General features: G+C 40.5%; 8 protein-coding genes across 9 annotated transcripts in view; 3 read left to right on the forward strand and 5 right to left on the reverse strand.

Moving 5' to 3' along the window:
- Positions 1-25,178: 25,178 nt before the first annotated feature.
- LOC131293819 (cyclin-dependent kinase 12-like) lies at positions 25,179-27,871 on the reverse strand. Its single transcript, XM_058321874.1, has 6 exons — positions 27,595-27,871; positions 27,307-27,528; positions 26,606-27,201; positions 26,142-26,530; positions 25,531-26,004; positions 25,179-25,322 (listed from the first exon to the last, which is right to left on the reverse strand). The coding sequence occupies exons 1-6, from the start codon at positions 27,869-27,871 to the stop codon at positions 25,208-25,210; spliced, it is 2,073 nt and encodes a 690-aa protein (XP_058177857.1). The 3' UTR covers positions 25,179-25,207.
- A 9,991-nt stretch (positions 27,872-37,862) lies between these two features.
- On the forward strand, positions 37,863-46,954 carry LOC131293820 (DNA repair protein RAD50-like). Its single transcript, XM_058321875.1, is given in 5 exon segments — positions 37,863-37,985; positions 45,400-45,465; positions 45,536-46,311; positions 46,382-46,604; positions 46,673-46,954. Coding segments are annotated over 5 exon segments (1,470 nt in total).
- Positions 46,955-48,402: 1,448 nt separating this feature from the next.
- Positions 48,403-59,141, reverse strand: LOC131282535 (cyclin-dependent kinase 12-like). Of its 2 annotated transcripts, none has more exons than XM_058312031.1 (8): positions 58,989-59,141; positions 56,826-58,306; positions 56,202-56,744; positions 53,885-54,047; positions 52,178-53,792; positions 51,715-52,103; positions 51,112-51,585; positions 48,403-49,681 (listed from the first exon to the last, which is right to left on the reverse strand). In XM_058312031.1, exons 2-8 carry the CDS (start codon positions 58,108-58,110, stop codon positions 49,486-49,488), a joined length of 4,665 nt encoding a protein of 1,554 aa, XP_058168014.1. In that variant the 5' UTR covers positions 58,111-58,306; positions 58,989-59,141; the 3' UTR covers positions 48,403-49,485. The 2 variants fall into 2 exon arrangements, with proteins under 2 accessions (XP_058168014.1, XP_058168015.1); XM_058312032.1 differs by having other exon boundaries at positions 52,178-53,789; positions 58,989-59,140.
- Positions 59,142-64,566: 5,425 nt separating this feature from the next.
- LOC131293821 (beta-1,4-N-acetylgalactosaminyltransferase bre-4) lies at positions 64,567-67,411 on the reverse strand. Its single transcript, XM_058321876.1, has 6 exons — positions 67,213-67,411; positions 66,352-67,136; positions 65,723-66,269; positions 65,127-65,222; positions 64,912-65,038; positions 64,567-64,838 (listed from the first exon to the last, which is right to left on the reverse strand). The coding sequence occupies exons 1-6, from the start codon at positions 67,338-67,340 to the stop codon at positions 64,830-64,832; spliced, it is 1,692 nt and encodes a 563-aa protein (XP_058177859.1). The 5' UTR covers positions 67,341-67,411; the 3' UTR covers positions 64,567-64,829.
- A 4,444-nt stretch (positions 67,412-71,855) lies between these two features.
- LOC131283194 (tubulin-specific chaperone D) lies at positions 71,856-75,624 on the reverse strand. The gene is made up of 3 exons (XM_058312752.1): positions 73,959-75,624; positions 73,467-73,883; positions 71,856-73,386 (listed from the first exon to the last, which is right to left on the reverse strand). Exons 1-3 carry the CDS (start codon positions 75,622-75,624, stop codon positions 71,969-71,971), a joined length of 3,501 nt encoding a protein of 1,166 aa, XP_058168735.1. The 3' UTR covers positions 71,856-71,968.
- A 4,237-nt stretch (positions 75,625-79,861) lies between these two features.
- Positions 79,862-112,560, reverse strand: LOC131293824 (neuropeptide SIFamide receptor-like). The gene is made up of 10 exons (XM_058321877.1): positions 111,565-112,560; positions 103,059-103,253; positions 87,942-88,089; positions 86,088-86,226; positions 83,871-83,977; positions 82,622-82,772; positions 81,923-82,035; positions 80,534-80,721; positions 80,042-80,431; positions 79,862-79,927 (listed from the first exon to the last, which is right to left on the reverse strand). The coding sequence occupies exons 1-10, from the start codon at positions 112,558-112,560 to the stop codon at positions 79,862-79,864; spliced, it is 2,493 nt and encodes an 830-aa protein (XP_058177860.1).
- A 9,289-nt stretch (positions 112,561-121,849) lies between these two features.
- LOC131293825 (fatty acyl-CoA reductase wat-like) lies at positions 121,850-123,686 on the forward strand. Its single transcript, XM_058321878.1, has 5 exons — positions 121,850-122,056; positions 122,172-122,563; positions 122,637-123,182; positions 123,276-123,401; positions 123,473-123,686. The coding sequence occupies exons 1-5, from the start codon at positions 121,850-121,852 to the stop codon at positions 123,684-123,686; spliced, it is 1,485 nt and encodes a 494-aa protein (XP_058177861.1).
- A 20,124-nt stretch (positions 123,687-143,810) lies between these two features.
- LOC131282011 (alpha-tocopherol transfer protein-like) overlaps positions 143,811-144,179 on the forward strand; it is a 1,730-nt gene continuing 1,361 nt past the window's right edge. The window contains exons 1-2 of the mRNA XM_058311393.1: positions 143,811-143,922; positions 144,016-144,172. Of these exons, the coding sequence (XP_058167376.1) occupies positions 143,811-143,922; positions 144,016-144,172 (269 nt within the window). The remainder of the gene's footprint in view (positions 143,923-144,015; positions 144,173-144,179) is intronic.

A 144,179-nucleotide genomic window follows, 5' to 3' on the forward strand; every position in this document is an offset into this window, starting at 1 on the left:
ATTAGTAAATATATATAGTAAATGCATGCTTGCGAAGTGGAAGGGGTTGATGGACAGTGGACAGCCGGTGCTTGCAGTTTTCTTGGATCTAAAGCGGGCATTTGAAACAATAACGAGCCCCTTGTTGCTCACAACACTTCGACGATTCGGTATTGAGGGGAGGGAACTCAGTTGGTTCAGCGATTATCTGACAGGTAGAACCCAGAGGACAATTTTCAAAAAATCTGTTTCAGATCCCATTGAAAACACCCTTGGGGTTCCACAAGGAAGTGTTCTTGGACCAATTTTGTTTATCATGTATATAAATGACATGAAGCAGGTCTTACGTTCCTGCGAGATAAATCTTTTTGCTGATGACACAGTAATATTTATATCGCGAAAGGACGTGAAACAGGCAGAGTCCCTTTTAAATGCAGACTTGGTGGCTCTGGATGGCTGGTTGAAATACAAGAAACTCGCATTAAACATTGGTAAAACACACTACATGGTGATGTCGAGGAGGGAGTGGATCGGCCAGCTTTCCATTGCCATCAACACGGAACCAATTGACCGAGTCTCCCAGGTGAAATATTTGGGAGTCATTCTTGACGACGGACTTACATTCAGTGCACATATTGATGGGGTCATCGCTAAGGTGGCAAAGAAGTGTGGGGTGATAAGTAGACTGGGGAACAACCTAATTTTTTTTTGGGAAAGTTCACCTCTACAAATCAATTATCTCACATTTTGATTTTTGTCCATCAATATTGTTCCTCGGCAATCGGACACAGCTCAAAAGGTTGCAAAAAGTGCAAAATAGGGTAATGAGGCTAGTGTTGTGTTGTAGTCGGTACACGCCGTCTGCTGTTATGCTGGATGTCCTGCAATGGATGTCGGTAGAGCAGCGGATAGTGTATCAGACTACGATACTAATATTCAAACTCCTGAGGGGCTTGTTACCGGGGTACCTTGGAGAAAGAGTAGTTAAGGGTTCTGACGTTCACCGGTACAACACTCGAAGGGCTCATGATCCTAGAACGTCGAACTTTTTAACAGTATTTGCCAGAAATTCTTTGTTTTGTAAAGGTATACAATGGTACAACAGCATGCCTAGAGAGATTGCCGAGGCTGCAAACGTTCGCGAGTTCAAGCGCTTGTGTGCCGTGTACGTTAAGCAGGTTGTTAAGTAGCACCCAGTAGAATGTGCAATGTCTCGTAGTTGTCTTTTGTAAAAATTTAATGTTTGTAAGCATCGCACTTGTCATCACGATCTCACAGATGATGTGGATGAGATTTTTGTTTTGCAAATTTAAATGTAAATAAAAAAAAATGGAACAACATATCTTTGAGACACGCGCGCGTAAAAGTGGAAATTTGAAGTTGATCTTGCTGTAGGAACTGCATCAGTCGCTCTTGTGCAATCACGTGGCAGGCGCCTCGAATTCATCCATTGATGATATTTTCGACGTGACCAACTGTTTCACGGATAAGGTTTGCTTAATTTGCCAATCCTGGAAAGTGGTAACTCCCCTGCATATGTTGGATAAGGGAGATACCGGCTACACGAATAGGAGAGAGCAGTTTTTGGCCGTGCACTCCGGAGAGCGGTTCCACGACTTCTGTCTTATGGAAGTTGTGCTAACCGCTGTACGCAAGGAAAGAGAGCTGACTGGTCTTTTTCGTGAAGGGTCACTTTGATCCCACCACTTCGTGATTTGCCTTGGATATTGCTTACAAATATCTTATGATAACTCCGCCATTCTCAAACCTGTGTTGGGGTAAGAGGTGGGACTCATCATAAAAAAAAATAGTAAATATATATGTATATAGTATTAGTAAATATATATGTATATAGTAGTGTTGAAGTAGTATTATTGAATTTAAAACTAAAATAGTTTATGGGTATAATGATGACCGTGCTGATTTCAAGCCTCTGGCGGCCGCTGCGTCTTCATGATAGGAGAGGGATCTAGGAGTGCATAGGATTTTTTTTTAATAGGGCAAACATCCACTAACAATACTAACATTTTTTCTTTAAAATATATATCTTGTGGTGGCGGAATAAAGGTTACAATTAATAAAATTTGAATTAAATCTATAAACAAACTAACTCTTGGATTTGGGATACTTTGGTGTAATGTTTTAAACTAATAGCATGTATATGGTGAAGGTACTAAGTATAATACGCAAATGTTGATGATGATGTTGAATTTAATTTAAAAAAAACGGAAGGAAAAAAAATAGTCCTGAGCATCGCGCGCGTTAGCGTGGTATTAGATGTATTTTCTAACACCCGCTCGTATGAATTTTGATTTCAATCGTTCAGCTCAGAGCTATGCATGGGTATGTGGAGGGCATCATCAACATTTACTAACTAATAATAACCTGTAAATAAACTAACTCTTGGATTTGGGAGGAATGTTTCGAACTATATGGTGGAGGTATTAAGTTTCATAAATAAATGTTGATGATGATTTGTTTTGATGATGATGTTAATTTTAAAAAAATAGGAAGTGAATAGCCCTGAGCATCGCGCGCGTTAGCGTGGTATTAGATGTATTTTCTAACACCCGCTCGTATAAATTTTGATTTCAATCGTTCGGCTCAGAGCTATGCATGGGTATGTGGAGGGCATCATCAACATTTACTTACCAATAAAAACTAAAAAAAACTATTTTAATTTCGAATGCTTTAAATGAATTATAAAAGTATATATCAAATTCGCTAATTTGTATAATTCTATCTAACTATATCTTTGATATAATATTTTAACTGTGATATTCTAATATAGACTATAATTCTAACTAATATCTCATTTTTATAATTCATAACAAAACTTAAACCTTAGTATCCTTATTAAAAACTTGAGAAACGCACTAACACTCACTATCTTCTCTACTTATCTTTACTTATACGCTTTACGAAGCTTTTTATATAGGGCGTTTTTGTGCCCTTATTCTGTTCCAAGTAGCTCTTTGCGTTTTTCAACTTTTTCATTATCAGTGTTTTTACTGAGGTCTCGTGCGTGCCCTCGCCTCTGACTGTTTGAAGCAATTTTCTAACGTTTCCGTAGATGCAAAAGGATGCACCTTTTGCAGTGTATCCGGACCACGAACACTGCGTTGCAAACTGTGGGTCAATCAAAAGATGGTACGCATGATTCATGCGGTACTCCGAACGTACCTCGCGTGGGTCAATCTTGGAAGCCAACCAAGCCAAGACTGCCGAGAAATACTCTTCATCGAACAATTTGGCGTTGCAGGCTTCCAACATTTCCCCGCTCGAAATGCGTTCGAAGTTGAAGGCTAACGATCTGGAGGTTGAAGGTCCTGGTGAAGCCTGCGCAATCACCAAATCGTCAACCTTCGCATAAATCATGCGCACCATCTTCTGAGTTGTATAAATTCCTTTGGAATTTGATAACGCCATATTATGCAACGCAGTGCAGTGGCCCGGACACGGAATCGTCGTGCTAAAAAGAAAACAAAACAATAATCAACAATGTATTTTCTGTTGTAGTTTTTAACATACCTCTTTCGTTCATCCCCAGGCTTTGGGTTACTGGAGGCCTTATCACGCAGCTTATTATTGTTACAATCCATTTCTACAAAAACACAACTATTTACTTATTCAATTTTATCTTCACTTTCATTATTTATACTGCTTACCTAGACCGTAGTAGTTGATAGTTGATTGATTGATGTCTCGATTATGGCAAATTAGCCTTAAACTCCTATTATCACGCTTAATAAAATGTTAATCATATTAAACTACTTTAAAAACATGTGTTTTTTCACATTCCGAAAGTATCGATTTTCACCGTATTTACTTTCACCGATCCGCATTGGCATACTGCAGTTCAGTGCATGGAATGTTGTGAAAATGAAGCGGGTGTGTTTTACTACCGCACCGAGTAAATTTTACTGTGATTATTGATTTTATGTTGTGTTAGTTGCATTTTCTAATGTTTCAGCGTTTTCAAGGTAAGAAGATGGGTGGGAAATATAAGTGCAATTCAGTGTTCCATCCATCGCTTCGCAGTGTTCCATCCATTTCGCAGGCTACTGCTGCCGCTTGGATCCGATATTTCTATCGGTTCCATCGATGGGAATCATAAAAGGATAAGTATTTATTGATTTATGTTTTATATGAGCATCTTTGATCGATTTTCATTCTTTTTCAGCGATAGTACATCGTTCATGGGGAGTTTGTTTTGGTGGAAGCTGCTTGACGGATGTAACTCCGAAACTGCTGCTGCTTTAGAAAAAAGCATCGATGACAATCGGATCAGAATAATAAGATAAGTATTTAATGATTAATGATTAGTATGAACATTATTTGATCGATTTTTATCTTTTTTCAGCAGCAGCAGCAGCATATCGTTCGTGGGGAGTTTGGAGTCACATCGGACAAGCAGCTTCCAAAACAAAGGCCAGACCCAGACAGCTCAATCATAAAGGGGTTAAAGCGTGTGAAAGTGTTGTGATTTATGGAAATGTAAAGTGATAGCAGTAGGATTTTAAAATCAATTAATAACAAATTTGTTATTAATCCATTGTTCATGGATCAACATATGTTGATATTTACATATATTAATAAATATTTATTAGTGACATTTATTATGCGTAACTGTTGGGTTCACTTTTGCATGATGACCATCACTATATGGGGTACTCGAGAGGCAGCCATTACCGACCCATACATGCACAGAACTCACTAACACATGCGCAAAAATCACTCTCGAGGGCTACTCAGACCCGCTGGTTGCGTGTCACAACCAGCGCCAAACCAGCGCCAAACCAGCGGGGTTACAACATTTTTATGTCACGCGTGACATTTTCTGCCTCCAGGGAGTTTGTTCAAAAGTATTGTGTTGTTCGCGGGAGATAAATTGAAGGTGGTGCGTGTGCTGCAGGATATAGGAATCCTGCAGCGTTCGTCCAGCTGTAGAGGGTGCGGCGAAGAGCAGCTACTGGTCCGGTCGACCCACACCCAGGACGGAGTATAGTTTCAGTGCGGACGCTGTCGCGGGCGACACACAAGCATCCGCACTGTATCAATGTACCAGGGATCCGCGGTAAGTTTGGATAATTTTATTATTATCATTTATGATTGGTCGCGTGGGCTATTCCCTACTTTAATTGTGGCGGAGACTAATGTCTCCGAAAACACAGCTTATTTATTTATTTCAAGACTGAGGGGTTTGGTTCAGTGCTGGGCTTTCGAGCCCAAGCCTCGCATTGGCGGGCATGGTTTGACGGTCGAAGTGGACGAAACCGTGCTCGTCAAGCGAAAATATAACCGAGGGAGAGTAAGTGAGGGAAACACTCAATGGTTGGCCGGAGGCATATGCCAGTCTACCAAAGAAACATTCATGCGCAGGGTGGAACGAAGAAATGCGCAGACGTTGATGGCGCTGATCGTCGACAACGTGGCAGCCAGGCCTACCGTCGTGACAGACTGCTGGAGAGCGTATGGTGGGTTGACCGGTGCTGGCTTCACCCATAATACGATTAATCACTCCCTCAATTTGGTGGACCTCACAGACCCTTCGGTTCATACGCAGACGATCGAAGGGCTGTGGGGTATTTTGAAGCGATTTTTAAAAACCAAAGAGGCGAATCGAACAAAACATACCGATGAGTATATATCGGAGTTTTTATTCCGCAGGGTTGAGCGTGGAACCGTTTTCCCTAGGATTTTAACCCTTATAGCGGTAGCCACAAGGGTGGAAAAATTCAAATCATAGTACTCATCAACCTCTAACCACCATTAAGCACGATGTGCTAGTCTTTCGGTAAATCCATGCTATCGATAGGTTCGATCGTCGCAGCCTGTATGATATTGCGTGATACTGTTTTGGAATTTTTCCAAAGCAATGGCGAGAAAACAAAACCCTCTCAAGACGATGGCAGCATGATTACCGCGATGCATCCATCTTTCAATGGAGGCAACAAACTTGCACAAGCGAAAGCTTCAATTCTGTGGTCTAGGTACATCACTCGTCGTCGAAGACCTAGATGAGCTCGGGAAAGAACAACTTCGATGAGTTCAAGAAACAAGAGACAAAGCTGATCAAACAGAAATCAAAATGTGCTCGTAATCGAAAAGCTATCAGTAGTTCATAAATGTTTAGGATCAATTGAACTTCATGTCGACAATGTCTATGAGACAATGCTGGTTAGATACCTGATATACCATTTATCTTCTAAAATATAAAAGTAACCGTTGTCTGTATATATATATATATATATATATAGATATATATATAGATTATATATATATATATATATATATAATCCAAATCCATCGTCAACTAGTTGAAGTTTGCGGGGAAAAGTGTATGGACATAAAAAAACGTGCGTAAGTGGAGCCGCGAGTTCAATTCCGGGCGCACTAATGTTCACGACGAGGAGAGAAGTGGCCGACCGTCGGTCTCGGATGCGATTGTTCAAGCAGTGGAGGCAGAAATGCTCAAAAACCGCCGTGCGACAATTAGGGACTTGGAAGAGAAGCTTGGAGGAGTCTGTAGCAGCAAAACAATCCGTCATATCCTTGTGAACAACTTGCAGTATCACAAAGTTTCTGCCCTATGGGTGCCGAAACAGCTGACCGAAGATCACATGAAGCGGCGCGTGGAATGTGCAACCAAATTTGGCTGGGACATCATCGATCACCCTCCCCATAGTCTAGACGTGGCCCCAAGTGACTACCACATGTTCCCCGCCCTGAAAAAACATCTCAGAGGGATGAAGTTTGAAAGTGACGCGGAGGTTCAGAAAGAGGTCAACACCTGGCTGCGCGAGGCGGACGGAGAGTGGTATTCTGCCGGCATAGACAAGTTCATCGTGCGGATGCGCAAGGTGTTGGAAAAAATGGCGATTATGTAGAAAAGTAGCCAAGACCTTGGCCTTTCCAACGGTGTATCGCTTTTTGTAAATAAATGTCATTTTCTATGAAAAAAAAAATTGGAGACCTTACTTTATTGCCAGCCCTCATAGTACACATACTGCTTACATAGGGACATATCATAGGCTAAAATTTCATCTTTCTAGGCGAAGGGGAAAGGAGGCTCTCCCACTACCCCATATCTCAAAAATGATAAAAATGCGATATGCAGGGTGTCCACTCAGATTATGGTTTCAAATTCCCGGTTTTTTCCCGGTTTTTCCCGGTTTTTTCCCAGCTTTTCCCGGTTTTTTCAAGTTTATGGAGGTTCACTACTTTTCTTGCTCATAGTAGACAAACTTATCTGTTATATGTCTCTATGGTCACATTGCTTGAGCGTATATAGAAGAAGAAAAACGATATAAAAATGTTAAAGAACAATTCGTCAAACTTCATTAATGACATATATAACAAATTAATTTTTAATACGACTCAAAATTAGAAATGAAAAATGTTTTTCTTTCGCCCATAGAATTTGCTCAATCATAACATTTTTCAACAAAAGAATTTAGATGTAGCATACCTGTTGTAAGTCTTCTAATATTTCTATCAAAAGATACGTTCATAAACACGTCGATACAAATGATTCACGTTATCAATATTTCAAGCAAACACACCAACAACTCAAATGACCTACATTTCACCAAGATTAAAAACCGACCAACACACTCGTCTAGCGAATGCCGCAATGCAATGAGATCCCATGCCAAAACAACCAATACACCAGCCAGAGAGTGGTTAACAGTTAAAGGTAAAACAAAAAAATTTTTCATATCAAACCATTGCTGACAAATAGAATGAAACATACATAATTATTTCCGAACGAATAGTAATTCCATCCAAAGCGGCAAATTTTTTGCAAGCATAGAAATCGATCAGATCACATCCGAAAGTTACATCCATAGTGAAAAAATTCATAACAAGTGCAGCAAGAGATTGCACCGCGTGCGATCGTCCCGAAACAAGAAACCTTATAAACTCAACAGGATAACAGGTTTTTAGTATGTATTTTATTATCGACAAAGATTGAGATCACTGATACAGGATTTCATCAGGAAGTATTGGTAGAGGGACAGAAGTTTTCAATTGAAATTGCAAAGCACGGATTTGAGCGCTGTGAATATTTTCGTACAATTTCATAGGAGGCGATTAGCTTTTCAGCTAGTAGATTTACTAGATTTAAAGTAATCGTTTTGGCTACTATCTGGAGCATATACAAAGACATTTGGGTGCATTGCCATTTCATATCGACCCAACCAGGAATTTTCGTAAGATAAATGAACTGAGCGTATATGAAACTCAAACGATCATGACGCGTCACGCTTCGTCTGTTCAGATGTATTGGCCCTATCCATCGTTCTTGTATCGAGTATGATCCACCAGCCTCCGATGCGCAAACCGTTTGTTTGTGTGCCAATATTCAACGCACCGATTGCAAGCTCCGTTTCCTCTTGTGGGGAATTCACTTTCCACGAAAGCAAATCCAATCCTCTCCTAATTAATATTTATGTTTTAGCGCCCCTCTCTTATCAATAGCCTATGGCCCTATCTGCTGGCAGGGTTGGAACATTAATTCATCAAGCTGGGGATCAATGCGGGCTCGATACTACCCGAGAGCCATATTTTTATTTTTTCGATAGCCGAAGCTATCTTACGAAAATTGTCGTCCTCTCGTTGGTTGTCTCGCGATATAATTCGTTGGTGAGGTTTCTCACGATGTTTCCAACGAGAATCGTATAAATTCCTGGTTGGGGAGTGTAGTGTCACCATGTTACCAATGTTAACCCTCGATGCGTTTGTCTTTCGTATGAGGCGTTCTCTCTCGTCCGAAGAAAAATAAAAGAGTATGGCAAACACACCTTGCTTCCCTGGCGACAAAATCATCATGCTTTCACGCTTTGCCTCTACGCCGGCACTACTGGAAGAACGAGAACACAGTACGGATATATTGAACCTTCAAACAGTGGACAGCAAATGTGGCACTTAACAATTGAAATGCAGTGACAGTTTTATATGAAAATATAAGTACGCTAAAAATATATAATAAAATATATATATATATACATATAAAACTAAACCAATAGTTACATGAAAAATATTCCCGGTTTTTTCGGCGAAATTCCCGGTTTTCCCGGTTTTTTCCCGGTAAAATTAAATTCAAGGCTGATTCCCGGTTTTCCCGGTTTTCCCGGTTGAGTGGCCACCCTGGATATGGGTATCAATTTCGTGGTATTTGCGGTCTCTAAATCGAATGGACACACTCTCAATGTTCAATTTTTGGCCAAACTCCCTCTACCCTCCTCCTCTTCAGTAAAACAATAGATCAACTCGAAACGAAAAGCGTAAATTCTTATCACATGTATGCTACTCAAAATTCATTAAGTCTAACTGTACCACACTTGGCTGGAGTGTTGCTATTTTTTTATTTTTTCGAATGTCCTCCTTCCTTTCTCCCTACCGAACACCTATCCCTTAAAATGATGAAAAATAATAATAATTCAACAATTATGGAATGGGGTTTTACAAAATTTGGTACACATACTATTTAAATATGTAGCCACCATGTAATAAAATTTTATCCATGTACAGGAAAGGATGAAAGGGGCTACCATATAGCTCAACAATGATTAAAATGCAAAATGGGTATCATTTTCGTAGTATTTGGGGTCACTAAATCGTATGGTCACAATTTGAATGCTTCATCCCAGACATTTATCTTCTCCTACAAATATTCTCAATCATACAAAATCGATCTAATCAATTTACTCCAAACATAATTGTTGCTGCACCAACGTTGTGCTCGAGTCGCATGTAGATTGCGGCTCATCAAACAAACCGAAATCAGAACCTTTCGGGACGAAATGTAAACCTTTCGGCATCAGGTGCGATCGTGTGCCCAAATAAACACATAAAACGAAAGGGACACGATGCACCGGAAACGAGACGTTTAGGCATGCGTGGCACGATTGCGGTCCCACGCATGAAGCGGACGAAGGAAAATAGTTAAGCGACAATTGTCGCACCAAGAGGACTAGGATAATGAGTCCTATTCCTATTCCAATAAGAACCTATTCCAATAAGAATGCGTGGGAATTATCCGTCCCACACATATTATCACAATCTATGTAAACATCACTCCATACCAGGAAGAAATTCTGGTATAAAAGGAGCTACAATTTCTAAATAAATTTAGTGTTAACTCAAACTCCGATTAGAGTAACCTCGTTGGTTTTTATCCGTTCTCACTCACTGCCATATCCGAAAGTTCGAAACGATCAACTCTCCCCATCTGTTGCATAGGCCTCCGTCATAAGCTTGAGGCAACTAGCTTGATGGTAATAGAGAGTCAGAGACTTTGACAATTAGCCGGCAGAAACTTAACTTCCCGTTGCACACCGATAACCAAGCAAGGAGGTCTTCCTTCGCGGGATCTACTTGGTTAGACGTGCCGTAACATTGGTGGCTCCAGAGAGGAATCTCACGGAGTTTTCCTCGAAAATTTTTCTACTAAAAGCATTTTTGCTTCGACGCAATTGTTAATTCTTGTTTGGGTAACTTGTTCCAACAAGAAGTAGAAAAGCAGAAGAAAAGATCTCTGACGAAAGTAACGCAGAGAGAATAGAGTGAAGCTCGGTAAAAGGTCAAAGAAGAATTCCAGTAGCAAGACTACGGTATTACCTTACCACACGCCACTCAAATATAAGCAGTAAAATGTCCGTAACAGCCAAGATGGCACAAAAGACGCAGTATTTTGTGGACAACAAGAACGGTCACTGTCGCTTGTGCGACAAACCAGACAACGCCGACACCAATATGGTCCAATGCGACGAGTGCGATCGTTGGTTCCATTTGGTGTGCGTAAAATTAACTAAACTCCCGACGAAAGAGGAAGCCTTTTCTTGCATCAAGTGCAACGATGACCGAGCCAGATCGGTACCCTTGCCGCAAGATCAGCCAGGGACGTCGAAGGAGAAAAAGATCAAGACCGAACCGGAGATAACAACGATGGCTGATCTTGTAGCAGCTATGAGAGTTGGGAATACGGTCGGCGCAAACCACCTGGCGAGAATGTCTCTTAACGACTTGCCATACTTTGATGGCAACCCAAGAGACTGGCCAGCTTTCAACAAAGCGTTTACTGATACATCGGAAGAAGGAAGATTCTCAGACCTGGAGAATATGAATAGATTGCAGAGATGTCTAAAAGGCGAAGCCCTTAGGAACGTTAAGGCCCTATTCTTCAATCCAAAAAACGTGAACCTTATAATAGAACGCCTCAAAACTCTATTTGGTAGGTCGGAACAAATCTACCAAGAGCTTTTGAGAGAAGTTCAAAGAAAAGCGGATCCAAATCGTATACCAGATTTGAGCATCGCAGTAGAAAATCTCGTGGCCAACATTATAACGCTAAATAAACCCTCTTACCTGAGCGACCATCGACTCATAAACGAGCTGGTAAGCAAATTACCACAAAATAAACAGGTTAAATGGATCAGATTGGCAGACGAGTTAGAAGAAAGAGAAGAGATGCCTACATTACAGCATTTTAGCAGCTGGTTGGCAAATATAGCAAGTGAACTTCGTCGTTTACCCAAGGTAAGCGATAAAAGACCTATGAACATGCACGAGGCTCACAGATTTACAAAACCTACGAACCAGCAATTCAAAAAGAAAAGTGGGGATGATAAAAAGAACCGGTACCAATCATGCCCGAGCTGCAAAGGCAGTCACAACGTATTGAATTGTGAACAATTCAAAAACAAGTCCCCAGCTGAGAGATACGAAATTGTAAAATCGGAGAAACTTTGTACAAGTTGTCTTCGATCCAACAGGCACAACCAAAATACATGTTGGTTTGCAAATGCATGCGGCATCAACGGGTGTCAGGAAAAGCATCACCGAATGATCCATCCTTCAACCGAAGGACCGATCAACTATCATCATTCTGGGTCCAAGGTTTACTATCAGATTTTGCCAGTAGTTTTACGTAATGGCAACAAAAAGATTCAAACCTACGCATTCCTGGATACTGGATCATCTTCGACTCTCATCGACGCTGCAACTGCAAAACAACTGGATCTAAAAGGCGTAACTGACCCAATCACGCTTACGTGGACACAAAACTTATCGATCAAGGATAACACCAGCAAACGTGTTCAGTGCAAGATAAAGGGACAAACGACGGAAAAAGAGTATTCTCTACAAGGCGCAAGAACGGTAAAAAATCTACAACTTCCCGTTCAAACCACTGATTATGAGTATTTGTCAAGGAAATATCCACACCTCCAAGGCATAAAGCTGATGGCTTTCAGTAACGCTCATCCAACTGTGTTGATCGGAATAAATAATTCACACCTGATGGTTCCAATAAATCAACGATATGGAAGCAACAATTATCCGATGGCTATAGAAACAAAGCTAGGCTGGACAATCTTCGGTCAAGAAGTTATGCAACACGAATCCAGCGAACATTTAATGATTCATAAAGAGGAAGAAAATATGAATAAGCTAATCAAAAGCTATTTCTCTACCGAAAACTTTGGGGTTAAATCAACCAAACCATTATTAACGCGTGAACAAACAAGGGTCAACAACATTATACAAGAAACCCTTAAGAAAAAAGAAGGCAGATACGAAATTGGGCTGCTATGGAGTAAAGATAACACGGTTTTGCCTCCCAGTTATCGAAATGCATTCAATCGTCTGTTATCCCTCGAAAGACAATTAATCAAAGAAAAGAGTCTGCAAGAATGGGCAATAAGAACATTCGATGAATATCAGAAGAAAGGATACCTAAGAAAGTTATCCCAAGAAGAAGCGGCTACGAAAACCTCGAAAACCTTCTACCTACCACACTTCGTGGTAGTCAACAAGAATAAGCCAACACCGAAGCCGAGATTAGTTTTTGATGCAGCTTCGAAAGTCAACAATGTATCGTTGAACTCCGAGTTAATGTCAGGACCGGACATTAACGCACCGCTCTTCGGCGTACTCCTGAGATTCCGTGAAGGCAACATAGGCGTTACCGGTGACATAAAAGAAATGTTTCACCAGGTTAAAATCCGGAAAGAAGACCAAGATGCACAGCGGATTCTTTGGAGAGATTGTGAAGATCGCGAGCCAGATACATATGTCATGCAGGTCATGACCTTTGGAGCAACATGTTCTCCGGCGTGCGCACAAATAGTAAAAAATCACAACGCAGAACAGCACAAAGAAACAAACCCAAAAGCATACGACGCTATAATCCGACAACATTATGTCGATGATTATTTAGATAGCTTCATGGATATCAACGAAGCTGTCAAAACAGTCGATGAAGTGATCAATGTTCACTCTAAAGGAGGGTTTGAAATACGCAACTTTATTTCAAACTCAAAAGAACTTCTTCAAACAATCCCAGCCGACAAGAAAAATACGAATAACTCTATTGTCATGCTGGAAGAAAAGGAAAGCGACGTAGAAAAAGTTCTTGGTATCTATTGGAACACCAGCACCGATCAAATTGGGTACAAAGTGAACTTTCAAGATTGTGATTCAACACGCACGCTGACCAAAAGGCAAACCCTTAGTTACGTCATGAGAGTCTATGACCCGCTGGGGTTAATAAGCCACATTACTGTGCAAGGCAGATTGCTAGCAAAGGCAATAAACTTGGCATTAGAAGACTGGGATGTCCCAATCCCAAAGGTTCTTCATCATCAATGGATTGAATGGAAAGAGATGGCACTAAAGGCCCAGACCATAAAAATCCCTAGACCAATAACAACACACCCGGTTGAAAAGGTAGAACTGCATACATTTGTCGACGCATCGGAGGATGCATTTGCAGCATGTGTGTACATCAGAACTGTACATGAAACAGAAAGCATTATAAGGCTGCTAGTCGGAAAGTCACGAGTTGCGCCGACACCTATCATTTCCATTCCACGTTTAGAATTGCAAGCCGCAGTGCTTGGTGCGCGTTTGACTGAAGCGGTTAAAAAAGAACTACGTTTAAACGTGGAGAAGACAACATACTGGAGTGACTCCCAGACAGTGCTTGCCTGGATAAACAGTGTTAATAGAAAGTATCATCAATTCGTGGCAATCCGGATCAGCGAGATATTAGATTCTACTACAATGGATCAGTGGAGATGGGTACCCACGAAAGAAAATCCAGCCGATATTGCAACGAAAAAGGTGGCAAACGACGCAGCATGGTTTAGCGGTCCAACGTTTTTACAACAAGAAGAAACCAAGTGGCCAGTGAGTCGAGTCACACATTCAACAGACGAAGAAGAACGCTTCTTTGCGTATCATCGAGAGGCAACCACAGTGCTTGACGAAAACCGTTATTCATATTGGGACAAATTAGTGAAGCATTTAACGTATCTAAAGAAGTTCGTGAATTTCCTTCAAAATAAAGAAGGATTTAAAAAGGAGATAAAACCCCAAGATGTGCAGCACGCAAAAAACGCACTCTACCGAAAAGCTCAATGGGAAGATTTTCCCGAAGAAATGAAGGCTTTGGGTGACAAAAAAGACATACCCAAATCTAGCCCCCTTAATAAATTACTACCATTTCTCGACCAGGATGGGGTTATGCGTTCGCAAGGGAGATTAGAAAAGATTACAGCAATCCCACCCAGTGCCAGAACTCCGATTATTTTGCCGCAAAGACACCGTATTACCAAGCTAATCGTGAGGCATTACCACAACAAGAGTTTGCATCAAGCTGACAACGTAGGGATTGCTAATATTCGCGAGCAGTTTTGGATCCTTAACCTGAGATACGTGTTGAAAAATGTAAAAAGATGCTGTCAACTGTGCATCATGAATAATGCGAAACCCGTATCACCCTTAATGGCCCCACTGCCAGAGTTCAGAGCAACCCCGTACACCCCACCTTTCACACACACCGGAGTGGACTACTTCGGTCCGCTTGAGGTTACGGTAAAACGGTCAATCGAAAAACGCTGGGGAACCATCTTCACCTGCATGTCAACGAGAGCGGTCTACATCGATTTGGCAGAAAAATTGGACACAGATAGTTTCTTGGTGTGTCTTAAAACTATGCAGATTCGTCGAGGAAAAATAGCCCATTTGTATAGCGACAATGGGACGAATTTTAAAGGTGCGGAAAAAGAACTGCAACAGTTACTAACTGACATCAACAAACATATGGGACAAGAAGCAGCTTTGAAATATGAATTGCAATGGCACTTCAATCCTCCATCAGCGCCACACTTCGGAGGGGTTTGGGAACGCCCGATTCAAAACATTAAAAAGGCTCTACGATATATGTCAAACGAATGGAACAACCGTAAACCGAGCCCAGAGACATTACGTGCTACTCTTGTTCAAATAGAGGCCTTGTTAAATTCTAGGCCACTAACCCATATACCGCTGGGAAATGAAGGGGACGAAGTCCTAACTCCCTACCACTTCATTATAGGAAGAAGTGGTGAAAACGTTCCACCAGCCGCAGTTGTCACCACAAAACTAGATCGAAAACAATACAAATTAGCCCAGTATTTCACTAAGCAGTTTTGGGATCAATGGAAAAAAGAATATTTACCCACGTTGATCAAGCGGAACAAGTGGACTCATAAGGTGGAGCCGATAAAGGAAAACGATATCGTGGTTCTTACGGACGATAACGCTCCTCCTGGACAATGGCTTAAAGGTAGAGTCATAAAAACTAACGTCGCTCCGGATGGTCAAGTTAGGTCAGTAGAGGTTAAAACGAATACGACGGTTCTCAAAAGACCAGCAGTAAAGGTAGCAGTCGTCGACGTGGAGCAGAAGGAGCATCTACTCCTGCATACAACGCCACCTACGATGCCTGCTAAGCGACCCAGAAACATCCCTCATCCCATCTCCGAAGAAACACCAATTGCGCGAAAGGTGAAACGCATCGCTCCGTGTAACTGGGCCCAAAAATTATTGACGACCCTATTGGTACTGAGCATTGGCAGTGTGGAGGCGATCAACATCCAACCGGTGGACGACGGCGGGATCCTGTTCAACCACCTGGGAACGTGCTTGGTACAGCGAGGGCTAATTAAGCGGCGCATCCCACTAGACATCTCTCCCAATGCTGACATCGGGAATATGCACCAACTTCGCTACGACTTACGCGTTTTATATACAAGGTACGTCAACAAGGACCAGTTAAAAGATGATACACTTAAAGAAGCCATCGACATGGTACATATTCAAAGTAAAATCGTGGAACGAGAAGTACGATATACCACGCGAGTAAAACGTGTAGGAGGAATCATAGGATTCCTTAAAGACATGCTGGTAGGCGGGGATCATATTCATGAAGACTTAGAAAGAATGCAATCGGCAGAAGAAATAAAATATAAAATGTTAAGAATAGAACCAATACAAGCTGATGAGTTGGAGAAACTTTTTGATGAGGTAGAAAAGAAATTACCGAAACCAATTCGCATTGTACGAACACATCCAACCTTTTCCATACAAGAAAAAGAGCAAATACTGCAAATCGTTATAACAGTCCTACTAGTGGAAACTAACCCGTTCGAAGTATTTCAGGCCTATCCTGTACCGGATCGAGATCACAAGACGATAATTACTTTGAACAACTCTATAATAGCAGTAAATGATAATTGGGCACATTTTTATCCCAATAACTTTATTGAATTAAATAAAACTCATTTCGTAGTTAATCATCCGGTAATCGAAAAGAAAATAGATTGCTTAGCGGAAAAGATATTCTCAGTGAATCACTCTAACATTTGCCCAATGAAAAGATTTGAAACACCTTATACTAAAATAATTCATATGAAAGAGGCGAATTCAGTCTTTTACTATACAAATGATGTTAAAAGCATCAAGTTGAATTGCGGATACGGAGAAATCAATCTCGTCAATTACGCAGCGATTGTAGAACTTGAAGATGATTGTATTATCGAATCAATTAACGAAACAATTAAGGCTGATTTTTCATTCAAAAGAGCAATTAAAACTTATTTTAGAAGACATGATCATGTACCAACGCCTTTAATTGACGAAGATAAGAAAATTACGACTGATAGTTTAAGCACAACCTATGTAACCGCAGGTTTTATAATCATTTTAATAATTATTGCAACCAGTGCGGCAGCAATCATAATAATCAAAAAAAGGAAACAAACAGTTACCAAACCAGAGGATATCGAAATGGAAGAAGCTATCAACATGCCTCACCTCGAACACAAGCCAAGGCGTAATTCATCAGGTTGAATTACGAGGGGGGGAATGTTGCTGCACCAACGTTGTGCTCGAGTCGCATGTAGATTGCGGCTCATCAAACAAACCGAAATCAGAACCTTTCGGGACGAAATGTAAACCTTTCGGCATCAGGTGCGATCGTGTGCCCAAATAAACACATAAAACGAAAGGGACACGATGCACCGGAAACGAGACGTTTAGGCATGCGTGGCACGATTGCGGTCCCACGCATGAAGCGGACGAAGGAAAATAGTTAAGCGACAATTGTCGCACCAAGAGGACTAGGATAATGAGTCCTATTCCTATTCCAATAAGAACCTATTCCAATAAGAATGCGTGGGAATTATCCGTCCCACACATATTATCACAATCTATGTAAACATCACTCCATACCAGGAAGAAATTCTGGTATAAAAGGAGCTACAATTTCTAAATAAATTTAGTGTTAACTCAAACTCCGACTAGAGTAACCTCGTTGGTTTTTATCCGTTCTCACTCACTGCCATATCCGAAAGTTCGAAACGATCAACTCTCCCCATCTGTTGCATAGGCCTCCGTCATAAGCTTGAGGCAACTAGCTTGATGGTAATAGAGAGTCAGAGACTTTGACAATTAGCCGGCAGAAACTTAACTTCCCGTTGCACACCGATAACCAAGCAAGGAGGTCTTCCTTCGCGGGATCTACTTGGTTAGACGTGCCGTAACAATAATTATAAGAATGCCAACTTTCAAGCATGAAACGAACAACATTCTTAACATTGTAAAACTTAAGATACTGAATGAAAACACTCTTTCGTTTGGAATTGTCTTTCTACCCGGATGAAATCGGGTTTATCAGCTAGTTTACTATATTAAAACTCCTTCTCGTCGAACAAACCACGACAAAGACCATTTTTACATACGAATAACGGTCTTTTTGTAATGTCGCAGAAAGTTGCGACGAAAACTTTGGCCAGATCGTCCAACGCCGCGACCCGGTGCCTGCGGGAGTTTCTGCGACACTTTTGACATGCAAGATGACCGACTTGGGCCACTTTTGATTACTTTGACACTTCCGGCGAGCACAAATCGGTCGCAGAAAACCCGGTCGCAGGAGTGTCGCAAGCCCGTGTTTGCCGACGGTTACACGTAATCAGAGGCATACCGACTCGCTCCGAACTCATATGAAGGGGCTCATCCAGAACCGACTATAATAGCCATAACGCATGTGTTTGCGTAAATCTCTGACCAGGGGTTTAACACTTTGTTGACAGGCGCTTTCTGAGAAAAACAAGCTGTAGTCACCGCAATCAGTCGTGGCATGTCAGGCATGACGAACATGTTCATCTTGCGGTCACAACGTTAAGTAAAGCTAGCCCGAGTGTACTCGGGTTCTGTAACAAAGTGCTAATGAGATTACCTGAATATTACGAACCAATGATCGTGGGGCTGGAAGCAGTAAAGGTAAAGATTCTGCAGGGCATGAAATGTGAAAGGAAATCGGATGGCAGCATGAATAACAGCGCATTGTACATGCGAAGAGAGAATAAATCAAGGCGCAATACAAGAAAAGGACCGATAAAACGTGTTATAATTGTAACAAGCCGAGATATTTTGCAGCCTATTGTCCAATGACTGGTGGAAAAGGAAAATCGAGATCACTATTGAGTCTATTTGCTAGTGGCAATGCAAACGGTGTATGGTGGGCTCTTCGGCTGCACCGGCGGTCATGCATTCACACGGTCATTCATTTTTCGGTCATTCGACCTTAGTTCGTAAGTAGCATATAATAAATACGCTTAACAACGGACCTTCAACAAAGTAAGTCTATCTCGCAACCGTATCCGAAAATCACCCATCCGAACATCATCCCACAGGTGAATCGTGGTACTTTGATACTGAAGCAAATTGTCACCTGGCGAAATCGAATCAAAATTTCACTGATGAGACAACATTTCAGCAAACAATATGGACAGCGAACAATGGCAACATGATGGCTAAGGCTTGATTCATTTAGAAATGGGGCAGTTTGTTTGAATGATAGCGGAGCCCCCCGTGGACAAAAATGGACAATTTTTACACCGTATGGTGACTAAAGTATATACTTTAGTTGGTCAAATTTTTACGCTTTTTAGTGATTCCTGCTCCAATATATTCGACATGCAAGAGAAGAAGCGAAAATTAATTGTGCACAACTATCTGCAGAATCCGTCAGTGTCACCTCGGGAGCTGGCAAAACGGTTAAGTTTGCTAAGCCTACCGTTGCGCAAGTGATTAAAAAGTACAAGAAAACACAGACGATTGCCGGTAAGGTGCAAACTAAACGATGGATTGGAATCGTGAATCTTCAATTGCGATTGAAAGCCAATCGGAAAATCAAAGCTAACCCGAGCATCGCGGACTATAAATTGGCCAAAAATCTTAACGCCGACCGTTCTTCTGAACGGCGAATCCAACTCCAAGAAGGTTTTAAATGTTTTGAGTCAGTAAACATCCAAATTCAAACTTAAAACAACAAACAATGGCCAGAAACCGGGCTCGAAAGCTGTACGATCAGGTGCTAACCAAACCGCATGGTTGTATTTTGATGGACCATGGAACCTACATTAAAGCCGATTTTAAACGAATTCCGAGCGCAAAATTGTACATGGTTTATGCTAGTGGCAACGTCCAAAAGAGGGTTAAAATTGTTTTCGCCGAAAAATTCGCTAAAAAAATTATGATTTTGCAAGAAATCTGCTCATGTGGCAAAAAGACCGCCGTGTTTGTGACGAACAAGAACATGATTCCGGACTTGCATAAGAAGGAGTGCCTTAAGAAACGAGTTTTTCCATTTCTTAGATCTCTTGATAGTCCAGTCATGTTTTGGCATGATCTAGCAAGCTGCCATTATATCAAGGACGTGCTACAATGGTACAACGATAATAGTGAGAAATTCATATAAAAAACGCCAAATCCACCGAATTGCCTCCAGATTCGCCCAATAATGCGATATTGGGCAATAATGATACAAAAATTAAAGAAAAAGGGAGAAGTAACTAATGACATAATACAAATGAAGAGTTTTTTAAATTTACTGGTCAGAACAGTGACAAAAACTATTGTGCGCTCGTTGATGAGCGGTATCAACAAAAAAGTTCGAAAATTTCTTCGTAAAACCAAAACGTAATGTTTTTTAATATTTTTTTTAAATATATTAAATCAAAGCCTATAATTCATTCAAACAAAGTTTTTCAATTGGATTAATGGTATAAAAGATACACGCAATACAAAGTGCCCCATTTCTAAATGAACCAAGCCTTACGGCACGAGGTATTGGTTAAACTAGAGCACAATACGCCAATGTAACGCCAACGTATTTGAAATTCTGGAGGTTCTCGATTTTATTAAGAACCTTTTGTCTGTGAGTGCAATTTGTAAGAAAAGACGCAATCTGATTTTTACGGGAGACAAATGTGAAGTTGTGGATACAAATGGTGAAGTCATTGTATCTGGAAAACAAGAAAAAGGCCTTTACAGATTGATACAACCGGAACGTTCATGGCAATAAACATTGAATTATGGCATAGAAGGATGAGACATCTGAACGAGACTAATTTGAAGCAAATCGAGCAAGAATCAGATACGTAAAATGTGAAAAAATAAAAGATTGCATAGCATGCTTTGAAGGGAAGCTAGCGCGAAAGCCATTTCCAAAGATTCCAAAGATTCCTAGACATCAGAATTGCTTGAACTAGTGCATTCCGCTATCTGTGGACTGGTTGAAACTCCATCATTGGGCGGCAGTATATAATTTGTTACATTTATAGATGATGCAAGCAAGCGTGTTGCAGTGTGCTTCCAGACGGAGAAAAACGAAGTACTAAATGCATTCAAGTTGTTTCAAGCAGAAGTGGAACGTCAAACAGGAAAAAAGCTAAAGATTCTAAAAACGGACGGAGAGAAAACGAAGGTTTTCGTCACCAGAACACCTGTCCATATACTCCAGAACAAAGTGACACGGCGGAACGAATGAACCGGACCTTAGTTGAAAAGGCTCGACGTATGTTGAACGATGGGTGTATGAAGAAAAAATGTTGGGCAGAAGGATCAAACAAACATCCATGCGACAACTTTCATTCTGCCCCGGTGGCAAAATCATCATGCTCTCTCGTTCTGTTGGTATCAATTGTCAATTGGACAGAACGAGAAAGCATGATGATTTTGCCACCGGGGTGATAGATCCTAGAAAGTGATGAATTTTCTACTTGACCCGTTTGTGTTGCCATTCGGAGGTTCGACGATTCAACATCAAATACTTTACAGTAGGCTAGCAATATTGATGTTCTACATACACTGCCGAGATAGGTGAGATGTAGAACGCTGTAAGATGCCTTTAGAAATATGGACTTGAAAGAAGACGCCTAATTTGAGGCATATTAAAATATTTGGTTCGATCGTGATGACTCATATTCCAAAGGTTAAGCAAAAGAAGTTCGATTCAAAAGTAAAGAAAGCAATATTATTGGATATTCCGAGGACACAAAATAATAAAAAATGTACTATCCCAAGAGACTGTTTTGAATTGAATCGTGATATTATAGTGATAAATAAAGAGTCGGGAATGAAATGAGAATATGTTTTAATAAAGATGTTTTACCTGTCGAGATTAAGGAACGCAGTGAAAATAGAGAAGAAAATTTAGAAAATGTTATCGAAACACCGCATACTATAAAAGACCAGCCGAAGAAACCCAACAATGTTTGAGACGAAGCTGTCGGCAGCGCCATCGTTCAAATATTCATAAGTTACGAATTCATAAGCTATAACAAGCAACCAACAGTAGCTCTTTTTCCGATATACTGTGACAATCAGTCAGCAATCACCATCGCTAATAACGGCCGTTATTAGCCGGCTCATATGATGATCATATGAGCCGGCTCATATGATTCTCAGACGAAGCACACAAGCATCCGCTACCACTTTGTGCATGAGAGCTTAGAGCAACAAGTGGTAAAATTTGAATGGGTACCGACTACAAATCAACTGGCGGATAGATTTACAAAGCAAAACGTCATAGGAATCATAGATTACGGTTAACATACTCAACCGTAATCTTAGTTAACATGGAAATTGGTAATTCACGATTACTATGGAAACGGTATATTGTACTATATTAGCAGTCCATCTGCGAATAAAGAACATATGATTTAGGAACCACACTGCAATAAAATTGACACCCCTAATTTGCTGGCGAGATTAAACATACAATCTGACAATAAAGTAGTCTATAGAATGAGATCTTCAAACAATGACAAAGCGCACCAAGCAGGTCACTTTGTTATACAGAAAACCAAAATCGATGACAAAAAAATATGGGAGTTTTCTTCTACATGCTGTCCAAATGTTTGTGCTAGGCCAAGTGAGCACCTAAGTTGAATCTGTTGACTGTACATATACTTTATTGTCAGACTGTATATGCACCAGCACGAACGATAAGAAATAGGCAATTTTTTTCACCTCAACTACGTAGGCGATTATATACCCATAACGAGAATTTGTTAGTGATGATGTGAAACTATAATTATTACTATGAATATTTTGACTTCAAGTCTTGAATGTTACTCTTTAAAATTAAATTGCATGCAACAGCGCAAATGTACGCGACTTACCTATAACCGTAACTCTCCTATGCATGATCTAAGCCAGATAGTATGCCAATGATTCAAATCACCTGAGAAGAAACAAAATGCATAGCCATAAAATATTTAGTGTTCTCAGGTTTTAAACTAATCATCAACTATTTAACTCACCACATTTCGAATTTCGAAACTCGTCGGCAATCTTTCCCGAATTGTACATATCTTGGAAGAAACTAAACAAACAGAATAACGATATAGTACCAAAACTCAGTTCTTATGACCATGAATATATTATTTATGAAAATATGCACGTACCATACCTTTTCACACTTATTCCATCATTTAGAAAAAACTATCGTAGTAACCGTCGATCAAAAATATTTTTTTTTATAAGAATGTTCTCCAGCAGTGTTAAACTCTCTTTCCTGAAAACAAAAGGAACAACATCCACGTTTCAGTGTCAGTCATTTCAGTATGTTAATTTAACGAGTTATCATGTATCACTTACCATCAATAAAATAATGCGTTCATCTGTGTTGAGCCATCAAACACATTTATGAATATCCACGTTTTCGATACATTTGCATCATTGCATCATGTGTGTATATCCTTCATCGGTAGATATTATTACAAAAATAATGTAAAGTTGGATAACGCCTTGAATGCAAAAAGCAATCACTTAAACAATTTAATTGAGGTTAGGTAACAGTAGGAAGTGTTTCCTCCGTCGATGATAGTTGCCAAAATGACCAAATCAAAACGGAAGATCAGACAAACGTAGTACAGGAAGGCGATGATCTCAGTAAGCATAATCGTATTCTGGACATGGACGTTACTGGCACCAGCAATGAGTCGAAAGAAGAAAACTTCGTTTTTAATACGCCTTGGAAAATTTTCACAAATGTGGAACACCGCGCATTTGTACGCACATCACCTAAACCATGCTATGGGCAAGCACCCTGGCATAATACGCCAACACAAAAACTCTTTTTCACTTCACAGAACTGCGGCCGAACGAACAGTAAAATACGCGAGCTAAACAACACCACCAGTCCTTGCCAAGTCAAGCTTGATTCTGAGTGTTGTGTCTAACCGGAACTACACAACCTCATTTTCCCAAGGTTAATTGACAGACGTGGTGGGATCAACACGAAAAATTCACATTGCTTTTATTCGAAAAATGGAGAAAATTTCTCATTTCATCATTTTTAAGTTTACTATGATTTTCTCATCATTTTTAAGATTACTACGATTTTTGGACAATGCTGAATTTATCAAATCAATTAGTTGTTAAATAAAATTGGATACGACCATCCGATAAAACTAAAATTATTTTGATAGCTACGACGATGCTACATATGGGTATACCTTCACCATTCTTTAGACCCACCTTGTTTTTTCAAAATTTTGACATTTTGTAAGCAATCCAAACCTACGGAACATGTTTTCAAGCTACATTATGTCGACTGGAGATGAGTAGTGAAACATTTCATGTATGCCAATTTGAAAAAACTTAAAACAAACGGTCGTCTGCTATATGTAGATGATGGATTCTCTGAATATTAAATTAAAGTAAATATAATTTGGCTATGCGTGATTTAATAAAGTTTTCAAATAGACTTTTTAATAAAGTTTTCAAATAGACAATCAAACCGAACGTTTTACGTTGCTGAAAATGAGCAAAATTGTTTCCAAAAATAGTTTTTGCGTATTATTTTAGCTCATAGATCCTAATATTTACGAACAACTAAATGAAAACCCTGAATTCTACACGCAACAATTGACAACAACAAACAGTATGTGACAATTGGTCAATTACTATTTAGCCTCATTGATCCTGAATTTTACATATAGGTACGTAAGTATTTAATTTAAAATAAAACACCGGTGTGTGACGTTTGGTTATGTTATTATAATTATTCGGCGTCACTCATCTTTCAAATACAAAAAAGCTTCTGTCTAACAGAACTAGAACACTATTTCATGGGAAAAAATATCTCTAAGAGCTAAATCGTCTACAAACCAACAGCGCATAGGATTAACAAAATACTACATTTCATCGTCTCGTTTTATATGCATGCCTCACTCATATTTTAATTGGTTGATCAATGATAATTAATCGGCAAATTACTCGTAACGATGGTGTTTAACACCACTACCCTAATAAGATGGCGGTATTGTTTTCCTTTTTTATTTAGCTGTTTTGCCTTAAAGCATAAAACACATCTCGTGTGTAATACAACAGTAATACAAAACACTTGCTTCCTTGCTCTGTAAAACCTATCCATGTTACAACGCGTCTCAATCAGCCCATGGTATAGATCATGGCTTTCTGTCTTCTGAGCATCACGTTTACCTTTCAATTATTTATACTGTCTAACCGGTGAGATACTAGCGAGTACTGAATCATATTCAAGCTGGCAGCGCCTACAATGCCTAGCAATTTATTGATGGTGCTACTAGAAGAGAGTTTGTTTTTTTGCCGATTCCTGCTGCTCACGAAGTTGTCTCCATCGTTTTATACTCCAAAGTTCATGGCAATCCTGCCCTCTTGGTAGCTGCGGTAACGGTAATCTACAAAATGTGGAAAACAAATTGGTCGTTAGAATTTTATACTCCAACGATTAATGCTTCATTTTTTATATATTTTTGTTTCCAGTTCAAGACTACTTTTCTTCGTTCCTGTGTGACAAGAGTGTGTACCGTTGTAAGTTTCCTTTTTGTCATTTGCATAATCAACGAACGGATATTGTATAATACACCATGAATCTGCTATACTTACTCTTCTGGTTTGATATTTTTTAGCCAGCTCGAGTGGAGCGCATTCTCTACGGTGATTCGGCGGTCGGGATCCAGCACCAACATACTGTCGAGCAAGTCGAGAGCAGGAGTGGGCATGAATATGAAGCCTTCTCGCAACTTTCGGCGATATATTTTTTTTGACTTGAGTGTGTTAAACAGTGGCAGCTTAATCACGTTGGGCCAAACCGCCGGCGTTGGTGTACCGCAGAGTCGAGAAATCAGCTCCAGCTGGTCCGGTTCCTGGTTCGCCTGGAAAAGCGGTTTCTTCAGGAAGAGTTCGCCGAGAATGCACCCACAGCTCCAAACATCGATCGCTGGACCATAGCGTTCCTCGCCTAGCAGCAATTCCGGGGGTCGATACCACAGTGTGCTGACTTTGTTCGTGTATGGTCGTTCTCGGTTATCGGCGTTGTACAATCGCGCTAGACCAAAATCGGCAAGCTTTACCTCACCCCTTGCGAAATAATAAATTAAATTAAACCAACCTATTACTAAAAGAAGCAAGCTACGCCCTGAATCACAATAATCGGGTGCTTACTGTATATTCTGTAAAGGTGTACATTAAACAAAATAAACTCTGATAAAACATACCTGTTGTTCATAAGAATGTTGGAACACTTAATGTCGCGGTGTAAGAAATTCTTCTTGTGGCAATAGTTCAATCCGTCCAGCAGCTGGCGCATGATGCTGGCGTGGTTTTGTTCGTTGAAATCCACCATACCGGAGCTGAGCAAACCCATCAGATCGTGATCCATGTACTCAAATGCCAGGTAGAACGAGCCCTTGTCTTTGCGGAACTCCAGAGGATCCTGCTTGTCGGTGACTATTTCCCGCAGGTTGACTATGTTCTTGTGGCTGAGCTGACGTAAAATTTTTATCTCTCGCACTGCTGCTATCGGAAATCCTTCTTTTTCATGCTCCGTGTGCACTTTTTTTAGTGCGACAAGCTCGTTGGTTTGCTGGTCTTTAGCTTTGTACACCTGGATAGCGAAGTGAGATTAAAACGTTATGTAGGCAAACAGTAACATTAATGGAAAACAAAACCGTATTCCTACCTGACCGTATGATCCTTCACCAATCTTTTCCAACAATTGAAAACTCTCAATGAATCGTACCCCCCATGTCGTGGCACCTGATGCAGATATCGGGCAGGTGATACTGCGCGTATGATGTCGAGCTGGAATCAGTTTCCGAGCCGGTAGCGTGCTTGAGACTCGCAAATGTTGTTGAAATGTGGCCCTGGTCCGGTACCGTTTGACTCTGTTACCGTTATTATTGTTATTTGAAGGATCAGACGAAGAAAACTTCTCCCTAAAAGTATTGCTGGATGATTCGAAATCATCTTCACTACTCCAATCCTTCGATCCTGACAATATCGGAGGCATAGGTAGCTTAAGCAGCGCAGCTTTTTTTCTTTTGCAATTAACATGGTTATTTGAAGGGACCGATGAACCTGACTTTTGATCTGGAAGATCGATCAATAAGTCGAAATCTTCATCACTGTTTCGATAATTCGTTCCAGTCAAAATTGGTGGCATAGGTAGATTGTTACAGTAATTATTGTTATTTGAAGGATCAGACGAACAAAATTTCTCCCTAAACGTATTGCTGGATGAATCGAAATCAACTTCACTGCTCCAATCCTTCGATCCTGACAATATCGGAGGCATAGGTAGCGTAAGCAGCGCAGATCGCAACGTTCTGACGCCTTTGTTTCTTTTACAGTTAACATGGTTATTTGACGGGACGGACGAACCTGACTTTTGATCTGGCGATAAGTCGAAATCTTCATCACTGTTTTGATCATTCGATCCTAGCAAAATAGGTGGCATAGGTAGATTGGGCAACGCCGTACGCATCTTCCGTTGCTGTGTGTCTATGTTGCAGTTCATACTCACATCGGAATTGCCAGTTGGACCTGACTTTTGGCTTAGCGAATTGATCGATGAAAAGGTATCTTCTTCATTGATCGGATCATCTGTATATGGCATATTCGATGGCAGATGCCAATTAAAGAGCCTGTCCTTAACACTTCCGTTGGTACAATTTGCTTCGGATGTAATACTGATGCTCGATGAAGTCAAAGTCGCAGTGACCAAAGAACCGACCGACAGCTTATCAGGGATTTTAATGTGTTCGTTATTGATGCCAGCATTGTTTGTTTCCACCATGCCCAGTGGAGGGCGGCTAGATGGGACCGTATCTTTTATCGCATTAGCAGCTGTCGGTATGATGGTATTTAGCGAATTTCGTAACGCCAGGATGCGTGCCCGCTCCCGAAGCGCTTTTGTGCAAATCCATTGATGTTGAGATGTAGTCATCGTTCCATTGGGGAAAAAGCAGTAGGGTGTCTTTTGTATATTACACAGCCATTTCTTTGATTGGTCCTTCGCACGCACATGAAGTCTTTCTCGAGTTGGTTCTGCGATACTGATAGTGTCGGCAGAATCGGGATTCGGAAGATTCGAAGATTCGATCCCTAGACGGATTCTAAAGATTCGAATCCGATTTGACGGATTCTAAAGATTTGGATCCCACTTGACGGGTTCTAAAGATTTTCGATTCTAAAGATTCGATTAGGATTCGAATCAGGTTTGATTGGTTTGATTTGATTCGATTCTGACTTGATCCTAAACTGTTTGAATCGACTAACAATGATTTGAGTCGAATTATAATTCGCGGGCCCGCTAGGCAATTTCGAGCAAATCGTCCTAAAAAACGTCCTCCGTGACACAAACATCCGCCTAAAATTTTCGGCCACTGGCTCGGATCTCTCGCTCTAATCTCGCATTCGCTCTTGCTCCACTCGTACGTGGGTAGACAACACGCGATGAGAGTGTGTGCGGTGCACGGCGAGCTGAGAGCGTGTTCGTTTCAACGCGTAGAACTTGCACCGCGCCACACACTCACACGCTGCGTCCCCACGCACCGCGTCCATAAGCGTATGTTATTTTCTATTCTTCATGCACCTCTGGGTGTCCATCATTTAGGTTTTGCTCTAAATTGTTATCTTTTTGGTACTTGTAATTCTGTTGCAGATCGATGAACATAAATCCATAATATATAACATGCTCGGATATTTCAATTTTAGTTAGTTACACATTTTAACTTTTGAGCGGATTCAAGGTGGAAAGAACGGGATTAGAGCCATCCTGTACGAGTAAAAAACTTTCGTATTGTTTCGAACTAACATTTTGTGGAAGACCGCGAGATCGTTGCAGCTACCGTTCGTGTGTAAGGACTTTAAATCATCTTCATAAGGTCCCAGATGAGCCATCGGCATCAGAAAGTTACGAGATGATGCGCAAACGATTTTTCAAATAAAAATATATCAGTCAAAAAAAAACCCTATTTTGTGGAAAAATGTACGATCCTAAATTCATAGTGGTCAAAACACATTGAAGAATGAACGTTCTTCATTCGCAATGCGTTCACGAAGCGAACGGCACATCACATAGTATCGATTAATATTTGGTGTATAACGTGTCCGTTTTCGAGGCAAGGAATAGCCCAGACATTACCGACTATTTACTTTCAGATCCCAGGCATGGCATTGAACGGAACATCGAGACTTGAGTCGAGTCGTTGAATCCAACAGCGCACCACAAGCACGACGTATGATTCTAGAGTGGAAGGAAAGCACGTCTATTCCCTAGCAATGCAGGGTCATTACTGTCGGAAGAGAAGCAAAAATACGTATAAGGGAGAAATAATACGCGAGGCAAACACAAAGAGCGAGCAACCCACACGTAAAAGTGGCAACGTTGACAAGAGAATCAACTTTTTGGCTTCTAATAAGAACTTTTTTAAAGGGACACGGCGAAGCGCTTGAAAACCGACACCTTTTTCGGCGGGTAACGCCGGATTTCTCGCCCGCCGAACTTTTAATAAAACCCGGCCGACAAGCTTATCGAGAAAGCACGCCCAGCCCGAAAAATTGAGAGAATTTGTATGGGGATTCTCCGTCTCAGATCGGCTGCGATCGTCGGTTCCGGATAGCTCGCTTGTAAGCGGGAAGTCAGCACTTCAGCACCCGAAGCAGATTGATAAAAAAAACAAAAAGCTACACCCACACCCACCCACACCCACACGCTTTGCTATCGTTCATATTTTTGCCTGTTTCTTATCACACGTTTCTATTTCCAGAACGGATAGTCAGCTGTAGGGTTCTGAATGAATGCCAGTTCATTTCTATTTTTGGATACGAATCGAATAATTGAACCAAGGAGGGTGTGAAAAGTTCTAGAGTAAAGCGCGCTACCGGTTAGGCTATTTGATAGTGGATTCCTCCCGCCGTTAAAACTGCAACATAAACACTGGAGAGCGGGCGTGCGGTTTTGCTTTTGCCTGTTCACTTTTCTTTCACTTTCTTCGCAGTCGCTGCAGCGTTTTGTTCGCAACAGCGTTTTATCGAAGCTCTGCATCGGTTTTGTTTTACCCACCGATACGTCGTGCTTTTTGATCAGATGTTCGTTGACCATGTGAATCGAACTTTTTCGCATTGATTACTTTTTGAAATTACGAATATTAAATCGATCAGGTATTTGGCAAAATGGTGAGAATTTTTTTTTGTGTGATTTTGTGACGCGATATGAACTGTAAAAAAAAGTAATTTCCCGCTCATTCAAATAAGAAGGTTAACTTTCCAGTGAATAAAATGGATCTTGTAGCGACAAGTTCAAGTTATGTTTCTTACTCTACGAAGCAAATGTATTTCATGTTAGATTTCTTATTGTCTGATCTGCGAGCAAACATTTTCCGCATCACGATAAATTCAACAAGAAGACAGAATCAAATTTCATGTTGAATTATCAGTTGGAAATCAATCAATTGATTTGAAAAATCGATCGCTGCCGTTGGCAAAATTTTCAAATCTAGAAAGCGATCGGCAGTTCGAACTGCCGGAGCGAACATTCGAGGGACCGGGTGTGTGGAACCTGAAGCGGCGGTGTTGGGACGAGGTGGGGAATCGGAAACTTTAAAACGACGACAATTCTTCCACCTCGCTGGCCCGACTGCGTTGATAGACGCGGCAATGGAAGGAGGTGGAGAGGAGGATCCTCTATCGGGTCTGGCGAAGTAAAAATGGGTGACTCGGAAGAATTGATGGACGAGGGAAATGGAGCACGGCGAAGAGGGGTAAAAACCGAAGTTTCGTAGGCTGCTTTCTAGTGGGCAGAAGCGAGATGGCGCCATACAAAGTGCTTGAGGTAACTCAATCTTGCGGGCTGGGCGTGTTCGGGAGACTGGGATCGAGCAGTTTTGTATGGTGAGTAGGACGAGCAGGGCGATTGCTCGAAAAACGTCCTCCATTTGTTTCATCCCCATACAAAAAAGTAGGACGTTTGTTCGCGTGTCGAACGTTTTGAGGACGATATTTCGAGCTGCCTAGCGGGGGTAGTCACATAACTAGTCGATCTAGAGGCAATGTAATTGATTTTAGTTTGCTCTGTTGGAGTTTGCATCGACCCCCAAGGTTGTTAGAGCTTGCATCGACGTCCAATTGTCAGCACTGCTGACAATCAATGTGTATATAAACTATATTTGACTACTTCGATTGACAGCATGATCATTTGCATACGAACTTTAGTTGAGCTTTGACCTTCAGGTAGAACGGAACCCTCGTGTAGTACACTCATTTATTCAAGCTCAGCCAACAGGTTATGGGCACAGAAAGAGGCTAACTTGTATTTTTTACTATACAGTCTTGTGACCAGTTAGAGTCGTGTACGTGTGTAAAGATAACAAGTAAAAGAAGAAAATTCGGTCGCGCTTCGGAATAAAGGCAAAGCAGTTACGCCTTGGTGAACAAATAACAAAATGGTGGACAACAAGATCTCTTTCCAGAAACTCAACGGGACAAACTGGAGCACTTGGAAAGTGCGGATAGAAAATCTGTTGCAGCGTGAAGACCTTTGGGAGGTTGTAGAAAAGGAACCGTGTTACGAACGGACGATATGTTTCGTTCATACCTTAACCGCTTAACCGAATTATGGCAGAAATTAAGTGCGACGAGATCGCCAGACGCAGAAAATCGCGCCGGAAACATATTTATCATGTTTTACGATAGGGAACCTTCGGAAGAACTTGCGCGCTTAACTGAAATCTACAACGATAAAGATCGTATTTCCAACGCCCGTTAGTTTAGGATAGCGCGAAGGATACGAGAACAAGGATAAGCGGTGATAGCCGATAACGCGGTACCAACGGGACCGCCCGTAAACCTCGCTAGGCTTGGATCTTACATGTAAACTCTCGGTACGTTCGCGATCGTGATCCTAAATAAACACAATAAGGAAAGGGCACGACGCGTCGGTACCAAGAGGTTTAGGCGATGCGTGTGGTCGACTAACGAGAAGATAAGACTCACGCAACGATGCGTTCGTTCGAAAGCTAAGATCATAAACATCGGGACTCGCAAGAATTCTAGAAAGATCTAAGTAAACGAGATAAAATCCAGGTCGCGCTTTCCACGCGGAAAGAGTAGAATAGAAGATCGCATAACAAGGATCGAACCATACCAGGAAATCTCGCATGTTAGAGCGAGATCCTCTATCTCGCTTACGTTCATTCGAAGTTAAGGAGCGTTTTAGTATATACACTGTGCCAATCGGTAAGTGGGACGGTCAAAAAAAGAACACTTGTCTGACTTTGCGATCAAATTTAGGGTACTTAGAATTGATAACAATGAATTTCGCTTATCACATATTCTTTGTCTATCTTTCTACAAAGCATGTGCAAAAAGAGAGAGTAAAAATCAGTCACCAAGCGGCGCAATGATGGAAAAAGTGCAAAAAGTCATAATTTTGCCAGCCAAACGTAAAGTTGGACACTTGGGATTACCAAGAATTTCTGCGGCTTAAGTGTTGTGCAAGCTAGTTTAGGCACGTCAAATCATTTTCTAATGATTTATGATATACTTAACCATTGTTATATGTACACAAAACATGAATTTTGATAAATTATTTACACTTTGTGGTTGAAATATGTTACACCACTGAAAGGAATGAAATATTATCTTTTTTATCATATAAATCGATTAAAAATGCCGAAAGTTATCGAGTTTCATCAATTTTACCTAAGTTCCTGATTTGCGATACACTAACAATCGATAAAAAAGCCCATATTGACAAAAATATAACTTGAAATGGGTCATCTTACAATAAACTTTTATCAAAAAACCGATGTGAGATTCATCAAAAAACCAACTGAATTGAAGACTTTTCCTCTATTATAGATGTTTAAGAATTTAATAAAACAATGAAAGCATTTTGAAGGTTCCAAACTATTTCCAGAACATACCCAGAAACTGCAGAACCCGCAAACAACGCCTTTACTTTTCAAAACCTTATATAGACGATGATTTTAGATTATGTTGAAAGGTACTCTTCCTATCTCGTTCAAATGCATTAATTTAATGTGGTAATTGTCGTCACAGTAAGTATGACTTACATATGAAGCAAACATATACTCTTTAGGTTAGAAAGGCAGGCAGTTTTCGAACGCAAAACGGAGCTGACGCGTTTTAAAAAAATTGTTGTTTTAACTTCTATTCCTTGGAGGTCATTTGTTAATGTTGTAGGTGTTTATGTGATCAGAATGAACTGAAAAACTTGTTTTTATTGAAAGTACGATAGGTACACATCACAACGTTCATATGATAAAGAAAATTATGACAGATATTGTAAATATAGTTTGACTATTCCAAGATTAAGAGTTCCGCCAGGTTAACCATACTCACTATAAGCTACGAATAACACATAAGTTACTACTCTAAATCAGCCTCAAAGTTCAGAAGAATCTTTGTGAGTCTTCAGCATGAAATCCAACAGCCAATTTGAGTAAAATTGTACAGTATACTTTGTTACAAACACTGTATAGTATAAATTGGTAACAAAACAGCAATCGGAAGAAATTTAAGCAGAAATGTCCAATAAAGTTAGAAAAAAACTGTTGTCAAGCATCAACATACAGTCATAGACTACAACAGAAATAACACTAAATACCAAAAACTTCTGGAAATAGTTCAACAAACCACGTATTAAACCTGAAAAGCAAGTGTCCAACTTTACGTTTGGCTTGCAAAATTATGACTTTTTGCACTTTTTCGATCATTGCGCCGCTTGGTGACTGATTTTTACTCTCTCTTTTTGCACATGCTTCGTAGAAAGATAGACAAAGAAGATGTGATAAGCGAAATTGATTGTTATCAATTCTAAGTACCCTAAAATTGATCGCAAAGTCAGACAAGTGTTCTTTTTTTGACCGTCCCACTTACCGATTGGCACAGTGTAAGCGCTCAAAACTTTGAATAAATCAGTTATTTTTACCAGGACACCCGTGAGTAAAGTACCCGAAATTCTTTGCTCCAGTTCATACGAAATACCCCGAGACCCTTCCAAGCTTATGCTAGATTCTGCTCTGTTCAGCGGCACGTCACGCTGCAGACCGGCTTCTCGTAAGAACCTTCCCTAAACTTCGAAAAAATTCCAAAGGCTTCTCTCCGATGTCGGCACGTCACGGCTCGGACGGAACTTTGGGAAATTCAACAAGTTTCCCGCTTTCTGCGTGGTACTCTCCGTTGTCGGCACGTCACGACCCGGACCGGTCACACTAAAGCACCTCAATTCCTCGTCCAAGAAGAGTTAGGATAACTCGCGGAACTCCTCCCCGTTAGCGGCACGTCACGCTGCGGACCGGGTTCTCGATTTGCCCTAACTTCAGATCGAAGTACCCTGGTGGCAAAATCATCATGCTTTCTCGTTCTGGTGGTATCAATTGTCAATTGCACAGAATGAGAAAGCATGCTGATTTTGCCGCCGGGGTATCACACGTCGTTCGCACCGTTGTTGGCACGTCACAACACGGGCCGAACACGTTGCTACCGAAATCGACGGCCCTCCAAATCCGGCGAAAATTCTCGCGTGACGAACGACGACGCACTCGGTCGGGTCCACTTTCGCGCCCGCTCGGACAACGTTGTACCGCCTCGTTACAAACCGACAGCTACGGATGAAAGGAATGGTGCTTGGAAGTCCAACAACAGACAAGCTAAGGCGAATATTATCCTATCCCTGGAAGACAGCCAGCTCCCCTTAGTAAGAAACCAAGTAACAGCTCATGACGTGTTCAATGCTCTCAAGAGACATCATGAGAAGAACACGCGATCGGTAAAAGTTTCATTGCTAAAGAAACTTTGCGCATTGAACCTAGAAGAGCATGAAAACGTTGAACAGCATTTGTTCAAAATTGACGAATTGTTCGATCGTTTGAGCGCAGCCGGAATGACTCTTGACGCAGACATACAAATATGTATGATTCTTAGAAGTCTGCCCGCGTCATACGATACGCTCGTGACAGCACTCGATTGTCTATCGGACGAGGCCATTTCTGCGGAATTGGTGCGATCAAAACTGGCGGATGAAAGCCAGTGCCGGATTGAACGACAATGTGTTTCAAACCGTCGGGGTGAAAAGGCACATGTTTCAGCGGAAAATAACCGACACCGTCCTCCTCGTCTCTGTTATGTTTGCAAGAAGCCAGGTCACCTTATGGCAAATTGCAAAACGAAACAAAGACAAAATAAAAGCAATGGCAAGGCAAAGACTGTACTGAGCGATATTCCTGGAACAGCGTTTGTTGTCAACGGCGGGTACAGCAACGTTTGGATCATCGACAGTGGTGCCAGCGGTCACATGTGCAATGACAAAGAGCTTTTCACAGAATTAAATGAATTTGATGGCGGCTTTATAACACTCGCAAATGGAGAAAAGACAAGGGTTCTCGGTGAAGGAAAGGCGGTTATTACCGTAATTGATGGTAACAAAGAAGACCGGCACATTACTTTCACTGACCTAAAATACGTGCCCGGCTTAGAAGTCAACCTAATCTCAGTGGACCGTTTGGCGAAGAAAAATATGAGTGTCCTTTTCGATCGCGAAGGGTGCAAGATTACTGATGCGGATGGAACCATCGTGGCAATTGGTTTACGAGTCAACGGTCAGTATTATCTACGATTGGCTGAGGCATCAGTGAGAGCAGCCAGTGATCAACATCACACTAATTGTCAGCATCTGTGGCATCGACGATTGGGACACCGCGATTGGGCAGCAATTGAAAGGATCAACAAAGAACAGCTAAGCACTGGGATAAAGACCACCGATTGTGGCATGAAACTAGTGTGTGAGTGCTGCTTTCTGGGGAAATCTACCCGAACAAGTTGTGTAGAGGTTCCATTGACTGCAGAATTTCGAAAGAAGCCAAACGTTGGTAATAAGGAAAACGAAGAGGCATCACAGGAGAAGGAAATTCTGGACTCGGAAACGAGAATAATGGAAGAAAACCCACGTACAGGAGCTGTGCGAAAGGAGCGAGATCGTCCTGGAGTATTGTCCCACGGAAACAATGATAGCGGACATCATGACGAAACCATTGGGACCGCAAAAGCACGATGTATTTTGCAAGTTGCTCAATCTTGAGTAGTTGAACGATGGAGTCGTCGATGAGGAGGAGTGTTGGATTTTGCATCGACGCTCAAGGGTGTTAGAGCTTGCATCGACGTCCAATTGTCAGCGCTGCTGACAATCAATGTGTATATACATATATTTGACTACTTCGATTGACAGCATGATCATTATATATTAAATAATCGTAGAGGTGATCATTACGGTGTAAGGTTTTACCGTAAGGTCCCTACTTGGATGAAGTGACGCACCAAAAATGATGCAAAACCTTACTTTTGTATGGGACGACACCGAACGCTCATCCCGTTGCATTGCATTGATTGTCTTAGAAACAGCCTCGCTTGAGGGGAAATCGAAGGATTGCTATAGCAACCACAATTAACCTGGGGAAACCTGCTCGATTAGAGAAAAGGAAAACGGGGGTTTTCGAAACGATTTGAAATTTTGGGAAATGAAAAGGATAATAAACTACGACGTCGGTCTCGGGCACTATGCGTTCGGTTGAGCAGGCATATCAAGGAAACACTGAACTGTATCGTTCATCATGATTCCAAAAAATGTTCACGACTCACTTCTCATCTCGATCGAATCACTTTTTCTGTGTATATTCGGATACCGGAAATGCACAAACAATTCTTCAAAAGGGTTTCAATAAAAAAAGTTAAAACCACTTAAAAACAAGCACATATGACACAGTTTTCGACACAAAACACTATCACCGAAACAATCACAACACAATCACAAAAAACCTCTTACAAAAACGCACTACAGGTCAGTTTCTGGTAGAAAAATTACTGAGCCGGCTCATACACAAAAACCACACACACGCGCCTAAGAAATACGATGATAAAATTTCCTAAACAATCCACAGCCAATTTTGCGGAACCTGAAGCTATAACTCTGTACTTTGATCCCCATGGCAAACAGCACGCTTGAGTAAAACGAAGGGATACTTTGATAGCAAAATTCACAAAACGAACACTCGAAAAAAGGAGTGTTTGAAATGATTGATAAGTGTGAAATTTTCAGGGTGATGTCCTTACTTGCGATGCACTTAAAATGATGCAAAATCTCATCTTCAAAATCATTCTATTTTAAAATTTAACGGTTTTCAAATTGAAATGTGCACAATTGCGCAGTTCCAATCACGAAAATTATTAATCGCGTTCAATTGAACATGCGTTCCAGGATTACCAGAAATGTATCTTTCAACTTGGTTTCATAAAAATCAACACGCAAACAATAAAAGGAAAACATGAAAAACAAAGACAGAAAAAATCCTTTACAAAGTGAAATAGAACACAGGTAGATACGCAAAACGCACGGTGTTACGAACAGATTGAAACAAAAAAAAACATATGCACAAAACACGGAACATTGTTGCACACAAATTACAAATAAAGAAAATCACAGCAGAACATCATAGTTACGGTATTTAAAATATGCAGTGGCCCGCAGATTATCGCACTCATACTGCATGTAGAACAATAGCGAAATCAGAATAAATGTAAAACATATCCCTAATTGAAAGTAGGATATATTATAAGATGTGCCTGCAGGTCATCTCACACAGGCGAATTAAGCCGGGTATGATAAATGGAGAAGATTGTCCTTTTCCTAACCAAAACAATTGCTCATTGGCTATTCCCAACCTTTGTTTGTAATTCGGTGTCCAAACAACCCCGTTAGAAATAGCCCAAATCAGTAACAATCTGTAACTACACACAATATCAAACTACAGTTAATGGGTGGAAAAAAAAACGACTGTTAGAGAAACAGTGCCAACTTGGATGCGGCCCTTCGTTCCGTTCGCGATGCACTGCAAAAGGAGGAAACTAACGTGCAAACGATGAGCAAAACATTCGACGAAGAGGATGTCAAGGCACAGAAAGCCATCGACGAGCTGCGTGAAACGAAAGCATCCCTCGAGAACGAATGCCAATCGAAACGACGCCAGATGGAGCGTCGTTCGGTTGATGAGCTACGAGGGTTGCCTTTTAAGTTTCGGGATTTGTAAAAACTGGTGATGCAATCTGTTAATTAACAATTTTATCGTAAAGTTTGACGTTTTTGAGGTTATACGTACTCAGAACGTTTTGACATACGAGCGCTATTTGTGTTGTTAAAAAAATGTCAAAAGTGTCAATGGTACCTATCGCGAAAGCAGTCGATAAAATTTACCAACCCGTTTGATTATATCGACCGATAAATTTATCTACTCGAATTGGTATCGCGAATGTATTCAACTGAGCAGTCGGTAAAATTATAACAACCCATAAAAATACCTATCGAGTGGTTTCGCCGTCTGTCAAATTACCATGGAAACCTAGAGTTTGTTTACTTTTAACAACGTTACAATTAGTGCGACTTCTATCGTATCGAGAAGCATTATAGTTCTTGAAGCATCCAAAACATTAGAATGATAAATTCATTATTCTTTTTAAATGATGCGGAGAATGAAGAGGAGATAGGCGATTGTAGAAGCATTTTGATCCGCTTGAATTATCGGATAAAACGTGTTGGGAGCCTGTGTGTGTATAGCGCCAATTGCCACTCACAGACGACACGCAATTGTCATCTTGTTGATGTGTGCGCCGGCTTCCCGGAAAGCTCCCATGAGCACTCATCCTCTTTGCTCCTCGACCGTTGGCCAGGACGGTATCGTTTTAGCTAGACTAAGTTTTAACGTGTGTAATAATTTATTCATTGATGTTGTGTTTTAGATAATAAATTCCGAGCAACACCAAAGATACAAAAAAACGTAAGCGTATTGGCTCAACAATCGTTGCCACTGTTTTAACATGTTCCTTTTTCAGCTTCATTAACAATTACCGAGTTCCGAAGAGGCTGTTTGAAGAAATCCTTGCCAAAGTGGAACTAGCATAAGCATAAGCGTGGGTTATTGGCGGAAGAAAAATTGAGAAGGGTCAGGGTGTTAATGCACGAACCAAAAAACAAAATACGTGAATTTATAAGAACAGGGAACACAATGCATAACTGTACAAAAGAAAAATACTAATTTTTTTATATCGTTGACATTTTTTGGAACCTCAAATTAATATACTTAATGAATTTTTGAAATTATAAAAGTTATACAATATTTTGGAAAACACCTTTAAGTATCTTCACTGAAAATTACAAATCGATCCGACAGCTCTATAAAATGAAAATTGGTCCGAAGTACGAGAAATACGGAACGTTTGAGGGGTATCGACCGACAACGGCAAATAAAAATTATTTAAATATGTTTAAAAACTTGTTTTCTTTAGCAAAACGATACAAAATTACTATTTCTAGGCATTCTAAAACTTTCATGCTGATACGACAATCCAATCAATTGTTATTTGAATATAAAACTACAATAACTACCCGTGTAGGCGGTTAAATAAAAAAAAAAACAAATTTTAAAACAAAAAAAAATTCACCAGAAAAATAAATTTTTTGATGGGCTAAAATGGTTAAAAAATAATAAGAAGCGAAAAATTAACACAGAATAACATTTTTACATTTTTTAAAATAAATTTTACCACGGTCAACAGCTCTTTTTAGTATATCGGATGGGTTGAGGCAGTAGTTAAATATATCGGTCGATATAAAAAAAATGTTTCGTTCGCGATGCAAATTAAAGACTTTTTTAACAACTGCTAGATTTTTTCCCCACGATTTGTACGGTAGCCATGGCAATTGTACACGCGTTTTTACGGGTTGATAAATTTGATGCGTTGCGATACCATTCCGCCATTACTGTCATTATATCGGTCGATATGTTTATCGACCGGTTGTTAACTTGGTTCGCGATAGGTACCAATGTCCGCCAAATTGTGGAATTGGGTCGTGGACATTTTCGTGCGATTATTTTTTGCAACTTTCGACGTGAATTGACACAGCAGTAGTGCATGAATGAACTTAATTCAACTTTTGGCGATGAAGCTCCATCAATGATCAGTATTTATCGATAGTTTGGAGAATTAAATCGTGGTCGGAGTTCACTCTAAGATTAATTTCGTGAAGGTCGTCCAAAATCAGTTGTCGTTCCGAGAACAATTGATGCTGTGCGTGAACGGATATTGCAAGATCGTCATGTGACTTTTTGTGAGATAGAGACAACCTTAGGTATTACTGGGACCAGCATATACTTAATATTGCATGAACATTTAACTGTCAAAAAAATTGGCTCGTGTTGGATTCCACACAATTTGTCAATCTCTCAGAAAAAGACTCGTGTCGATTGGTCGGAAGAAATGCTCGAAAAATACGATTGCGGTGCTTCAAAACTCGTCTTTAATATCGTGACAGATGATGCGTCGTGGATTTACGCGAATGAGCCCGAAACTAAACTGCTATCGACTGTATGGGTGTTTCAAAATGAGCCGAATCCAACCAAAGTTGTTCACGCACGAAGCACTTCCAAGCAAATGGTCGCATGTTTTTTTTCGGAAAAACTGGATATATCGCAACCAAACCTCTAGAACAACGCAGAACAGTCTATTCTGAGTGGTACACAACAATTTTTTTGCCAGTTCTCTTTCAAGAAATCAATAAATTCAACCGCCGTCGACGAATCACCCGTCACCACGACAATGCGAGCTCTCACACATCGGCTCAAACAACTGCAGTTTTGAGTACTCAAAACATTGATTTGATGAGCACCAAATGACTTCTTTAACACTAGAATCCAAACTGGGGTCATTTTGACCCCAACGCAGTTTTCGATTTTAATATCTCGAAAACGGCTGAATATTTTTACAAAATAAAATAAGGCTTTTCTTAAAATCCAAAGTTATATCTAAAACAAAAAATTCAGATTTTTCTGTTCGACCAGTTCCGAGAACCAACGTGACTATACCTAGAATGCTTTTTAGGGGTCATTTTGACCCCTACTTGTAAAACGCTATAACTTCACTATTTTTGAAAAATTTTCAAATCCGTAAACTGGTACTTTTTAGTATATTTGTTAACTATCTTTTGACGTTTTTGGTTTTTCGATGAATTTCTTCATAATTCCGCTAGCTCGGTGTATAGCAAAAAAGGTTGAAATTGCGTTTTTTTAACTTTTATTCATTCAAAATCTTTGATGTCAATCTAGAAAAAAAGTGTGCGCTAGAAAGTTAGTATGTTGAGCAACATTTCAAAAATAAAATCGTATTTTTGCCATTACAAATGACGCCATAAATTGACCGCAAAGATTAAAAATAACGCCAATTCTCATAGTAACGCATCGCGCATAACGCTTCGAAACCCTCGCGTACGGAATAACGGAACAAAGCGCAGAACGGAAACTTCCTATGGAAAATGTTAAAATCCACATCTTCAAGATCAATTTGTGGCGTTATTTGTGAAGTTAAAAATATGAAATTATTTTTCAAAGGTGGCGTAATAAATCAACATCATAGCGCATACTTTTTTTCGGAATTTAAATGATACGTTTTCAAAGAATAAAAGTTGAAAAGGATTAAAATTCGACTCATAACGATCTTTTTTGTTATACACCGAGCTAGCGAAATGGTGAAGTGGTACATCAAAAAATTAAAAACGCCAAAAGATAGTCAATAAATATACTAAAACGTAACAGTTTACGGATTTGAAAAATCTTCAAAAATGATGAAGTTATAGCGTTTTCAAAATAGGGGTCAAAATGACCCCTAAAAAGCATTCGGGCAAGTTTCCAAAGCAATGTATTCTAGTGTTAAATTCCCGTACGTAAAAAATAAACTTAGAGGTCGACGTTTTTCAACACCTGAACAAGCGAAGATCTCTCTAAAAAGGCTCGTGTCGATTGAAACTTTAAACATTTTTTTAACAACACAAATAGCGTTCGTATGTCAAAACGTTCTAAGAACGGATAACCTCAAAAACGTCAAACTTTACGATAAAATTGTTGGTTGGTAGATTGCATCACTAGTTTTTCCATATCCCGAAACTTAAAAGGCAACCCTCGTACAAACCACAATTTTGCTGAAAACTGTTCGATGGCGTTAATGCTTCAAAGAGATTAAATTCCAATTATTGTTGGCATCGCCATCGAACAGAAAAACTTCAGTTCACTAAATGATTTAATACAACATGCTGTTGATTTTGTGTCGAAATAAATATCGAATCTATAAATGAAATAAATAGAAATTAAAACTTAGGAAGTTTATCCCAGCCTAAAATTTTCGGCCACTGGCTCGGATCTCTCGCTCTAATCTCGCATTCGCTCTTGCTTCCACTCGTACGTGGGTAGAGAACACGCGATGAGAGTGTGTGCGGTGCACGGCGAGCTGAGAGCGTGTGCGTTTCAACGCGTAGAACTTGCACCGCGCCCCACTCACACACGCTGCGTCCCCACGCACCGCGTCCATAAGCGTATGTTATTTTCTATGCTTCATGCACCTCTGGATGTCCATCATTTAGGTTTTGCTCTAATTTGTTATCTTTTTGCTAGTTGTAATTCTGTTGCAGATCGATGAACCATAAATCCATAATATATAACATGCTCGGATATTTTAATTTTAGTTAGTTATACATTTTAACTTTTGAGCGGATTCAAGGTGGAAAGAACGGGATTAGAGCCGTCCTGTACGAGTAAAAACTTTCGTATTGTTCCGAACTAACATTTTGTGGAAGACCGCAAGATCGTTCCAGCTACCGTTCGTGTGTAAGGACCTTAAATCATCTTCATAACGTCCCTGATGAGCCATCGGCATCAGAAAGTTACGAGATGATGCGCAAACGATTTTTCAAATAAAAATATGTCGGTCAAAAAAACCCCTATTTCGTGGAAAATGTACGTTCCTCAATTCATAGTGGTCAAAACACATTAAAGAATGAACGTTCTTCATTCGCAATGCGTTCACGAAGCGAACGGCACATCACATAGCATCGATTAATATTTGATGTATAACGTGTCCGTTTTCGTGGCAAGGAATAGCCCAGACATTACCGACTATTTACTTTCAGATCCCAGGCATGGCATTGAACGGAACATCGAGACTTGAGTCGAGCGTTGGATCCAACAGCGCACCATAACCACGACGCATGATTCGCGAGTGAACGGAGAGCACGTCTATTCCCTAGCAATGCAGAGTCAAGACTGTTGGAAGAGAAGCAAATATACGTGTATCGGAGAAATAATACGCGAGGCAAACACACAGGGCGAGCAACCCACACGTAAAAGTGGCAACGTTGCCAAAAGAATCAACTTTTTGGCTTCTTACAAGAACTTTTTTAAAGGGACACGCCGAAGCGCTTGAAAACCGACACCTTTTTCGGCCGCCTACGCCGGATTTTTCGGCCGCCGAGCTTTTAATAAAACCCGGCCGACAAGCTTGTCGAAAAAGCACGTGTTCGGGAGACTGGGATGGTGGCCAGGTACGAAAAAAAAGTACCCCGAGATGATTACATTTCAATAAAACGGTAAGGGGTTTTGATAAGCGTGTATTTATATATTCATAAAAACATTCCTCTTTTGTAGATTTAGAGTATTTATTGGTAACTCAAAGTGTTGCAAAAGCAACCGCTTCGTCCCTGTGGTGTAAGTGGTGGTAAATAAAACTTATGATTTTTAGTAAACTGCCGTACTGGCGGCGTTTTAAAACTTTCACTGTTTATTTCCAGTCTATTTTACAGGGAAAAGGGTTTCCTGCGCGAGCGCGCTCCTTTTATACCGGCCGACGCCCCCCACCACCTGACTTTGCCCGAAGTTGGCCGCTAGCCCGAAGATTATCGGAATTTGGCAGCTCGTGGGACGGAGCGTTACAAACGTTACGCGTTTGTAACACAAAGCGTAGCGTTAGATGCGATTAGAAAACGGAATGATAAGAATAATAAAAGAACAAATGAAATAACATAAATTTAACATTAACAATACAGACCTGCGATTACAAATAACCTGCGAGGATTACCTGTAATACAGGGTCTTGAATGCCGTAAATATAGAAAAGAATGTAAGAATGAAGATCCAGGTATTACAACTGTTCTTCCTTGATGACCGATTTACCTTCGGCATTGCGTGAAATGCGATAATAGGTATCGAACTTCTTCAACTTCGTCACGAATTCTTCGTCGTGCGTGATGACAATGAGCATAAAGCTCCGTCACGATGTCCCGCAGGGATTCGCACAGCGATTCGATATTATCCCGGTCCAGATTCGTCGTCGGCTCGTCCAACGCCATGACGCCGCATTTCCTGCAAAAAGCTTCCGCAAGCGCTAATTTACTAATTAGTTGAGCTTTGACCGTTAGGTAGAACGGAACCCTCGTGTGTAGTACACTCATTTATTCAAGCTCAGCCAACAGGTTATGGGCCCAGATAGAAGCTAAGCCTTTCGTAAGCTGCGTTCGCTATTTACTGTGATTACCCGATCCCAAAGGGTGTATGTGGCTCAACAAATGGGTACCTCAAAAACGTCCAATGTGCCAAGGCAAAATTGAATTTAAAATCGTACAAAAACCAAAAGAAATCGAAAGAGAGGGCAAATCAGGCCGCATGCGTTAAATATCGGGCCCGGAAGCTGTACGACAAGCTGCTGTGCCGCCAATCCTCATTCATCAGCTCGACGATGAGTCGACCAAGACCAGACCAATTGAGATGTTTAGGGCGCTAACGAAAGCACACTTGAGAAAACATTTTAAAGCTGCGGAAAACATCGACAGTTTTCAAAACAACTGTAAAACCGTTCAAAAGTGTCGAAAACCGTTCACGACAAGTCTGTGCTGAGCCATATCGAAGGCGACGGATCAAAAGTGCGATCATTAGCATACGATTAAATTTTTAAAATTTTTGGTTTTCGCAAATAGTCCAGAACAGAACCCAAAAACAATTTATGAAACAAAAATTCAGTTTCTGGAACAGGTTTTATTTTTTACCTAATTTTGAAATCGTGCTTATACTTTCGGGGACACGCTTTATTTGCCAGTTCAGATTTTTCAAATTGTGAAGCACTATTTTGTTGCCAACATGTGGCAAAAAAGAAGCTTTTTTCGATAAAAATTTAGTTAAATGATTGCGATAAAAATACACAACTGTACGACCATGCCATGCTGTCGTATGCAGGAGAACGTTATCCTACAATACCATCACGAGCCGTTTGTAATGTTAAGTGCTGGAAAGTATTTGGCGATGCGCAGAAACATATTCTCAACGCATCAGAAAAATGTTTCAATCCCTTCCTTTCGAACTCTTTGAGTGAAAGAAACTGTGTGGCACGTTCACGTTTTACTTTGTTTTATTTCGCCAAAGTAACCATCGACTACCAAAAACTCGTTCAGCGCTAGAAAAATTTCCCCTACCATCCTGCATCCATAGTATCCTTAGCAAAAGGATAGCAACAGTAGCTAGTTATACAGTTACAGCTTCCTTCACTAGTCCAGAAGCAGGTCGATTGAGATTTTTAAATAGCTCGTAGAATTCTTTTCAACATGTATACGAATACGGAATACGCAGCTTCGGAGTCGAGAGCGGCGATGTGCAGGTAGGTACGCCATCAAGCTTTAATCAGGGTTACCAATTTTCACAAGTGTGCGCTTGTTTATTGCCGGCAGAAAATCAACTTTCGTTCTCCGTTGACGCTAATCGTGGGACAGAACGGTTGTGGTAAGACGACGGTCATAGAATGCCTGAAGTTCGGGCTGACCGGCGAGGTACCGCCGGGGACCAATCGTGGAATCGGGTTTGTGCACGATCCCAAAATCTTCAACACGGTCGAAAGTTTGGGCCAGGTGAAGCTGATAGTGAAGGACGTTACCGGCAACAGCGTGACGGCTATCCGGTCCGTGAAGATTACCCACAAGGGGACCAACCCAATGTTTGAATCACTCGATTCCACCATAACGATGGAAAATGCTCAGACAAACACCAAAACATAGATGACTCGCTCGAGGGTGGCCGATCTGAACAACGATATGTGCGATGCGATGGGCGTGTCGAAGGCTATCCTGAACAACGTCATCTTTTGCCATCAGGAAGATTCCAACTGGCCACTAGAAGAGCCCAAGGAGCTGAAGAAACGTTTCGATGCCATCTTCGGTACGACTGAGTACAATGTGGCGATTGATAAGTTGACAAAAATGTCCAAGGTATACACCGAGAGGCAGAAAGAGAAACTTGGGGATTTGAAGCTGCTGCAGCACATCAAGGAGCAGGCGGATGCTAAGCAATTACAGCTGGGCAGTGGCGAACAGAAGCTGACCAAACTGCGACAGACGGTCACTGATTTGGACAGCGACATTGAACCGATTCAGAAAAAGTTGGAACAGTTGGCCTTAGTTGAACGAGAGTATTCTTCGCTTATGGCTAAAAAGATTGAATTGTCATCCAAGTTAGTCTTTGTTGATGTTTCCCAATTCCAAAAAATTATGTTGTATAATACATTCTTTTTTTCATTATAGAATCAAAGGCAAACATGAGCAACAACGCCAGTTGAAATCGAAGATCAGCCAACTTTTCGAAGGGTCGTTGGAGGAACTTCAAGCTGAAATAATACTTTTCCAACAGACTTTCGCATCCAAGCGCTCCGACTTGGATATGGAAGATTCCGCTCTGCAAAAATTGCGATCGCAAGAAAAGTCCTTGAAGCGCAAACTACAGTTAATGGGTGTAAAAAAAACGACTGTTAGAGAAACAGAATCACGAGCGTGAACTGCAGGCAGACCGCGGGAAAAAAAATTGCGACGTTGAAGGAAAAGTTGAAGCTACAGTTGAACGATGATTACGGCGGTGCCAACTTGGATGCGGCCCTTCGTTCCGTTCGCGATGCACTGCAAAAGGAGGAAACTAACGTGCAAACGATGAGCAAAACATTCGACGAAGAGGATGTCAAGGCACAGAAAGCCATCGACGAGCTGCGTGAAACGAAAGCATCCCTCGAGAACGAATGCCAATCGAAACGACGCCAGATGGAGCGTCGTTCGGTTGATGAGCTACAAACCACAATTTTGCTGAAAACTGTTCGATGGCGTTAATGCTTCAAAGAGATTAAGGTAAAAGAGTAAATGAGGCCCCGGCCGCCATGTTTTCGATCGTGGCTACACCTCTTGTGGACGTTTAAACTGAATGTATGCAATTGGTGATACATTAATTCGTTAAATTCAACCTACGAGTATTTGAACCGTAGTGTGTACCGTTAATTTCGGCTACGCAATCAACCTAGCGGGTGCGGTATGAGGGGGGCCCACGGGCCCCCCTTATTTCTTAAAACTATAACAAACTCTCTTTTTCGGTAGACCTAGCGCAGTCCGCTCGCTTCGCTCGCTGCGGGCGCGCCGCCGTTTCCAAATCATTTTTTCGGCTAAACTCATTGTTTCATGCTGTCCACCATGTGTGGTATAGTTTACTTACTAGTAACATGTGAAAGTATATTAACCCGCAATCAACCTAAACTGGGTGATTAGTTTAAACCGTTATGTTCTTTTAAGCGAACCGTTAGCGTTCAAAAATTCGAAACGAATGCATGTGTCGCGCTTTGCATAGCTTCAGGCGCTTAATGTGAACCAGCAGGAAGAGGAGAATCTAGCCCGGGGCCTCATTTACTCTTTTACCGCATGTTGTATTAAATCATTTAGTGAACTGAAGTTTGTCTGTTCGATGGCGATGCCAACAATAATTGGAATTTAATCTCGGTAAAAGAGTAAATGAGGCCCCGGGCTAGATTCTCCTCTTCCTGCTGGTTCACATTTAGCGCCTGAAGCTATGCAAAGCGCGACGCATGCATTCTTTTCGAATATTTGGTCGTTAACGGTTCGCTTAAAAGAACATGACGGTTTAAACTAATCACGCAGTGGGGGTTGAATGCGGGTTAATATACTTTTACATGTTAAGTTACTAGTAAGTAAACTATACCACACATGATGGACAGCATGAAACAATGAGTTTAGCCGAAGAAATTATTTGGAAACGGCGGCGCGCCCGCAGCGAGCGCAGCGAGCGGACTGCGCTAGGTGTACCGAAAAAGAGAGTTTGTTATAGTTTTGAGAAATAATTGGGGCCCATGGGCCCCTCTCATACCGCACCCGCTAGGTTGATTGCGTAGCCGAAATTAACGGTACAAACTACGGTTCAAATACTCATAGGTTGAATTTAACGAATTAATGTATCACCAATTGCATACATTCAGTTTAAAGGAGGTGTAGCCACGATCGAAAACATGGTGGCCGGGGCCTCATTTACTATTTTACCGGCAATTCTTATGTTAAGGTACGATAAAGAGGGGATTTATTTATAATAGTTTCGGGTATCTTTTTATTGTATCATGATCCACGCTTCGGTCACATAACAACAACGTCACGCTCAGTTTTGTTCTTCCAGTACCAAAATCATGTTTCGTTCCGTATTAGAATACGCTAGGCGAAGAAAAGAGTTCCAGATGAACTAAATCTGTATATTCAGAAGAACGTTGACAACTTTCTTTCTAGCATTTCTAATTTATCCTATTGTTGTGTCTTACTGTTTGCGTCGGCCTTATGTTGCAGCCATTCGCTTTCATTATACATGAATCAGTAGTGATCCTTTCATGTTTTGTTATAACAAATTTACAATCTATGATATATTATAGCTCCCCAATCGTTACACATAAATTCTTAATAAGTTACACACCACTACCACTGTCCTATTTTCTTTACACCGTTTTCATGAGTTTTTGAAGAAAGAAGAAAGATATTTGCCAATATTAGCCTGATACTTTTTGATACTGCACACTATTAGCATTCATTCTTTTACCTCCATCGTTCATCCACTTATTAATTATTGCTATCTTGCAACATCTCGTCTTTTATGCATGCTACAATCATATTCAAATTTGATGATCAATGACAATTATTCGACGAATTGCTCCCATCGATGGTATTCAACAATCAGTAAGCCACATCATTATATCGCAATTAGCTTTCGATATAGTTTGCTTGTTTTATTTTGTCGTTTATCCTAAAACAATTCACACATCCCGTGTGTTTACGTGCCTAAAATCAGACTCATCATTATTTGCCACAAATCATACAAAAGCAATACGAAACACTTGCTTTCTTGCTCAGGAAAACCGATCCTCGTCGGAACGTTTCTTATCTAGCCCATGGGATTGTTTTGGATGCGCATTATTTATGTGTATGTTCACATCGATTCTTGACTACGTGTAAAGATTGGGAGGTAGCAAAATAAAAGAAAGATTTAAAGGTTTATGTGATCAGTTCACTGATCAGATAGTCGGGTCCACCGGGATCCCTTTTTGAAAGCTGATAGAAAGGAGATAAATGGTAGCAACAACACAATGATTATTCATAAAATCTGTACAACTATTCTGTACACGTCTGCTGTACAAAGACATAGTCTCACATTCAAATCCATGGTATCGAATACCATTCTGCCCGCTATGGTGTGTAACCCATGTAAAAGATGTTAAAATAAGTGTAACTGTTCAGTGAATGCTGAAATGTTTTCTGCTATCAGTGCTTCACGGTTACTCCTTGATTACAATGTCTTATGAGAGAGATACTAGCGAGTACTACATCATGTTTAAGCCGGCAGTGCCTAGAGTGCCAGGCATTGCTAAACCGTCTATTTTGTTGATGGTGCTACCCGATGGTTTACCGGGAGGGAGATTTTGTGCCGACTCCTGCTGCTCACGAAGTTGTCTTCTTCGCTTTTTACTCCAAAGCTCATGGCAATCCTGCCATGTTGGTAGCTGCGGTGGAGGTAATCTAGAAAATAGAAGAAAAATAAAAGTAGTAACATTTCTAATGTTCGAATGGATTACACATCGTTAAGGGTAGATATGATATTATCGCGTAAACATATACAGTTTGTAACATTCTGCAAACCTACATCATCACGATAGCCTTTTTAGATTCACTTCACTTTGAGATTCATTCATCTTTTTTTCTTTTGACTTTCAACAGAAGATATTTTTGTGAATGAAAATCAAGGATAGGTATAGAGAACGCTCTCCCGGCCGGAGGAGGTATCCTACCACGGAAAACATGAAAAGGAATAGGCAGCTAGGTTTTGGCCACACCTGAATCCTGGATCATTTGAGGAGATGGATTGTATGAAGATAACGTGATTCTCAACAACATCGCTAACTCTACAATTCAATTGGGACCAATCGAAAAAGTTTGTATATTTCTTAAGTACAGGATGCATCTGAATAATTCTGAAATCAAAACGGAGCAGCCGCCACGAACGAATTGAAAAAATGCTCACATCAATAATTTCATCAGCATTGTCTAGTCCAGGGATGTCAAACATGCGGCCCGCGGGCCACATGCGGCCCGCAAGAACATTGGATGCGGCCCGCGATCCCCTTTGAAACAATACATCGAAAGTTTGGATCCTAGAGTATTGGCTTTCGTTTCAATAGCAACATTTTTTTTAATGGTTTCACGAACTGTGAATTGCAAGAGAACTAAACGTATGTCAATTTGGACAATAAGAAAGTGATCGAGACAATCTAATAAATAGTGTTCATAGAAAATAAACGTTATGAACCAGAAGAGCATTCAAAATAAATAAAACAATTGCGGATCAGTAAATCGTAAAGTAAAATAGTTGTAAAATCTTTACCAAAATGCACAATAGTGTTGAACTGCAACATAAATTGAAATAAATTTTATTTGAATTCGTTAAAATTTGGAAAACGATTGATCAAGAAAGCTTCTCTTTTACTCAAAATTGTAATTTTTTAAGAAATAATATAATATAAAAAGATGTGAAAGTGTAAAACATGATTGACTGTTAAGATAAAACTACACTGATAAGAACATATTTTCATCAATCCAATCAATTGTACGTTTTGGCCCGCGAACCTATTTCGAGTGAAAATGCGGCTCGCGAGGTCAAACGAGTTTGACATCACTAGACTAGACTCTAGTCTAAAGCACCAGCCAATGGTCATAAAAATGCCATAAAGGGCCGTGTTAAAATATGCAAAATATCTAACTGCAGCTATGACTAATTATGGCCTATTAATTAGTTTGAATTTGTTTTCAAATACATTACTAGTTCTATCAACAGGAGAGACATTAGCAGATAAAATATGTTGCCAGACAAGAGGGTCAGCAAGTGCAAATAAATTTAATGATACGGGGAACGAATTTGTATGAGAACTTTTAGATAAGCATGTTCTACTTACTGATCTGGTATAACGTTTTTCAACCAGCTTGATTTGAGCGCATCCTCTGCGGTAATTCGGCGGTCTGGATCCAGCACCAACATACTGTCGAGTAGGTCGAGGGAAGGTGTGGGCATGAACATGAAGTCTTCTCGCAACTTTCGGCGATATTGCTTTTTTGACTTGAGTGTGTTAAATAGGGGCAGCTTAATCACGTTCGGCCAAACCGCCGGCGTTGGTGTACCGCAGAGTCTAGAAATCATTTCCAGCTGGGCCGGTTCCTGGTTCGCCTGGAAAAGCGGTTTCTTCAGGAAGAGTTCGCCGAGAATGCACCCACAGCTCCAAACATCGATCGCTGGACCGTAGCGTTCCTCGCCTAGCAGCAACTCCGGGGGTCGATACCAGAGTGTGATGACTTTGTTCGTGTATGGTCGTTCTCGGTTATCGGCGTTGTACAATCGCGCTAGACCAAAATCGGCAAGTTTTACCTCACCCCTTGCGAAATATAAATGAAATTAAGTTAACCTAAAGGAAGCAAGCTACGCCCTGAATCACAATAATCGGATGCTTACTGTGCATGCAAAGGTATAGGTTAAACGAAAATAACCGTCTGATAAATCATACCTGTTGTTCATAAGAATGTTGGAACATTTAATGTCGCGGTGTAGGAAATTCTTCTTGTGACAATAGTTCAATCCGTCCAGCAGCTGGCGCATGATGCTGGCGTTGTTTTGTTCGTTGAAATCCACCATACCCGACTCGAGCAAACCCATCAGATCGTGGTCCATGTACTCAAACACCAGGTAGAACGAGCCCTTGTCTTTGCGAAACTCCAGAGCATCCTGCTTGTCGGTGACGATTTCTCGCAGGTTGACTATGTTCTTGTGGTTGAGTTGACGTAAAATTTTTATCTCTCGCACGGCTGTTATCGGAAAACCTTCTTTCTCGTGCTCCAGGCGCACCTTTTTCAGCGCCACGAGCTCGTTGGTCTGCTGGTCTTTAGCTTTGTACACCTGGGAAGAGAAGTGGAATAATCTTATTTAAGCATGCAGTGTACGCTGGTAACCATTAGAAGGCGCACACTTACCTGCCCATATGTTCCTTCGCCAATCTGTTCCAGCATGTCAAACACTTCCACACACCGTTCGCCCCAATCTTTGCCCCCCGATGCGGACATCGGAGCGGTCATGTTGCGCGAATGGCGTCGGGTTAGGATTCGGGGCCGGGCCGCAGGCGGCCTAGAGCCCCCTTGCTGAGCGGTTGCTAACGCTCCACCGGCTCCAGAGGAAGCAGTCTTGTACCTGTTGCTAACGCTACTGTTATTATTGTTATTGGAAGGCCCGGACGAACCATGCTTTTGCCCGGTGGATGCATTGATCGGTGAACCGATATCTTCATCGCCACTCAGATCCTCCGATCCCGGCACCATCGGTGGCATGGGAAGATTCAGTAGGCCCTTCTTAACACTTCCACTACTAACAGTGGCACTAACGATCGATGAACCCATTGTCGCCGGCACTGAAGCGCCGGACGACAGCTTATGGGAAGTTTCATTACGTTGTTTATTGATGGCAGCAGTGTTAGTCGTTCCCAGAATCGCCAGCGGAACGGCGCCGGTTGTAGTCAGAGTAGGAATGGGCATTATTTTCATTGCACTCGCAGCTGCCGCGACGGGACTGATCGGCTGGCTGGGACTGGGCGTTCGAGCACCGACAAGCTCGGCCACGTTCACCCCGGGAGGCATTGGCAGTTTGGTTAAACTTTTTGGTTTGGATATTGCGCCACCACCACTACCACCACTGACGTTGCCGTCTCCGATGGTTTCCGAAGATTTTTTATCGGCAGCAGCAACAGTGGCCACACTACTGATACTGCTGCTGCTGGCGAAAGTGGCGGTAGAGGACAGTTGAAAATGCTGTTGGCCACCACTATTTGTTATCACAGGTATGCGTGAATCGGGAACTAAGCAACTACCATTGCCGCCATTGCTACTGATACTCATCGGGACACTGCAATTGCTCACGCTGCTACCGTCCAGAGTATCCGCCGACATGCTTGCGTCAATTTGGTCTTTCCGTACGCCCGGCTCATAAGATAGTGGCATTGGAATATCAGCCAGATTTGTGGTCGCATCTTGGCCTCGGTCTTGGATTCCATTTGACGAATTCGAACCAAGTGCATCAAGGGCCCCGTTGTTGTTGTTGTTGTTGCTACCATCGTTGATGGTGGAAAATTTATAATCGTGCTCTGAACGGCTGTCGCCATCCGGCGCGGAAACGGCACTGGCGGCACTGTTGGTGTCATTGGTGGTGGAAGTTGATGTATTATTCACCTGCTTTTTCAATATCTCCTGCACCGTTTGGTTGTGTTTATGTTTTATAAGCTCCGCAAAGAAGCTAGTATCGCTTATGTTCTTTTGCAAATCAAACTTTTTCACTGAAGGCAACTGCGGTGAACGTGATCGACTGCTTGAGTAACGTCTGGTGGAGCCGGATGGTGGCGACGAGCGGCGTGGACTGCGCGAACGGTGCCTTGTCCGAGACGAGGTGTAACTGCTGCTACCACCTGCTCCAACCCCACGGTCGGGCGATGGACTGTAGTAGCCTGTCTTTCTAGATGTCCTCGTTCTACTGCTGCTTCCCGATGCAACCGGTGAGGGTGTCCTTCGTGATCGTCTATTGCCGCTTGGACTTGGCGTTCTGCTATATAGAGTGAGACGAAACGAAACGGTACGGGATATGAACAAAGTCATTAGATAACTCCGACAGATTTCGGACCCTTCATTCATGCGTACCTGACATACCGCTTGTGGGATTCACCACCTCTTCGATCATCTACCCAGTCCCTTTCACGCTTGCTATAGCTGCGTCCATCTTTCCGATAATAGTCCTTCTCCGGGGGTGAGCGATCACGGCGGCGCTTTGATGGTGGTGGTGTATACGGCTTATGTCGACCATCTGCAAGAAAAATGTTCAACGTGTGTTTAAATTCGAATACGACCTAATTCTGGCATATCTACGTTTTCCTAAAGTTCGCATTTTCTGCGTCATGTTGAACCTTTGACACAAGAAAACATTCTTTCTTCTCATTTGCGTGACGACCGTCTTGGTCATGCCTGCCTGTTAAGGGCTTACTACATTTTTCTCTATATGTGTACGAGGATAGCAAGTCCTCTCGTACAGCAGAGGATCCGCTCTCGGTTGGGTTTCGAACCCACGCCGCAAGATGGTTATAGCATGAGCTCTTGTGACGTAATGAATACCCTTTTGAGATTTAAATCGAGAAAAATGAATAACTTAGTATTTCGGGATTCAGGGATCCCAAAATAGTGAATGATTACAGAGTTACTAGAAGCCAAAGCGATTCCAATCGCTAAGGCAACTAGCAACTATTCGAATTCCTATTACTGTTTATCTCCACATAGCGAACTCTCCTCCGACAAACTGACAAACTCAGTTCCCGCAACAGCTGGGAAACTCGTAGGAAACTGGTAGGAAACTCTTGACAGCACTAGCAAAGCCCCTCGTTCTGACGTTTAATAACAGACGGATTAAGAAGAAGCGAAGAATACTGAAACAAACGCGTGTCCACTTAGCGAACTCGGGAAATTCGAAACTCCATACAATTTTGACAGGAGTTTCACCAGAGTTTCCTATGCGTTCGCTATGTGGAGATGAACAGTTAACGATACAAATCAAAAAGGAAATCAAAAACTGTCTTTGTTGTTGTTATTGTTTCAGGATTTAACCACCAACTCAATAGCAAGCCTCTACTACTAACTCGTCCTTACCCGGAACGCATATCGCTACAAAACTGTATCTCAACGGACATAAAGTTTTGTTATTTTTGTTTGGTTAGTAAAAATAAACATTAAAATAATGTATTTATTTTACATTACACTACAAACATTAATGTTTGTACATCTTTTTTATAAACTGTGACTGTGGCTTTCATGAATAATTTCGATGCACCGCTTTATGTTTGCTCATCAGAATTTAATATTTCCTCCCGAAATTGATGTTTTATTGAATTTGAACAAGGACAACTCAACACCTTAGTAACTAAACGGAGTCCAATATATTCTCATACTATTCAAGCGAACTACTATTCCATAATACTACGTCGGATTTTCTCGGTATTTTCTTGTTTTTTAACTGAAAGCTACATTTCTAAGCTGATTTATAGAATAATTTTTGGATTAATACCCGAACCAACTGTATTTACTACGTTCAACCATTTTTTGAGTTTCAAATGGCACACAGGACTTCAATCGGCATTTTCTCTCAAATTCGAAACTGCGTTTGATCATATTCGATTGCGGAACTGAGCCAAAGGATATATGTTTTACTTGTTTATCTATCATATGAAGTATTCCCAATCAATATAAATAAATTGATTGATACCTCAGGAATTGAGAAAAATCAGCTAAATTTGCCCGTTTACAAATATGGTTCAAATTAGCGGTATAAAAAGGTGTTGAAACACCTTATTATCTTTCCACTACAATTTTTTTTACATGTTTTCTTGTCGTGTATTTTTGAAAACTTCCCCTCCTCCCCATAAACCATGGCGGAAGCGGGGGTTTTGAACCATGGAATTTTTCTATCAATATACGGAAGATGAGGACCTGAGACCTCAATCTGAACTTTGACTTGATGCACACGCATATTTTGACGAGCTCTACGAGTTGTATGGAAACCTCTCTGTCGCACAGCGAATTAGGCTCGGCTGGCACAGATGGGCTGATCATGTTATGCGAATGGCTCCGAACCACGCAGCCCATATAATCCTTATAGGCTGTCCTGGAGGACAAAGGAGGCATGTTACACCTAAATTATACCGGCCTAAAGATACGGAATTGGGCCAGTTTGTCGAGGGACCGAGGGCGGTTTCGGATGAAGCTTCATCAGGCCAAAATCACTCAGCGGTTGAAGAGTCACATAAAATAAGTAAGTAACTAAATAAGTCCCAATATATTTTAAGCCGACGCTACTAACATATGATTCATGCGTTGTAAAGCAAAGAAAATTGAAGTAGCATTTTTACTCGCATGAATTTGATTTTAATTTAATTAAAATGAAGTTTTCTAAAAATCAAAATGTAGTACTTACTTGGCGACGGTGTTCTCCTTGAAATATGCCTTCTTTCGGTTGAATGACTGCGGCGCCTACTGTTAGCCCGGTGGCTACTGCTCCTCCTGTGCCGCAGCGGCGGCGGACTGTCAAGATCGATTGGACTCACATGGTGATGGTGCGATGACAGTGGCAGTGCCAGAGATCGATCGTGGTACGCTGAACTCTTCTTCTGACCGATGGGCGGGGGTGTATGAGGTGATGACGTAACGTACAGTTTGCGAGCGCTGGTGCCGCTACTTGCGCCGCTGCCTCCCGTGTTGGCCATTCGATCCCGTTCACGATCCCGGTCCCGCTCTCGATCACGGTCTCGTTCACGATCCCGGTCCCGCTCTCGATCGCGTTCTCGTTCCCGTTCTCGCTCCCGGTCACGGTCCCGATCCCGGTCCTTTTCTCGATTGCGCTCTCGCTCACGGTCACGTTCAACGGGGCTGTGACTGCGCGTAACTACGTCATGTCCATCGTAAGGACTATTTAATGAGTGTCTAGTTGAATGGTGGTGCTCTAGCAATGGTGGTGTCCCTTAAATTACAAAGCAATAAAGCATTAGGCATTAGGTACAGTGCAATTTGCACATGTGTTTTATCATCCAGTATTCCTTACCAGGCGACACCGGAGTAAGACTGGTGTCATTATGAACGGGAGTGTACGATTTACTGCCGCCGCCACTAACAGCGTACAGTGGGGACTGCTTCAATGGTGGAGTCATCGATTCCAGCAGCGAACCTTCGCTCTCGGAGATCGTCTCGATGCTAGATATGGATTTAGTGCGCTGTTTCTTTTTGCGTCTTTTTGACTTTTTATTTTTCTTGTGCTTCTTCTCCTTCCGAATCTTCTTCAGACGCCTTCTACTGGACAGTGACGCATCTTCTTCTTCAGCAGCATCATCCAATTCTTCCTCTTCGTCCTCATTCTCTTCATTATCCTCTTCATCCTCGAGCTCCTCAGCTCCCGTACCTTCGTCGTTAGCATCGCGAAGACCTTCATTGCATTCGCCAACATCCCCCTCGCCGTCATCGTCGTCATGCCCTACAGGTGCATGCGCATCATTCTCCCCGTCGATTTTACCTTGCGAATGGTGGCGCTGTCCAGTGTCGGGCGTTACGCTGGAAGAGCGCTTCTGACGACGATACTTCATCGAGGATGTATCGGATGAAATGGAATTGATCCGTTTCGAACGGCACGATGATTGTGTGGAGCTGCTAATCGACGATACTGCACCGGCAATGTTGTTCTCTACCGCCATCCCTCTGCGTTTCGCAGTGTCACCTACGGAGTCATCCAGCAGCGAAGGAGTGTTGCTGTCCACCTCCGGTTTCCGGGACGGCGTGCGGCTCCAACGTTTCGACGCGGAACGGTGTGAGTTGGTTTTGCTACGACGGCCACCGTCGCGCACCTTCTGCTTACGATGGCTCCGATGGTGGCGTGATTTTTTTCCGCTGACCTTATGTGTGGACCTGCTTCCAGCGTCATCCGACTCGACGGGGCTTAAAGGTGACATATCGCCATTGTTACCCTCCAACGTGTCGCCCCCATCTACTCCACCGGCATCCGTGACATCCGTTTCAATTTCACCCGCCTCCGGTGCGGAAAAATCATCGGAACTGACGTCCGAATACTCTACGCCAGACTTGGATCCAGATGGCCCGGTCCGGTCCAATCGGTCGCCTCCTTCGTCTCCACTGCTATCGTTATACGCTTCCTTGCGGGTTCGCGTGCGCCGTTTGCTGTCATCCCCGAATGAAGCCGAGGAAAGATCGTCCACATCAGACGCAGAGCTTCGTCGCTTCTTTTTCGACTTTTTGCTGCCTTTCCGTGACCGCTTCCTAGAGTGTTTTACACGTCCGCCGGCGCTTATGCCATGTTCGCGCTCTCGTTCCCGTTCCATCAAATCCCGCGCCTAGTAGCACAATTGGCCAACTTTCGGTCACAAACTTGTGCCTAAAACGATGATGCGCCACCTCTTATGTGTGTTTGCCAAAATTTACAACATCCGATTCGGATACTTTATGCTAACCGAAACTGATTCTCCAGGATCGACCAGAGTGTTTAGTGGAGATATTAGCTCGTTTTTATCAGGATGCCTAAAAAGAAAAACAAATTGTTTCATAGTTCGAATCCATTTTTAAAACATAGCACACATATGCAACTGTTTACAAACGGTCTTCTAAGAATATCACCGCCTTTTTTTTAACTAATGCCACCATACATCTTAGCACAAACGATGTTGTCCAATCGTTCGAAAAACCATACCTAAAGGATCATTGAAGTTTTCATTCGTGTCTTCCTTCACAAATAAACGAAACACTTCGCTTTAACCGAGTGTTTCCAAAATAAAAACACGCTTACGCCTACCGTAACTAAAACAAGAGCCTTAGAAAAAACAAACTGTTTGCAGCATGTTAATTCTCTAAAACTTTCGCTTGACTTTAACCACTAGTGCTGCCATTTGGTTTTGCGATGATGGCCACTTTTGACGTACCGAATGTATGCAAGTGTGTGGATGGCGGCACCTAGTCACAATACATTATGAATAGTACGCCTGCTTCAATAAAAAAAAAACAATTCACCCGATTCACGTACTTAACAACTAATCGAACTAACTTAAATCACTTTTCATTCATAGTTACAGCTTCATGGAACTAGATCAAATGGGCACGCACCAAAAACACAAACCCAGCCACCACCACCATTCACTGCCTGCCATCACCAAGCGTCTCGATCTTGGCTTCTTGCGCTACGTAACTTTTATCGCACTATATTTACCTGTCCGGTTTCTATGGAATCACTAGCGGCACAAAATAATACGAAACGAAATGGTCGCGAGATTCTTTCTTCGTTCCACGAGACGGAAGGTTGTGGTGCCTCCGCGATTGGTACCAGATGACGGTCAAGACGACGACGACAGCGATGATGGTTCCGCTGCGAGTGTAGCTGTGTGCGTGTTTGTGATAATACGGTCTTCAAATGAAAAATCGTAAGTTTGCCAAGTGCTTCTGAGGGTGCGTTTATTAGCTAATAATTTCCAATTTTCAATACTTCTTGTTACTGCCAATGGGATGGCAAAACAAGCACCAACGTTTGTGACAACGATGGACAACAAATCCAAGAGAAGATGAAAGCTATCGCAAACTTTTCATCAGCCAAAAATCAAGAGCGACGGAGAAGAAATGAATGCATTCCGCGATCTTGGTTCAATATGGCGCAAAGGTACCTTCGTGAGTGACAGGTAAAAGCGAAAACCTAAGATTTATACAATAAAGGTTCACGTGTGTTTTAAAGTCACCATTTTAATGAATAAAACTGTCATTAATAAGCATAAGGTAGATTCAACACTTTGACGTCCGCAAGATTTACAATTGAGACACTCGGGGTCCACACTACAGCGCGACGTCGCCTGACAGGAGCTGAACTCCATATAAAAAAAAACCTTACGCGATGTCGCGCGAATCGCGCTTGGTTTTTTTTGCATGGAGTTCAGCGCCTGTCAGGCGACGTCGCGTTACGCGACGGTGCAGTCTGGAAAGCGTGATATAAAAAAAACCTTGCGCGATGTCGCACGAATCGCGCTAGATTTTTTTTGCATGGAGTTCAGCGCCTGTCAGGGGACGGAGTTTAGCGCCTGTCAGGCGACGTCGCGTTACGCGACGGTGCAGTCTAGAAAGCGTGAAGGGTACGGGAAACGAAGCGTAATCGCTGGCGTTATCGTGTCATTCCACTGCTCTATCTGTCAAAAATAATTTTGGCTTACCTACCCTATAATCGCATGCCTAATCTTGTTAGATCGTAAACAATCGAATCAAAAGTTCATTCGATTGCGATTTTTTTTTGAAATTCTATGATTATTTAGCGTAGTTTTTGTATTTCCAACAATACCCAACAAAATAATAGCTGTGGCTTCATGGAATGTTGCAACTTTTACCAAATTGCAAAACATAAACAAAGCACAGACGACGCTTGGCCCGAATATCGACGATACACGAGAGACCAGCGATTACGCTTCGTTTACCGCGCCCTTGACACGCAAAAAAACCTAGCGCGATTCGCGTGACATCGCGCTAGGTTTTTTTTATATGGAGTTCAGCTCCTGTCAGGCGACGTCGCGCTGTAGTGTGGACCCCGAGTATGGAGTTATGTGCGTAATGTGGACCCCGAGAATCGCTCAAGCAAAGCGCGACAGACGTAGGGGAGTATGGGGAAATATATGTTACATTGGGCCACAAACTCGGCGAAAAATGGCGGATGTTTGGTTCGTCGCAATGATGGACATTTTTATTTTTTCAGAACACCGCATGCGAAGACGAGCGATGAGCTTACCTCTTTATTGACCCATCTTGACCTATATTGACAGCTTGCGACAAGTTCAAGGTTCGTGAAGAGAACAAGGTTACAGGAAAGGCGCGTACCTATGACCAAGATGAACAAAGCATAATCATAAAGGTTCCGCCAGACGGTAGCAAGAGCGTTTTCTATTCGTGAGGCCAGGGGCTCTGTGATCTAGAATTTCCACTTACCTATTTCGTTACCTGCGAAAACCTGTTCGTTTTAGGTATGTGAATGGGGTAGGATCCTACACCTCCTGAAGGCTACATAGGATCTCCTACCCAATTCCTATTCTGATATGTACAAGCCATACAGACCATGTACATATAACCCCATTTATCCGAGCTAAATCCAACCTCTTGGGAGGATGGGGTTATATAGCTAAGGCAGAAAGGGGGTGAGCAGTCTCGGTTGCCGGGCTGCTTGAACGCCGCGGTGGTCCGCCCCCAGTAACATCGACTACGGAACGACGAAAAAACTTACAAAACGGAGGCTCAAATCTAGAGAACGAAATTCATCGACTGATATCTGAGATGTGAGATAGCGAATCGATGTCTTATGATTGGAATCTTGGTATCATCTACCCCACATACAGAAAGGGAGATAAGTTAGACTGCAGTAACTACTGGAGTATTACGGTGTTGAATACCACCTATAACATATTCTGCCTCGTTCTTCAAGAACGACTTGACCCATACGCTGAAGAGATAGTAGGAAACTATCAGAGAGGATTCCGAAGAGGGAGATCAACCACTGATCAGATCTTTATCATGCGGCAAGTTTTGGAAAAGAAGGCAGAGTATCAACAAAACACTTTCCATCTCATCATTGCTTGAAATTCGCGCAAGGAAGCTGGCAGCCAACCGGTCATATTACAGTCTTAGAAAACTCTTCCACCAGTGCTCACATACGCCTCCAAGAAGAAGATGCTCAGGAGGATTTTTGTACAATGTAGGAGCCGATATAATGACGAGCTCTATGAACTGTGTGGAGACCTCACTGTCGTATAGTGAATTAGACTCGCCAGGCTCCGGTGGGCTGGCCATGTGATGCGAATGGCACCGGACAAGCCAGCTCGTAAAGTCCTTTTAGGCTGTCACCAAGGACAGAGGAGTTGTGGTAGGCCTAAATTGAGATGGAAGGATGGCGTAGACGAAGCCCGCAGTAAAGCCGGGATATGGAATTGGACCAGTGTGGCAGCTCAGTGGTTGTAGCGCCACATAAGTAAATATTTCGTTTAATCGTCACCCGTTCAATCGCCTACCCGGGTAGTTTTTGGAGTTTTATTTTCAAATAACTTTTTATTGGATTGTCACATCGGCATGAACAATAGGCATTTAGAATGCCTAGAAACCCTCATTACCTATCGTGCTCAAGAAAGAAAATTTTCAAAGGAATTTAAATAATTTTTATTTGCCTTTTCCGGTTGATACCCCTTAATCGTTCGACCGGCCAATCTGGGTAGACCATACATTTTGTATGGGAGATTTCGTTTTTCTGTACTTCAGAATAAATATCTTTTTATCTATACGTCGGATCGATTTGAAATTTTCAGTGAAGATATTTGAGGGTGTTTTCCACAATATTATATAAATTTTATAATTTTAAAAATTCATGAAGTATATTAATTTGAGGTTTCATAAAATTCCATTCCAAAACATACCATTTGTTGTTACCATCTACTGCTTCATATTTTGTCAACATAACTATATGCCATGAAAAATGGTTAGAAACCTTGATCAATGGCGGGACAGGACAGTATGGACAGAATCTTTATTCTTTGAAATTTGTGTATAGTTGACAACCATGTTTGAATGTGTGCGAAAGATTTAGATGGTCATCGTCTGGCGGGGCACTAACACACTAAGTTATGCTGCATTGCCAATAATGAACCATCTTTAATTTGAAACCCAGCGCAAATTGGACTTGAGATTTAAATTACATGTTTGAACTTTGTGGTATAGTATCGTTGGTTTACAAAAACAAAACAAAAGGTTGTATGATGTATTCCAATTCAATCGTTCAATTATTTTTGATAGGCAGCCATGTGCCGCGGTGACCGAACCTCTTACTGAACTTTTGCACCTGCAATAATTTATAGGTATATAATGAAATTAAATTAATCTTTAAGTTGAAACTGTCTGTAGTTAGTTTTATTTGCTATATGTACATGTTACATGTATTTGAACTGTATTATTTACTTATGACTTGTTCATTTTAACTTAAAAAATTAACAAATAAATGTCAAACTCGTAAATATATCGTTAACGTAGCGTAACTGTTTATTCATTGTTACTTTCAAAGTACATTAATTAGTGGTAAAGGGAAATTGTAACATCTTTTCGAATCCTACATTGGCTTTTTATTTTTTAATAATCGGAACTTGGCATTTGATGACACTATTCGAGGTACGTCCTATCGCTTCCATTTTGATCATCTTTTATCATTCAGGAAAATAACCAAATCAACGGTACATTTCTTTGTTTGTTGATTGGAGACTTCAACATACTCAATTGGTTTACATAGCAAAAAACGAAAAATAATGCGCAATAAATATCCTTGTACAACTAAAAATAATGAACAATAATAAAAAAATATTTCAATGCACTATACCGACCACATTTTTTAAAATTTGCCTTCATATCAATTTACATCAACGTGCGAAAGACCCGTTTTACTAAAATACGTTACAAGCAACACCACCCGTCTAACATTCAAATCTTCTTAACTAAGAACAAACAATCGTACATGGAACTGTAAATTTCATCTGAACTTTAGTATTTCTTGGTATTGTACAAATAATACTTTTTCTTCTATCGTAGTGTTATGAATAAAACCTGCTTGAATCGTAGTATTCCTCCTGATTGTTTCAAAGGCTTTACTGTTAGGTTTTTTAATTATTGTAAATGCTTCGGTTATCGTAAGCAAAACTATCGCTTTATTGAAAATGAAGGAAGAAGATAGCAGATCTATGATGTAGGTTGTATTGTTTGACGGCTTCGTAGCGCATCATTGAATTTTATAAGAACACAAGAGCACATACACATGTAAAAGCACTGAAGAGAAAACATTATTTTAACGAGGACGGAAGAACAAGTAATTGTATAATTTCTCTTTTCTCTAGGACACTACCTTCATAGAAAAATTGATCGGTTATAAAATGATACTTTTGTGTGAGAAAAGCTCTATATAATTTATGTTTTTTTAAATAACATTTTGTTTGCAATATAAAACAGAAGTCTGTTAATTTGATTCCTAAGAGAAAAAACTGGATAGTTTGAAACATACAAGCAGACCAAGCTACTGTATGTCTTTGTCATGTAGTTTTGTTTATTTGTCGTAACATAGACTATCTAAATCTATTTGTTGCATTCAGTTCAATATAATCAAAGACTAAGCAAGTATGAATTGCTTGAGGATAGTTCCAAGAGTTTTATCTATTCCATTAGTTTTCTTTTTTGAGGTTAAATTATGCATACAGTCGATCGTATGCGCGATCGATGAGTGGGATTAAGTAACAAGCGAAATAAATCAAAATTGGATGATTCACCTACAACCTAACTTTAGAAGGTCTGTTGTTTAATGTTGCCATTTTAATAGCCTTTTAACGATGATGTTTCATAGGTATCACTGCCTCATTAGTTATAATATCCAATGATTTTTTAAATATTTATGTAAACGTATCTTGACATGCCCGAATATTTTCTTTTGAAATAGATATATGTACACAAGCTACAGATCACGATAATGATTTCCGAGGAGATTCCATATTACAATTCAGAAAACCAAATCAGACGGATTTTATTTCTGCAATTACAACTAAATTTACCTACTTTGTTGTGCGCTTTAACTGTTGGTTTATCTTTCATTCGACATGAAAAGATAATGTATCCAAAACGACGGCCAGATTTATGATATTCCACTATATCACATTTCCACTCACAAGGGTAACAGGACAGCCATCAAGAGGTTTGAGAACTGTGTTCTCCTGTTAATATGTGCGAATAGTTAAATAAACGCAGTTAAATACTTTTACAAATAAACCAAACTTATATACGAAAGACATTTTTACGAAATTATATACATTAAAAAAATCTTGAGATAGCTTGACTTACGAACGTTGTGATTTTTTTATGCTGTTAAAAAATGGACCCATTCGAAGATGGCCCATAGGTTTGCAAATTAGTTGAAGTTTTTTCTTTGCAAAACTTGAATGATGTTATGCCGTTTGGGGTTTTCATTTAGATGTGTTTATCCTAGCCAATCTGCTAGAAACGATAATCATCAGCTGCCCTGCAATAAGATGACAAAAAATTAGCTCTAATAAAAAAAAACACATGTTTCATCAGCATCGAATCCGACTTACGTCCGGGGAAATTTCCACGTGAATCCAGGTGTATAGTGGTTTCCGTATTAAGTTTACAAGTTGATAGTGCAAAGAGTTGAGCCCATCGCTATCGTATCGTTTTGCACCGTTTACTAATTTTTCATATCTATAAAACAACACATCAAGGAATGGACTCATATAAATTACAAAGTTAAAGTTAGAGTACACCAACGAATACGCTTTTTTTAACCTACCGCTTGGGGTTCGCTTTCTCTTTTTTGTGGTTGAGCATTGTATATCGAGCAATATTGACTGGATAACGTGCGATGTGAAATCCAACATGCTTCAACCTTTAGAGCATAAAAAAAAGTAAAGAAGTGTAGTGAAAATTAAGGACAAGACGATTTGCTTTTTGACTAAAATTATAATAAAAGCAAAGTATGATAAAATTAATTAGGCAGAAACTCAATCATTTAATCAATTCATAACTTACATAACTTGAGAGTATTGAAGAAATAAATGTAATGTCAAAGAAGTACACGAGCCGTAATCTTTGTACGGAGTGTAAATAACCCCACAAAAACTATTTCTTTTAACACATTTCGTCATTTACACTTCAGTAAGTGTTTGAATAAAACCACACAAGCAAAGGCGATACAAATAAATCACGCGCAAGGGTTGCCCTAGCTTGCTTTTGCAATCCGACAAAAACATAAATAAATTTAACAGATGGATTTGAAATATTTCACGTTTTATAACATTTTACTTTTTACAATTTTGATTCGCGTTTCGTCTAAACTTCGCTGGACAAAATAATGAGATGTTTTTATACAAGCCTCCTTCTACATACCTGTTCGACATATCGTCGTCTTCGCCACCCCAGCCCCAGAACGAATTTGAGAACCCGTTGACCATTCGAAATTGTTTCTCGGTCATCGCGGACACTCCTCCAAAAATTGTGCTGTAAGGTAGCTTGAAACTGAAGGTATCCACTGCCACGGACATGTGTCGAGGTTGATCAGGACATGAGTAAAGATTACGGTCATCCATCGGCAACAGATCAATGTCGTGAAACACCATACACTCCCAATTTTTCTGCTTCATTGCCTCGACGAACCCGATGTTCATCAATGCAGCCCGATTGAACGAAGAACCGGCTGTCTGCTCCACAATGTAAATGCCATACTCGAGCTGCTGCTTCATCAGAAGCGCATGTATGTTCTTCAGAAAGATTGGCAGGTGTTGTTCGCGATCCCGATACGGTACGATAATTGCGACCCGATTCCTTGCAGTGCAATCGGGTGGTGCATACTGACCGCCGGGTTGTAGTTTGTCGGTGAATCGTTTCTCTATCACACTCAGTGGTTCGTACGTAACATCTACGTCAATTGGTCCATCTGTAACATATGGTTAACATAGTAAATGAGCGGTAATGCAACCCTATTATTTTCCGATTCTCTAATCAGCCACTTTACCTACCGAGATTTGGTGGAATGGGTGGGCAGCTGTTAATGGTAAACTTATCGAAAAAGTTACGCAACGTGCCCTCATCAACCCGATTGCTATCAATTGAGAATTCAGGAATATCTCCTATCCTCGGAGATGCACTTACAATTGCATCCTGTTTGGCTGGAAGCGCTGTGTGAGACTCAACTATGTTAGAAGCTCCAATCGTTGTGTTATTTTTTCCTACGCTTTCACTTTTTGGCTTAAAATTATTCTTCATTTCGTTACTTCTTCTAGTTGTGCCGTTGCTATTACTAATGATACTATTGTAACTACCAGTACCAGATGTGTTAGAGATATCGTTCAGGGAGGTTACGTTGTTGGAATCATCATTATTTGTCTTATTACCGCCCATCTTCTCTCCCAATGTAATGTTTGTGCGATTTGTTGACTTATTTTTTAAATTTTGTATCACGTTTTGTTGTTTCTTAAGATATTTCGGTCTTGAAATGACACCTCGCAATGCTCCAGTGACCCCGCGCATATATTGCTCCCCGTTCTGTGGAAGATTACTATTATTCCCGCCAAGTGAAATATTATGCCGCGAAATCAAATCAACTGCACCAGATGGAAGGGCAAATTTCGATGCATTTTGAATTTCCTTCGACAATTCATCGATACCGGGTGAAGTGTCGTTGTCGGTTTGTTGGTGGTCTTTTTGTTGCGCTAATATATTCCCTTTCCCGCCATCGGTGTCGGAGGATGGGAGGGATTGTCTCTCAGAACTGGCATGTGTTCGCTTTGGCCAATGGGTAGCACTGTGAATGATAAAGTTAGGAATTAAAAAAAATGTCAGATGTAAAGCATGAGCTTGTGTGTTTTTGTCCACCATACCCAAAGCGTGAGTATGTATTCGGTGTTGTCGAACTGTCCAACTTGGAGTTTAAAAGATTCAGTAGGATAAGCAAAAAGCCAGCTCCCAACGCCGCCTTGATAGCAAGCGTACGGTTGCAGAAAGCCATGGGTCCATTTACGGTAAGGTTTCTGTTCAGGAAATAAGTCTGCTGTTTTCCACCTCTACATTGGCTTTGTGATGTTTATTTTTCTGCAAAGGGAGAAAGAAAATTGTTCTTGAGAATAAAAAGTTATTGCAGTTAGCCCAAGCAGGATGGTGATAAGAGTAATGCAACAAAGAGCACTCGTTGCATCGAAGCTGATTGATAAGATAAGAAAACATGACAAATTAATAATTGTATATATTCACATCAGATTCAATGATGTATACAGAAAAAGGTTTTAGTTGTATTGATTTTTATATAAGGTTTTTTAATGTCTGTTTATCGTTAGCCGTTTAAAGCATTGCGTTTTAATTGTTCATACCATCTGGTTTTTAGGGTTTTCCCTGCAGTTTCAGAAAAGACAAAATAACCTCGCATAATTTTTTATCGTTCATAGTTTTGCGTATTTGTATATGGTGATTCATTCTGGCAATCATGAATCATTGATCAATATAATCAAGGGAAATTATGGAATGTGGCCGCAATCAAACAAAATAGTCAATGTAAAATAATTTTAAAGCGGTTAACTGCAGTAACATTCTTTACCAATTACATTTTTTAATGTTCATATAAAGTGCCATAAGTGTCAATTCAAAGAATTATGATGATTACAAACGTTGCAAAATCCATTGTAATACGTTATCAATAACAACCTAAGTTAATAAGACCATATTGAGTGATCCAAGTTAAATTGTGTAAATTAAATTTGATTGAATTGTATAATGTATTCAAAACGTACTTATAGTGCAAATTGTAAGACTGTTCTCTACCTTCCACCAGTATTATAAAAAAAAGTGTAATGAAAATTATGATGAAACTATGTCGAAGGGTAAAGTAGTGTCGAAAGAGAGTGCTTGTCGCATTTCGCACACAGATGACATAATAATGGTGATTCAATGCAGATGTATATTTCTTACCCTTGGCTTTTGGAAAACACCTAAATATTGCCATTCAAGGTTCTACTCTCATTGTGTTGGGGATAGATCACGGCACCAAGGTCGAAACTTTTCATTATATTTATGTGTAAAACCACTGCACGGTGATGTTCGTATGCTTTTCACTTTTTATTGCTTCACGATGCAGAACCCCTTTTAGTAAACAAAACTTCCAATAATGAGTAGACCGTATCTCATCAACAAAAAATTAGCCAACTTTAAAAAACTTATTGTAAATATGTTCCAACTCGGCGAAAAGTGGAAATGAAGGATAAAACAGCAGTCAAATGATCACAGTCACACCCGGCAGGCACCTTTTCGTCATTTTGTACATCCACTTAGCGCGATAGCACGAAAAATAATCATCGAAATCACTTTTCCCTGAATTGGGTACGACACGTGTGTTGTTAGACTTTTCGATTGTATTATTGGGCGGAAAATAAGTACACTAGAAGCTGAATCACGTTTGGTGGTTGATTTATTGAATCAATACCGTACTCTATGACGACAATAACATCCAGTGCAATATCAAATTCAATCGTATGTGGAGGCTAGATTTGGTCTGACCAGTCCTGCGAAAATGTCCACAGAAACAAACACAACATAACTAGAGATGCAAGATCAGTGCTGGAGCGAATGTTTCTGTCAATCCCAACAGGGAGCATTTCAATCCGATCCGACACATGTGAATAGATTCTGATCCCAGTAGAAAATTGTTTAAACTTGTCGTGTCACTCATTCGAAATCAACAATCTATTTTTTGGCTGCGCCAACCTTTGATCGGCAATATGGTTTGCAACGTCTATTACATATGAGGAAGCTCATTTCACCAACCAAAAATTGCTGAGCGGTAGAGACAGTCATTCGACCCCGGACAATTGCGGTCATCATGGTTTTCCGTAGGGATCTGTCAGTTTTCTCGACACGGTCCCATATAATAGCTAAATAATACTTTGCAAAAAGCCAAAAACTGGCTGGCCTCAAGATATTGAGCTCGTCATGATTTTTCAGTCGGGACCTGTTATGGCCTTATCACACTGGTCACCAATGGTGGCTTTGCAAAGCCACCGAACTGTCAAAATTTAGTTTTGGCATCCAGTTTGACACAATGGTGCCTCTTGGTAGTGTGATAAGGCAGGCCACCTGGGAGTGGGAGTTTATATAATTCACTTTTGGTTCATGCGGTTTTCGGCAGTTTAAGATTAAAATACCGAAATTTTATAATCTTATTATGCTTATAATTGATTATTAATAAAATTAAAAAACATGAATCACTTTCAAATCAAGCTTAATATGCCAGATACAGCAAACTCCACACAATGACAGCTCGGTGATACGGGTAAGCCCATTCACCAACGGACCCCCAGCCACTCCAATGTCATTCGTTTTCGATGGTCGTTTGACAATCCAGTGCTTTTTCCATGCCACCATTGGTGACCAGTGTGATAAGGCCATTAGTTTCTCGAAGATGTCCCATACTCGCGGTCCACACTACAGCGCGACGTCGCCTGACACGCTTTCCACGCTTTCCAGACTGCACCGTCGCATAACGCGACGTCGCCTGACAGGCGCTGAACTCCATGCAAAAAAACCTAGCGCGATTCGCGCGACATCGCGCAAGGTTTTTTTTATATGGAGTTCAGCTCCTGTCAGGCGACGTCGCGCTGTAGTGTGGACCCCGAGTTCCAGACTGCACCGTCGCGTAACGCGACGTCGCCTGACAGGCGCTGAACTCCATGCAAAAAAAAAAACCTAGCGCGATTTGCGCGATATCGCGCAAGGTTTTTTTTATATGGAGTTCCAACTTCAGAAACAGCGAAAAACGCGACGACGCGCTAGCTCTTGTCAAATGTCAATTCGAAACGTAAATAAACCGACAACTGGACAAAACGTAAACAAGCCCAGTTCCAGTTCGGTAGTGAATCAGAGCGGAGGTTAGCAGTGCACAAGTTTCCTGAAAGGGTTAGCGGAAAAGTAAGGTTACGGCACGACCGCGTGGTCACGCCGAGCTGGAGCTCAGGTCAGACAAATCCTAGCTGCCGCACATCTCGTGCTGTTTGAGTCAATCAAGCGGACCACGAGTTCTTGTGTCCTGACAACGGAAGAATTATCTCTCCCGTGGACGGCGGGTGGACATATGGCTTTTATAGCCGGTCCTAAAGGACGAGCCCCTTCATAGGAGTTCGGACAGAGTCGGTACGCCTCTGATTACGAGTAAGGGAACAAACGTTCGACTTAGCGTAGGAGGATATACCCCAACTCGCATAGCGAAAGAAGAAGAAGAAGTAAACAAGCCGAAACACAAACGCGTACAAAACGAGCAATATTCGTCACGAAATATCGAATTTTTCGTTGTACTACTTATTTCTAGCCTTCACAAATGTAATTCAGTTATGAAACTCAGTTTTAATTGAAATTTTTACCAAAGTGTATTCGGGTGCCGAAACGTAAACAAACTGCTCTTCAACAAGTAGGAGATGACGGAGAAATATATACCTCCTACGATGGGGCAAAATATCGTCGATGTTTGTTTTAGGTGGTTTTCTCAGTGAATTTCAAATGTAGAAGCGCCAAACTCACTCAGGGTGCATAAAATACTTAGCTAAACAAATATCATGCATTACTACCACAAAATTCAACAAAAAATGTTAGCCAATTTTGCGCCCCAATGTGATACATATATCCACATACTCCCCTACCTCTGTCGCGCTTGGCTTGCGCGATTGTTCTGCCGAAACTGGGCCACTTTTGAAACGGGACGTCGCGCTGCAGTGTGGACCCCGAGTCAGGCGAAGTCGCGTTACGCGACGGTGCAGTCTGGAAAGCGTGTAATGATTTGCTCTTTTACTGTATCGGAGTTCAAAGGTACAATCCGCCCGGAGGTTAATTTACATCACTAGGCTCGCCAGCGACAGCAATATGATAAAGGTAATTTGAACAAAGCTTTGACCACCTAGGGTCATCCAAGGTTTAGATAACTTTTAAATTTTTCAACCGGTTCTCCCTATCGAGTCCAGAAATGAATGGCATTTTCAAAACGAATATACTTGGCAGTAGCAATATTTGGCGTCAATTCTCCTTTTGTAGAAAAATAAACAGAGTAAACTTTACACAAAAAGTTTATAGATAATAAGTTACGTTTTAAAATAACACAGTACAGCCCTTTTGGAAATAAGGGGCTGCCGCTCCTGACATATTTCCAAGTTCCTCATCAAATATAATAAGACATAATTTATGCTTAGTGTGTAAAGTATCGTAAGCACTTTCTTACACAATATTTACTGTTTATTTCACAAAATGACACAACAAGCTTCGGATCGCTTACCTTTTTAGCCGAGGAAAATCTCAAAGACCGCGTCCACACGGCATCGTAGCGTAGCGATTTTGACACTCCGTCGTAGTGTCAACTATTTTTTATGGCCGTGGCTAAGGCCTCTCGACCAACATTTTCACTACGACGGAGTGTCAAAATCGCTACGCTACTATGCCGTGTGGACGCGGGGAAACAGTTGTAAATTTTCTTGTGCGATAAATTTTAGCTTTCATTAAGTTTAATGTTTTATTATTTGTAAGATACGTTCATACAGTTTTGATACATATTATGTGCTATGCAGATGTTAATGATGGGATGTTCAATACTAACCAACACCAGTGTATCTATTTTTTAATTTTAGTCACCGGCGTTTTGATGTCCATCAGTGTGCACAGTCTGTTGCGGATTTGACGAGCTTCGTCCAACTCGCCGTCCCATTTTTCTTCACTTAGGCAAACGAGTACTTCATCGAGGGTTTCCTCTGGAATGCATGTTTGGTCACCGTAAACCAGAAGAGTTTCATACATCTTCAGCGCAGTTTCGCGTCGTATGTTAACGCACACCATGCCCAGATATACGACCAGCTTGCTGAGAACGCGTTTGCATATTTTCGGTGCAAGCATCAGCGCACAATAGACTGGAATGGAATCGATGTGCTTCTTCGTATGAGTCACTAGATTGTTCACTAGATTAAAAATGGGCTCGGCAAAGTCTAGCATTCCAGCGCCGGCCAGCAAAATTTTCGAGTTGGTAGAAGAGCTGAGCAGTTCCGCAAGGAATTGAAAAGTGGACGATATAAAAAGGGGATCTTTCATAGTTCTCTCCTTTAAGATTTTAAGCACGACTGTACCAAAAGGTTCCACGAACGACTGGTGCGTTTTCAAGTAGTCGTTTAACATTTTCGAGGCACAGGTGTGGAGTGATTCGGTCGGAGCACCAACACTCAGAATTAAGCCGGCGGACACATGTTCAACGTACTCTGGTATGCTTAACAGCTCAATAAATAGTGGAAATGTATGATGCGGAAAGAGCCAGAGCACTTCCGTCGTGTCGCGTGGAAATATCTCTTGCAAACGCTCGCGCGCTTTCAAATGTGGGATCTGTGGCTCGTGGTATATAAGGGCGGTAAACGTTTTCCCTGCAACGGCACGAATTTTGTCGATACGCTCAACCGATTGCTTGGCGATGGCCACCATGGCATTCTGCACATGATGAACCGTCATCAACTCGGCCGGGCACTTGGTTAAGAATGCGTACAGTGCGTTGATACTTGCCTCACGCACCCACGAACCAATATCGCCACGATTGTCCAAGGCATACTCTTCGAGGGCCCTCAGATAACAACCGTAGACGGGACCGCACAGAATCTCGTTCGTTGAAGACGAATGTGTGAATCCAACCGTGTCAACAATGCTCATCAGTGCCCGAATGCAATCCCTACGCATTTCGGAGTGATTGTATCCGACCGCATACATTTCCGGGACGATCGTTTTGATGTCGATCACTTGCACGATTTCACGCAAACGTATCTCGAGGACGAACAATGGTAGCGCACCGAGAGCAGACACAATGCCTTGAGCTTTGTGTTCGATTTGAGTGTCAAGCAGGTCCTTGATGTAATTATCTATCAGGCATCCCAATCGCTCTTCTGGTTCGATACGATAGTACGTTGCGCAGAACTTCGAAAACGCTTGTGTTGCTTGCTCTCGTGTTGACGCTTTCTCATCGATAACACTTTCATCAAGCAAAAGTTGCCAAGATTCTACGAAAGAAGAATTGACAAGCTGGTTAAATTACGTTCTTACCGGTACATTGATTATTCATTGCTTAAACAATACTTACCAACGTACTCACGCTTTGTCAGGGGTAACATAGCTTCGCTGCAGTTACGAATAAAGCTGGCACAGGCGTGCTTCATATAGGTGCCACTCATGCCTTTAAACTGGCCACGTTCTCGATACTTGCCAATCAGCTGACCAGCTAGTTCGCCGATATCCGCACTTATGCAGCTTTCTCGTTTGGCGTCCGCATTGGTGCCAAGAGCGGAAATTTTTTGGAGAGAACTTATCACTTCTCCTAGCGCTAGCACAGCTCCATGGCGTGTGTTCAGTTCTGTTGATTCGGACAGTTGAAAAAGGCGTGGTACGATCGTGTCCCGCATGTGCAGTGGAGCATGTTTAGTGAGATTGCTTAAAGCTAGTGAAGAGAGCTCACGAATGTTGGTATCCCAGTGGTTTATTTTGCGGGTAACTAAATGCTCTAAAAATAAAAATGTACAGTAAAAATGTTTATAGTTAGTATTATTGACAATAATTTGCTTACACTTTAACTTACCAATGAGATTATATTTATATTCTTCAAACTGGGCTATGTATTCGCTTATACTTAAAAATGCATTGCTACGCACTGCCACCGAGAAGAAATCAGCAGTCGTTAGAATACTGATCCCATGCGGAAAGTTCCCTAGCCGACCGACGCTCTCCTGGAAGGCGGCGGACGCTGCCCGACGACAGTTTATCTCCCTATCAAACACGGCCGTCACGAGCAGAGCCGAAGCGATGCGTTCTACGAACGGCTGCAGTACGGAAGGGTGGTAGGCACGGGCAAAAGCCCAACTCATGTAGCAGGCGGCATCACGTATATTCTGTCCTACATTACGATAACCTTGCATTTCATCGTATACTAAGGCCTGCAATAGTAGTGGAACAATCTCAGCAAGTCTGGAGGGAAGCAGCAGGCCACGCTTAGCTAGTTCGGCTAAAGCAAGGCATGCTCCGTGCCAAGCATCATCCTGCTCAAGCGGATTCAACAGTTCGATAACCGATGAAACTACCTCGTCGCCCAGAAGCTTAGGCAAACGGTTGGTAATCCTTCCTATGCCCTTGGCAGATGACCAGCGGACTATTGTCGAGTTCCCCTTCAAGCCCAACAGCAGCCGTTCGATGATTTCTTCGATTTCCCCCGGCACCTCCTCGTCGTCGACGGCGTTTTCCTCGTCGGTACATTCAGGAATCGATTCAGTCTGCTGGACCTCCATCAGTGAGGCTAGTGTGACAGTTTTCTGTACGTTTGCAAGCAGCGAGCGTGCCCCACGTTGATACCGCCATTTGGCCACTTTCGGAGGCAGCAGTACAAGCCCAAGCCGTTGGCATATTTTTATGCATGTTTTGTAAATTTTAAAATTTTTCGATATTGTCTCATAGTCCAGATGAAGAACCCACTCACATAGTCGCTCCACGAACGAAAGCAAATCTTCCCGTTTGCCGTGCTTCAATATGCAAGCGACTGCAGTAAGTGGTCCTATTTTAGCATCCACGCTGTACTCGTCGTTGACTACAATCGCCCAGTCAAAAAATTTCTCGAGACAAACTTTCTTTACGTCGTTTCTAATAAGAAAACGAGCCACCAGGAAAGCGGCCACCGGGGTGCAACTGTCATCCTTAAGGCAATTCACTTGGCAAACGTTGTAGATCCGTTCCATGGTGGTTGGACAACCTTCCTCGGAGGTATCCAGTCGACTTAGATCAAACGGATTCAATACCAGCAGCGACAGCCACAGTATGCCAATATACCTGGTCTCCCAGTTTTGCCAATCCTCCAGATCCTGCTGCTCTACGAGGCTCAGCACAGAAGGTAAATGGCGAACCTCATGGGGCATATTTTTGCCGAAAGCTTTAAATGTGCGCACCTTGCATATTTGATATAGATACTTCGCAGCACGGTGTTTGAGCATCACCTCGACGCCGGCGTCCTGCAGATAGGGGATAATTTTGCTCACTATTTCTTCCAGACTGCGATCGAGCAAGTGCGGTTGCTCCTGGTACTTTGAGAATATTTCAGCATATTCTTCATAGGCATGCTCAAAATCGTCAGCCGAGATCGATAGGTCGTGCAGCTGTTCAATCAGCGCAAAAACTCGCAGTTTATCGTTCTCCTGAAACGCGTCCCACACATTTTGCGGCCCTTCATCAGCTTTGAAGTCTTCGATGGTGGTTTCCATCTTATTAATACTTCTAGTTAATGTTTTAAACACAAAAATCGCGATTTTCCGACCAGATGTGACCGGTCGCTTGTTTTTGTTGTCTTTTGCACTTGCGAAGCTGTTCGGTGATTCACAGTGCTGTCAAGAGTTTTGACATATCGAGAGGAGTTAAACCGAAGGTGAATAAAACAAAGGTTAGTTGTACTCATCTTGGGGAAACCCAACTAGCCTCATTTGGGATTTTACCGAAAGAACAAAACGGGGTAAAAGGTAAATGATGCCGTGGCCGAGATCCTTATCTACCGTTAATACTTTTACAGAATTGTGGTAGAATCTCAAATGTGGTCCCTACTCGCAATAGTCACCATTTTTCCACGTTTGCGCCTGATAGTTATGCAATAGGGGGCACATTAATACAGTTTGAATATTTGAACCGTTGTATTTCCGTTAGAAGCTGCAATGGTTCGAACTACAGTCGGACGTCGATTATCCGGGGCCGGATTAACCGGTGGGCGGATTATCCGGGGGTCTTGCAACTGACAACTGCACAACCGGACTAACATGTTTCCATGAATATTAGGTTGGTTCACAACATTTTGTAGCAATAATGTGTCAAATAAATTTTATCGGATCGAAAATAGCAATAAAAATACCATAGGAAAATAATTCAAACATTTTTTATGATTAATCAACTTACTGGAACTGGTCAAAAGTGAACTAGCCGAGACTCAAACCAGGTATTATAAACGTATTTTAGTATATGTTCGATTATCCGTGGAATTCGGTTATCCGGGGACCTCTCGGTCCCGACACCCCCGGATAATCGACGTTCACCTGTAATTGGTTAAACTAGGCAAGAGGGAAAACATAAACCAATGAGTTTGACTGAAGAAATGAGTTTGAACCGGCGGAGCGTCGGCAGCAAGCGCAACGAACGGACTGCGCTAGGTTCATCAACAAAAGGAGTTTGTTATACATTTGTGGGTAAAATCCCCCCCCCCCCCCCCCCCCCCCCCCCCTTTCCACCCAGCCAAAATCGCTGTCGTAGCAACACCATTTGTAAGCGGATGTACCTAAAAGGTATGCAATTGGTGAAACAAATGCCGTTGTATGAACCGTTTGAATTGAACTCTCGTTAAATTACAGATTATGGTTATACTGGAAAGGATGTACAACATGAACTCCCAACGAGAAATTTTGGCGTTATTTTGGGGTAAAAGAATTCTCTTGAGAACTGATCGCTCTTCTTTTGAGAATTCTTTTACCCCTTCTTTTGCAGCAGATTTCCTATGCAATCTTGGATGTAAAACGACTTCTGAAAAGAAGGGTAAAACAATTCTCTTAATACTTGCGGGACACCGCAAAAGAGAACAGTTTTGACAACGTGACTGTGCAACATGTTTATAACACCTATTTCTGACTATACGCGCATAAAACGTATACCCATTCGTAGTAGATTATATGAGCTGGGTACAGGATATCTTTTCTTTCCCAAAATAATTATTCTCATGCAGTCCAACTCATTGGTTTATGTTATCCATCTTGCCCAGTTTAACCGATTAGTTCAAATCATTACAGCTTCTAACGGAAATTCAACGGTTCAAATATTCAAACATAACTGATGTGTCAACTATTGCATAACATTCAGGCGCAAACATCGAAAAATTAAGACGATCCGGCGACTAGGGGGCCTCATTTGGGATTTTACCCATTTGTGGAATAAGATAAGCGTACCGCTCCTCTAGGTTGCTTGCTTAGCCGAATTTTCATAAACTCATGTAAGTAATAAATAAGGGAGTTCATGTTGTACATCTTGTCTAGTATATTCATAACTTTTAATTTAACAAGACAAAAGTTGGGGTCCGCGACAGCCGAGCGGTAGCGCCGGTTAGAAAATCGGCCCATGAGCGCCGGGGCTCACCACCTCGACGGCGTGGGTTCGAATCCCAACCGAGACTGGACCCTCCCCTGTACGAGAGGACTGACTATCCACGTACAACAGGGAAACAAGTCTCGTAAGCCCTTAACGGGCAGGCATGACCAAGAGGTCGTTATACCAAGAAGAAGAAGAATTTAACGAGGTATTCAATTTATTTATTTATTTATTGGGTCCATCGGACATTATTAGTCTACATGAACACTTATGAACTATATAACAAAACTAGGCAAAACGGGCACGCAGAGAGTTACGGAAAGTTACTTGGGACATTTCAATGCTAAAGAGGTCTGAGTTCTCATTAAAAACTGCGGTCATGGCATTGATTGGTTCTGATTGTCCGAAATTTGTGCGAAAATGCCTTTCCCTTAGAAAATGTCGAGGCCGAAGCATTTTTGATGGCGCCGAAAAATGGATCTTACTCAGTAAGTTAGGCGCATCGATGTGATTATTAATTAGTCCTGCTATGAAGAGGCATTGGGCCGACTTACGGCGTGAAGACAACTGTTGTATGCCGAGCAACAGACACCTGGCATCGTACGAGGGGAGGGTGTCCCCTGCCCTCCAAGGAAGTAGCCTAATGGCATAGCGTGTTGCTTTTCGTTGGATGCTTTCAATCCATTGGGACCAAATGGTGGCAGAGGGACACCATACAACACTAGCGTATTCTAGTACAGGACGCACAATTGAACAATACAAAGCCTTAATATATTAATTAGCTCGAGACCCGCTTATCTTGAAATTCCTTAGTCAAACGAAAAATTAAACCTAATAGCTGATTGCCCTTACTCAAAACATTCTCCATGTGCGGCCTGAAGCTGAGACGCTTGTCAAGTAACACACCAAGATCACAGATTGTTTCCGAGGCAATTCACACAACGGCATTTGTATCACCCATTGCATTCTTCTAGGTACATCCGCTCACAAATGGTGTAGCCGCGACAGTAATTTCAGCTCAGGGCTTCTTTTAGGTTTTTATCAAATTTTTTTACCGACTTGATGTGCCACCCACTGCATTACCTTCATGAGTAGCCGTGGAGGGGGCCTCATTTGGGATTGTACCTGTACAAGCTGATCGTACATTCTAAAACAAGAACGAATAAATATAACAAACTTACAATTTGTTCCTTTGCTTTTATTGACTTCATTACATTGTAGTTGTATCACTTACATGATTTTTATCCATATCTCCGTTTGTCAAAGCATTCCGCCAATGATAATCGAAAATAATTAATTTCAATTAAATTCAATATATACTATTTATATAAATAGCTCTTCTGGTTTACGTGGAACTTTGATTTGTAGGGTAAAAAGCTATTCGTAGCAATTGTTCCTCGCCGTTTGAAACAGTTTTCATGACTGTTCAGTTCATCCTTTCGCCCATGAAGGAGAAACTGCTCAACCATACTGCATCCCGTTTCGGATTCGACTTATGCATTATCCTGTTTCATTATCCAGTTTTCCGAAAAGTTAATACCTTTACAATCGAATTTGGAAGTAAATACATTGCCGCATCGATTGTGATTTGTATAATACCTGCTCTTTTAAGTTTAACTCTGTTGTTGTAGCTTCATCTGCGATATTATTTCATCAATTGCGATATTATTTAAAGCAGAATACCAAGAATGTAAGCTTTTCAAGATAAATGGTCATTGAAAAACTAGCAACTAAGTATTGCTTGCTAACTCAATAGATGATACTCGAACAAGAAGTTAAACAGCAGTGGTGTGATGTAGTGAGATTGTTTTAAATGTATCTTTGATCTTTCTTCTTTTGCTTAATCTCTGTTTTGCTTTTCCTTCTTTTTGGCGTACCGACCATCTTGGTCATGACTGCTCGTTTTGCTCGCTAAACAGGGCTTAGCTCGCTCGCTAAACAGGGTTTGCTAGACTTTTTTCCCTTTTGTACGTGGATAGTCAATCCTCTCGTACGGGGGAGGGTCTGGTCTCGGTTGAGAATCAATCCCACGCCGTCGAGGTGGTGAGCCCCAACGCTCATGGGCCGATTGTCTAACCGGCGCTACCGCATGGCGTATCTTTTTGCTTTTCCTATGATCTTTTTTCTTTTTTTTCCTTACAGTTGGTTCAGTGTTTACAATCGTGATTCGTTTTTCAGTTGCGCGTCTAGAATTATTATTATTTACACTTTTTTCAATCTCCAGAGATGCCGCTTTTAGTGATATAACTATACCTAACATCTTTCGGACGCTATCTAACACCTTGAATAATAAACCTGATGTAGTGTAATGCGACGTGATACCTTTGTCTTTCTTTTAATATTACAATATGTTCAATTGCAATAGCTGACAGTTCTCACTTCTCATTGCAGCTGTGTCCAGGGTTTCTGGTCCGGTCGTGGCTTTCGCCAGGAGACGTGCAGCTTTGCCTGTCAAGTGCCATTAATTTTACAATTGCTCGATTTATTTACAATCATTAGCATCGTAGTCAGCGCAGGGACTGATTGGTCCAAGCAGGCTCCGTCTACACCATTTTCACCTACTACTCCTACTTCACCAACACCTTCTCCCAATGCTGCTTCTGGCACAAGGTATCCGTCATGTTGCTTGAGATGTAGACTGCTGCGGTCCTGCATCACCGATTGGCGCTGCTGGTTTCCATTGGTCTCGGGACCGTGGCCATTTCCATTTGTTTTTATGCAACTGTTACTGTGGTTGTTGTTGCCATGTCCGCCACCATTGGTGACTATGAGGGGTGCACAATTTTTCCTATTCGTCAGCTGAAGAGTTTCTCCATCCAGGGTTTTGTTGAGCGCAAGTCGTTCCTCCATGGAAATGGGCGAGATTTGCGGCTGCAAACTGCCGGGATGATTGATACTGTTTCGGCCATGGCGATGTCTACTACCGTTGAAAGACGTTTGCTGCGTATGTTGCTATAGTAGAACAATAGAAAAATGTTAATGACAATTTTTGGCTCCATCAGAAAAGGTTGGCGCACTTCAAATACACTTAATGGGAGAAAACTGTAAAATAACCTTAAACTTCGCATCTCTTACACTAGCCAAATGGTAATTGCTTCTGGTACTTGGGCTCACGTTCAGTCGCGTAGCCGTATGGCACAGGGATCGATCATCGTAGCCTCCTACTCTGCCACCGTACGCGTGAGAATTTCGCAAACAGCGACATTTTTCCAACGCATTTTTAAACTCTCGACGAAATTTACCTAGAAAATAGAAAAAGATAGATAAGTTTTGTTTGAAAGCCAGCAAAAAAAAGCAAACGAATTTATTAATTATTTATGATTTTTTTTACAATACAATGCTGATCATGTTTCAATTTATTTGATACGTTTTTACCTAAACTGGTAAAAACCAAGTAAATAGATACAAATACACGCTGGCCCCGGTTTTCGTCGTCCTCGGTTTTCGTCGTTTGACAAATCGTTCGACGCTGGTTTATAGTAGCGGGCTTTGTTCTTTACTCATATGATTCAATGCATTTTGTATGACAGAAGATCCGAACAAGGACTCATAAACAAGTGGTACAGGTTTTCTGCTTCAGACTGCTTTGCTCAATCAAAAATATCTTCCAATTGAAGCACTGAATGTATTATTGTAAACCTACACGGCATGGAAACCAAAGAAGATGATTTGATGATTAAATACACAAACTTTGTTATAGTTTGAAGAACACCTTCACATCAACCACTAAAAATTCAGCAAGTCTTGAGTAGGTATTATAAACGTAAGAACTGTAGTCCGCTAGCCTCGGTTTTCGTCGCTGTCAAAGTCCCGGTAGGTGACGAAAACCGGGCCCAGCCTGTATATAATTCACCTAAGGAAACACGAAACACAATGAACCTAGGGAAGGCATGGGGAGCGAAATAAAAATTTTGATTGAAAATTAAACTGGATCCTCCGTTAATAAATTAGATAGCTACATACACCGTTCTGTGTTTAGTAGTTCTGAGAAATGTGGTTTAATGGTTCAGGTTTATAACGATGGAATGGCTCAAGATCTTAAATCAAACATTATACCGTAGATAATGCAGCATTACTTTGGACTGGAGTTAGCTTTTCATGGTCGCGTAGTGCGATGATCTGACCGGCAGCAGCGGCCACTATAAAGCTTTTTAACGATGATTTGTAAGGTCTTGCGTGCCCAAAAAGCAGACTGTCTTGTCAAACAGGATAGCGAATTATCTAACACCCAATAGCTAGTATACCGGTAGCTAAGAATGATCTAAATCTAAACATATAGTAGGTTTATATATCAAGTTGTGGAAGACGGAACTGTAAATAATTCGTAGAGTGCACTGGAAAAAGTAATTTATTTTCCAAAGTTATACTTTTACCTCTTTCTTGTTCCTCTTAAATAATCTAAAAATAGAGTCAAAGTGGTTCAAACACGAACTTAAAGCTTACCACTCATAAAATTGTAGATCACAGGATTGACGGCACTGTTCGCGTAACATAACCAGTGCGAGAATAACGATAAAACTGCCACAATGTCACTTTGTCCAATGTCGACGGTATACCTGAAATAAAAAGATTTAAATCCGCTGATTATAACAACGAAACTGGAGACGAAGACCATCTGAAATTTGTTTGATCATCAAAATAGAGAACAAAGCTCTTTCCAGACTATTCTTTTTGCGTAAGAGCATTATTCCGACCAAGGGGAATGACCGGTCTTGGATAAAATTCGAACCCACGCCATTGGGGTGTCGACCCATCGCTCAAGGGTCGTGTTTTACCATCAATGTTTGCAATATATTTTTTCTAAAATTTAAATTTAGTAATAACCACTATTTGTTCGGAAAATTGGGAGTAAAAACTTAACATAATAAATCTTTTAGATCTGCACGGATAGGACACGCATACTTAAATGTTTGAATAGATTTATGTGTATCCTGTATGTATTTAGTTCATTTTCTGTCGTAAGTTCTATGTTTATGTGTGGCTGCAGAGAACTACGATAACTGCGGATAAGTCCGTTAAATTAATTATATAAAGCATGTATATGATACTTAAAAGATCACGGTATATGCGACTAGCGATTCCGTCACATTTCACTGAATCGAGCAGAACAAATTAAGCGTATCATAACAGGCTAATGTTTACCTTGCAACGTTCAGCATGTGAACCGGAAAGTAGCATCCAGCGAACATGATCACGACGGCTACCAGCATTTTTGCTGCTTTTCGGCGAGCTCGCAGTTGCCCCATGGTGCTCGTATTACCAACACAATTTAGAGTTGTTCTTGTGCTGTGTACTGCGAATGAGAAAGGGAGGTTTTGGGTACAAGCAGGAGTGCATGGCGTTAGCAGTGAAGTGTTCTTGAGGAATGATAAAAAGTTCGACTCAAAGATCTAATTCAATGATTGAAAACACTAAATTTAGAGACATAAGCATGGTTAGCACTAGAATCCAGGTCAAATAGATGCCATTTTTACCGCAACGCAATTTAAGTTATAACATAATAATAATTTCTCAAGAACGGCTAAATATTTTTTAAATAAAACAAGGCTTTTCTCAAAATCCAAAGTTGCATCTGAAACAAAATGTTTTTTTCTGTTCGACCAGTTCCGAGAACAAAATTGACCACCTCTAGAATTCTTTTCTCTCTAAAAGCTAAATTAGTGGTCATTTGGACCGCTAGTTTTACATACAGAAAAAAGTGTGCGTAAAAATCTTATACATTTTGGCAGCTTAAAAATTAAATAATATTTTTTCAATTACTAATAAGGCCACCAAAAAACCTATGGAAAAAGACAATAATATTAACTTTAAGGTCAATGTGTGGCGTCATTTTCATCTTAATAATTTGAAACTAAATTTTATATTATGGTGGATTAATTTTCTAGTGCATTCGGTTTTTTCTTATTACACATTCAAATTTTGAAAACGGATAAGATTAAAAGAATTCAGAGCGGTCATTCGATCTTGTTTTCTCACCACCGTGCTAGCGGAATGATGAAGAAGTAAAACAAATCAAAACGCAAAAAGAAAGAGATCAAATATGCTAAAAGTAGTTGTTTACACATATAAAAAAAAATTAAAAATGAGGAAGTTATAGCGTGTTAAAAGAGCGGTGAAAAAGACCGCTTAAAAGCATATGGGCAAGATTCTAAAGCAATGTATTATAGTGTTAATGACTAGACGAGCTCAATGCATTCCTTTCAATTTAACTTAAGGACAGATATCGGTACGAAACAGTCCTACGATTATTAAAAGAAAGAAAACGGGGAAGGAGCGTTTTTTAGGGCTTTCAACCACACATTTCTATCGCATGATCTTGTTATTGGAACTGCATAGATCTGGACTTGATTGCCATCCGGTAGTCGACGGTGTCATCCTTCGTGAGACTTACTTCCGCATGGTTGATTGCGAGATTCTCGATGGCCCGGAATGGTATCGGAGCGCCAAAGTACGCGAACTATCTGGAAATATGCCACGGTCATAAAGAGCAGTGGGAGCCTGTGCGAAAACCAGAGTAAGAGAAAAAAAACAGAATCAATGAACCATAAGGTGAAACAAAACAGACACGAAACCTAATCTTGACCAAAAGCGGCAAGAAAACTGTACAAAACGTTAAAACGACCTTTGCCAATTACGTACGGTATATTGTCGGGTAAAAAAGGAGTGGACGTAATGTTCATTGGCAGTCTGAGATAGAATATGTTGGCATTTTTCGTGTAGTTTGTCAAAGCAATCGACAGACAACCAACCACACTCGGGAGGGTTTATAGCATTCTGTTTTAGGATCTCAATTGCTCGGTCGTAAAGGTATTTCTAAATTTCAAACGTACAATTTTTTGGAAAATTCCGTTCCACATAATTTCATCAATTAGCATTTTCACCATTCATAAATTTAAGTAAAATATGCATATTCTTCAATCATACCGTAAACATTACCCTTCAAATTTCTACAGAAATAATTTACAACTGATGAAACATTGTTTCATACTCTTCGGGGAATGTTTTCGGTGAACAACCCAAAATAAACAAGAATCTCTCTTCAGAAGGTGACACAAATGGAACACTCAAAGAATCTTTTTTTTCTAGTGTACCATACGAATATCAATGGAATTCATGGATGATGGTTCTTGTGGCGTTAATATTAGCCCAATATCCCCAAGCTGCTGGTGGTATGCTACGAAGACGCAGTAAAGGAAGCTTAGCATGTTCTGTTTACCTCTTCGATGGAACGTAGCGTGTTATGAGACATCTGAAAGAATGCTTTTTCGAACACAAAGACCTAGCTGGGATGTATGTTATGGAACATTCTGTGCGAATCGCACCACAGCTTTTCATCCAAACGTGTGAGAATTAATCGTTTGATACATGCAAGGAGTTATACGGTAGCGTAGGAGATGATTAGAAGTTGACGGTGGGTCTATGAAATACCGATAAAAATCCTGTACCACCAATACCGTTCGTCCGTTCTGTATATGTTTAAATTCATTCTTTCTTACATCTTAGGGGTTTTGTGCTTATCGTTTTCTGGTAAACGACCACTTCCGGTCGGCCTTGCCGGTAACCGATCGCCGAAGTATATGTTGGGGATTATTGCGTGTACCCGGGAAATTGCAAAAGTGTCATGGCCATAGGGATTGTTTTGCTGCCAGAAGGCGACTCTACCGTTCCGTGTTACCGTGGGAGGGAATTATCATTGTTCTACGGTATGGCGCAAAGTTCTGCCCGGTTGTTTTTGTGTTTAGTCGCCAGCAGCAGCCTATGCTGAAAGGTATGGTTTCGAATGGGAGAAAGATATATCTTTCAAGCAATCACACGCCCACCAAACCTTCTGGCAATGGGAGCAAAATAATGTCGCATACAATTGCTAGGACTTGAGGCACAGATGGGGCGATCAGCTTGCAGGGAGGACCGGCTCTAAGCAGATTATGGCAATTCTTTCGCAACAATAGGTTCACACGATTTCCAACCAACCTCATGTCGGCAAACGCGTCAGATTGCGGCCTTTATTGTTGGTTTTTGTTTTTCGATTTGATTTTTCTTTTTTTTTCAATAAATATGGGGTTGACATCGATAGTACGCTAGGACGACTACGTCGTCACAAATACGCTCGATAAATAAAACATCGAACAACTATGTAGAGAACCGCAGCACAGTGCAGTGTTTTAGTATTGGAGAATGTGCTCAAAATGAATTTTAACCTTGGATGAGCTTTGCTTCACAAATTTTCAAAATTGTAAGGGCTTTCAAAAACGTGTCTAGTACTTGTAGTTCCTACGGGTGTAGAAAGAAAGAAGAAGACGGACTAAATAAATTAAGTCAAATAAGTGTGCCAAAAGTGATTAACGAATTTCTTTGGTTAAGCGGAATAAGCGAAAGAAAATAAATTGAATTTCCTAAATACATAAAAATACTTAGTGAGAGTCTAGTTGAGGTGTGAATTTCAAATTTGCATGAACCATACTGCGATGCTTTTCGGACGGCATCATCTTGCACTGCAAGGGGAATATTGTTTTTGCCACCTAAAATAAGAAGAACCCACTTTCTACGGAGTATTTGTCCAAAGCACTTGCCTGGAGAATGTCGTGAATGAATTGATGCTGATACTCACGTGTAGAGCAGAACGAACTTGACAATGTAGAACGTCTTTTCCTTTTCCTTGTCCCACGTTGCCACGCATTGTGTGAAAAGTTTGATGTCGAAACGTAGTTTTTTTCTGCGTGTCGTCAGCACTAGAAATTCGGGCAAGTCTGTTGAACGTAGCAAATCCATGTTGGAACGTATAGGGAGAGTAGAGTTAAGAAAGTACGAGAATAATTAAAATATATTAAACAACTTGGTTTTTATTTTGTTTTCGGCGATTGTAACAACTCAGGTATCTCCATATCCATTTCCTCGTACAATAAGCAAATCAGCATCAAAATATTATTTATGAAAACTTTTTGCTCGAATAACACGTCTGTAGGGACTATATGTTTATGTGTGTGTGTGTGCTTTCTAATAAGGCTTGTTTATTAGTTTCAATCAACATAATGTTATTCTGAAAACCAATTTGGTTTATTCATCTTAACGGCCACTCTTTTCGGGATAACCATTATTTTCCGAAGTTGCTTGAATTGGCGTTATTGTGAATCCAGATCATAACAACACATTTTTCTAAGCTGCGTTCCTAAGTCAGCAAGTTCTTGAAGTCAATTAATTATGTGTTCATCTAATCACATTGTTGCATTGTTAAAGTGTTATTGATGTGCTCGTAGGATTTTATTTGATAACAGCATGGTTTGAAGCGTATTGGTTGTTAGCGACGACAATACGGTCACTAACCACCAGATTTCTTTCTAATTTTTCGGTTGCATTTGTGCAACATAAATATCATTACAATGGAATTGGAAATAGAAATCGTAAATGTTCTATTGTTCAGTCGAGTATGGTCCAATCAAGACACAAGCCTTAAGTTTAGATTACATTACACAAGTAACCATATAAATTTCTTAAGGTAGGATGGAACTTATGAAACCATTGAATCATTCAATCGCACTTAGAATACTAAAATCACCTCGAATCTAACGTTTAAGAAACATTTGGAGTAATCTTACGTAGTCATTATGTGCCGTTGTATAGACATTTAATGTATGGGCTGTAAAACTAATTTAATTAATAAACAATAATATGGTTTTCTCGGAACACACAAACAATTTCAAAAGGTGAAGTGAATTTCAATAGTTTAGTATTTCACAATAACAGAATGATATGGAAAAGTGTGGTTGGTTTATTAGGGTTACACATTTCACATGAAAATAGGTCGGAAAATATAAATTTATTGGTTGTCTACCCGTTTTGTTTTGGAACTATTGTTAAGACTCCGTAAGGGTGAGGATAACATTTTTGCCAGTCAATTCGATAAAGTGAATTGAGTTTCATTGAAAGCTTCAATACTCATCATTCTAGATCAATACCATTTGTTACACATAAAAAACAAGTTAGTTTTATGGAACCTGTTTCATATTCTACATTTTGTTGTGAATTACAAATATGTATGCCCTTTTGAATTGGATTCGTTATTCGTCATAAACACGTGTTGGGAATAGTAAAAATATTTTAAAATTAGAATTATATGTTTCAGTTGGTTACTGCTCGTCGAATGTTTTTCACGAAAAGAAGAAAATAAAAATTAAAATGCACATTTCTGCTAAAATGTTAAAACGAGCAAGCAATGTTGCTTTTGGCGACATTTAACTGTATGGCTACGTTATCAATCGGCTTCCTTTGTTTGAATTAAGATAATCAACACCTCAAAACTGTCAAGTTTGTCACCAAATGAGCTGTTAATTAATCATAAATATTTTGGCTCGTCTCCCGCTGTGCATCGTAGGACACTTGATACCCAAGAGTGATATGGGTAGACATTTGCTCATCGTCGATAGCAGAAATGATAGCTGGGATGCGGTAAACACTGACAACTTACCCGCCAGGAAGCCAATGAGCCAAATGAGGGCAATTGAGCGCCAGGCACGTTCGGGTCTCGGTTTGTAGCGTAGAGGAAAGCATATGGCATACCATCGATCAATGGATATGAACGTCAGAGTTAAAACTGAAACTGTCACCGAGACAGTCTGTGAAGAAAAGAAAACAAAATTGTTTGTATTAATAAAGAGGAAATCAGAAGGTATATTTGAAAATTGTGTAAAATCGAATGGATGGCATAACTCCGCCCCGCAGTTTTTATTAGAGATTTTACAGTTATTGAAAATGTGTCACTAAAGGGTGCAAAACTTGACATATATCTGCCCTTAAATCAAAAATAATTATGAGTGAAAATTGTTGGATTGATTTTCTGGATAAAACCAAACATATTTTTAAAACATCTTATTCATTCTCACAAAATAAATCCAATACATTTTATCAAGCTCCGCAAGTGCCACATCTTTGACTGAAATTGCTAATTTTTATTTGTGCAGGGACGGCAATGATAAGTAATTTGGAAACGAAACTGCGCCATAACACCCGCGGATCAATATCATACCTGTACTGGAATTATTCCTGGTGGTATTTCTTGTTTCAGAATTTATTGCAAGCGCATTGCAATAGCGATGACCTTTATTAACTTTTCAACGTGAATAACAAATTTCCGGTCTATAATTATATATCACCATATATTGAGCTGAGTGCGTATTATGTATGCTAATTTAAGCATATTGTGAAGAATTTAAAACTTTTTACAATCATGTACACTGTGTTTTTGATACTTCATGAATATTATAATTGTGTTGTGATCCGGTTGAATAGGTTGACTCTTTTATCATGATTTAAAAAAATTACTTTCAGTTGTTTTAAATTAATATATTTGATTTTATTTAGTTTACATAAGTAGAAAGGATCATCGATAATTGTAATATTATACGATGATAAATTGAACCGCCCTATCTATTCAGAGATTTCATTTGTGATTGAATAACGTGACTTGTAATGCGGACCAAATCAGATGTAACATTCCAAAATTACATCAATAAAAGACTCTGTATTGGTACAAATCTTTCAACGAAACCTTTTGCAACAAATTCGAAATAGCCACCACCATTGAAGCGCCCAACACGTGAAGCGTTACAAACATTCTCCGTGATTTGAAGTTGACTTTGCAAATAAGCAAGCGTTCAGTCATCTATAGCTATCAGCATAGCGTTTGCATCAAATCGGTATCAAACGAGATAAACTTTCAAAATCCAAAATCTAAAGAAGCTATGATTTTCTTTGCCTTTTACCAACGTTTCTTTGTCAACAAAATTATAAAAGACGCATTTTCGATATTGACAGTTTTTTTCACCTCCAGCCGAATTATGGAGCTAGATCTTTTGCCCAGTTTCAATAAGTCGAATTAAGAAGTTTCATGACTTTGAGTCGATTTTCAACTTGAATGCGCCCTGTAATGCAATAGAGCATGACACGGTTAGAGGATTATTGAAATTTTATCCCCAAGCTAAGGGAGAAGCAGAGAGAGAATTATGGATATTACATTATGGGTCTCTGTCTCTAGAATTTTTAACGTTCAAATTATTATTGAATTTTTAAACCTAAGTTGTATTATTAAGCATACTTCTAAATAAGCTTAAATTAAAAAGTTTATCAAAACTTTTAATTCACGGAATAAAAACAACATGTTAGAAAGTGGATGCCGTAATGAAATTAGCAAGATGCAATATACTACAAACATGTCATTAAAAATTGAAAAAGGTTTTTGATTTGTTTTCCACAGTTTAATTTACTTATAGTTTTTACCTCTCTCTGAATACCTGTAGCTGATTTGCTTATTATTACATTGAATGAAAAGGTAATCAAAGCTCACTGGCAAATCAATTCCAGAAAATTTAGAGCGGCATACTGTAGAACGGGTCACTCTCAATCAACATTAATTTAGGAGATAATCACTTTTGAGAAGATAGCCATAAGCCAAGATAAACTCTATCTTGTGAATAGGTGGAAAGCGAGAGTAAATTTGACAAAGAAAACTAGAGCAACTGACACTGCATCTCACTAGCCAGGCAAGTGAAATAATCCGTTTTACCTCTACGAAAGAAGAGTGCTCCCGTTAAGGAGGACGAAGTGGTTCTCGTAACCTGTTTATTCTTACTAGAGTTCTACTATTCCTGTACCAGCAAACATTAACGTACACGTCGCTAGTGGAACAAACATAAGATAAAGCCATAAAAACTAAAAGCATAAACATTAAGATTAGGTTGAGCGTTTCTCTTGCTCTCCTATTTTTAAGAAACGCAAGATACAGACTGATCAAAAATAATCAAATAAATGTCGCAAATGCTCGATTGTTCTTAAAAGGTCTGCTAGGAGTGTAACTGTTGACAAACTTACAAGTCGAAATAGTTCTTTTATCCTCCGTTTGAAGGTAGCGAAACCAAATGAATGTTAACACTGCAAAAATGGTACAAAGTCAATCTAACTTTAGTTGAAAAATAAGTTTTACAAGAAAATATTTTTTAAGTCTGATTCGAAACATCTGGTGTATTTCAGGTTATCGAGTTGACTTGCAATCATACAATTGAATTTAAGTCAATTCTCTCTTTGTAAGCTTTGGCTATGTGGTATCTATTTAATAATAGTAACTTGTAAGAAAAACGGTTAATTCAAATCTAAGTTCCAACAACGCATAACCATAAGTCAAGTTTTAATAAACTTGATTTATGTTTTGATTGATCAAATTTCATTACATGCTAACAAAAATAAATAGAATAAGCAGCTTACAGTTTAGAGACGACATTTTTTTCAACAAGATAAATTAAATTAACCTCGCGTCATTATACTTACTGTTTTTACACGAAATCGTGTAAATTAAAAACACATTTGGTTAATAAAAGCAAATCACTATTTATGTTCTTTAAGATAATGTAATAAAGTATTCAAAATCTGTATGGCGTAATCCTTAAAGAAACACTTATTATTCTTGCAAAGGGCGAAAAACAAGCAATTTGTATGCATCTTAACATTTGGACCAGTGCGGTTTTCGATCGATAAACCAATATCTACAGCATCTTTATTTATTTGAATTTCTTCCCTTTCGGACGATGGATATTACTTTGTTTACGCAGCAGGGCGTATCAATGGGGTGCTTGTGTGACGGTCAAGTGCCATTAAGGCCAAATTGTTGGCTTATTTCAAACGAATCTGCACGGGTAAGCTACTGTACGTTCCGGGTATGATACTTTTACAGTATCGCAGGTAAAATTACCAGAATGCTGACAAGATAAACTTCAATGAAGACACGTGCAGTCCGTAGGCACTCGCTTACAAACGCCTTAGTCGCTTGCTTTTCAGCTTCGTTTTTGTCGCTTAGGATAAATTGATCCGGCAATTGAAAGCTATTTGTAAAAGTTATTGTGGCCATTTATCAACCCCTGACGCAGCTGTTTAAGGTTTTTTTTAAGATGTACAAATGTTTCCAAGTTTGGCATGACTACGAGGATGACTTTACTGACATGGCATATTGGAAGGAATAGCTCGGTGGCTAACAAAGATCCTATTTTTTGTGATTAGCAATATGTAGCGGTTGTGTGTTCCTTGAAAGCCGTCAACTCCGAAAGACGATTTGTTTTTCAATAAAACTAATCATCTTACGCACATACGTCTGCAAGGTGCAACACATTTTCGTCGGTAATGAAAATAAACAGGTAGCAAAAAATGCAAAAGTTTGTTATAGGATGAAGCGTACTTAAATTGGTAGTTTACTATACAGAACCGCAACTACGTGAGTGTTCTACCCATGATAGAATTACCGCGCTTCAATACTCTTTCCTATGTTTACAGAGCACTTAAGGAATTGAGGATCCCATTATAATTCACAATAACAATCACCCAATCAATGTCTCTTGTTGTACTCAGCAGGCTTGGTTGATGACTTGGTGGCTTTTTGGAAAGTACAGCCTGACAATAAAGTATCCGTACAGTCACCAATTTCAACTTTAAGCCTAGTTATCTTAGGGACTACGTGACCTAGGACAACCATTTAAACGACATATCGTAGATACACTTCTATTCTATCCAATGAGTACTTAAAATTTTGAAAAAGTTACTTGCAGTTCACTTTGTTTTAAAGATACCCAAAAAAGGCTCAAAACCGATGACAAAAAAGTTTCCGTACACCCACTTTTCTTGACGAAAAACACGGGTTTGGTGAGGTTCTAGTAACCAAAGTATCATCCTAGCCAATATTTCGAGTTATTAAGGGTCTAAAAGAATGGCGGCATCAATTTTATAATTTGTCGAATTAACCAGGATCCAATTAGATTAAACCCAGCAAACAGACATCTTTCGTGGTTACTTAATCGCTATGGGAGGGTGATTGTTCGAAAAGCTATTAAGTCCTTCATACTTAGAGATCTCAAACATGACGAACGAAGTGTCTACATCATCAATCATATGATTTGGATTTCAACTCTTAAGAAGATTTTTCGGAAATAACAATAACATTGCATTATTGTAAGTTACAGACTTTTCATTTCGTAGGAAAGAATAAGAAAGACTGGGGATTTGCAAATCGCTGAATTTTGGTGCCTTTGGCGTGTAGGCTCAGTGTTTTATACACTATATACAGACTTCATACAGACAAAATTAAGCAATTTGGCCAAAAAAAAAAACGAATAACAATAGACACCAGACATCGAACTGAACCATCGATACGAGCAACGTTGTTCCAACTATTAAACACAGTAGTTGAGAGTTTATGTTATGGGGTTCCAAGGCCATTAATCGAACTGGAAATATTAAATTAATTATGAATCATCTGTGGGACATGGTCTACTTCGCCCATTTTGTCACTTAGCCAAGCCATGCCTAGATTAAACTTCGTTATTTTACTCAGAGAACATATTATTGAACATTTAAATAATATGTTCTCTGAGTAAAATAACGATCCCAAGAATAGGCCATGTCTTGTCCAAAAGTGACCACTTTATGAGACCGTACAAGTGTTAACCGAACTCTCAAAGTCTCCGGAATTGATTTATATACAACATTTGTCGAAAGATGCCTAGATTTACCATCAACGGGACATTATCATGATCTTAGTAGACATCTTTAGAACTATTATGAGATCGGGTTAAATTTCCAGCATCTTTCGAGAAAAAAAAGTGGTAGAAATGATGCCTTGGCACTTGCAGGCTGTTATTGAGGCAAGTGGTATTGATCGCCACATATTGGCACATCATGTACGGATGGCACATCATCAATACTCATCATGTACGGATACTTTTTGTCATCGGTTTTGAGCCTTTTTTGGGTATCTTTAGAACAAAGTGACCAACAAGTAACTTTTTCGAAATGTTAAGTACTCATTGAATAGAATAGAAGTGTATCTAAGATATGTCGTTTAAATGGTTGTCCTAGGCCACGTAGTCCCTAAGATAACTAGGCTTAAAGTTGAAATTGGTGACTGTACGGATACTTTATTGTCAGACTGTATTTCTACTTATTTACGTAATAAGAAAGAAATTATATTTTCCAAAAGAAACATTTCAGTAGTATTAAAATTAAAAAAAGCTGCGTAAAACATTTTTTTTTTGAAATGTTGTTTTCCTAAATAACTGGCAGATTTTAAGAACCTTCCCATAATAATTATTCAATTTTAATAGGTGCTCAAAATAATTGGTTTAGATGTGATCTTTTCACTTTTTTTGGCTCTGTGTTTCATTTCAATTCAATTAAAATAATCACTCCAGTTTATACTCATATTTGTGGTAACATTTTCTATAATAGATAATATAAATTCCTTAAGCATTTATAGTTAGAATATTTCATAAATTTCCTCAAATTTTTCATGTTTAGTTTAAGTTTCCTCAGTTAGTTTAGCTTTGAAAGGTATTTTATAGTAACCTGTTTGTATGTACCAGACAACGCTTTTAAAAACACTAAAAACACTTTGGAGTAAATACACTTATTCAGGTATAGACAAAATTGCGTAACAGCTTATAATATGAAAATAGTTTGGTCAATGCATTGCACTGCTAGTCAGTTTGGTAATGATTGGAGCATTTTATTTTAGTCAAGCATTCACAGGCAGCTACAACTCGATTTCAGTCGAACGAAATTTGCCAGCAGTCAATTAGAGCCAAGCAATAAAAATGGAACTGTTGTAGCTATTTCACCGAACCAGCGATTTTGAGGTTCGAAAAGTAATATACTCTATGTTTGACGAATCTAAACAAAGTATCTCAAAGAACAACATCCTAGGTAAACATTCAGTTTTTGCGCCGCTCTTCAAGAATGGGAATGGCGGTTTTGCGGTTCCAGGTCACCCATTCCCTCCGACCAACACACTGCACCGATGGAGAACAACTACAATTGCAAGCTCCACTAGGAACGGAGTCGTCACGCACGCACGATCTGCAGCGCAACGATCCGACCAATATGGCACGCTACGGTTTTGGCCGTGACCGGGACCAGGAAAGCGGTTAAACGATCCTTCGTGCACACGAGCGATTGGTGTAAAAAATAAGAAAAAATCATAGAACGCGCCGCTAGCGTGGTTTCGCCTCTGATGGTGGTGCTCTTGAGAAGGATTTCTTGTTGCCCTTGCCTTCTACCGAACTCAACGTCAACCGGTTGCCCAACATCGGCGAGCAGCGTCAGTGGCGAGACATAGGAGCGTGATTTTACCCATGTTTGATGCGTCTAGGCGGGCCCCGGTGCGGTCCGATGTTTACTGATTACTTTTCTTCACGCCATTTTTCACAAATCTTTCATCAACCCGGAACGCTGTCGAAAGGCACAACCTTCGCGTGGTCGCAACCCCTTCTGTTCGGCACAGCACAGGTTCCGCCGTCGCGGTGTAGGCGAATCCCAAGGTGGAAAGTAAACAAACATCGGAATGCTGAGCACCTTGCCGGGTGATCTGAGGTGAAAATATTGGTTCAGGATTTGGCACATTACAGTCACTCGCTACGGCTAGTCGTTGTCGACGCGGGCGTCACTGAGCTTTCTCCACCGGAGCGTTCAGACGGAATAAATATCACTTTTTCGGTCAGGTAGAGCCGTTGATAGAAAGCAACTTCAAACGTGAAGCGTCCCAAATCGTTTTGTCACTTTGTTCACTGGCCTTCGTAAGTGGTTCCGAAGCAACGCCATTTGCCTTCAGCATGCATTCAGCTTTATATAAGATCAAAATTACTTCTACGCGCTCCGTTGGAAAAATGTTGGCGAAAATTCCAAAGCCTTCCCTAAGCTATTGTACAAAACCCTGTGGACTCAGACAACCGGATGGAAATTTCTCGGCTACGACATCAGGCCGATTGTTGCTCGGGTGACTGGGTAATATTTCATTTACGTTATCATAATATTTATGAGCTTAGGGAATAGAAAGTATGTACAGGCAAACGAAAACTTGCTAGCACAGTAAAAAGTGTATTGGAATTGGACCCGATGAAAGTATGCTCTCAACACAGAAACGCTATAACTGAACATTTGAAATGAATCAAAGCTGCATTTCGATTTTAACTTCTCCCGCGAGTAGGGAACACCGGGAATCAGTCGTCTATTTAACTCGCTTGGGTGAATCTGGTTCATTCTCGTACGACATGAATCACACGCCAACATGAAATATAGCACCGGAAAATGGTACGATGATGAAAGAACAAAATCAACTGGTACACAGATCGTTCAACATAGCGTTCTCTACGGTGGCCTATTCCAGTAATGCTCAAGCTAAGTCTTTGGCCGGTAACATGCGCATTTGACATGGACAGGGAATTCGTTTGATGTGTGATTTGTATAATCGAGAAAAGGAAAAGTTATGATTGCATGTTAGAATAAAAAAGTTATGATGCTCATCTTATACCTTTTCTTCCGAAAGTTTGCTTCATGAAAATAAAAAAATACCTGCAAAAGGAGGCACATTGGGTCAACGTAAACAAAGTCGTTTTTGGTAGCTACTAAGGTCTTTATGAGTCCTATCGAAAAGATGTGGATGAAACTTATATGATCGATAGTTTTTGTACAGCTAATTACTGTAAAACTAATTGCAATCCAAACAGTGTAAAACATTCTTAATTATTGTTTCTGAAGTTAAGAAAGCACATTGCTTCCCCTCAGTGAAAGTGTGTTTATTGTAAGTATAGGAATCTTCTTGGTTTCCTGCCGGGAGCCTCTCCTTTCTTTACCGATCTCAGCAATTTTAGGTAGTTGAAACCAGGTCCACGTAAATTAACGAATAGAAACATAAATTAGAAGGAAAACTATAAGAAATTAGACTAGATGTTATATCATCAAACTTTTTTATATTTTGATTTAGACTAAAACGTACCCGGTTGACAAAAATTCAAATTTTTTGCAGCTGTCATGTAGTACCAGCAAGTTTTTCCATGGCAGATTGCTGGGACTCTTGCTGGAACTACATAGTACCAGCAACAATGTCAATTTCTGTCAACCGGGTATAACAAACCATGAAACCACGAAATGAACTAAACCAAAAGTAAGGCGAGAAAAATTTTATCGTTATTGATGTAACCTTGGCATTCAACCAAGGAGGAAATCAACCTACAAAAAAGAGGTGGACGGTTTTTTCGCATGAAGTTTTGCGTTGTGAATGGAAAATGTGTTCAGGCTGGCCCCGGTTTTCGTCACCAAACACCAAGCGACGAAAACCGAGGCTAGCGGACTACAGTTCTTACGTTTATAATACCTACTCAAGACTTGCCTGACACAAAACAAACGTTGGATGTGATCATTATTCTCGTTTGAAGTTTTAGAGGTTGATATGAAGGTGTTCTTGAAACTATACGTAGGTTGCCTTTTAAGTTTCGGGATTTGAAAAAACTGGTGATGCAATCTACCAACCAACAATTTTATCGTAAATTTTGACGTTTTTGAGGTTCTTAGAACGTTTTGACATACGAGCGCTATTTGTGTTGTTAAAAAAATGTTTAACCTTTTAGCACAGATGCAATGTTTAATCAAATTTACTTGCGGTATTTTACGGTATTACTTCCCAGAAGACACCGGACAAACTTTATCGATTGAACTATCTCCAAAAGGACACAACACTCTCAAACTATTGTTAATTGGTTGGTATAAAAATTCTTTTTTTTTTAAATGTGAACAGTGTATTTTAGATCCACTGAACTCCGTGCTTTTAATACACGTTTTTACTAAGTATTAATTTGTAATCACTTGTTAATATTTTTAACATGTTGAAGATTGGCCGCTTTCTATTATTCCACCATTTACCGTGATCAATTGGAAGTCTACTGTAGCTTTCAGTGCAAAACACTTTCATGCTAGTAGAACAGGATACTCATCTTCTTCTTTCCGTTGCCTCTAAGGGATTTGAAAATCCATTGAAAAAAAAAATTCTAGAACAAAAGATGGAAAGTAAACTGTCCGGAAAATTAACCTGTTTTTTTCAGCTAAAATATATTTCTAGTTCTAATTAAACAGTCTAAGAGGATTCAAAATGTAATTATCATTTACGTCGCAATAACGGGTGCATAATCTTCTCTAACTTTAAACTGTTCCGCAAACTATCCCATTGTTTTATGTTGAATGCCGTTTGCTACCCACACTTACTTTTACTCGACCAAGAGGGATGTAAAAACCTGCAGAACATCTAAAGTGACAAATTGTTTATTTTTCGTGTGTCGAAGAGTCGAACAGCGCAAAAAATGCTTAGTTGTATGCTAAAAGGAATTTTAATACGCACTTTTCAAAGTGTTTCCTCTTTGACGAAGTTCCTCTGGCGTAAAATTCACATTCACAAATTCATATCTCGATAATGCAGAGGTGTGTGAAGCCGATGTAGAAGGGAGTGAAGAAATTGATATTTTCCCTCGAGCTTGGATGAATGCGTGAACAGAAGAAAAAAATTACGCTAGGCAAACATGGCCCCGCAGCATGTGACATCTTTGTACTCAAATTTGCGCCCCTTACGACGGCTCCACAGGCGAATCTATGATCATTAATCATTTAGCCGTTTATCTAGTGAAAATGCCGTCGGTGTCGGAACGCATCAGCGAGCAGTGAAACGCAACGCAGCCCGCCCAGTCACAGGCGGCCGGCCGGCGGCGGATTTGTACGACATAATGTCAACGATTTTACGAGAAAATCTCGACAGAAACATTTTCCACCTACTGCCGAAGGCAAACCATGGTTGGAGTTTTTCTTCGCCCGCAGGACAATGCCACACGCGTAGCTTCGATCGACTGCATAACATCATCGCCACAGTGACGCGCTCGGAAAATATCATAGCAAGTTTAATAAATATTTATTATTTTCAGTTAGGATCCGGTTCGCTGGATCAGTAGGGGAGTATGGGGGGAAAATTACGTAAAATATTGATTTTCCGCTTTTTCTATGGAAAATACATGGTAACTTGTTAAAAAGAAGAACAATAACCAAATGTAATTGTACGCGTTGAATTGTATGAAAACACGTGTCATTAAAATTATAACGCGTTATTCGTTATTATAAGAGTAACCTCATGTAAATTCATCTCATTTGTCTACAGTCGATGTTTGCTTCTTATTTTTTTACCCGAGATCTTGACAAGGTGAACCGCAATACCTTTATAATATGTTAATGTATTTGCTATTCTATTATTACCAGGGCTGTATTATTTACGTTTCTCCCATTAGTAATATACTACTCAACATTTTTCTAAGATAATATATTTTTGCTTTTTATGTTTGTTTTTTTTTTTCTTGTGCCCCGTATTCCCCTACAACTTGGAGTTCGGAAGTTCGTGGCAGGGATAGGACCTTCATCAAGTAGAAATATGAGGCAGAGGGAGAAGGTCTGGTTTGTACAGGTCTGGGTGATTGAAGGTGAGATCCCTTCTTTTTGTCATTCGCTTTTCGAGGAATGCCGGAACGATGTTGTACGTTCGTGCCCCGTGTTCGCGACCCGCTGGGGAAATGTGTGGCGCCTTGCTACGATTATTATTATCCCAATAATTTATTAATATTATTAATATTTTTACGATGCATGCTTCAGTTTGTGGGAATATGCGTTGCAATTTCCTTGGATCCCAACCGTCTGCATGTTCCTTCCCCTTTCGTAGGTTTCACCCGTCCCACAACCGGTTGCAGCGGTGCGCCACGCGAGAAGGACACGTACCGCAACGTGTGATAATGGGTGGCATCATTAAAGAAGCATATTTTACGGGCGCTTAATTTAATTTACTTCCCATCCGGACGTCGGGTTCACTCTGCTTGACGAGCAGCGCAAAGCGGTTTGGATGTCTGGTTAGGTCGAGTTAGACCAAGCTGCCATGGCCACGTCCGTCAAAGATGTGGCCAGAATAGGGCGGTACACTAACGCAGCAACACACACATGAAGAGTTTGAGTGCGACACTGGGCGGGTGACAAGTTGTAAATGTTTAGTTCCGGCGCAGCATCGGATGACTTTCGACGGCGAGGGCGAGGACGTGGTGGATGTGGTGAGGAAAAGGGACGTGGCGTAGGGACAGGCCTTGGGAAGTGATGAATTGCAATTGTTGCGTGACGTTCGCGTCACAGCTGGAAAGCGGCAAACTGCCCCAGAATTGCCCTTTCGAAGTGCACCCGATTGACAAATACTATTGACCGAGAAGGATGAAAGTGATGGTAAGTTTAATTAACGGAATTATTTTCCGTTTTGACCATCCGTCTCCCGTGTTTGTGCAAATACATCAGAACATCCTCGAGCCAGACAGCAATTTGCAAAGAATTGTCAACACGATTAATTATTTCTCTCGCTTCACCCTTCCGCAAAATACATAAAAGATACATCGATCGTTCTTGTTTACAGGAAAAGGTTTTTTTTAAAATAAAAAGTTTATTTCGAATGGCAATTTCTTTTCTTTAAAAATAGGGTTAGTTTGTACATATTAGTGGTGGGTAAATCCCCTCTATATATTTGAATCATTCCGGATAGCCACATCCAAACTCAAATCCATCCAGTCGCAAGACGATATAAACCAATCATGCCGGTCTGGGAATCGAATATCCAAATCCGAATCTTTATCAAATCCACAAACTGGTATGTCGTTATTTTCGTAAGCAAAACATATCACTCATTTCCCATGTCCGATTCACCATTTTAAGTAGTTCTGTTGACAGTGAAAACAACTAATACAACGAAACATCGATTAATCGTAGCTATTGAAAAACGGCACAGTGATTTTGATTTGTAACACTGTCTAAAGAAGATTCTCTATGGAGAGTCTCGTTTGATACAACACTTTGCTAAAAACGTAAATGAGATCTGAATGCTCGTTAACCCGTGGGATAAACGTGATGGAAGAACGCTATAGATTACCGATGTTCTAATGTAAATAATTTTGTGCGGGCTCAGTTCTGACCACTCAATTTCAATTATACCACATTTAGTGAAGAAAAGGATTATACGTCCGAAACTTTCACATTATGATCGTTACTAGTTACTAATACTACTAAAAAAAATAGTTTCCGGCTGCCACTAGAGGCGCCACAGTAGCGCGCTTTCCTTGGCTCAAATTAATAATGGACAGACTTTATTTCTTCTTGAAATCATGATTTTTTCCCAACTCTACGATAAATCGCACGAAAATCTCTATGTCCAATGCATCCTATTCAGCGTTCGAAACTAATAAACTGAATCGTATCTGAATCGAATCACATCGAATTCAAATAGGCACGGCTCAAGCCTGAATCAAATCAAGTCAGATTCGGATCATATCGAGTTCTGAACGAATCAACTCTGATTCGAATTCCACAAAATTGATCCAATTCTTAAGAAATCGTCAAAGGATCGAGTCTTTGAGTTTTACAAATCCCGATGCTACCAAAACTAGTGGAAATAGATCTCTTAATTTAACGATGTTTTTATATTTTCGCATCAAATAAAATAGAGCACAATTTTCCCCAGTAAAAGTCGGCATTAGATAAGGTATCATCAATGATAATAGATACAAATCCTAGATACGTTATTATGCTGTTAATATAACTGGTTGCTTGCAACATTCGATCGCACCATTGTTTTCGTCATACCTATTCCATCGCAGACAGAAATAATGTAATGAATTTTGGAATATTTTCCACATTCACACACCACCGTTTGCAAGCAGTGGAGCACAATGGTGCTCGATTTTAACGCTGAATTTGCCCGTAAGCGGCAACCGGTTGCCAACGAGTCGCTCGCATCGTTTGAGATATGAAAGTGTAATTGATGTCGAACGAACGCCATTCCTCCCGAAATCTCCAGCTGAGCTCGAGAGCAATAACTACTGTCGAAGATGGTATCGCTGCGATGTGCTGCACCGTTAAGTGACTTTGTCCGTGAAACGTGCTGTGGTTTGGTAAAAACAGACCACCTACGGCGAAGCCACACAAATGGTTGTGCGGTTCAGACAATGCACTTTTGGCGGAGGCAGCAACGCAAGCGAGCTCAATTGGCCCAGCATAAGCTGTTCAGTTGTTCAGCATCTGAGCGCTGCAGTGGAAACGTGACACCCGAGATACTTACCGCTCGGTTTCCAGCGTATTTGCATTTTGAGCTATGCTGGTCCCGTGAGCTGAGATTGAGCGTGCAGCAAATGCTGGAATTTGGCAGCGCCCTTAAATGTATTGTCGATTGGAACATATTGTGTGGGCTCGGGGAACGAAAGGCGCTTTAGAATCCGCATCGGCTACGTGCGAAGATCCGATTGTGCTCTTATCGGGTGTTCTCGGGCGATCTGTTGTCCCGAGAATGAGAACCAATTGCTTTTAGTGCGAGGAGGAATGTTCCAGGAGAGGAATGACAATTTCGAAATTCTTATTCATGAGATTTCGAAGGTTTTTTGTTTCAGTAGCTAAAGAGCACCAAGCAAGCAAAAGAAAGCATTTGAAGCGGGAAGTTCATATGCTAGTGATATTACATCACCCTGATTCCATGCGCACATTTGTTCTCGACAATTATAATTTAAGTTCTTTCTAGTTTAGGCTGAATGAAGTTTCTCACAATAAGTGAAATAGTGGCATTTTCATATCCCGCTCGCCAGTACTGTTGTGTGAAGCAAAACACCAGGCGCCTCCATTAAATAATGTTGTGTAACACTACACTTTTTAATGAAATCATCTAAATTTTACATTTGAATCTTAGTTGTAATAACAAACACAAAACCAACATATACGGTTTCACCCTTCTTGATAAAAACAGCACATCATAAAAATGCACAAAATCTATATTTGTGATGCACTTGAACCAAAGAAACATTCTGTAGTTTTTACGTAAATCAATAATTAGTAGCAGCAACTTTGAGGATTTCATTAATATGAACCCACGTTTAGGTTCATATATATATGAAACATATATGGTTCTAATGAAAATAGTCCTCAAGTCGCGTGTGTATGGATCCTTGACCACTACTATAAAATCCAAGGGCAGCACCATATGGCGAAGTGTATTCGTTGAAGGTTATGCAGCAAGGTTTATACCGCATGGGGGAATCAATGAATTATCAATAAATTTTAATATGCAACGATTTTAACAATAACATTAAATTAAATAAGTTACAAATGAAAGCTAAATCTTTTATACCAAGCAAAAACACACGCACAAGCGCCTATCATATCGAATTTTTCAAATTTTCCGTACGTTTTGATTGTTTATCTCTAATATGCAATTAGATTTGAGAAAACAGGTTAAAAGCATTTGCTGATGGATGGAGCGCGGGAAAAATGCTTAGTTTTTTATAGCCCTCCTTTGAATCGCGCCATTTGTTTATATAGATCAGGGGTCGCCAATTTTCAATGTTGTAAATTGAAATATAATTTGTGCTTGGAATATGATTTAATTCAGTTAAGTTTTTAGGAAATTATTGTTGTACAAAACTCACTTAAGAATTTGTTAGATACATCGTGAAACTCAAATTTGATTAATTCTAAAACATATCATATTTCAAGCTATTGCAATAAATAACCTTTGATCATGCGAAACAAAATGCACAAATTTAAATAACATTATTTAAATACAACAAGCTGCAGCTCCGTTTTTGTTAAAATCAATCGATTGAACGAGTTTCACGTTCGAAAAATCTTTTGCCGAGCTCTGATCCCGAGCGCTCTGGTGATGATAAAGGAAACTCACCTGGAAGTAGATTACCACCTTGCACATGGCCTTTCCCATGAACCACGTTTCGGTCACATCCCAGACGACGGTGGGCGGGAGGCAGAAGAGAATGACGAAGAAGTCGGCGACGGCCAGGTTGACGATGAAGATGTTCGTCACGGTGCGCATCGTATGGTTAGTGTAGACCGCTATGCAGACCAGCGCATTACCGACCTGCGAGGGTGTGGGAACGAGAAACACGAAGTGATAAGTCGAAAATAAATAAAGCATCAGTGAAAAGTGCATCCAGCATCCGCCGGTAATGTCCCGTCGAGTGTTGGTCGCATCGCAACTTTGTTCCGTTCAAAAAGGCATGTATGCTTCTCAAAGCCTGCACCGAGCGCAGCGACAAAAGAGAACCAAGTAGAGTTGAATCAAAGAAAGTGTTGAAAGTACAAACTATTTTCCTGTAACCAATTGGGCGATGACCGGAATGTGCTGTACGGAAAAGCCGGCAGAAGAGACGAAATTGTATTCGTGCTCATTGAATCGACAAACACCAGCTTCCGGCGGCATCGATATTGAATTCGCATGTTTGGTGACGATAGTTTTTGTTGTACAACGTCATTATCGTTATTTGATCATGTAGACGCGAGATTCAACGCTACCGAAACTAGCAGAGAGTTTGCTGTATGTTGTTGTTTGCTTTGGCACAACCAACAAAAAAAAAAAGGGAACACCAAAAGAAAATCCTACACAAACAATTTAATCAATTCCCTTGGCAAATCTAACATATTCGGCAGATGAACAAACATCAAATTGCTCACACATACGCACACACACACACAAATACACACGCGAACATGCTTCCAAGCATTGAAGGAGGAACAATCGTATAAGAACGTATACGTATTTAGCATACGTCTTATTATAGCTCAGACGGAAGCTGCAGGATGGCCATGATTAACGACAAATCATGACATAACAAACAGGGCAACGTCGGCGCAACCGACGACTTGTCCAGAGTCTGTTTTCGACGTTCCGTGCTGGCAACCGCCGCAACTAGACGATGACCTTAATGTGAATGGTGTGGAAGGCCAGGGTCTGCCGGTTGCTCGGGTTTGCAGCGGATTGCAAGAAGCCGCCACTGTTGATGGAAAGATTTACCATTACCGTTATCGGCAGTGGTGAAGCGAGTGGGAAAACAAATACCAAGCCAAATGGATGCCATGGCGATGTGGCGTGTGTTGTACGGGTGGACAGTGCAAATAGCAGCGCATTTCGATGTAGGCAACATAAATAAAACATTAGCCGAATGGAAGCTGTTAATGAGTAATCGAAGGGGCTAAATTTAGCCACCGAAGGTCTTCGCACTCGATCGCCATATCGCAAGGGCAAAAGATCAGTGCGGTTAAGAAAGATGTCGTCACTTTGGCCCAACGCCGGTCAAGGGATGCCGTACATTTGCTTTCCCTTTTTAAGTCAGGAACCATTCGGCGCCGGCCAGGAATGCGAGAGTTGCCGTCCTTTTGCCCGGTAGTATGCAAATGAAGCTAAACGAGTACATGCAACATGCTAATTCCGTTGCGTAATTTATGCCCACAAATGTCAACCCTGCCAATGCCATTTTCGACAGCTGTGAGCTGGAACGGCTTCCACGTTTGACGCTAATGAGAAGCAGCGTGTGCCTTCGGGTTACACCCGGGATTCAGAAGATGTCCTGGAAGTAGGTTAAACGCGTGTTTAACTAGCTTCTAAAGGACTGCCAGCAGAGACTGTGTCTTTACAGTCGGATACATGGTAGGATGGGTGCTCCTTCAAAGGCCCAAGCTGTCGCACAATGCAATTATAATTTAAGCTCGTTATAATATTTGCCTGCGGTCTTCCTGAAGAGAGCTTCATCCGGAATTGTTAGTGGTAGTTCAACATGTCGCGTCGATAAGCTCTTCGAGCTCCAAAGAGAAAAGCAAAGGCGGGGTGAGTTTGTTGAAACACGATTCAGTGACATAATTTAGTAGCACTCTGTTATCTAGTTGCTGCTTGTCTGAGAACACAATCAACTGAGCATCACCCACTGCTGAGGAGCACGTTACAAGTTTTCGATTGATTTATGGGTGTTGATTTTATAATTTTACAACAGGATTGCGTTGTCCCCGCAATTTTGTGTCCAGACGAGATTTTAAATATAATTTTTGGATTTACTATGCTTTTTCACCTTCACCAGTTGTTTTAATACTAGGAACATTTTAACAAAATGTTCGATATTTCGCATCAAACTAAATTATCATTGATTTGCTCTTATGTTTTGTGTTAATTTAGAACCTAGATCATTTTTCCACGTTGCTTAGAATACACAGCTGTCCAGTTTCTATAAGTACACTTGAATACAAGGTTTAAAAAGCATGATGTCACCAAATCGCAAACTTATGTATTGGTTTAAATTTTTTGGGGTTATGATAAAAGTAAATAACATCGTGTGTCTTTTTCATAAATACAACTAAATAGATATAAGGCTAACGCATAATCACTTTGTCCAAGTATTATACACGTATTAATCTCTGTTATCTATCTCATTCATAATTTTAGACCAGTTTAAGTTTTGCTTATAAACAGAATACTGCAAGCCAAGTCCCCTAAGAAGTTTCTAACGGGAAATATGAGTTCGTTCTTTATATCTGTATCATTATCAATTCTAATTACCATTATTAATGTAGCACAACTAGCTATTCAGATAAACATCGATGTTTATTGATATGGCAAATTAGTCATGGATCTCAGGTCTAGTTGCATAGTTTGTTACAACATTCAGACATTTTTGTATTTGTATGTGTATGTAGTGTAAGTTTTGGTGCTTTGAAAATTATCTTCATCTTTGGATCTTATGGATGATTGACAAACAGTTGATGGAACTCAAACAGTATATAGCCCTTACTTTGGTTTTATTTTTTTCACAGGTCTTAAGAAAGTAGAGGAATTTTTCCAACTCAATGAACGGATTAGCTCTAAAATCCTGAAATATTATTTTTCTGCAATGCTTTTCCCTTCTGCTTCTTCTCGCTTCATGATAACAATATGATATCATCAGTAGTTTAATTTTTGATTTTTCACTACTGATTTCATAGCATCTGAACAATGTGGCTTAAACGCATTGCATGTGGCTTAAACGTTTTATCACGAGTTTTTTTTCAACAGTTTATGATGTACCGCAAATTTTTGTATTTTTGTATTTAATGTTTTTAGTCTGAACAGATGAGAACCAGCTTATCATACAATATATTAGATAAAACACACGATAATTAAAGTGGTCTGATAGCATTTGGTCAAAGTGCAGATTATAATAAAAATGTAAGGTACGTTTAGAATCTAATCTGTTGATGGAAAGTCTCCATTAAAAATGTTGCTATTGGTGAAGACGTTCAAAGGTTTTAACCGTTAATTATTTTTTATTCTTGAAAACTGTTTATGCTGTATTCGTGAAAGCAAGGAAAATGATGATGTGGATTAACACAATGGAAGGTAAATTGAAAATGTTTCATGAATAACTTAAAATGTTGTTTATACACCAAAAAGGGAAAAGTTTTTGTTACACAGAGGTTCTCGAATAGTACGTCCAGTTTAGTTTTGTGCTGGGAAACCACCAATACTAAAAACGATACGTCCGATGGGAGATTGTTTAGACTGTTTGGATTACAGGAAATCCATTTAAGTCGAGTCTGGACCGTGTTTATGCTTGACTCACAAAACGTCCTTCCCGAAGTAATGGTACGGACGCGGTAGATGCTCCTGCGTCGTCGGTGACAGTGGACAGTTGTTGTTTCATCTATACCAGCATCGGCCACCCCGACCGATGTTTATTGGAGTCGCTGCCCCGTAATCTCGGGCCAAGGATAGCATCGAGCCGCCGATTTGTTGGAGCAAGATGAAAGGCATTCGTCCACACGCTGTACTCACGCACACACGTGGCCAGTACGATGCATACCAATCCACCGTCGCTCGGCGGTTACGTCAAATTGGAGTTCGGTAAACATGAGATACTTGAGCGATAGTCGCATTAACTGACCGATGCGAATCGGCAGCTCCCCCGTAATTCGTTGGTCAACCGCGGAGATACCATGGCGGATATCGACGGCGACGTTTGCGAAACCTAGAAAAAAATTATAGCCTGTTGAAATGATGTGATGATCTCACGTGATTGATACATTTTGGTTATGTTTTCATACAAGCTAGATATAAAGTTATTGGAAGTAGAGCGATATTGGAAAACGCATATGTGTATGTCATGCTAACGGCACATTGTAGAAGGAGAACAATGTTATGTTAATGAAACATTTTTTGTATTGACTTTTTTTCTAGCTAAAGGATGCAATATTTTCTACTCATTGTATGTTATGTTTATGGAGATGTTCATCATAACAACGTTTTTCTTTGCCTTTCGCAGCTCGCTCATTCCTCCTATCGAAATTTTCATCATAACCCTATAACAAATGGAGCAAATGGGTCAAGCTTAATGGATTGAGATTTACCCTGGTGATGACATTTCAGCAGCGCTCAGCTTTAATCAATCATTGCAGAATCTGCTGGTTCGGAGACGACCTTCCCGTAGTGACCACGAACGCGACGAGTGCCTTTCATGGTTGGCCAAAATTGCCCAGCATCAGCCGGGATGTCCCGCAGAGTTGTACGTGTTCACGGGTGTACTTCAAATTCCGTTGAGGTTTCGGAAGCGCTTCTCATTCTACAGGGTTCGCAACTTTACTCAACCGATTCGTAATATGAAAGCGGCTGTGTTGTGTTGGACTACGAAGCCTGTAGTACAATGGAATTTTGTGGCATACACGCTAGAATCTAATTTTGCTAATGAAACTTTCGATGTGCTCTAAACAATTGATCGGCATTCTTGACTAGCTGCTAAGCCATGGCGCGGTTAGGCTTACGAATCCGTCCTTCAATGAAGTAGAAGACGTTCACTAATAGCAATAGCTCGACTGTGAGCCATTACCCTTGGCTTGGAAATTACGTTCCATTCTCCACTACAAACCACGGGGAAATCACTCATGCTTCACATTGAAAATATGCAAAGAATGCTTTGTATTTCCCTCGAGGAACTCAACACCTCCCCCCTCCGCCCCCCTGTAGTCCTTGTCCTCCCACATGCAACGCCAGCCAGCGACACTAGCTTTAAGTTCACCGAACCAGAACGGGGATGCTGCTCTTACGCTGCCTTCAATAAAACGGGCCTTCTGGTCTGATTGATTGAGGCGGCAGTCAAGTGAAAACCTAAACTACGGGAAAACCCAACGGAGGCAGATCGTTTTCGCCCAGAGAAGATAGTTACAATAAATCACCGATACCTGCTGAGCAACATGCTGATTATTGGCCAACTGGTGCGTGCGAGGATAGTCGCTGCGACTATGAGGCTCCTATATCTTGGGGAAATATTTACAGAACCAGACGGTATGTTATAAAGCTTATAAGCAATTCGTATGATTTTATAATTATTCAAAGTTAGTGCAGTTTTCGATGAAGATTGAATGAACATATTATGAAAAACAAAAGTCTATTTTCTATAAATTTTGTTCTATTCGTTCGAAGATACTAGTTTCATCTTCTGTTTATTTGACCTAACCACTAACTACCTTATTTATTATAACCAAAAAGATAGAAAACAAATATTTGCTTGTGCTTCTTCTTGCATTAACGCTACCTCGGTTATCCGGTGTTGATTTGCGGCCACTTCCGGAAAAATTATGACCCTACCAGATGTCATAAAATGGTTCATATATAACCCCTAGCGGTTTTTGAAAATTCTTTGTCGCAGCTAAGGGGGAACTTTTTTATGCTTTGGAATTTTGCAAAAAAGTTGTGCTTCCTGTAATCGGATGAATATAGCTGAAGGGATTGTGAATAAACGACGAAAGTCACTTGGGAGTTCGCCTGGAAAACTGCGCTCAAACTTCCGTTTTTAAGTGTAGATGACAGCTTACGTTTAAGAAAAGCCAAAGGGTGTGTTTGAAAAATAGAAAACAAGTAGAACCCATCATTTGTACAATACGGCCCGCACCGTGAAAATAGAAATAAAAAAAAAGTAGAAACCATCCATCAATACTAAAAACTGTGCGAAAATCATAGATTGTTTTTTATAAAGAAAAGGACTGCTAAGCCTAACGAGGGTCATTGCCTCAGGAGATGCAAAAATCTCGTCAGGGGCAGGAAAGGAGACTTTGTAAGGGTTTCTTTCGGAAGAGAAAACATATTGTATGAAACTTAAGTTCAGTATATTCCCCCAGATCGGTAGAAGCATTAGCAACTATTCTGTCAAACTTTTTAGTTTAGTTTAGTTAAACATAAACGTACATATTAAAGCAGTGGTCAGATCAATTGAATGACCATACCATTTGGTATTTGATGCTTGAAAGTTATAAGCAAACATCCATGGAAATGAATTGATATAAAACAAATTTCAAACCGGCCTAATGGCTATTATTAAATCGATTAAAAATATTACGAAACTTCTGTCAACATGAATAAAATATTATTTTCATTATACTACCGTCCTTTTTCTAGTTGCACACAAAAAATTTAATATACATCTAGATAACAAATAATAAGTGTACTTCAAAAAATTTTTTTAGTAATTAAAACTTGCGAATGGAATACAAAATAGATTTCAACGCATGGTTATTTAAAAAACTATATATTTTTTAATAGTTTTACTTGTTTTGGTGAAATTTTAGTAGTTGAATAACTGGAAATACATCGTATAAAAACTATTTTTAAATAATTTCTGATAAAACATGTTAATATTCAAGAACAAATGAAGATTGAACTCCAATTCCTCTGAAGCCGATATCTAAGTGAGAGAATAATACAAAAACTTGGAAAGATAAAAGGATCTCTTCGATAGCCCTTTGAGGCATGAAGCTTTCATTTGCACTGTGCGTAAAGCCAGGTAGATTTTGTTACAATATCAAGACTGATTTCAAGACCCCCATTCGACACGTCGGATGCAAATGGCTTAACGGGAAAAAGTTTTGCTATCCGTCGTCTTTCGCGAACACCGTTCCGCGATTTGCTCGTTTTCGCTACTACTTCAGAACACAATTACTATTTCGTTGGACGGAAGTATCCTGGTTGAAGCGCAAACTTTCCAACTAAAACATTTCCGCAAGTACTCTTGCCGACCTGCGAAGCGAATAGTGGAAGATATACCCTTCCGGAGAAGCAGCTTCTTTTGTGTACAGGAAAAAATATCTCAACACAAGAAAACATGCTAACTAACTATTGCGCAATAGCGGGAAAGTAGGCGAAAAAGAAAATTATTTTCCCAACCCCATCGAACGTTGTTTTGCACCATTAGCAGAAAACAAGAGGCGAAACTATCTGTTGAATGGCGGTTTTCGTTTGAAGTGGTAGGTAGGTATGTTACCAGGCTCATTTCCGCAAGAACCGCAAGAAGATAGTTTCTCATTCTAGTTAATTTTATGAAATCAAGAAAGGGGGAGAACATTTGCCTGCGACGTGTTTTTAGCAGCATAAGTTTTAACACGCTTTCAGAAACTTGCTCAAAAATGAGCACAAAACGAAGGGATATTTGTTAATATCTTAACAAGAATGAACACCTAGTGGTGCTCTTGTGTTCTTTGATGTCTATGGCCGATAGCTAGTAACATCATCGCAATTGTATCAAGGGTGCTAATTGAATTACTTCTTAGTGCAAAAGAAACTTATTTTTTGATCGAAGTCGTAAGTTTAAATCATTTTATCGACATTTCATAAGACAAAACTAAGACCAAGTGAGGCAGGATGCCCCCATGGGGTAAATTGCACCAGCACTTTTGCAATTTTACTAAGCTATTTAAAACCGAATGAAGCAAAAGAATATGTTCATTACTGGTTTTATAGACAAAATGTGAACATATTGACTCACAGTGGTGATACACTAAACATACCACTGAAAGGTAATGACCAAGAAGGCCAATGTAATCCTGTAAGAAATAAGGTTTAGTGAAATATAATTTTTTCCACAAATCAAAGTTTAATCTGAAACCTAACCTTAAGAAGAACCATGCAATGCGCCAAAGTGAGGGAAAATATGAGCTACCATGGAATTTGTGTGGGATAGTAGGTGCAGTGAATCACGTGTCAGATTATCACACCTGATCCGTGCTTATCACAATGTTGCATAATAAACATCGCTGTAGTTGAACGGAATCCATATTGCTGCGGCCCGTCCGGTATGGCAGAAATTGATACATGATGATTATGTAAGTAATGTTAATTGAAAAACAGAGGGCCGTCCTGCATATGCCCGCTGCTCACATGTTGGAATGCAAAATCACATTCCTTACAATGGACGTTTTTCCTATGGTGTGCTCAAGGGCATGCATCGTTTAGCAATAGCCATTCAACGCCATCGACAGTAGTCGATGCCCGTCGGCGACAAATGAGCCGTCGGGAAAATAATGTACCACACACAAACCCGCTCAGCACACATTATTATCGACTGCTTTTCCCGCGGAGAGAGGGGTGTGAAAAAAGAACTTACCAGTCCCATGATGAACACCACCGTGTGCGAGGCAATGAGGATCCATTCGCCCGTCGAAGGATAGATGTAATCCATCAGCAGCTGTCGGTACTCGTCGTACGTCAGATTGCAAAAGTCCGGATCACCAACACATGTAACGTTGTGGTCGATGAAGCAGTTCTCGTTGTACTCCATCTGGTACTCGTCGTCGCACAGCACGTCATTGTGGTTGTCCAGATTGACAACCGTGTAGTAGTGGGCGGTGTGGTTCTCCTCCTCCAGCGGCGACTGGAGTGTCGCTAATTCCAGCTCCTCCAGCGCCAGGAACGCCGACGCGTTGTTCGGGGACGTTGTGCGGTTGGATCCAGGGAAATCTTCCGTTCCGGTGGAATTGCTTGCCTTGGTCATTAGCACCGGGCCGGGTCGCCCCCGGCTCGTGTTGCAACTTCCGTCCATCGATCCCGTTTCCCCGCGGCAGATGGGTCCGCTCCCGGTCCGATTGTCCGCCCACGTCCAACCCACGGCGTCCGACGGCGGGGCGAACCGGGGAGGCGCATCCTGCGTTTTACTCAAATCACGCCGGAACAGGAAATGTTTTTCCGCCGCTTCGAACGACTTCAACCCTCCGGACGGGGACCGTCGGTGGACACTTGGCACGCTTGAACCCATCCTCGTGCTTGGATGTGTGTGTGTGCCTGGTACGGTGTCGCCCGCCCCTCCGTCTCCCGGTTGCTCCTGCATGGCTGGCCGTTGGTTTTGAGCCGGACGCGGATCAAGCGGACCTGTCAGCGATGTCAACGAGCTGTCAGCCAAGCTGGCCAACGGGGACCACCACTCCGGTTCCGGTGGTCGCCACTCGTTGCCGCTTCGCGTTGTTGAATCACCGACCCCGGCCCCAGCCCCAGCCCCAGCCCCAGCCCCAGCCACAGCCCCAGCCCCAGCTATTCCGATCGATATGCAGCTTACATGGAACAGCAGCAACGTGGCACGGAACGGCCTGGACGGGGCACGGCACATGTTCGGTCGTAGGTGCCAATTTATGCGCCAAGGGCCATTGCGGTGAAAATTCACTACCATTTTCTAGCTACGGCTTGGGCTTTTCCGCACTCGTTCGCTTTCTTCGCTTGCTAACTTCCTTTGGGGTAGGATGAAATGAATGCGTCAAGTAATGTTTGTCAGTTCACGGTAACCCACACGTGCACGAGCTGAAGAGGGATATGTTTTCTACGCACACGTCTTTCAGTAACATTATTTCACAAACGCGCCTGTAGCACGCACCGTTGTTCTTCGTAAGTGGAATGTCCTGGAGGCGGCTCAAAGCTGGAATGTGGCCGAGCTTTCAACCACAGCTGGGCTCCTGTGTGCGGGATACACAAAAAGAAAACGGATTAGGTTAACAAGAGACCATATGATACTCCTGGAAAAATAATAATAATAATGTTGCAATTGCCACAAGAAACCGGACGACCATGACCTGTAGCGCCGGAGTATTATTTCCAACGAAAAGATTTTTGAGATAGCGATTGTAGCAAAGACTTGCGCCTTTGATGGGGTTGTGCATTAACTCCTTTTCTTCTTGGTCTTCTTCTAATTTTTAATCTAGCTTAAATAACGTGTTTACTTTATTACTGTTAGATTAAGTTAGAGAAAAGTGGGTCGTCGGTTGAACTTTGAGCTAGGCTAGGTTGGGGTTTGAACTCATGTCGTCGAGTGAACAGTTAGTAGTTTCGATAACGAATAATGATAAAGACCAAAAACTGATACATAAATACATATGTCATTTAATATACATTATTTTTTATTTTTTAGTACGTTTAGGGAAAAACTGTTTTGAAAATTTATTTTTTCATTTAATTTATCAATTTTTTCACCTTTTCTAGTATAATGGTTTGCTCGCTTTTTAATACATATAACTGCGGTTAAGTGCCATGGACAAATAATGCGAAGCACCCATGGTCCTAAAACAATTTGTTAGGTGTCTAATTTGTGATAACCACAAAATTATAACTTTGCCAAAGCAAACATCAAATCTTTAACGATGCCAATCAATGTACTTGACAGTGATGTGCAGCCTTGGACGTAATGTAAATCAAGAAAATGTTAGGAAAGTATGTGAAGGAAAACATCGACGATGACGCAAAACTGCTACACAGTTTAAATATTCTGCTGTTGACAGAAACTCATCGAAGGCTGTCTCCGACGGATATCGAAAATGTGGTAATGCTGTTCGGAAATCTACTGCCCCATTGATCTTTGGATTTATTTTTGAACTAAACTTGTAATCAGTTGCTGAATTATGTAGAAACATTATGTTACACAACAGAAAATAAGGATAAAGCTCTTTTCACGGAACAGTGCTTCAAAAATAATATTGAGAGTTTTATGGAAAGAAATGTTTTTGAATCATCATGATGAAGTATATGGGAAACATCGTATTTGCATCTCATATTACCTTGCGATATCTTGCAAGGTGTAGAGCAAAAATTCGGTTTGTAGGGGAAAGAGATATTAAAAATTTATTCTGCGTAAAAGGCATGCTCTATCTCGATTGTAAGACAAGTTTTGACAGTAACCTTAACCCCTCATGGTAATCAAATGAATCCAACGATATGGCTTATTTAATTTGATAACGGATACGAGTATCGTGATTCCGATGCGCTAAGGTTGTTTTAGTCCCGAGCGTTCTAATAAAGAAAGGTTCGAGCCAGTTCATACGAAAATAAGAAGTAGGATCCATCGCTTGCTGAACCTTGATTAAATTTGGAAGACGTTATTATATTTGTGTAATCGGATTTAAGCTCTTCAGTTACTTACTCTTAGGCAGGGTGTATGACATAAACTTTTATTCTCTACCAGGTAAACTTCGATTCTATAAGGATCCTAGATGCCTTTCGCTGGCATAAAAACTAAGATACTGGCCTTTATGATATTTTTTTTAAGCTAAATTAAAATTTCAAAAGTTACTAGAACTACATTAGAAAGTGTCAATCGATAGAGATTTTTTTAATTATTTCGCAAATTCTCTTCTCAAACCAAGATACAACTTTGCAACAAAATTAAACCGAACAAGAATACATTATTTGAATTTCCCCAGTTTTAAATAGCTTTACGCATAATGTGATAAAAGATTTGTTATAAGTAATAGCATTTTATTGCATTAGGATAATATTATGTTTGTATACCGCTGCATTTTCAAATTATTACCACAAAAGTTTTGGTTTAATTCACTTTATTCTTATGAAAAGCGATATTTTTCATACTAGAATTCAACCCTGGATACGTCAAGCTGTTTGAAGCTAATAACCTCATTTTAGATTAAATGATTCGAACAATACGTTACACAAATGGAAAGCACGGTAATTAATGTTAACTTCTGAGCAATTTTTCACTCTCAAAAATAATCATAGGCATTAGCTTCATTTCTATTCTGCCACCACGACTTGATAGTCCGAAGGAATGTAATTTATAGCTTAGCTTAAACTAATAAATTTGGAAAAGCGCTTAGGGATTAACGATTCTTTTCGCATAACGTAAAGAAATTTGTATACACAATTTTGATGATGGTAAAATGAAACGATTGGGAAAATGTAATTTTTATCGCAAACAAGTTCATGGTAATTTTAAAATTTTGCGATGATAATAATATGCCTGGAAATATGTAGAATCAAGAAATAAAACTCACAGCATATGTAATCAAAGCTATACAGCTAATAAGCTTTGTGTTTTTTTCTTTTTTCAATCTTAACGACACACAGGACTTTCCTCCTTTTTAACTCCTCCTAACCCAGCACACAATCAGCTTAAAGCCAACTGCTAAGCTTATTTAGTTTCATTGCAGAAGTCAGCAGACTGGAAAATGACTTTACTTTTGACCAACGGGTTAGTCTTAGCAATGAACGTTAATTTTCAGTGAAAACTAACGGAGAATAAAAACGAAAATTACAACGCCGTTTTAGTTTAAGGTAAAAAGTAACAGTTTCAATGCTAGGTTTTGTTCGATGGGTTGGATGGTATGTAGTTTTATTGTAATAGACTATCGTATTAAAATGTTTTATTTCAATAGTCTTAATCTATTTTTTGCTTGAAGAATAATAAACGAAATATTGCATGCTTTTTTGGTTACCTTTTTTGTGTCTCAAAGTTCTTACGAATTCAAATCTAATTTCCAAGCGAATCTCTGAGGAGCTGTTATTTAGAATTCGAATGCAAAGAAAATTAATTGTGACGACAAATAGAAGTTGTTTAGCTACTGCCCTCTAGTTTGCAGACGGATCTAGATTTATTTACAACTCCGAAATTCGAAAGAGCAGTGGATTAGCAACTTTCGCGTCAAACGCACTGTACCCGTATCAAACTCTGACGATCTACACCGTGATTCTTTATTGGATTTCGTATTGCTGCTGAGTTTATTCTCTCATAATCTCATTGCTCGCGGGATTAAGCACATCGCATGAAAACATCAAATACGATTTTGTTGCCTTCGGAAATAATAAAGCGATGCTAAATAATGGCGTTGGAGGATTGTGAATGCAGGATGTAGTTGGATACGGAAAATGTTCAACGTTAATTGTGTAACACAAGGGAATTCGCTCGGCTTTACCATAAGGCTGTGTACATTGAAAATGTTCAGAAGGAAAAACATTGAGCACAAAATAATTTAAAATTCTTTTTACACACAAATGTTAACTACTTTGAAGATTTCATCGCATGAAGCATATCCATTGATATACGAAGCGATCATCTCCAAGAAATGCTTATCCCATAGTATACAGTATGTATGTATATGTATTTAAACAACAAAAAGGTTTTAAAGAGGTATCACCTTAGATTATCCGTAAATAAAAAATCTTCCAAAATTTATACCTCTTCAAGAATCCGTTCCAGATTTTTCCATTGGGATAAGCATATTCGTAAATAGATGGCTGAAAAACTCGATGATGTCAATGATCTACTGAAAGCAATGCCATCGTCTCCCTGAACCAATGTTGTTGTATGTGCTTTTCGCGTGGGTGTTGCTCAATTTTTAGCACCAACCCTCCGGCTCTGTAGCAGTGAATGGGAAAACCCATTTTTTTATCCATGAAAATCATCACGCCACGGCACATTATCGAGCGGGTAGTCGAGAAGGAGTTTGGCACTAAAAATGGCATTGTTGAACTGTAGACTGATAGAAAAATGTCGGTAGTCTTTTGTTTTGGAAGAAAAAATGCTCTTCAATGTAATGGGGTGTTTGTTTTTGTCCTTTTGTATTGTTGAACTACCGATTTGATTATACCATTTCGCGGTATGTCTTGAAGAAACTCAAACTTCCAAAAACGTAACTTTACGAAACGGTACAATCCGATGATAGAAAGAACTTGTTTTCTAATTTCCAGTTGATGAAAAGGTGTAACTATTTGGGTTAAAGTATAGACTGCACCCATTCGCTGTAGAAAGTTCTCTTCTTCACCCACGGAGCGTATGTTACTTCGGTCCGTTGTGTTCTGGTGTCAGGCAAAATGGAAGCCATTCCGGGTGACTAACAGCATCAAATTGGTTACATGCCTCAGCGTTTCAAAGCTGATGGTGCCAATTGACGCGGAAGGATATATTTTGTCACATTCCTCAGCTACTGCAACGCTGTGATCCACGCCGTTCTGGTAGGCCGACTGAAGGCTCCTTTATTTATCACAAAACAGCAAAATGATGATAAGCAGTACGGAAAAAATCACATTATTTATTTTGTCTCTACTCCCCCATACATACATCCTACCGCATTGTTGTCGACTTTATTTTTCTATTATTCCTTCAGGAATTTTTTTCTCCAGAGCTCTGTATTGGTTCGATGTTTGTCGTTTCCATTACCAACTCATCCGCCCGCCCATTCATCTTCAAGCGTCTTATCGATCTCACACCCGCACCGAAGGTTATAAGTCCTGAAGACGTTTGCTTTTTAGCTTGCCTTCAGCGAATCCTTTATCGAGCTTAAGCCCTCCAAGCGATAGAATGAAGCGGTGCGCGGTGAGCAATGGGATCATAAATTTGGGATCGTTTATTTTTTCAATTTATTACGCTTTTATGGTGCATTCTTTATGGGGTTTTCATTTTATAACCCCGTATCGGTGGTTTCGCGACTAGGGTTTGGATTTAAAATTTACAGAAGCGTGCACGCACGGTACTGCCTTCTCGACTGTTTGAGCTGTGCTGTACATATTTTCACTTTACTGTTTCCAACATTTTCCAGAGATTTATATTTGCACACTTTGTTCTGTGCGAGGGAAATAGGTGCCCAAGGATGCGGATTACGAATCACGAGTGAAAAGAAACACGAACAATGTGTTCACATTTCAACGTATTAGAACCAGATCAACCTATCTTGGCCGTGTGCTAAAACCCTCCATGGAGTTCTTAAATCCCTGATTTACTGCTGACACAAACAAGACAAAATGAAAGTAGAAAACAAATTCAGGGATAATGAACCACCAAATTAGATCATTGAATTGAACTCCAATTTGTCTCCGTTTTTCGTTTTTATGATAATTTTATGTAGAAAATGTTATATTTGTTTTTTGGGCGTTTATGTTGATTATCATTTCTTTAAATCCCGTTCTTTAAAACCCGATTATGTCCTCTTACAGACCCAATTCAAAATTATGCAGCGAAGTAAAGATAGAAAATGATTCTGGCTAAATTATGCTCGACTTCATGTGAGATTCATATTGTATCAAGTTTATTCTCCATTCAGTAGATTTCAAATGAACATTTTTCGACAATGTATCATCATTTGGTATCATCCATCAAAATAATAACAAGTAACATTGCTTATGAACGAAACACAGAACAATAGTGCGAGTAACTCATAGCGTAATGCAGCAATGCTACTTAATGCAAACATAATTGGTTTCTTAGCAGCATAACGATGTTCGTGTAAAAAGGCAACCACGAATACGCCGCTGTTATTGCGCTGATTGTATGTTGCGCATAGTACGTAACAATTGAATGAACTCTTTGTTAAACCACTTTAATCATTGAGCATCGCTTGCTCATTAAATTGGTTTTATTTTCCTTTGTAGTCCCGGATGAGTACTAATCTGTAAAATCACCTAATCTGTAAACTCGTGTGCAATGTGTTTTGTACTGACAACCGTGTAAGATTCACGGGAAAATGAGAAAACGACTTGAAAAAAAAATTAAAGTTCTCGAAAATAAACACAGTAGCTTTCTGTTTTACAAATTCCATTCAAACTTCATCTCGATCAATGCACTGTTTTCAATGGCGTTTCGTTAATAGTTAAACAGAAAAAAACAAACTTGCAGGTTTTTGGAGAAGTGTACGAAAAAGTTAAAATAAACCCCAAAGGCTAATGAGCATCGATTCGACACGTCTCCGCTTCTCGAGCAGCTTTTCAAACGAATAAACAAACACACAGATCAAGAAGCTCCCTTGGAACGGTACCATGGCTACAATGAGCGCCCTCATTGTTATTCCAACTTCGTCTGGCAAACGAATGGGACTAATTAAAAAGAAAAACGAATGTTATTGATTTCTTTATGTTCCTTGCGTGGCATGGCGTTGAAGGAAACTTATACAGTTAATCAAAGGACACTTGAGTCGATTGCAACCGTGCATGAAAATCTCTTCTCTTCATCGTCGGATTGGCTGCTTTAAGGATTACCGGGCTGATGAGCCGATGTTGTTGTTTATCTTGCCGATTCGTTTTCACGCCAACGGTCGAGTGTTGTGTTTGCCAATGATTTCCCATCAATGTGCGTGACAAAAATTGTCTACCTTCGGGCTGTATTCAACGGCTTGCTGTCTCCGGCTTTTCCGGTCTTCGCTAGAAAGCCCAGAAAGCACGATCAATTACCACCACCAGGCATTGGGGTGTTCTTGCGCTGGTCGGTCATGAATAATTATGAGCATAACCAACGTTGCAATTAATTATCTCCCAAATAACCGTGGCACAGCACAGCTGCCAGGAAAATAACCATGTCCAGGAAGGCTCCGATCTGGCAGGGCTCGCACAGGATACTCATGCCGAAAGCCGCTGGTGGCTGTGACAGTAAGGTTAGGTTCTATTCAAAAGAAACTCTCCTGGGATGGTTGAAAATTATGACCCAGAGCGATATTTAATATTGCCCTCAGGTGCACCATTCATCGAGTGCAGCCAAGCACATACCGATAGAACTGAGCGAAAGGTAAACCCTGTTTCAGTAGCCTGCACAATCAGAAATCTATTGTAATCTCGCGTTGTCGCAGCGATTCGTTTATAGCTAAGTATGTGAGCCGTTTGTACCACAAATACGAAAACGTGCCATAGGATCATAAATTTTCCCTGCATTCACCTTAACGGGTTGGCGCTGGGAAGCGAAACAACAGTTTTCATGCAAAAGTGCATTATCTAGTGGCGTGCTGCATATTGCTTTACGAATTGCGAATTGAACGTGTCTTTGAGGCAAATGCAATAGCAAACTATGCAGTAGGGAAAATAGCGGATTAGGATTGGCTCTAACTTAAGCCATCCCAATAAGAATGTATTTTTGTATTTTTGTAGTCTAAATGCCTTAGTCGTATTTATGAAACATTGAAGTTGAGCTTTGAATGTCCTTAAAAACTTTAGTATTAATATTTTTGCTTAATAAAATTTTGCTTTCTTTTTCCATCAAATTAGCTATTCCAAATTAAAAATTGTTCATAATACAGAAGTAATAGTATTCAATGATCTCAGGGTGTTAGTTTACAAGAAAAAATGCATCATTTGATTTTTAAATAAATGGATATATGACATTAAATCTATAAAATAGACTTTTCTATTCAAAAGAACAACAGAGAAACTTGATGATTTCAGTTAGGGAAAAAGTATCATTCCAGTTCTTATTTTTCTCGTATAAGGCACTCTACGAAATTATATTTTATGTCATTTTAAAATCGATATTGGACATATGAAGCAATATGATCCTTCGCATTAGGGAGATGGTGTGTTGAAATATGATAAATGAATACGAAATTTCGGAAATCAATCTCTTAACTAAACCTATTGCCTAAACTTATATTTATTTTGACTACGTTTAAAAAATCGATGGTTATTTTAAATCATCAAGATTCTTTACTCCACCCAGTGTTGCTTTCTTTGGGATTGATTGATTGATTGAATGATTTAAAGTTCCATTAAAATAATTTGAACTTTCACTGCTTGTTCGTCAGTTTGAAGGTGAAATGTGATATGTATGATGCAATTGCATTGATTTAATGCACATGAAAAAAATCACCTTAAACGCATTACTTTCACTGCTTCCACATGGCCAGTACCTTCACCTTCAATTACAACCACCTGATTCTTGCGCTGCCTTACCAGCCCCCCGTAGTAAAGTGGTGTGCGTGCACTGAGTGAAGCACGGCACGGGTTGGTTGTGTTTGCTATCAATGGCCATTGCTACGACGGGTTGGTTCCGGGTTGAACGTTACATCCTAACTCATTTGCTTGACTGTCATTGGTCATGGCCCTTGTAGTTTCCCCTAGAAGTTCTCTTCGCGAGGACGGCGTTTTCCACGTTTTTGTGAGCGTTTAATAGAAACATTTGTATCTATTTAACAAAAAAGAAGGTGTTTTACCGGCCAGCTCGCACACTGGACCAAGCAGTGAGTTCAAGTACATTGACTCATTGTGTAGATGGTGGATGCTTCAAGAGCTTTCAAGTGTGCTATGATCGGGCGTTCAAACAGAACACCCCTTTGGAAATGAATATTTAACACCTTCCGCTTCCAACGGAACCAGTTTGTGGAGGTGCTGAACAACGCTTCGTAGTATTTCGAACCCGTTCGATTTTGTTTGAACTCGTGTTGCATAGGGTATGTGTATGTCGTTGCCCGCCCAGGCTAGGGAAGGGGGTGTTGAACATCTGCTTCCCAACGCCCACCAGTAGCGGTGACCGAGTGCCAGTGAATCCGACGGTCATTTGCACCGAAGCTTCCCGACGCGTCCCCAGGGAACCTGTCACCTGCCGGAGCGGCCGGAGAGGGGATCCCCACGACATGTTTGCGCTTTCGCCTCATTTCCTATGGTAATGCAGTTTGTTATAAAACAATCAACACTCATCGAAGTGGCTTCATTGGCTAAGTGTTAATCGTCGGCGATCAAGCCAAGCGTGGTTTTACTAAGTCTTGGCTCGGGCGCACACAGCAACAGTACTGCGTGATACCGTGCCCTAAAGCTTGTGTCGACAAATCGTTAGACGAAACGGGAAAGGTCGGCCGCTCGGCATTGTTCTACCCTTCGATCGAGTCTCCCGCGTTTTGTGCTGTTCATTCGCGGTGCAAACATCGACCATGGCGCAACAACAGGAGTGCTACAGCATACCGGCTGTATTTGCCGGAGCGGATGTGTTCCTTACCGGTGGCTCCGGTTTCATGGGCAAAGTGCTGATCGAGAAGCTGCTCCGATCGTGCCCGAAGATCGGACGGGTGTTTGTGTTAATGCGCGGCAAGAGGGGAAAATCGCTCGAGGAACGCTTGGAAACGATTACCGGTGGAGTGGTAGGTTGTGTTACGCAGTTCTCTCAATCCGATTTATCGCTGAAGCTGTGTGCGATCTGTGGATCGAACGAGTCGTACGAGATAAGCACTAAATTCTGGATTTGTTTCCTTGCAGTTGTTTGATCTGCTCAAAAGTGAAAATCCCGAGGCGCTGAGCAAAATATGTCCCATCGAAGGCGACTGCACGCAGCTGAAGTTGGGTATGTCTCTGGACAGCATCGATCGCATCAAGAATGTGCAATTCGTGTTTCACGCCGCGGCAAGTGTTCGATTCGACGATCCACTGAAGGACGCCATTCTGACCAACACTCGCAGTACGCGGGAAGTGTTCGAGTGGGCCAAAACGCTCCACAAGCTGCGGGCCGTAGTGCACGTCTCGACCACCTACTGCAATCCGGAGCTGCTGCACGTCGAGGAGAAAATCTATCCGTCAAAGATGGACTGGAGGGCAGCGATCCGCATGGCGGAAACGTTCGACGTGGCCGCGCTAGAAACCCTCAAGGAGAAGTATGCTACCGTCACGGTTGGTTGCTTCCTTCTACATGAAATAAACAAGGAGAACCTTTCCTTTTTTTTGCAGGTTAACACAATTCGCTCCAAACACGTACACCTACACCAAGGGACTGGCTGAACAGATTTGTTTCGAGTATCGCGATCAGCTACCGCTTGTCGTCTTTCGACCATCGATCGTGACCAACTCAGAGACGGAACCACTGTGTGGCTGGGTTGACAACTTTAACGGTCCCATCGGGCTGCTGCTCGGTTGCGCATCGGGAGTCGTGCGAACCGGCATGATCGACCTGGAGAAACGCATCAACTGTATCCCGGTGGACGTGAGCATCAAGGCGATCATAGTGGCCGCCTGGAAGCGAGCCACCTGCGATAAGCCTGGTGATCTGCCGGTCTACAACAGTGCTGCCGAGAGGGATAAAACAATCAACTACGGCATGATGCTGTACGACGGGAAGGTACTGTTCGATCGGGTGCCATTGGGCAACATGCTGTGGGCTCCCGGCGGTACCGCGACTTCAAACAAGTACTTGTTCTATATCATATTTTTCTTCTGCCAACTACTACCGGCCCTGTTAGTCGACACGTTGCTGCGCGTCGTTGGAAAGACACCGTTGTAAGTGTGTCGCGAGCATGGCGCTTCAAACGAAAGCGTACTCATCTCTTTTTGCCCAACTAACATTTTCATTTCTTTTCTTCCCTGCAACAGTTTGTTAAGGTTGAATCGTAAAATCTTCGACGCACAGGTATCCCTCCGATACTTCATGAACAATGAATGGGAATTCGTTAATGATAACTTTAAGAAACTTGAGCTTATAATACCGGAACATGATAGGTATGTTGGTATGGACTGCTTATGACGAGCTGCTTAAACTGTGATCGATTATACGTACTTTCATATTTCAGGAACACATTTTCGACGAAATTTTTCGTTCGTGGGATGATGGAGTACTACGAAGACGCCATCCTTGGCGGTCGTCGTTACTTATTGAACGAACCGGACGATAGCATCGAACAATCGCTAAAGAAGTACAGGATTTTACGAGTGCTCCACTACGGTCTTCAGTTGGTGCTTGGGCTGCTTGTTGTGAATTGGATTTATCGCAGGTATCTACAGTAGATGTTTCTGTTTGCTGACTGCGGTTAAGTTTCGTGCATAATTTGCAAGTTTTCTAGCCAAAACTTATGTTACCAAAAAAAAAGTTGTCATTATGACCCATTGAACCAACTTAACATTGAGCTAACATTACTATGTTCGGTGCGCGATCTACTCAAGTCCACATCAGCCAGTGTTTTAGAATAGCTAATCAATATGCAAAACAGTCTGTGCTTTGGTCGGCAATGAATACGCAATCACGGTCTGCTACAACCGAGGGCGCAGCGCAGATCAGTAGAAAACAATTCTATTCTAAGCTCGCCCGGTTAGTTTCCACCACACTACTGCTGTACACACTTTTTCCTGGCTGTCCTCAATGAATGGGTTAACTATCGAAAACATTAGCAATTCTTTCCCGAAACGACGAAATTTCCACGATGTTTTGGATCACGCTCAACCCGGAAATCGCAGTTCAACTTCATTAGCGTAGTATCATTCTGGTATCAGATATTTATAAACAGCAGCTTTTGGTTGTTATTTGTATAAAAACGATGTAATGCTTGCTTCCCGAAAACCAACGTTCTTCTCCTTGTATATGATTACAGCAATAAATAGAGTAAATAAACTAAAAATATCGGAAAGCGCAAACACCGAACGGTAAAATAATTCGCTAAATAAAATAATTTATTCGTAAACTGAATACCTTCAGTCAAAAATAACGGAAAACTTATGATCAACGGAATACATGAAAACGTTTACTAGCGAGATTCTTTCATTTCCAACCGAGCAGTTTAGATCATAAAATAAAAAGTGTTGATGTATTCGCATGGTTTCATTAGCTTTTAAATTAAATTATCCTACGTTTCGCTGGCAAGTCCTGGTACGCTCAATGAAATGATTGAGAGGGGTTTAAGCGCAGCATAAATGTTAAAGTGACAAAATATGACGAGTTGAAGTTCACCCGAGCGCAATCCAATCATCAAGTAATTGCTGGCAATTATCACCCATCATGTATCGCACGGTAGGTCCAAACCCTGCGGTATCATAGGAAAGGCTGCTTCCATGCCGTACCGAGTGAAGCATAACGGATGGAGTGAAATCGTAAATCAATTACGATAAATTTATGGCTCACACTTTTTTCCAACATCTGAGGAATGGCAAAAAGGTTTCCCAAACACTTCTCCCTCACACTGGTCTGTAAACAGAACCTGTTTTTTTTTTTTAAAGCAAGCATGTAAAAAAAATAACGTTAGGCAGAAAAAAGTGGTTGCAAATCAAAAACTTGCACCAAAGATGGATTAAGCATGATTTAAGGATTTTCGCGTTCGCTCGTCCATCGATCAATCCTGTTCGGTGCCAAGATGGATGGGAGCGCTTGGAAGACCTTCAACCATGTTAATAGTTGTGAAACGCTTTTTCTTGGTGAACTTTACAAAAATTAATAAGAGAAATTGTCTGAATTCTTCTTCACTCCTTTAGCTTACTTACCGCTTCGGGATGGTGGAGCTTTTCTTTATCTTTTGTTTGTGGTGGAGGGTTTCCTCCAACAAATAACGCCGATGACCGCCTAGCACCATGCGAATTGGATCGAGTTCGAATTGCTTCGCCTGCCTTCGTTCGCTCCCTTTTATCGCTAGTGGGTAAGAGCACCACAAGTTATCCCAATTACATGCTTGCATTGTTTTTATGTTTAGTCCGAAAAATGATTGATGGTGAGACTTCCTCAAGGTCAGCCTCAGGCGAGGGTACATTTGCGGGTAGTGGGAAACGTGATAAAATAAATTTCAAAAGCAGGGATTATGCCAGAACGAAACCTTACCAAATTGAAATTTCATTGGATTTAGCGGTCTTCGATGGGTCTGCTGTGAAGCAATTTTCGATAACACTCAAGAATCTTAAGATGAATTTTGTTGTAAGGATTGTTTATAGAGTTTGAAAATTCTATTTGGTCAGGATAACATATAAATATTTAACATCTGTTTATAAAACAAGTTGTCTACATTTTATTAATATTTGTAATAACACAAACAGGCAAGGTAATAAAACATGCAATGGAAAGAATATAGAAAGATTGGAGTTTATATAAGTTGGCCTTGCAAATATGGTAAAATGCTAAAAAATAGAATTGCATTTGATATTTGATTTTAATAAAAAATTGTTAGGAAATGCAACTTGTAAGTAATATTGCAAAATATAAGAGTTTAGTATTAACTCCTAAACCCCCCACAACGATCTCGCTAAGAGCAATAATTAAAAGAATACATTTTTCTTTTATTGTGTTTAAAAACATTGCGGTGCAACATAAAGGTCCCGTTTTTCAAGCCACCCCCGGTTTTGGCTGGCAAATACGGCGACGCCAAAGAGATGATACTTTCTTTATTTGTGCCCCGAAATTGGTACTATTTACCCAGCACCAGCGCGCTTGATGTAAAGTGACTCTCATGCACCTACTTAAGGCTGCTCATAGCGTATCCGCGTTTCGCCAGAGGGATGAAGTGAAGCGAACAACACGTACACTCTACAAGACCGCGCGGCATTCGTTTAAGGTTATTAGCATGAGGTAATGCTGCTTAGTAAACAGTGCAATCAGTGGAATTCGTTTTTATGGTAGCCAAAGAGCACACTACATATGCATGCGTGTGAGAACGCTGCAGTGTGTTCTAAGCCGCCGCACGGTAGGAGAAGCGTCTATTTAAGGGAAGTTCAACTTTTATTCTATGTTTAAAGTAACATTCGGGTACAGTTAACGGTAGAGAACACACAAACCAAAAACTAACGAATTGGAAGCCGGGTAAAATGAGCAATTGCGGTTCCCAGAAATTTAAAGAGAAATGTAATCTATCGCTACACTTATTGCAGCACACAGCTAAAGCATTTCAGTTTAACTCTAGAATCCAAATATCGGTAATTTTGGCTGCTACGCAATTTTCGACTTTGCAAATTTCGAAAATTTCGCAATTTAATCGAAAACGGCGGAATATTTTACATAAACAAAGCTTTTCTTTAATTCAAGAATTGAATCTAATTAATATAAAATATCGCCAATAATTGGCCTAAAAACGAAAGTAACGCCAAATGCCATAGTTCGCTTACGGAATAATGCATTAAAGTACAGAAAGCACAGTCTAAGTTTACATTTTAAATTGAAAACAAACAAAGTTGGAACAAGTTTTGCTGTACATCAAGCTAGCGGCAAAAATAAAATAAAAAAAAAGCGACCGATACGAATTTGAAAGTTTTCAAAAATAGCCTAGCTACAGCGTGTTAAAAAGAACAGTAAAAATGACCGCTAAATAGCATTCAGGAAATATACCAAAGCCATGAATTCTAATGTTAAGCGGAGCAAAAACAGAAAAATATAGGATAATGATTTCAATAGTGCGCCGCACATTTAGTAATGGAACAACATATTGTTATAATCTATAAATGTCAAGAACACAATATTTTACATATCTAACTAAAAATTTGCTGTTTTTCGTTGTTTGTAGAAATTTTTTAGGAAAACTGGGTAGCTAAAGCTGACCAACTTTAAGTGTGCTTTAGTCGTCTAATTTCGTGCGTGCGCACCTTCGTCCCGTGCCGTCATGGAATGTGATGAAATGAGCTGTGAAATATCGCCCGCACAGCGGTTTTATAAGAAATACTAAGCGAGAATTATAGAGTGAATGGAGTAATCGACCGAGCTAGAAAAAGCAATCATTTCTGCTATGATTCCTCTCCACTTTCCAGGGCAATAGTTCATCTCCTAGCATTCGCTACCCAGCGGAATCTAAAGAAAGGTCGCGAACGTTAGAGAACACGACACATAATGGAAAGTAAAAAGCGAAGCTACCGGCACTAAACAAAATCTACCTAGAACTCATGATTAAAATCCGCCCTCAGCCATAAAAAAATATTAATAATGTGCGGCCAGAAGAAAACAAAATAAAAACTATGTATTTTTCCTGCCCCTTTAATCTTGCGCTTATTTCGCTCGTTTGCCCGAATACGTAGTGCAAATGGAAATGTCAAGGCACAATTAAGGGTTGAAGTTGAATGAAAAATAATAATAATTTCAAATTATCAACCGTGATGATGCACCGGCTCTCGCTAGTGCCCAGCATGGAACGCTCTTAGAGTGGTGCTTCAGTTTTAATTTTAATTGTTATTACGATCGGTCGACTTGCGTCTATTTCCCAACTGCCTCGTATTTACGAGAAGCTCGGCACACCCTCAGAGGTGAAACTCAAAGAATGGTTGCACAATTTTCTTAAATTTAAGCTGCAAGTTAAGCAGCTTATCCGGCATCCCCGTTCCATGAAGTTTGTATAGAATATAATCACGAAAGTTGCAACATCCTTAGTGTAAACAACGGTAACATTAGAAACTAAGATTTTATTTTTCATGGAAAACGCTTCTAGCCAAATGGGAAAGCTCCCAGGTATCCGTGCTAAATGATATGCTTTTCCCGCGAGATTATGAAAATGATCCTCGCTGCAGTAATAACCCAAACTTTGGCAGCTGTTAGTGTGCCTCACTTTTTTTGACTCTGTTCATGCCAAATGCATGCGAACGCTGGTTTGTTTTTCAGCAAAAACGAGCTACATTCGTTTTATTGCAAGAGGAGAATATATTACAAAATAGCCCATTTGTTAAAACAAGGAAGTGTGCGAAACGAAAGTTAAATATACGGAATCCGAGATGAGCGCGAGCAATCGCTACGTACTACTCTTGGGTAAAATTGAAAAAATCGGAAGTGTAACTACGCAACGCAAGTACGCAACTTTGCACATTATATCGAAAACTGAAAAAAAGAAAGTGATTGGGATGGAGAGAAAGGAAAAAATACAATGTGTTAAACGATGCATGATAGTGTTGTTTGGACAACAAAAAATTAAAAACGTAGAAAATATGAAAATCTTTCCAAGGAAAAATGAACTTATTAACATGTTTTTGTAAAATACATATACCTTATACCACGCTGTCATCTAATTAAAACCTTAGTAACAGTTTTATTTTATGTGGCACGACATCCCCAAGTGGGACAAGGCCTCTCTCCGAGGAGAGTTTTCGGTGACCGAAAGACGGTATATTATAGATCGGTGGTCAGCCATTCGTAATACCGGAGGGTGCCAGACTCGAGATTCGATCCCAACCTGTGGTGTGGTGTTTCCTCGCGCTACCGCTGCACCATGGGCACCCCGAACAGATAACAGTTTTATAACCCAAATCAAATAAACTAAAAGAAAAAGCCGAAACTACATAATAATGGGACACAGCAAACCAATAAGAAAAATGTTTGCATCATAGTTGAAATAAACTAGTTTGTCGTCTGCTAGTCCACTCATTCACAGTGTCTATTTTTTCACATAACTTTGCGTCTGGGAAAACCACGTGACTACGCTAAGGGTTATTTTCATTGTGTCGAAGTACCCGGAATGATGCAGCGATTCCACTATCGGACAGTTAATTAATTTACAGTCAGCCGCATAATTGAGCATACACCTAAATAAGACATGGTTTTTCTATAATAACTCCTGGAAACATTCGCAGTCACAAATTTAACCTACAATTTGAATTGTTATAACTCATTTGATTTATTTTATACTCAAAATTGGCCGTACACGTTTGCTAAGCATAACTTATACGGCATCCTATACCTTACCTACAGAGGACGAATTGATTTTTATAACACGAGGAATACTAAGCGACGAAAAGGAATACTAAGATGAACGAGGAATACTAAGCACTAAGAATGAATCCTTAACAATAATTTTAAAACAGGCTTGAAATTACTTGACACTGTTAGAAGGTATGTCAGTGCTAGCATCAACTGGAATATTGCTCACAAAAACACTTGGGTGGTCTAACCTATCTTTCAAAAAGTGTACATGATGAAGGAACTATGATGTGGAAATAAAGTATGTTGACGTCAAAACAGTTCGGAAATCACGTTTTGTTCGTCGATTAGTCTTCGATTCGATGCTATTTATCCCCAACAGTCCAGGACACTGAAGAAAGCGTTGAGCTATAAATTTCAATGGCATCTCTACACTTAAATTATGTAATTCAACGAAAAAATCGTGGACAAAATGGGTTATTTGAACATTCTAAAACATTTCTACTTTATCAATACTGCCTCCAGGAGGCCAACAATTTAAACCTCACTTGGTACTGTTTTGGCATCGTATAATGTCGTTAAGACACTCACAACACTTCCCTAAATCAATGGACATCAATTCCATGGCACATTTAGGGTGGTGATTAAAGCACCAGCCGTATAACAACGACCGACCAACCTCAATGTACCAAACAGAACTGAGAACCGCGATGCATGGTATATGGTATACGTCTTTGATGACCAAAATTAGTGGAATCGATGCCAAACGGTTGCAGTATCGGGTCCCAAAGATAGACATACAGAATACTAAATGTGTGTTCTTTTTTTTATAATCTTAATCTTAATTTGGCCCTTAGAATGTGATGTACACAGAGCTGAACGCTCAATTTTGCAATGATGAAAATAGCATTTTTTCACTTATTATTTTATTATGAAAAATCGGTAAAAGAGTAAATGAGGCCCCGGCCGCCATGTTTTCGATCGTGGCTACACCTCTTGTGGAAGTTTAAACTGAATGTATGCAATTGGTGATACATAAATTCGTTAAATTCAACCTACCGAGTATTTGAACCGTAGTGTGTACCGTTAATTTCGGCTACGCAATCAACCTAGAGGTGTGGTATGAGGGGGGCCCACGGGCCCCCCTTATTTCTCAAAACTATAACAAACTCTCTTTTTCGGTAGACCTAGCGCAGTCCGCTCGCTTCGCTCGCTGCGGGCGCGCCGCCGTTTCCAAATCATTTCTTCGGCTAAACTCATTGTTTCATGCTGTCCATCATGTGTGGTATAGTTTAGTTACTAGTAACTTACAGTAACTTAACATGTAAAAGTATATTAACCCACATTCACCCTCCACTGCGTGATTAGTTTAAACCGTTATGTTCTTTTAAGCGAACCGTTAGCGATCAAATATTTGAAAAGTATGCATGCGTCGCGCTTTGCATAGCTTCAGGCGCTTAATGTGAACCAGCAGGAAGAGGAGAATCTAGCCCGGGGCCTCAATTACTCTTTTACCGAAAAATCAAAACAAATTACGCAAAAATCAAGTGTGTATTTATTTTACCTGATAAATTTGCTATCAAACTACAGGCTGTCCCCGGTTTTCGTCGTCCTCGGTTTTCGTCGTTTGACAAATTGTTCGAAGTTGGCTTATAGTAGCGTGCTTTGATCTTTACTCATACGAATGCATTTTGTATGACAGACGATCCAAACATGGACTCATAAACGAGTGCTGCAGGTTTTCTGCTTCAGACTACTTTGCTAAATCAAAAATATCTTCCAATTGAAGCACTGAATGTATTATTGTAAACCCTACACAGCATGGAAATCAAAAAAGTAAAACGGAATATAAAATGGTTGATAGCCATTGATTTGATGATTAAACACACAAACTTTGTTATAGTTTGAAGAACACCTTCATATCAACCACTGGAAATTCAGAAGAGAAGAATGTATACAATCAACGTTTGTTTTGTGTAAGTCAAGTCTTGAGTCGGTATTATAAACGCAAGAATTCTAGTCCGCTAGCCTCGGTTTTCGTCGCTGTCAATGTCCCGTTTGTTCACGGAAACCGAGGCCGGCCTGTACTTTAAAAAATAAATAAGGTCAATGTTTGAGCGAGTGATAAAAGAGAAACCAACGCTCGTTAAGTGTACGCTCAATATTGCTGCTGACTGTATTTCGCATTTCCATGGAGTCCTTTTCGTCCATCGATTCATGTCCGTTCCTGATTAATATGACATTTAATCCCGGAGCATATATATTTATCTAAACAGTATCCTAGACCGATATTTTTGTAAGTTTAGCGTTTCAAAACTATACAAGATGTTTTAATGCGTTCATTATTTAATCGATAATTTTGGTAGTACGCTAAATGAATTTACGGGCATAAACTTTCTACGTCAGAATCTTTCACACACATGTCAGAAAAACAAAAGAAAAGTGAAACAATAATATCGAATCGCATCGACGATGACCGGCAGTATCGGTTTCCTGTCGATCCGTCCGAATTTCGGTACACACCTAAGGTGCTTGGAGGTCTAATAAATAACAAAAAAAAATGATTTACAACCTTCCCACACCGTTACCCATCGACCCTTGTTTGCTGATCGATGCGAGTACTAATTTTCCCAACGAAAATCTTATCACCCTCGGCGACATACGATTCAATGATTTATGATTGACCCGGAAGCGGCCATCCCGGGAAGGCCATTGATTTTCTGTGGCGCGGACAGACACCCCCGGTTGGATAAATATAATCCCATTTGCCCATTTTGACATTACTGTTGACGAACTTCCGTGTTGCAAATTAGTATTCCCTAAATTATGCCTGGGGTAATGTAAAAAGAAAACATCCGAATCGAAGCTTGATTTGTTTAGTGGCGATTCTATGCCGTAATTGGAAACCAAAATCTTTCTCGTCGAAACGCATTGCTTTTGTTTATTTTACTGAATTCAATGATATATTGTTGTTAATGATTTCTAATTTGAATGTACTTTATTAAAAAAAAAAACTATCCGCATGAGCGATTTCAACATGTTTTAATGCCAAACAGACATCATTCGATTGCTCGGTAATTGACCATACCAATGGTAAACGGTGACATTGGCAGGGTTGATTGATGCTAATTGCACTACTTAATACCGATTTTTTTTCTTTTTCAAAACAATATTTAGATAATACACACGCGTAATAATGATGCGAAAGATATTCATTCATTCATGCCCATTGTATCTAATGAGAATCCGGAATATTTAACTAGTATGGGGCAGGTCAGAAAAGACCCCATAAAATATTTGTGCTGCAAAATCTTTGTTCGTTGTTTTCAATTTGCCATTTCAGGGGAATTTTTTGTGGCTAATCAACCGTCGCGTAACCATAACCTTTATTTTTCTCCATCCATGCACGCTTTTTGTTAGCTGTAATAATAGAGTTTTTAACGCAGTCCATCCAGTTGCTTTCTATGTTTGTGCATAACATAAAATCACTCATTTTTTCGTCACACCTTTTTGTTTGAAATGTGTCTTACAAGTTATCTTCGATTTTTTACTGTATAATGTATGTATGTGAATATATGTATATTTTATGACTTTTTATTTTTATTATTAAGTTTAAACGTATGAATTCACAGCCTTTTTAGCCTAATTGAATAACAATCAACGTTTGCCTTTATAAAGTAAAGATTTAAACTCAGATTTCTTCCTACTCTTAGAATTGGATCAATTTGTATTAGTTGCAATATATTTAGTATGTTGAAAGTAAAATCGTTGAACGCAAATATTTTCTTTCAAATTAATGATATTTACTATAATGCTGTTTGACATGTGTATTCCATCTTGTAAGAATTTAAAAAAAGCTTTAAAGAGCACATCTTTACGTTAATGGATGTCCATGAATATACAGTTATTTGAAAAAAAGGTATGGAAAAAATGAACATAATATGGAACGTAGCGACACGCCCAAAGCATGTAAAACCCCTTCAACCATTCCCATTTGGGAACGGAAAACGCAGGTCACCTACTGCGCTTGGTGTGCAAAAGTGCATCATGCAAAAGCTATTCTTCATTCACATTGCAGCCACCATGAAAGTGAATGCGAGGGCGTCCAAAAGTCAACACCGGGACCCTGTTGGCACATTTTCCAGTTCAATCAATTTCCGTTTTCCCAACGCGGTGCACTTTAGTTCGCCACGGGGCAATTTCCACGAAACGACAATGGCGACGCAAGAGATGAGATTTTCTTCTCGCTACTTATGGAATGCAACAAGAATCACAGCGTTTTACGCTATCTTTCGACAAGTCATTTGCACTGTACACCGCATCGTCCAGCGGTACTTCACCATTTCTACGTGGAAACGGAATCTGGCAAGTTTTTCAATTTCGAACTTTTTGGCTCGTTTTCCTCCAACGGTGCGCCACCGGATGATGAATGGCTAGCAGCAGTCATCGCTTGTAACCGATCTCCGGTACAATCGCAGCACAAATCGCTGCCAGTGACTGTGGGTTGCTGGTTCATTCGTTCTGCTTTCTTTTCGAAATCGACCAAGATCATGAATTCACGTGCTTCCGCCTTCATAGCTCCGTCCATTGCTAGCAGCAGTCGGGGATAGAAGGGAACCGTAAGGTGTGAACACTGTTGTCGGTCTTTTCCATTCTCGGAACTGGAAGGGGGCGAAAACGTGTTTATAATGTCAAGTGAGCTCTTGATCAATTTTTCCACCGAACGAGTGATATGTTACACCTTCAACGGGCAAATAGTCTTTTTTGCGGCAACAAACCAAAGGTAATCCCGACAGGCGTCTTTACCAAGGAATAGCAATATCCAAGGGCCTCTCGTCACGTAGGTAAAAACAGGATATTTCTACTGACAGCGAATGATACAGCCACCCGATTTGGACATTACCTGATGTGGTTAAAAGATTTGGAAGTTTGTGACTGCCGTTTGGCAGCATGAGATGCAAATAGAACCGAACGAACATTGTAACGTTCGACTTTCCAAGTTCACATTGGCAGGAATGCTAACAAAGTAGAGCTATTTCATGTGCTTCTTACACCAGATGAATGACAGCGGAAAACTGAAACACAACCTGACAAACAACCTCGACTTGTACAACGTTTTCGATTGGGTTTTCCGGCCACGAACCTTCTCTTCCTCCGGAAAACAAACACAACATCGGTTTGCAATAGCGAAGCGTTTGCCGTAACACAGCCTCAAAACAATAGTGCCCAATTTTCAAACATTTCGTAGGCTAATAGCTATGTCACGTGCATTCGTTGGCTTTCGTTCGAGAAACCCCAGTTGGCCGTGCCGTTTCTAGTTCAAAGCTCATGAGAGATCACTGGAGGAATGGTTAATGTTCCATTGCGCAACTTCCTTTCGCTGTGGTTTCCGGTTTTTGACTCAAAATGTACTTCAAACACAATTGTAGAGCGGAAATAAGGAAGAACATTTTTCTGCACAAGTTTACCTCGAAAATGTCCTCTCATTGTAATGCGCTCTGTAGGAGTTTGAAGACAAGGTTTGCGCTAGGTTTCACTCGCGAATCACGATTGTTCAGCCAACCCGCAGTCAACTACTACGAATACTTGCTCATATTTAATGCAATCCAATTAAAATGCTTCCGGTTTGTGATATACCGCGACAATAGTAGAGCAAAAGAAATGAAGAATCTCAAGCATGGCGGTATAGAAAATTTAAACAAACTATATAATTATCCCCAGAGCTGCCCAATGAACGTCAAAGTTTCGAGTTATGACTTTATCGGATTTTTAAGTTTATCGCTCACCGCGTTACCCAAACTTTTGAAACACTTGAAAGTTGAAGGAAAGGCAAAATAATTATGTTCAATTAGATCTTTTGCAATCATTTACCGATTTCAACGATTTATTATACTAAACAATTTTAATTCATCAGTGTATGGTTTTGAGCCAAAATCACTAGGGACAATTTTGTAATTTTTATGGCGAGCAGGCCAAAGTTTAAACAATGTAACTTTTCAACTTCGACCATCGGGGCACCCGCTATCATCGTCCCGCTAGCCAAATCCCAACTGATTGTCAATTCTGTTGACAGACACCAGCTGCTCGGGTGCGTTTTGTGACGGTATTCAGCCGTTCAATGTTTCATTTTGCCGCCATGTTACCGTAGAGGCACAGCAACCCGGTTGCTCTCTGCTCTTTCCTTTCCAGCAACGCCGGCGAAGCAGCTGCCGCTCCCAAGACTGCCAAACAATTTAATTCGATTTTTCAATTTGATAAAGTTTATGAATGCCCAACCGTCGTCGGGGTGCGAAGGCAAATGGCGATGGCACAATACCTTGCATGCGATAACAGTGGAAAAGAAATCGGATGCATTGCTCAGTCTAACGTGCCCTAGAAGAAATACGAGACTAATTCGTTCAATTCGTCCTCGGCGCATACGACGAGCTGGGCAAGTGTTGCACAGTTTCCCTTTGTAGCTCCCCGGGCCCGGGTAATAGGCAGTCATTATTATACGTGCTCCTTTGGTTGGTCCGCCGGCTTTTGTCGAAAAAAGCGCGTCAAAAAGAAGTTCTCTGAAGGGCACGCGAAACCTTGCCGGCTGCTGAACACTTGGCCCGACGTGATGGTCCACTTCTGATCGGTTTCGTCACTCGACTAAATGGAGGAAAAGACGAAACTGGACAAGTGCAATACCTTTCTTCGACTTTCGTTCGTTGCTTCAAATACTTTGATAAAGTCACGAACAGAAAAATGATTGAACTAACGACATTTTGAAGGGCCCTTTTCGTTGAAAATTTGACATTTCTCAAAAACGTATTTTACAAGCATTTATCTAGAAAAAAGTTCGTAGTTCGTTAATTGTCAAAATTAATGGGAATAACCTGTTAGAGCTGGATATGGTTTCAGCATCCATTTAAACCGAAATCGGGTTCGCAGCAAAAGGCGAACAAACGATTTTTTTTTTACAAATGTTTCGCTCGATTCAGACACGACCCTGTATGTGACACTTGGTAAGAGTTTAATGTGTCCGGCTATGGTTTCACGTGGAATTTCAGCGCTCCTCGCATGACGGTGGCATTGTGCCAAACATTTGTCAAATTTTCCCACGAAATTCTCTTTATCCCAAACCGAGCATTCGGCTGCTGGCTGGCCCTTGAAAACACGCGCTTTGACACAGAAATCTGTCACCATCATAAAACGCGACGGAAGCATTGTATGGCCGTGCAAACCGCCACTCAAAGCCCAGGGCAGAATCAAAACCCATATCATCGCAAGCTTTCCAGAGCATAGCAAAGGATATCGAAATAGAGTAGAAAGTCTCTCCAAGAACTCCAGCGCCGTAACACAAGTATGTAACACACCATCAACAAACGAAATGAACTAGATTTCGTGCCTCGCTAATTACATTATCTGCTCAATCGTTCGCGAAGCAAACATTATGGCGCCTCCGAGTCTCAGCGAAATTGAATTACAGATAATCGCAAATGATAAATACTCGCACTGCTCCGAGGGCGCTGGAATTTATCTTTGGTGGTGTTAATAAATAATTTTACGCCACTTTCCCTTTCGGCCAATCTTGCCGATTTCGAAATCCAGGCACGATTTTGTTTCCAGATTTTTTAGTGGATAAATTTCGCAGAAAATATTGAATATTGCTTTAAAGCCTGTCCGTTTGGATGTAGGAACGTAACTTTAATGTATCCATCTTTTTCATGATCACTTGAAGGACCATGCTCATTCTATTGTAGAATGAATAGCAAAGACATCTTCATATTTTGTCGATGATTCCTGACTGTATTTTATAGGATGTCCTAAGTTAACTAGGATTACAAATTACAATACAAAAAACGTATGAGGAGATAAATATCCTTCGTTCACTACATTACAAGTTATGAAGCAAATTAAGATTGCCTGTAGAGGTAGATTATTAAATTGTAGTTTTTTACGTAGAATATCACTTTAGCACTTAGCTTCCTTATAATGAATTACATTTTCTTAAATTGTAGCAGTAATTGTGTTCCTCGTTGATAAATGATTTTATATCGCTTTATTGATATTATAACTAGCTTCATTTTTTTATGTTATATTATTTTTGCTTATCACAATAACATATGCAGGACATTATAATATTTTACATCAATTTTAAAACATGGAAAAATTTTATTTTTACTGTTGAATGCTGCCATATCGAATCTCACGTAACTGCAGAACTACCATTTTATTATTTAAGGACATTTTAGTTATATATATATTATTTCAACCTTAAATGATCAACCTTTTTTTCTATCGAAGTAATTGAAAGCGAAAACACCTCCCTGGATTTCTACCCTTAAAAAAACAAAGCGTGCAACAGGAAACTTCACTTAATTTATTCAATCAATGATAGAATACGGCAAATTAATGGTATAACATAGTTCTCCGAAAAAGGTACCGAAAATACTTTTCCAACTCATTTTCATCCCACGCCACTTACGAGCCTGCTCAAGTTTTCCAAATTACCCCGCAGCTCTAATAACAACTTTCTGCTTTGGAATTTCTTTCCACTCCATCATTGTCACCACAGCAGGCCTATTTTACCTTCTATCCCGGTAAAGGTAAACCATGCTGTCGATCTGCCTCCTGCATTATTGTCATTTAGCTTGCTGAATCCAGGATAAAGTCATCGCGCAAACCCAACATTGCCACTAATGCGCTGAGCGAAACCTTTCTCTCTATTTGTGTACTGGTCGGATTTTCGAGTCATTTGAAATGGACACAAGTTGGTTTGTTACGGGGTATATTTTTATTTACTTAAAAATAAAAGCCGTCATGAAACATTAATGATGCACTCACGTTTAACATACGATGTAATAGTAAATTCACCTTCCAATCCAGTGAAATTGTCGTCTATTGATTTTTGCACTTGAACAATGCACTTTAATTAACGGGAATTATCCTACTGGGGTTCTCATCCTTCTCATTATGGACTATATTGCGTGCAGATGCACCTGAATGCAACAATGCATGCAGCAAAAGCATACAATCCAATAAGGAGGTAATGATTGAACTGCACACCCACCAACACCGACACCAAATTGTAATTGTAACCGTAATTACTTATTCACAATCCGTGCCACCATATTCGCAATCCTGCCTTTTGCCAGACTCGATTTAGAAATTAAATCGCTTCACTCACTTTCAGTTTCCTCCCTTCTGAGGAACCGAGGATCACGGGTTTGCTAATTAGAAACGTGCCGGAACCGTAAACGTATGCTCTGATTTACCGAAACAGTACCAATAAAACGGCAAGCTCACGTACGCACTGAATTCCTAATCCGCAGCATCCCACGACGATAACCACGTTGAGACGTCAAGAACTTCGTCACTACGAATAGCAGACGCGACGCAGATTTTCCAAATTACAACCGATCCCGACGTACTGTGAAAGCCTCCGCCAGATGGGACTGCTGTCACGAAACTGAAACCACTGGCTCGAGCCGCACGAGCAGTTCAGCATCCAATTGTGGACCATTGCTGTCAGCGCGCATGCTCACCACCATTTCTCCACCGTCGTCAGCGACACCGACACACCGATTAGATGAATGAAACCGCGTCACGATCCGGGAGTTTTGGCCGATCGTGTGCTCTCCGACTTTTCCCCACGCCGAACCGGAATTGATCTTAGGGCGAAGCAGGTGGTGGACTCTCAGGACAAGACACAGCCTTTGGACGCACAGGTGAACGCACAGGTTTGTGTCGCCAGCTTATCCTTTCCGGTGTTTGCAATGGCGTGGCGATGTTGCAGCGACTGCAACTCCGGTACTGCACCTGTTGCTGCTGCTTAACACGCCGCCGGAGGGGTTTTGAACCGAGGTTCAGGGTTACGGTGCTTATTGAGTTAGAAGTAAATTAGTGTCCCTCGGCACTCGGCAAGCCGTCGACTGCACGCTGACTATGGCCGCCGTCGTCTGAGCGGAACGGGTTTTGCGCGACGTAAAAAGGAAATTGGTTTTGCATACGAAATTAACCGTCAGTTGGCTCGGATTGGTACCGACCTCGGAGGCGACGGCCGACACCCAACTCATCGGAACCCGTGTGGGCGGGGAACAATCGGGAAACAAGCCCATAATGCACCATCGATTCGCATTCAACCCGTTGGTGACCCTTTGGCACACCTTGGCACTCCATTATCGCTAGGAGTTCGGAGAGAAGGCCGAGGATGCAATCGAAGTCGGTCTAACAAGTGGCGGTAGATCAAACGAAACCCATTCGGATGAGAGACCGTTTAAAGAAATGGAACTGTAATGAAGAAGATATCATAATTTCAAACAGGACCTCCAAGACGTGTCTACGAAGCCGTAGATTGAGTTGTTCATAGGAACCCAAGTAAAATTCAAATACCATCGCTTCTGTTCTGCTAAAACAATAACAACAAAGGACTGTAAATTATTACGCCAACTAAACAGCAACAGCATCAAAAAACTTTCTGCGGCCAAACTCCTCGCTTCGAAGATTTTCATTCGTTTATGCGACAAACTTTGCCCAGTGATGAAATCGTTAACGTGAACATCATCTGAACGAAGTTAGTCGCATAACATGCGCCGTCGCGAGCCACATTTTCACAACTTAAAGCACCCACAACTATCACAACCATCACGTTTGTTTTGTGTTTCTTTGCTTCTGCACTCTTCCTCACATTTCTCGCTGCCTTTGGATATATCGACATTAAAGTACAACTACTGTGATATGATCGATAACTCAGATCACAGCAGAAGTTCCTTCAATGTAGACATCCTGTCTCCTCAACCTCAACTGTCCTATCTGCCGCAAACACTTGTCCCTTTTTTAATTCTTATTCTCTCTCAACCGAGCCCTCGAAGCCTGCAAGTGCAAAGTTAGTAGGTAACTACTGCTGTGATATGGGCGATAACGCTTTACTGTTCACATATCACACCGGGAGTTCCTTCCGACTTCAAACACTCTATTCTAATCCCAATCCTACTCTTCGCGAGTTGAATCCTGACTGCCTGCTGTCTTCTCGCTATTGCGTTCTGCCGGTTAATTTGCATTGTTCGCACAAGTGGTGATGAAATCTCGACGATTTAGGATACGAGTGTTCGGTCTAGTCACTTTCCATCAATTCAATCACAAGAGACTACTCCGACATTCGCCCTAAGCCGTGAGGACAGCGGGCTCGTCACTGAACACATTGAACACCGGGATACCAGGTTCCCTACACTGACGTCCTTCCGGAGCTACAACCTAGCCTTTAAACGTTCCCGAAACCGAGCCAGAAACACAAGTAACCGCAATCACCCGGTCCGGCCCGATTGAGCTGCTGTCGTAATACTGTCCAACTGCCAACTGATAGCCTAAGCACATTTTTCCACCAACTTATATATGTGACCATATTCGTTATTTAGGTTACCCACTGGTCAACCAACTGCCAACTGGTTGGCCTGTCCCCGAGGGGAGGGTAAACTACCCCAGGCGAGCACGGGGGCGGGTAGGCTTGCCAGGTAAAACTGATGACCCCAACACTATGGCGTTCTTCCCGGGCGGTCCACCAACGGTTTTGGCGTAGGTACGTCCACCGGGTTTGATTGTGGCAAAAGTGCTACCGTTGGCTAATTGTTGCTTTTATTTTTGCTCTACCCTTAGCATGGCAGTTGTTGCTAATAAAGTAGGAAGTTTTAAGTTCTTTATTTTCGCCTAAGCGGTTGGGACACATTGGGTTGCCTGGATTGTGGCAAAGATGCAAAACGATGCGTTAAAACAATGGCCTCGACAGCTCTAGCCTCGACGGGTGACAAAAAAAAGTAACGAAAAACACATTTAAAACTAAACATTTTCACTTTCCTGTCAGGTAAGTGCGCGTCCCGCGAACAGCAATTAAATATCCAACCGTTTTGCTACCAACGGTCGCCACTGGTGAAGCTTCGGTTTTCCGTTTAATTGTTTACGCCGAATTTGTAGGTCAGTTATGGTTTTTTGTCCTCTCTGCAGGTTTGCGTATCTCACCTACTTTCGCGCACAAATGTACCCCGGTGCAATAATTTGCCAACTGCTAGAGAAGGGCGTTACCAACGGATTTTCTTATGGCGTTTCTAACGAATTTGTAGACATTTGTCTCCAATCCGATATCTCTGAAACACTTCACTCACCTTATACAGTCATTAAAATGAACATTTTTTTGCCTTTTTCAAAATCGATCCTTCAACATCGTTAAATGCGTAATAACGTTTAAATATTATGATATCATATGTGATGAGTTGTATTCTTTAAATGCATATTTTTAAAAATAAATTATTTTTCACACAACTCACACAATTTGTTTCATGTACTTTTAGCAACAAACGTATGCGATGTGATAGTTTATGGTAAACTTTGAGTACAGCTTGCATAGTAAATTTAGAGAATGCAATCTTTGTAATTTTTTTACAGCTGGAATAAAATAATGTCTATTGCCATGATTCAGTAATAGGCAAGGCAAAGGCGTACGACACAACTTTTAAATCTGTTTTTGACGGTTAAGAGAGCCTTTTTCACACCAGCTTTGTGGAGTGTTCGCAGAGAATGAAGTCACTTACTTGGCAAAGGATGCTCCAAAGATGTTTGAACGATAATCCCGCCGCCAACTTTTTTAAGGACTTCTCTTTCAACCCAAGATTGTGATGGTGAAAACACGCGTAAGAAAAAAATACCTTAAAGAAAATCAACCCCATCTCTTCGGTCAACTGTAATTAGTCCTGAGAGACAACCGTAGAGCAAACGGTAACATTAAAACATTCTTTTACAGGATCAGCTTAAAGCTCGCATACCTGGTGTCCCCCAGGTGTAGCATAAAACTTTAAGTTTTTCCCCCGTTCACCAATGTTTAGCGCATCGAAAATATTGCTTTTTCTTTCTCATCGCAGTTTACGTTAGACTCCGGAGAGACATTTTGCTGCATAAAGTACAATTTCACAACACACATTAAGTGGCGAGTGTTGCAAACTTGCTCTTTGCGCGAGTGTGTCCGGTATCGTTCGTTCCACATTGCAGCCCATCGTCGCTCGTTTACACGTTGCTGGTTGTATCGGTGCATCTAGCTAACGTATCGCTTTACTGGCTTCCAAGATACCGATGCTCCGGAAACATCAGTGCAACGAGGCGACAGCTGAAGCATAAATCTTCAATGATAGTAACTCTCCTTCAACAGCCTTACGTTATGCTGTGTATTTAAGGTTCAGTGCAGAAAGGCAGTGCGGATTGGAAGAACGGGACGAAAATTGAAGAAAGTTTCCGCATGGTCGTTCCAACGCAACGACAAATACTGTCCATTGTCCAGCACAAGCACAAGTTATCAAAAAATCATTGCAACATGTTACGAAGCTTATACATTGGTCTATTCGACTTATTGGTTTTCTTGCTAGAATGTACACTTTCAACAAACCCCATCTAGAATCTTAAGGAGAATCATTTTAGTATTTCTATTGTTAAAACCATCGTCAATATTTTGCTATGTATTTGTTTACATTAAGTTTAATAAAGCTTTATGTTTCATCCCTCATTCAGCAAAGAAAGGCACACAAACATTTGAAGCTTTCATTCTACGATTTAAAACATAAGCATGAAGAGGTGCATAAAAAACCCAAACACTAAAAAAAATACAACATAAACAGCTGGTTAAAAATCTTAAAAATTAGAGCAGTTATAGCGTCTTAAAATAGAGCGGTCAAAATGACTGAAAGGTAATATCGCAAGATTGCAAAGCAATGTATCCTAAGTGTTAAGGAACTCATTTGAGACATTTTGCCAGCTTGCCAAATCTTTCAGTTCACCAGCCTGTCGCTATCACAATTATATTGCATGTTTGTAATGGATGTCCAAAACTGTAAAAAATAATGTATAGTATCACTGCATTAAAATGTAACTTTTTGACATTACATTTGAAAACGAAATCGAGTGTAAAATCAAATGGAGCTTCTTACATACAAATTTAATTCAATCAATGCTGCCCAGTTTATTCATTTATAGTTGCTATATTTTATTTAATAGAGTCAAAATAAATGAAATATTACCCTGCGTTATACAAAATCTGAAGTTGGTATATGTAAATTATCGAAAAAAATGAAATCATATCTGCTCATTGATTGCAACATTTTAAGCTTTGAGGATTTATCCACTCGTTTTAGTAGCAAGAAACATAAGAAATTAAAACGGTTTATTTGTCATATCAGCAACGCTCAATACCTAACCAAAATGATTGATCTTTTCCTCAATTTTCAAACATCACCTCGATTAATAAACGGTTAGGTACTGCCGAGTTCATATGTCCCCGGGTCCGATAAACCCTCGGAGTCACTTCATCGTTACTAATCGTTCAATCGAAACAATGCTTCATGTGGCGGCAGCGATAAGCCACCATTTATGTCCACGGATGTGTTTGTGGCGGCTGGGAAGCAAATCTCGCAATCTAATTGACTTATTGAATGTACAGATTGTGACGTCGGTTGCCGATCGGCGTAACATCATCTCGTCATTCAGTGCGAGCCATTCGAACTAGACGCACCACACGACATTGGCAAAGGCCTTCAGAGCGCGTCATGGATACTGAAGCAAACGGAAACCTCGAGAAGTGGCCTCAGGTGACTCGGGAGAGCATCGTGAAGCTCAAACAATGGCTCGCTACGCAGCCTCATCTACCGCAAGTTCAAGGTAATCTCTTCAAACGAGCCTTAGAACGGCGTGATAGGCAAGTGGTATTGGGAAAACCTTTACGTTAATGACGATCATATTTCTTTTTTGTAGAACACGACATTGCCCTGTTTTTGCATGCGAACTATGGTGATCTGGAAGCGACCCAGCGCACGATTGAAAACTACTACACGCACCGCTCAAGCAATCGAGAGTGTTTCGCCGGCCGAGATATTTTCAACGAAGCACTGCAGACGGCGCTTAGTATCATGTGAATA

This window comes from Anopheles ziemanni, chromosome 2 (assembly GCF_943734765.1).
Source record: "Anopheles ziemanni chromosome 2, idAnoZiCoDA_A2_x.2, whole genome shotgun sequence".
NCBI lineage: Eukaryota > Metazoa > Arthropoda > Insecta > Diptera > Culicidae > Anopheles > Anopheles ziemanni.

Coding starts and splice junctions, on each gene's coding strand:
- LOC131293819 (XM_058321874.1), bottom strand. CDS start 27,871: ATGACTACATCTCAACATCAATGGATTTGCACAAAAGCGCTTCGGGAG. Junction 26,005..26,141: donor AACATTCTTATGAACAACAG/GTATGTTTTATC, acceptor TTATTTCGCAAG/GGGTGAGGTAAAGCTTGCCG. Junction 25,323..25,530: donor AAAAATATCAAACCAGAAGA/GTAAGTATAGCA, acceptor CACATTTTGTAG/ATTACCGTTACCGCAGCTAC.
- LOC131282535 (XM_058312031.1), bottom strand. CDS start 58,110: ATGGAACGGGAACGAGAGCGCGAACATGGCATAAGCGCCGGCGGACGT. Junction 53,793..53,884: donor TCCCACAAGCGGTATGTCAG/GTACGCATGAAT, acceptor CACTCTATATAG/CAGAACGCCAAGTCCAAGCG. Junction 51,586..51,714: donor AACATTCTTATGAACAACAG/GTATGATTTATC, acceptor ATATTTCGCAAG/GGGTGAGGTAAAACTTGCCG.
- LOC131293821 (XM_058321876.1), bottom strand. CDS start 67,340: ATGGCTTTCTGCAACCGTACGCTTGCTATCAAGGCGGCGTTGGGAGCT. Junction 65,223..65,722: donor GACGACGATATGTCGAACAG/GTATGTAGAAGG, acceptor TATGCTCTAAAG/GTTGAAGCATGTTGGATTTC. Junction 65,039..65,126: donor GAGAAAGCGAACCCCAAGCG/GTAGGTTAAAAA, acceptor GTTGTTTTATAG/ATATGAAAAATTAGTAAACG.
- LOC131283194 (XM_058312752.1), bottom strand. CDS start 75,624: ATGGAAACCACCATCGAAGACTTCAAAGCTGATGAAGGGCCGCAAAAT. Junction 73,884..73,958: donor ATATAAATATAATCTCATTG/GTAAGTTAAAGT, acceptor TTTTATTTTTAG/AGCATTTAGTTACCCGCAAA. Junction 73,387..73,466: donor GACAAAGCGTGAGTACGTTG/GTAAGTATTGTT, acceptor CTTCTTTCGTAG/AATCTTGGCAACTTTTGCTT.
- LOC131293824 (XM_058321877.1), bottom strand. CDS start 112,560: ATGTGCCGTGCCCCGTCCAGGCCGTTCCGTGCCACGTTGCTGCTGTTC. Junction 82,773..83,870: donor TCGCAATCAACCATGCGGAA/GTAAGTCTCACG, acceptor TCTCATTCGCAG/TACACAGCACAAGAACAACT. Junction 80,432..80,533: donor TAAGAGATGCGAAGTTTAAG/GTTATTTTACAG, acceptor GTTCTACTATAG/CAACATACGCAGCAAACGTC.
- LOC131293825 (XM_058321878.1), top strand. CDS start 121,850: ATGGCGCAACAACAGGAGTGCTACAGCATACCGGCTGTATTTGCCGGA. Junction 123,183..123,275: donor GTCGTTGGAAAGACACCGTT/GTAAGTGTGTCG, acceptor TCCCTGCAACAG/TTTGTTAAGGTTGAATCGTA. Junction 123,402..123,472: donor ATAATACCGGAACATGATAG/GTATGTTGGTAT, acceptor TTCATATTTCAG/GAACACATTTTCGACGAAAT.